The following is a 140,835-nucleotide window of genomic DNA, read 5'->3' as shown; positions in this document are numbered from 1 at the left end:
GGGCTGTTTGTTCGTGGTTTTTTTTTTTTTCCCTGTCATGCTTAGCTTAAGACCATGGTGCATATGTTTAAAAGCCTGCATTGGGGGCTGGAGAGATGGCTCAGCGGTTAAGAGCACAGATTGCTCTTCCAAAGGTCCTGAGTTCAAATCCCAGCAACCACATGGTGGCTCACAACCATCCGTAATGAGATCTGACGCCCTCTTCTGGTGCGTCTGAAGACAACTACAGTGTACTTACATATAATAAATAAATAAATCTTAAAAAAAAAAAGAATTTCAAGCAAACAAACAGGAGAAAAAAAGAGTATATGGAGGAGACATGAAACCCAAAACATGGGGGAGCACTGAGCCCAGTGCTGAGGAGGACGTGGAACCACGGAAGTCTTTGTTGGGGGGTCTGACTCTGCAAGATGCTGAAAGCACTTCGGAGGACAGTTTCACACAGCTAGACGGAATGTTTCTGTGTCCTTCGGATTAGCCTGCTGAAGCTCTTCCCGCTGTTTCGGGAGAGAGAGGCTTTATGGAGTCGATAAAGGTAAAAGAAAGTCATGGGAACAATAGGACCAGGTCCCCTCTCTCCTCTCCCCATCCCTTGTCCTGTGCCTCCCTTGCCCTCTCTCCTCCATGGGAGGATGAGTGGATCAGGCAGTCATCTCTAAACCAAAAGAAAAGAATTAGCATGAAACCTGCTTTGCTAGTCCCTTGGCTTTGGAAAGCTAGAACCCAGAACTGTGAGAAACACTGTCTGTTGTTTAACCTGCCCAGTGGGTTTGCTGTGGCAGTCCACACGAAGTCAGGCAGATCCTCACAGAACTAAACACACCCTTACCATATGGTTCAGCAAGCTCAGCCCTTGGTATCTGCCCAAATGAGCTGAAAATGTATGTCCACACTGAAAATGTATGCCCACACAAGAACCTGCAACATGGACGTTTATAGCAGCTACGTCCACATTTGCCAAACGAGGGAACGACCAAGATGTCCCCTGGGAAGAGCATAAGTTAAAAAAATCTGGTACAGCCAAACAATAGGAATTATTCAGTGCTAAAGAGAAGTGAGCCAGCATACCAGGAGGAGACAGAAGGCTGATGCGCATATCGCCACATGAAAGAAGAAACGGTCCTAAAAGGCTGTAGACCGGATGATTCCAACAACAGAATATTCTGAGAAAGATGAGAATCCAGGGATGGTAACAAGATCAGCGGTCATCTGATCCATACTCACACGTGAACTCACACGTGAACTCACACGTGAACTCACGCGTGAACATGCATTAAATGCCACACAACTCCTCAGAAGTATACACAATTTCTGTGTTTCAAATAAAAATAGAAGTACGTCTGTATTTTAAAAGATCAGTGGCCACCAGAGGTTAGAGGGAGGAGGAACAGGCTTTGATGTGTATGGCAGTAGAATTCCTGTGTGGCCGATTGCAGGGATGGACGCCTGTCCCTCTGCACCCCTCTGCAGAACGTACTGCAGGAAAGAGGTCTAATATAAACCATAACTTTATTTAACAGTAACAGATCGTTGCTAAATTCTTTTCCAGTGGAAGACATAAACAACATCTACCCCTTCTCATAAGGTGCCAATGACAATCTGAGGCACGATTCCATCAGAGTTCACTCTTGGGAATTATTGGGGTTCCTTACAGAGCATAGGTGAAGGGTTATTTACAGGGGTGTGGGTGCTGCTCCCCCAACAGGCAGCACATGGGAAGCCTTACCCAACAGGGACGAGGTCCTCCTTTTATCTACAAGAATGAAGCCCTGCTTCTCCTAGAGTTGGCTCAGCCTGTATACTCCAGCCTCTCCCTGAGGCGATGTGCGACTGAGTTACATACAACAGGTGGTAGGGTGTGGCTGGATACTCAGGTGAGGAGCTTGTGACCCTTCCATCGATCCAAGAGAGGATGTCGTAGTCACCAGGCCCAGCTGAGGCAGGCCTTTTGCAAAGGGGCACCACTGAGCACCTCAGGAGGGTGTGTGCTTGGCGGTCACTCACAGCACATATAAACATTTACTGTAGCTCTTTCCTCCAGGTTTGACAGGATCATAGCACCACACTGAAGCAGGACAGGTGTGAGACACACAGAGATCAGGCCAAATGATAGTCTCTCCTGGGCGGCAGGGCTCACAAGACCCCTCCTTTTCTGAATATCAATTGTTATCATATAATAAGAAAATAACTGGTTTGGAGGTTTCTGTGCTTTTTTTCTTTCTTTCTTTTTTCTGTGTATTTTCTAAGAGTTTTAGATTTTAGGGGTGGGGCACCAAGGTCTTTGTGCTTATAGACATACACTAGGAGAATGCTTGTTCCTTCAAGGGAAGAGATGCAAAACCCATTTTCCACCCAGAAGGTTGGAGCTGACCTGTTTTGAGCCTGGTAACCTTTGAGCACTCACGATCTGTGTGGCTGGAGAATTTCCAGTAGCAAACCTCCATTTACCTCTCCCCTCCCATAAGCTTGCTTTTCTCAGTCAATGTATACAACCTATTTTTATGGAAGGTACCACATGCTCTTTACAAAGGGTTTCAATGTAGTTCCATCTACATTTAACTTACTGCGGTCCCCAGAGAGACTTAGGTATGCGTTGTTGAGCAGGTGTAAGTGAATTAATCATTGAAGGGATAGTCTTCACAATGTTGCTGTGCTTTGTTTAAATATGCCTAAAATAAACCATTCTGTTGCAGAATATTTGTTCACATTGTGAACCTGAAAATTGTGAACTGGAAAAAAAACGGTTTCTTGTTGTGGTGTGGCTCAGCCCTAGCACACACCTTTAACCTAAGACCTTCCTGTAAACAAGAGCTAAAAAGAATCAAGGATAGGTCAAAATGCAGAGCAAGCAGCTGAACATAAGACAACCCAGTTAAGAGTTCATCAAAAGGATCGTTTTCTATTCTCGTTTATGCTTAAACTTATGTATAGATGGGGGTCTTTAGGTTGAAGGGTGTTTAAGACAGTGCAGAGAGGAAGAGCTTTTTCCTTCTGGGACTGTGGTGAAGTAGGAGAGTGCTGGGTGCTTTCTCTGCCCCTCTGAGCTAGTAAGCTTTCACCACAGTATCTGACTCCTGAGTCTTCAATTTGTAAATCGAATGTTTGGGATTTTGTTTTAAAAAAACAACACAACTCGGTGTCAGACTCCTGAAGTTTGAGCCAACACTGCCTACTGAGTTGTGTGGTGACAAACTTCCTTCTTACCTCCTGTAGCTTGTCACCCTGCTGCCCACGAAGGTTGTAGAGACTCCCCGTATGTGTGCATGTATGTGTGTGATATATAAGTATGTACATGTATGTGCACACCTGGAAGCCAGCAGTTCAAGTCCAGTGTCTTCCTCTGTAACTCCCCACCTTACTTTTTGAGATAAGTTTTCCCATTGAACCCTAAGTTCTCGGTTTCTGCTAGACCAGCTGTCTAGCAAGTACTGGGGTTCTTTGCATCTCCCAGCTCTGAGGTTACAGACACAAACCACCACTTTGGACTTTTAAAAATATTTAGTTAGGTAGGTAGTTCATTTGTTATATGTGTATGTCCACCGTGTGCATGCAGGAACCCATGCAGATCAGAAGAAGCAATGGATCTCCTAGAAATGGAGTTACTGGGTGGGAGTTGCCATGTGGATGCTGGGAACTGACCTTGGGTCCTCTGTAAGAACAGAAAGTGCACTTGAGTGCTGCGCCATCTCTCCAGCACCCTCCAGCTCTTACACAGCTGCTTGGATTCACACTCTCGTCCTCACATGTCCGCAGGAACCACTTTGCATTATTTTTTTTGTTTTTGTTTTTGGGTTTTTTTTTAAAGATTCTAGATGGTTTTGTGTGTATGAGTGTTTGCCTGCACATATATATGTGTACCACAAACATACCTGGTGCCTACAAAAGCCAGAAGAGGGTATTGGGCCCCTTGAAACTGGAGTTACAGGTGGTTAGGAGCCACAGTGTGTGCGTGAGAATCCAGGCCTGCTTAATCCCTTAGCCATATCTCCAGCCCCTGTCTTAAAACAGAACCAACAACAAAAACAAATTTATTTTAAAAGATCAGTTGCAGACACACAACCACATACACTATGCTGGTGAGTTTTTCTGCGACAAGCTAGAGTCATCTGAGAAGAGGGAACAGCAACTGAGAAAATGCCTCCATCAGACTGGCCTGTAGGAATGTCTATGGAGGCATAGTTTTTGTTTTTGTTTTTGTTTTTAAGGTTTTTTTTTTTTTTTTTTCGAGACAGGGTTTCTCTGTGTAGCCCTGGCTGTCCTGGAACTCACTCTGTAGACCAGGCTGGCCCTGAATTCAGAAATCCACCTGCCTCTGCCTCCCGTGTGCTGGGATTAAAGGCGTGCTCCACCACGCCCAGCTTTTCTTTTTTTTTAAAGACAGGGTTTCCTGTAGTCCATGAAAGTTCAAGATGGCCTTGAACTTCCAAGGATGGCCTTCAATATCTGATCCTCCAGCCTCTGCCTCCAGAGTGCTGGGATTAAAGGTGTATGCCACCGCACCCGGCCCGAGACATATTCTTAATTAATGACTGATGTGGGAAGGCCCAGCCACTGTGAGCAGTGCTACCCCTAGGCTAGTGGTCGTAGGGGCAAAAGGACCATGGGGAACAATCCTGTAAGCAGCTCTCCTCCCTGGTCTCTGCCTCAGTTCTTGTCTCCAGGTTTCCACCTTGAATGCCTGCCCTGACTTAATGATGGGATGTGAGCCAAATAAGCCCTTTCTTCCCCAGGTTGCTTTTGGCCCTGGTGTTTCATCATAGCGACAGAAATCAAATGAAGACACACATAATTAAAAATAAATCTTGAAAAAAAAGAGTAACCAAGGAAAACACCCATTGACCTCTATCCTCCACGTGTGCACACGCGCGCGCGCGCACACACACACACACTATTTATTAACCATTTTTAATAAAGCTATGGGACAATCCTTGCACCCCTAAATTTTTAGGTAAATATTTGTGTATTTTATGTGCATGTGAGTGTGTTTTGAGAAAAAGTCTGCAGGTGCAGAAGCTAGAGCCTCCTGCAGGTGGTGAGGACAGATTTTTTTTTCTCCATATTATTTCTGTTTGTTTGTTTGTTTGTTCGTTTGTTTGAGACGGGGTCACTCTGCATGGGTATGTATGCCAAACTGGTGAGTTCTGCTTCCCTCAGCCATCTGAATGCTGGGATGAAAAGCATGTACCACCACGCCTGGCTTTCCCATTCTACCATTCTGTCTGTCTATATCTACCTACCTACCTATCCGTGTGTGTGTGTGTGTGTGTGTGTGTGTGTGTGTGTGTGTCCCAGCACGTGAGAGCATTCTCACTGCCACAGTGCGCTTGGGCAGGTTCTTGAGTCTATTCTCCTCTAAGTCATCAATATAGCCTAGATTTTTTTCCTAAGTGCACTTAAAAAAGAAAAGCTCTGGGAATGGAAGCCAAGGCTGTACAAACGTTAGACAACTTCCAACTCACCGCTTTCCCTTTGCCTTTTGACTCTCTTGACTTTCTGCCCAAACCCTCCTTCGAATCGGTTTATCCTCCACCATCACACCACCCTCTTCAGGTACCAGTTAAGTAAAAAAATTCCTTAAGTTTCTTTCACTGAGTAGAGAGACCCATCCCTTCACAGGCTCAAGAACCAGGCGTCCAGGGTGCGCCTTACTCGGTCCACAACGGACAGTTTCAACGTGTAGGAGTGCGGTGGGAAGCCGCATGCGCAGGGACGAGCACTTTCCCCGCGATGTGCAAACAGCACCACCGCCCTTCTGCCCTCTTGCGGCAGGCACCTTAGGCCTCCCTCCTGCCGCCGTTCTGGATGCTCAAACCACCAAAACCCAGCCCAGCGCAGGCATTTGGCCACCCAGGCTGAGTTTCCTCAGATGTAGAGACCCACACAGAGACCAGAAAGTAAAGTGTGTGTGGTAGCTGCAGGCAGGGTGGGGTAGGGTGCAGACCCCCAACTGTCCAACCCACGGAACTCAATCTCCAAGTTTCCAGTTTTGCCCTCAGACCCAGCCCCCCCCCCCCAGCTCTGCGGACTCAGCACCCACCCCGACCCAGCTTTTGGTATCCCAGCTTCCCCAGCTCCCCATCCCCCACCCACCCACCACGCCCAGCTCCCCAGCCTCACAGGTGGCCGTCACTCCTAGTCTCTCTGCTCCCTAGTTCCCCAGTTCCCGACTCTACAATCCCTTAACCCCGTTCCCGCAGTATCTCAGCCCCACAGCTCTCTAGACACCCCCCTCCCCCAGTCCTCCCCCATCTCAGCGCCCCCACCCCCCAGCATCACAGGGCGCGGTCGCGAGGGCAGTTGGCCAGGAGCGGCCAGCTGGGGGCGCTTCTGCCTTGCGGTTCCTGCGCTCGGGAATTTTCCACCCCAGGAACTCACAAATTGTTCTCCCATTATCTGATTTAAATAAAATGTGTATGTGTGTATTTTAAAAAGCTCTGATGGGTCAGGCTCACTGAGGTAACAATACAAACAAGTACTGCCAACCAAGAACGCGACCAAACGCTGAAGGAGCCTGGCCTCAGTCAAAGAAAGCTTGCTCTCTTCCTAAAGGAGATGGATAAACAATCGGACAGCAGGTTTGATTTGGTTTGGGGTCAACCCGCTGTCACTGAACTGCACCCCAACCAAAGATGGCAATTCTTCAGAATTTAAATTCTAATTCAGATGCTCGTAAGGAAACCCATGGTTTCATAGTGATATTGTGTTTCAAACAAAACAAAAGAGACACAGAAAATGAAACAAAAATTCACAGACCATTACTCTTTCTTTTACAATACTTCCTCCTTCTCCTCCTCTTCCTCCTCTTCCTCCTCCTCCTCCTCCTCCTCCTCCTCCTCCTTCTTCACATTGAAATGTAGACAGATGTAGTTGTGCATGGCAGCCTGTGCCTTTAATTCCAGAGCTAGGAAACTAGAGGCAGCTTTTTCTGAGCTCCAGGCCAGCCTGCTCCACAAAGTGATTTACAGGCCAGCCAGAGCTTCATAAGACCCTGCCTTAAAGATAGATAGATAGATAGATAGATAGATAGATAGATAGATAGATAGATAGATAGATAAAAAAGGCATAATAAAAACAAAGCAAACAAACACACTGGTGGCTGTGTGGTAGGGACTCATACTTTATATTTCTGTACATGTTCAAAAATTGCTAATTAAATAAAATTTAGTCTTGTCCACCTGTAACCCCATTATCCAGATGGCGGTGGCAGAAAGATTGATGCAAGTTCTAGGTCAGGCAGAATCTCTCTATCCAGTACATTAATTTCAGTACGGGGACAGAGTCTGTAGGAGACAATGCAGTGTTTGAGAAAGAATTAAAGTTGTCCTCACACCATGATGTAATGAACAGACCGACAGAGCGAGCATTAGGAAGAAATTGCCAGATCAGCGTGTGCTGCATGGTAGAGCATGCGCTTTGTACACACGGGACCTTTGGCTTCATCCCCAGTTCCCCAATGACCCCTCAAATAAGAACTGCTTTCTCCTTCTGCTCCAGACACTCTCAAGATGGGGCCACCGTCAGTATCCCCTCCCTCCTCAGGGCGGGCACACACACACACACACACACACACACACACACACACACACGAACACCATCCCTGAATTAGTAAGTGTGTTAGCTTTTGGTCACTGTGACAAAACAACCTGAGAAAATGAACTTAAAAAGAGGAAAGGTTAATTTTGACTCACAGTTTCAAAGGACCTGTTGTAACTAGCATAGTACATCACAGCCAGAGGTGTGGTGGATAAAACTTCATCTCCTGGAAGCCGGGAAACACCCCAAGAGAGGACTGAGGCTCCAATATTCTCTTCAAGGGTGTGGCCCCAATGACCTAACTTTCTTCTAATGGGCCCACTTCCTAAAAGTTCCAAACCAAATAGCACTGTAGTCTGGGGACTTTTCACACATGGCCTTTGGGAGACATTCCAGGTCCAGATTCCACAGGAAGTGAAGCTAGTTATTCTGCTCCTAGAATCTCTGCTGGCCGTGCTTGTGGCTGCGTAGAGGACTAAGAACCTATGAGTGCCCCAGGAGATCCGGGCACGATCCGGGCACATCGGCAGACACAGTCGCAGCAATTGGTCAGTAGAGGCAGGGTGGGCCAGGATTTCATCCTGGGCCACATAGGTGGAGCGAGATCAGCCTGGGATACAGGAAAACCTATCTAAAAAATAAACAATAACAAAACAACCACAAACAAAGAAACAAACAAAACCCCAAGAGAATCAGCAGCTGCTGGAAAGAGATGCCAACTCACGAGGCAGAAACACCCATGTGGGGACTCAGGCTCCCAGATCAAGGTCCCAGACGATCTTCCAGGCAGCAGCTAACAAATGTGTCTTATCCATTCCCACTTCAAAAGCATAGGAACCCAGCTAAACCTATTCTCACACTAGCAATGAATAGTTCCTTAACGTAAGTATGTACCCAATGTCTGGAATGTTCCTACTCGTTAAAAAAAACAAAAACAAACTATTCACTGTTTCCTAACTTAACTTGAGTGTCCCATCCTGCTTTATGGCATTCGGCACAGTTTCCTCTGCACAGTAGTAGTACTCAGCCCAAATAAAAAAGCAAAGATTGGGGGTGTGGGGGAGTCCTACACTCTAGTGCTGGGGGCAGTCCTGAGCATTGATCTTCAGTGCCAGGCTGATAGCAGAGACTAGCTCCTCCTCGGTGTTCAGCTCCCTTCTGCCTGGCATCCCTTGGTCTCCACTGGCTTCCTAGGGTTACCTCTGAAAAACAAAACAAAGAAACCCAAAAAACTCCTTGCACCCCAATTCCTGTGTCAGGGTCTGTTTGAAGAGACCCCGCTTTGAGAGAAGTGGGTGATGTAGAGGCAGTGGTCAGAGCTGGGGTTCACTGAGAACTTGTAGAAGCAGGTTTCAGGCCTGGTAACTCATTCCTCGCCAACACCAGAAGAAACTGAAGCACAGAGGCCAGTTGACTCCACATCTGCAGCGTTCCCAGCCAGAAGGAGGTAGGAGACAGAAGGCCAGGTCAGAGGCTCCGCCTTCCTCCATTGTGTGCCACTCTGGAACTATTATCAACAGTGGGGAACATTCTAGCAAATCACTTATGCCCATGCCCACACACACTCCTGTGGACCGGCTGTGAGGCCCTAAAGAGTGGATTTCCCTCACCACTGCCAAGCCATTTGCCAAGTGGTTACATAAGACAAGCAAATCTCTTTTGACTCTTATTTTTGTGGTACGTCCTGAATACCTGTGAGCTTTTTGACGGGAGGGTAGGGACAGGTTCTGACTACAAAGCCCATGTTGCCCTAGAACTCATGACCCTCATGTGGGCCTCTGGGTTGCTGGAGTGCTGGGCTTCAGGAATGTCCCATTGAGCCTGTCTGCTGGTGTCTACACACTCTTTCCATTGCAGTGGCTTAGACTGTCTTCCCCTCAGGCTTCCCCTCTGACCTCACCTCCTTGGCAGCTTGTCTTGTTTTGTATTCGGGTTGTGTTCTTTTTGCTTAAAGCACGGCATTGTTACTAAGAGTGGCCCCACATGCCTGTAATCCCAGCACCGAGGGAAACTGAGGCAGGAGGCTGAGCATGGGCTGCATAGCAAGGCCCTTTCTCAGAAAAGCAACAAACAAACAAACAACAATAACAACAAGGCCTTCTGCACTCCAGAAGCGTCAGGCTGGGTAAACCCTGATCAACCCCTAAAGTGGCTGTGACTGTGAGCAGGGACCTTGTCCTGAGCAGGGATAAGGATCACAGCCAGGCCCCTGCATGCTCCTCTAACAGGCAGAGACGGGCAGGAGCAGAGTGAAGACAGAGGCAGCTAGAAGGAGCGGATCCAGGCTCCTTTCTGAAGTCACCAGATGTACAGCCGGGAAAGTTACAGATCCTGCGGGGGGGGGGGGGGGGTGGGGGGGGGTGATAGCGATTGGCCAGTGGAGTTTCGCGGTGCTAAGCCTACTGAGCAAGGGGTGAGTGGAAAGCGGGGAGGGAGCTTGTTTCCAGAATGGCAATGGCAGGAGTGGAATGGGGGAGAAGTCTGGGAATGATGTGGCAGGAATCTCAGCAATTCTTCTGAGAGCCTCGAGCCTGACTGAAGCCACTCCAGAGTTAGTGTGGTCAGGCAAGCCTGCAAAGCCAGTGGGAGGAGGGAAACCTCAAAGGAGCCGAGTCTCACAGGGGCAGGAGGCAGCTCTGGACAGTGCTGTACAGGGTGTCCCCACCACGGGCATGAGGCTGATGTTCTCGCCTCTCCGGATCCCCACCCCCACCCCATCCCCGCGCGCGGATGGTCCATCGCTCCTGCAACCGCTTGCCCAGGGCCAAGACCTGGTACTACGCATTTGCTTGTAGCCCTTAGCATCTGAGTCAGATGTTAGGTGGGGACAGAGCAGCTCATAGCAGTCACTCCGGGAACAGCTGTTAGACAAATGGTCCCCGTTTATGAGAGCAGAAATGGGTTCAGAAAGATGCAAAGAGGAATTGGGCAGGGCAATTGGGGACTGCCAGGCTGAAGCCCAGAGAGAAAGGTGGAGGGGAGGGGTGGTCACAGGATGAGGAGACTGTTGCCACAGACCTCAGGAGGTCTACGGGACTGCTACTCAGTTGATCATAGGCCTGTTGCTTTAAGGCCAGACAAGTCTGTCTCCTGAGAGTCTGCTGCTCTGCGCCTAGGAATTCGAGGGGAATTTGTACTTTGCTATCTCTACTGTTCACTACCCACTCCTAAATTGGTTCTGAGCTAGGACCAGGCTCCTTGCCCTAGGTAGATTCTGCTTGTCACGCTAGCTCTCTCAGCTTCTATCTCCCTGACAGGGCTCACACCCACACTCTCTCTCCCCTCAGCTCTTCCCTCTTCAGTGTCCTGCCTTGGCAGCTCTTTTACCCTTTTATTTTAAGCTAGCATTCTTACCTTTAAATTAACATTTTACTTGTGTGTGTATATATAACTAAATGGTGTGTGTGTGTGTCCACACCGTTGTGGTACATGTGTGGAGGTCAGGAGCCCATTTGAAGGAGTCAGTCCTCATTCCACCATGTGGGTGCCTGAATTCAGACTTATGTCATCTAGCTTGGTGGCAAGAGTCTTGGGCCACTGCTACCTGGCCACCTTAAGCTGACTTTCCTAATGTGTTCATACTGCTCCCGAATCCCATGGCCCAGTCATGCTGCTGCTGCTGTGACATGCTGTCCCATCACACACACACACACATACACCGGGATGCCTCCCCATGATTCTCTCCCATCTCATTGTTGGAAAAGAATATTCTTGATATCGCACAAAGGAGCACCCAAACAAAGCAAAATTAACCTGACAAGGCATTTCTTTTTGGAAAAAAAAAGGTGTGTATGGTATGTGTGTGTGTGCCGTTACCTAGTCCAGGCTGCATGCCTGGCAGCCAGTACAGCTTCTATCGTTCATCCATATAGGAAGAAAAAAAATACATGTGTCTTTTCTGTCAAGTATTGTAAAACTTGTATCTAGGACAAAGGGCGTGAATTGTTTTATCTCCCCATCTTTTATGTCTTGATCACAGCACCCTATAAAACCTTTGTTTACACAAAGGCCCACTGCTCTGTTTTAGGAATTTGATGGCCTGGAGCAGTGATCTTTTCCTCCTCGGGGCCCTGCCCCTTCCTTCTGGATTTCCTGTGTAAGAGTTCTCTGTGTGTTCGTATGTGTCAGTTCTGTTGTATCCTGATGATACTGCTTCCCTGGTCCTCTACCTCTTCCGTCTCTTACAGTCTTCCCACCTCTTTTGCAAGGCTCCCTGAGCCTGTGGGTGGGGGAAGGTTTGAGAGCACATCCCATTTAGGACTGAATGCTCCAAAATCTCTCCCTCCCTGCATCCTGTCTCGTTTATGGCTGTCTGTGTTAGTTCCCATCTACTGCAAGGAGAAGCTTCCCCGAGGAGGGCTGGGTAAGACGCTGAATTGTGGGTATAGCAGTATGTCACTAGGAGTCATTGTATTGCTACGTTCCTGTCCTTTCTGTTAAGGACTCAAGCTAGAGTCATCTGAAAGGAGGGAACTTCAATTGAGAAAATGCCTCTGTAAGATCCAGCTGCCCTTTAATCCCAGCACCTGGGAGGCAGAGGCAGGCGGATTTCTGAGTTCGAGGCCAGCCTGGTCTACAGAGTAAGTTTCAGGCTATACAGAGAAACCCTGTCTCGAAAAAACAAAAAACAACAACAACAACAACAAAATCCAGCTGCAAGGCATTTTCTTAATTAGTTAGCAGTAGGGAGAAGGCATAGCACATTGTAGGTGGTACCATCCCTGGACTAAGTTCTATAAGAGAGCAGGCTGAGCAAGCCATGAGAAGCAAGCCAGGGAGCAGCTCTCCTCAATGGCCTCTGTATCAGTTTCTGCCCCCAGGTTCCTTCCCGGTTTGAGTTCCTGTTCTGACTTCCTTTGGTGATGAACAATGATATGGAAGTATAAGCCAAATAAACCCTTTCCTTCCCAACTTGCTTTTTGGCCATGGTGTTTCATCACAGCAATAGAAACCCTCACTAACACAGTTCCTTTAGCAGGAACCTGTTGTATTGGGTTTTCCCCTAGGCCTATGATTTATCTAGTCTCAGGTTCTTGGCTACTTTAGCAATGTCACCTATGGGTTCCATCTCATGGGGTGGGCTTCAAGTCCAATAAGAAAGGGATGGTTTTTCCTATAACGTTTGTGCCGATACTGCATAAGTACATCTTACGGGCAAGAGAATGCCCCAATCAAAGTCTATAGACTCTCGGGATGGGCTCACAAGATTATCAGTCTACTTACCCCTCCTCCTTTTTCCTTTGGCCTCCGAGTCCGATCTGCTCTCAGGCACTCTGATAACCATTGGAGTGGCTAAAATCAGTGTGGTATCCATTTCTGAAGGTTTCTAGGGAGAGAGAGAAAGGAAATGTGGCCATCACTTAATTTTTACATCAAAACAATAGTGGGCCTGTCTCTCTTGGAAGTAGGTAGGAGTTGCAGTGAACCAAGACCTGAAGTCTTACATCTGGGCAGCATTTTTCTTATCAAGAAGGAAACCACTAGTGAGAAATAGTTGTCAAAATAGCATCTAACATGGGTAAAAGCCTAATGTCTGGGGCATCTGATCCCTTGGACTGCTGGAGAAATATAGCACTTGTCTTTGGTTATACTTGCCTAATGCGTGTTAGAGACTTGCAGGGACAAAGCTGGTACTTTTTGGTACTGTAAAAGCCAGTTGAGAATCTAGTTCTCTGGGGTCACTTGGCCTGAGAGGAGCCTCTGGCCACTTTCTCTCTCCTTTGACCTGCTGTTCCCTTTATGTGATGATAGATCAAATGCCTTGCTTGACCATGGTTTCATTTGGATGCAGTGAGGAAAATCTTTTCTTTGTATCCACTTTCCTCTCTGTAGAATGAACGCTGGTAAGAGTTCGGTGGGTGGGGTCTCCATAACTTCTGAGAAAAAGAAAACAAGTGACTCCCCGCAGTTACAGGGCATTTTTTAAAGAGATACCCAATAGTCCCCTGGAACCTAGCTAACCTTGGAAAAGCCAAGGGACAAGATCTGGTCCCTTTTTAAATTCTTCTGATGACGTTAGTGTCAGCTTCTATATCTGCTTAGTGAACATCGAGAGTGTGGGTTATACCACACTGGTGCCATTCAATGCTGTGTAATATTTAGATAAAACTGAGGCCAATCAAACAAACAGGTTAAAGTAAACTTTGACTGGCCGCACATTTTTGTCCTTGTAATTGTTTGAAGCACAAACCAACAACCCCATTGGGTTAAATAAAGTTTGACGTCAATGTATTGAACTTTGACCTTAGAAAGTTTAGCATCACATATACAAAGTCTCATCTTTTATATACTGTATTTGACTTGCTCAGACCTTTGTAACCTGCTTATGCTTTCCAGTTCTATCCTTCTGGGCAGCAGCCAGTTATCCTGGCAGGCACAGCTGGTCTGATGAAGACGGCCATTGCTTGGCTTGAGGCCAGCTTTCTGCATTGCCATATTTGTAAAGAAGGCTAAATCCAAGGTACATACATAGGAGAATGACTCAAATTAACATGACCTGTACACACACTTAAACTTTGTAGCCTTTTAAGTGTCGAGGTAAAACACAAGACAATCAAAACATTTTTTTGGGGGTGGGGGTGGGCTGGATTACTGAAGGAATGGATCAATGGTTAAGAACAATGCATACTGCTCTTGCTGGGGACCTGAGCACCCATATCAGATGACTCACGACTGTCTGTAACTCCTGCACATAGTAGGACATCACCAAATTGGTGTTAAAAGATCCAGCAGAGCCGGGCATGGTGGCACATACCTTTAATCCCAGCACTTGGGAGGCAGAGGCAGGCAGATTTCTGAGTTCAGGGCCAGCCTGGTCTACAGAGTAAGTTCCAGGACAGCCAGGGCTACACAGAGAAACCCTGCCTCGAAAAAACCAAAAAAAAAAAAAAAAAAAAAAGACCCAGCAGAACTTAACTAAGAAAACCCCACTAAACTATGATGCCAGAATTACTAGTGAGATACTGGATACTGTTAGGCTGAGGACCATCCCCCTTCCATATCCTCTCAGTGGATTGACGATAGTCTTTTATATCATCATCGTCGTCGTCATCATCATCATCATCCTGGAGATTATGAGACACAGAACACAATAACATTGAAAAGAACCTGATAAGGGATAGCACTAGCCTGTTCTTGTCCTTAGTCTGTCTATGTCACTGTAACTGGAAAGGATGAACAAAAGCAGAGCTGCCCAGGGCTCAGTGTGGTAGGAACAAAACCAGGCAAAGCTGGAGAAAAGGCTTGTCAAGAAGGTGTAGGATGTTCCACCTCAATTAGAGAAAAAAAAAGCCTCAGAGACACAGTGGAAAGAGCTGGTCTTAAAACCCAGGGAAGCCCGCCTCACCAGCCTCCCACACAAGCAGGCTGATTTCTCTTTGCCTCTGGCTGGTGTAGCTGCCTACCGGCAGCAACTTTTCTAGGGCTTGGCTGGGTCCTGGAAACCTGACTGGGAGTAAAAGGTTATAAGGCAAGACTGACATGGTCGGGTAAAGCTGTGTTGAGTGGGCTATGTACTCGGATGGAAATGCACAGGCCGCAGTCTGGATGCTGAGTGAATATATATATATCATCAAGAAGGCAGGTTAGCTAATCTCAGGGTGTCTCTCTCTGTAGGATAGCAATCTGAGGGTGTGTGGGAGTGACGATACAGTCGTATGAAGCAGGAAGCTATGGCCAGTGCTTTGTGCAAGAACTGTTTTTAGCTAAAGGTCAAACCTTAGTCAACATCCATATTAGACCAGAGAGAGCCATTTCCATTCCCCTGAGCCTGGCCCAAGGAAAACTGCAGTTTCCATGAGAGCCAGACTCATTCTTTGTTTGCTTGGCTGGTTTGCTTGTTTGATTGTTTTGAGACAGCTCTGGCTGTCCTAGAACTCGCTCTGTAGACCAGACTGGTCTTGAACTCAGAGATCCACCTGCTTCTGGCTCCCGAGTGCTGAGATTAAAGGGGCACATCACCATTGCCAGGTGATATTGGCACTCTTTACCTGGCTGTGCTCATGACAACAATACACATCCACTCGGGACCTCATCTGTTCTCCTCATCTTGTGATTGATCTATCCTTTGGATCTTGGTTCAGATCCGTGCTTCACCAGAACTTGACGCTGGCCTACTGTAAATTCTCACAAATATCCTGGGTGTAGCCATCGCAAACTATTAATTCTTATTAGTAGCTGGCTAGTGCTGGAGGCATATGGCTGGGAAAATGCTTTATTCCATACTGGAAAACTGAGCCATTTCTCTAGTCCGACTCTGCCATTATTATTATTTCGTTTTTAAGGAGGAAAGATGCATTTTGGCTAGTTTGAGTCCATGGTAGAATAACTCCATGTTTCTAGGCCTGTTATGATGTAGGGGTAGAAAGTGGGGTGTAGCAGGACTATTCATCTCATAGCAGACAAGCTGAGGAGCCAGAGCAGAGTAAAGCCCTAAGACATGGCCCCAAAGACCTCCCTCCTCCAACCATGACACTCCTTTCATAGTTCTATCTCCTCCTGAAAGTTCTATTGAAGATTTGAATCCATCCATAGATTAAAGCACTGCTTAACCCAGAATCTGCAATGTCTTCACAGGCACTTGAAAGAGTATGCTAATTTCTTAGATATCTCTATCCAGTGGAGTTGGCACTCACAATCACTCCCAGACAGGAGTGACGTTACTAGACCTCTTCTTGGTCTTCTAAAGTTAGTGTTATGAGACTTAGTCCACAATAAAGGAGCCAAGGCTCAGAGTCCTCACTGCTTGCCAGGGGAAGCAAGGAGAGAGCCCAGATTTGTGAAAGATCAAAAGGTTGTGTAGCCATTTCCTCTGAGATTGAAACAATCCACTCTGTCAAGAAGCTCATTAAGCAGAAAGGTAGACAACTCAAAATGCTGCAGGAAGTTCCTGAAATTGATCAGATTTACTAAGGCCCTCCCTCCTTGCCACAGAAAGAAGTAAAAGCTGAGATTTCCCCTCAGAAGAGCAAAGCAGAGCTGCTAAGTCTCAAACCAAATTAGCTACTTGGAAGAGGGTTAGACCAGAGTCACTTGGAAAGGACACTTTTCAATCTGTTGGGCTGCCTGCAGGCTGTGAGTTGTCACTGGTGCTGGAATGGGCTTTGGTGAGGCAGCTGTGTTTGAGCTGCTTCTGTAAGTAACCCCTTACCCAAATTCCCATAAGTAACCCCAATAAAACTCATTGGTGCACCAAGTTGGACTTTGGTGGTATCTATACTTTGGTCTGTCATGGATTCCCTACCCGGGGTGTGTAGACATGTGTATTGAATCTCCCCAGGAAAAGTTGTCACACAACGGAAGCCTTAAGGACACCAGTAGGTTACTGACAAGATGGGCTGAGCTATGGAAAAGGCTGAGAGATCATTCAGGTCCTAGTTAGCCCACTGTGGCTCACTTCTCCCAGGACCCTAGAATGCCCTAGTAAGAAAAGCGAGTGGGAGTCAACTGGATGGTGTGGATAAAATGGAGTGCCAAAAACACAGCCTCAGGGTGAGTATAGTTCATGACTCCTGGCCTCTATGTTGGACTCAGCCAAGTGGCTGACTTTGGTCAATGAATAGTAACAGAAGATGTGAAGAGACTACAAACATGCTGGCTTAGCAGGTGCCTTCTTGAGGTTCTTCCTGAAGAAGGATGTCCCCCTGCCTCACCATCATCCATTTATTGATGCATCCACAGCCTTGCACACAGCCTGTATTTAAGTATTCCCTAAAGCAGAGGTACCCAGACATAACAGCCAAGACTAACTAGTAAATCACATCCCCCTACAGTGCATCTAAGAAAATTAAATAGCTATTGTGTTAAGCTGCTGAGTTTGGGGGAGGGGGTGTTTGTTACACAGCAACAGAGTAGCCATAACTGGCTGATACAAACTATATATCACTTGAGCTCTTTTTTCATTTCTTTTCTTTTCTTTTCTTTTCTTCTCTTCCCTTTCTTTCTTTCTTTCTTTCTTTCTTTCTTTCTTTCTTTCTTTCTTTCTTTCTTTCTTTCTTTCTTTCTTTTTTGGCCATGGTCTTTCTGTGTAACCATGCCTGGTTGAGAATGTACTAGGTAGTCCAGACTGGTTTCAAACACATAGCAATCTGCCTGCCTGTCCTTTTAAGTGCTAGTTTCACAGGCATGTGTGGTCCAGGCCTCTTGAGCTCTTAGGTCTTGAACCAAAGCTTATTGTAACATTGAATCTTATTCTCTTTTTTCTTTTCTTTTTTTCTTCCTTCTTTCTATTTTTTAAGACAGGTTGTGGTGAGGACATCCCCTATATTTGAATATTTGGTCCCCAGTTGGTAGAACTGTTTGGATAGGATTAAGATTGTTGGGAAAAGGAACCCGGGAATGAACACCCTGTCCCTGATTTGACCCCAAGTCAGAGACCAGGGCAAAGAGAAAAACACCCTGCCCCTGGCTTGACCTGGAGCTCCTGAGACTTGGAAATCCCCATGGGGTGACTCAGCGTTGACAGCCAAACAGTACTCCAGGCCACCCTGTACTTTTCCACCGGCTCCCTGAATATGCTCCTATAAATCCCTCCCCTTTGCCCAACCCTCTGCCGTCTCTCTTCCCATTCTGAGGCAGCCATACTGTTCCCCAAAATAAGTCTCTGGTATAAGGTTTGTTGTGTGGTGTAACTTGGTGGTATGCCTTGGCTCTCCGTGGCCAAGATGCTCTTGCACTAGAAAAAATCTTTACAAGGCAGTGTAGTCTTGGAGGAGCAGATGTGTCACTGGGGGGGGGGGGGGGGGCGGGCTTTGAGGTTTAAATCCACATGCTATTTTCATTTAGTGCTTAGTGACTTGTGCTTGTGGATCAAGACGTGACCTCTCAGCTCTTCCTGCCACCATGCCTTTGCCCACCAAAGGGACTCTAACTATACTCTACACTATACTCTCAATTCAATATGTTGTCTTGGTCAAGGTATTTTGTCATAATAGAAAAGTAAGAAGTTGGTACTAGGAAGTAGGTTATTGCTATGACAGACCTGACCATGTGGGGCTTTTTGAGGAGCGTGGAAGACTTTGGTACTTTGGAGTAGGAATGTGGTTGAACACTATAAGCAGAGTTTAGTGGACCATCCTACTAGAAACTTGGAAGACAGTGCTAAGAGCAACATGAACTGTGGAGGCCCAGCTCAAAGGGCTTTAGAGGGGAACAGTTTTAGCAAACTGGGCTAGAGGCTGTTATTGTAATGCTTTGGCAGATACTGTGACTGTCTTCTGCCCTTGTCCTGAGAATTTACCCGAGACTAAATTGAAAAGTAATACACTAATTTCCTTAGTGGGGGAGGTTTTAAGACAGCCTAATATTAACTCTGTTTTGTGGTTATTAGTAACCACTCATATACAGGTCTGCAATGGAAAAGAGCAATTAGGGCAAAAAGAAATACAAAGTGTACATTGGATGTTTGAAGAGGAAAAAGAGCACCAGGAAATTGAAGGTTGGAGCCAAGGCTGAAATGTTGAGGTGATTAAGGAGAGGCCTGATCCTCTATGGAAGGTAAAGAAGGGGCGCCCTCAGGTCAAGACCCCACCCAGTTAAGCTTCCAAATTGTGAAAGGAAAAGGCCTGAGGAATTTTCTGCCCCTAAAATATCAACAACAAAGGAAAGCTTTTGCAAATGTAATTGGGGGCATGGTAGGGAAAGGGGTAGGCTCCATCCCAAGCAGGCAGCTGAACTTGGGAACATCATCCATGTGGCCCTAGCTTTAGAGTTATGAAGTATACAGAAGAGGAGTTGTGAAATCTTCCTCTGCAGTTACGGAGAGCCATTGAGGCCAGGCGTGTGGCAGAGGAGTCCCTGAATGGAGGCTGTCAGAGGCCATTGCATGAATCTGTAAAGGTGAAGTGAAGTTTAGACTGCATGGAAACTATAAAGGTTAACTTTTATTCTCCTGTTGAAAATGTTGTCTCCAAGGCTTACTGCCTCTGTCTGCTAACCTCGGCCTAGTCCAAGCTTCTAGCCTCTGTACAGTCTAGTTTAGACTTAAAATGTTTTCAGCCTCTGAGACTTACTGCTGAAGAAGCTCCCCCTTTCTAGTTCTTTCTGAACTCTGGCTGGCTGGTTCAACTCAGCTGTTCTGGCTCGGACTCCTCTCCATGCTGACTGATTCAATCTGGCTGCTCTCGGCTTCTTCTGAATTGCTCTGCTTGGCCTCAAACTAACTCTGGCAATCTGTTCTAATCTCACTCCTTCTCATTCTCTGGCTTCTTCTGTCTTCACCTGTGTCTAGGTTGTTCTCTCTTCAACCTGTCTCTGTAAAACTCACCCACCACCCCCAGTAAAATTCCCTCCTCTTTCTCTCTCTGCTGCTCTCTTTAGTAGCCTTCTCTTTCTGTCCTGAGAGTTGAGCAGATTCTATTCTGCCAAATCTTTCTCTGATCTGCCACTTTGTCTGCCATTCAATTAGACATCACTTTCAAACATGATTGCTTCCTTCTACCATCTAATTTTACCTTCATTACTTGGAATTAAAGTGCATGTCTGTATTCCAGGCAGAGGGATTAAAGGTGTGTGCTAAGGGCTGAGCTTCAACTCAACTAGAAACAGATTTTGTTTTCCAGTAAATAACACAATCTCAGGGTTCATAGTGTGATCAAACATCCTGCAACAGGAGATCCTAAGCTGTTGGTGAAGTCAGAGCCCCGAGACATCTACCAAGGACAGCTGTACACGGGGAGTGGAACCAACCCAGGACAGAAGAGTTGCATGCAGCAGAGCGGGAGGGAAGAGCCAGCTAATCTGTTTGACTTCAGACATGGGGCAATAGGACTTTGCTTTGCAGGGTTCCAACCTTGCTGTGGCCCAATGTTTCTTCAGCACATCTCCATTCCTCCCTTTTGGAATTGTAATGTATATTATTGTCATTATATGTTGGAAGTATGTATTTCTTTTAAAACAGGGATCATAATTAAGAGATTGTCATGAAGCCCGGTGGTGGTGGCGCACGCCTTTAATCCCAGCACTTGGGAGGCAGAAGCAGAGGCAGGTGGATTTCTGGGTTCAAGGCCAGTCTGGTCTACAAAGTGAGTTCCAGGACAGCCAGGGCTATACAGAGAAACCCTGTCTCGAAAAAAAAACAAAAACAGAGAGAGAGAGAGAGAGAGAGAGAGAGAGAGAGAGAGAGAGAGATTGTCATGAGTCTCAGAAGAACTTTTGAATGTTGGACTTTTAAACAGGAAGCAGGAAGCTTGTGAGACAGGATGTGAGCTCTTACCTGTACCAGTGCCTGGCCTGCCTGCTTCCTGCCATGATAGTGATGGGTCTTGGTCATCATATTTTGTCCCAGCAGTAGACAAGTAACCGAGACACTATGTGGGTCTCACTATGTGGCCCTGCCTAGTAGGGAAAAAATGTTCCCAGTGTCACACACAATGAGCAAGTAACCCAGAAAGGCAGTTTATTTTTGTAAAAATCATGTGCTATGACCCAAACAGGGCTAGCAAGCACATGCTCGAGTGGGACGCTCACTTAGTTTTTATTTTAGCACAGGGTAGTGACTGATTGTGTCTCACTCCTTGGGTGGGAGCTTGGCCTCACAACCTGATGCTCTCGGGTTTTTATTAATTTGACCCCAAAGCGAAGGGTAGGAGAGGGAGAGTCAAGTCTCAAGAATGTCCAGATATTGGGTAAACCGACTGGTACAAGAAAGATTCAAGATGAGGTATTTTTGTAGAACATTGGCCCTTGGTGAACTGGTTACCTTTGTCTAAAAACAAAACAAAATTAAAACCAAAACGAAGCTACTTCTCACATGCCTGGCCTGGCACTCACTTTGTAAACCAGCCCGGCCTCAAATTCTTGCTTGTAGGTTTTAAGGCATGAGCCACTACACCTGGCTTGAGTCAATTCTTTTGACTACAGTTGGCATCGTTTTTGCTAAGAGCCCCATATGGTGATGTCTGCCTGTCATCTCAGCCCTTTCGAGGCTAAGAAAGAAGAATTGCTGTTTGAAGCCAGCCCTAGCTATGTAGTGAGCTCTAGGCCAGTCTAAGCTACTGAATGAAACTATGTCAAAATCAAACAAGGAGCCAGGGTCATGGCTCCCCTGGTAAAACATGTAGAGCCAAACCTGCAACCTAAATCCAGTCCCCGGGGAACCTCGTAATGGAAGGAGAAGCAAGTCCAGCCTATGTCCTCTGATCTACATACAGACACAGACATGTGCGTTCGGACACGGACACACACACACACACACACACACACACACACACACACACACGGGGAGGCGGGGGGGGGAGAGATGCAGGGGCAGGAAGGTGATTTTTTTTTTTAAATTGAGACATTTATTTGGTTGATTGGTTTTGGGATTTTATTTTATTTTATTTTATTTTTTGAGATAGGGTTTCTCTGTGTAGCCCTGTCTGTCCTGGAACTCACTTTGTAGACCAGGCTGGCCTCAAACTCAGAAATCTGCCTGCCTCTGCCTCCCAAGTGCTGGGATTAAAGGCGTGCACCACCATGTCCGGCCGGTTTTGGTTTTTCAAGACAGGGTTTCTCTGTATAGTCCTGGATGTCCTGGAACTCTATATAGACCAGACTGGCTGTAACTCTAGCTCCTGGAGGTCTTTGGGCCTATGTGAGAATCTTCTTTCATGTGTATATAACTATACATAGGCACAAACATATACCTAAGGAAAAACAAATATTTAAAAGGGGGTCTGGCTTAATGTTTTAAGACACTGGCTGCTCTTCCAGAGGACCCAGGTTCAATGTCCAGAACACACATGGTGTCTCACAAACTTCTGTAACTTCAGTCTAAAGAGAACCAGAGAAAAAGTATTCTCATGACATATTGTTAGGTGTTCTAAGTAGGGGAGGGGGCAAGCACAGCCCAATGTATAGGACATATTCATATTTCAGCAGAAACAGGACAGGAGGGCTTGTGGTATAGCTGAGCGGCAGAGTGCTTGTTTAGTGTGTGTAGACCCCTGCATTTGTTCCTCCGAATTGCAGAAATAAATAATAAACCTTAAAGAGAAGTGATAAAAAAGGAAGGAAAGTAAGCCTCTAAGTTGATGAACCGGTCCATGCACAGAGTGTCCCCCAAGGGGCTGGAGAGATGACTCAGCAGTTGTGAGCACTTGCTCTTCCAGAGGACCTGGATTTGGCTTCCAGCACCAACACTGGGCAGATTACAACAGCCTGTCACTCCAGTGCCATGGTCTAATGCCTTTCTAGCCTCCCAAGGAACCTGCATGCATGTGATGCATATGCAGACACTCTGAGACACACACACACACATTCACATACAATAGAGCAATAAATAAGCCAGACATAGTAGCACACACCTTTGATTCCAGTAATAGGAGGCAGAGGCAGGTGGAGCTCCATGGGTTTTGCAGTAGAGGAAAGAGGAGGTGGCCATGGGATTAATCTAAGAGTGCCAGACATGGAGGAAGGGTCAGGTTGTCTCAGTATGACCAGTTGGTGCTTCCCTTCCCTGAGAGAGCAACTGAGACAACCATGGAGGTTTTGCTCAAGCAGAGAGAGAAGAGCTGGAAGGAGATTCTGCTGCAAGTGTTCCACACTTGAAGATGGAGGGATACAGGATGTGCTGTTGTTGATCTAGCCTAGAGTCACAAGTGACACTGGGATTTGTCCCTGTAATAGAGGACTAGGAGCCCAGAACCCCAGGAGCAGGAGTCCTGGGGCCTTTAGAATGGGGTGGGGAAGCAGCCTCTGCTGACAGTCAAAGGAGTACACCAGTGAGCAGGTCTGTGGAGGCCTTCGCCTGGGAGAGGCAGCAGCGGAAGTCCCTGTGGGCGGGTGGGGCTGTGGTAGCCCTGATGTGGTTTCTGTAGGACTCCTGTGGTTCTAATCTGGGCACTGAGCCTGCCTTCTGTGGCTTCTTCACCCACATAGTGCCCATGCTCTGCTTCCTGTGGATAGGCTGGGCCAAGAGACCAAGTATCGCGCTTCTCACTTTCTGGAGAGCCCCCACCTTTTATCTCTTGTGAGGTAGGACTAGCATTCTGCCTCACTGAAGAAGAAATATGATTCGAAGCCGGGAGTGGTGGCGCACGCCTTTAATCCCAGAACTTGGGAGGCAGAAGCAGGCAGATTTCTGAGTTCGAGGCCAACCTGGTCTACAGAGTGAGTTCCAGGACGGCCAGGGTTACACAGAGAAACCCTGTTTCGAAAAACCAAAAAAAAAAAAAAAAAGAAAAAAAAAAGAAATATGATTCGAAGAGGGACAGTGACTACTCCAGGGTCACATAATTAGAAGCAATGGGTCTGCCCAAGGCTTGGAGATGCCTGAATGACATTCCACATTCATTCATTCATTCATTCATTCACTGTGAGAAGTGCACTTATCCAAGTACATTGACCCAAAGACTCCTAGCCAAGAGCCTAGGAATTTTATAAAGAAGATGGCTGGAGGGGGCTGGAGAGATGGCTCAGCAGTTAAGAGCACCAACTGCTCTTCTGAAGGTCCTGAGTTCAAATCCCAGCAACCACATGGTGGCTCACAACAAATCCCTAACAAGATCTGACTCCCTCTTCTGGAGTGTCTGAAGACAGATGCAGTGTACTTACATTATAATAAATAAATCTAGAAGAAGAAGAAGAAGAAGAAGAAGAAGAAGAAGAAGAAGAAGAAGAAGAAGAAGAAGAAGAAGAAGAAGAAGAAGAAGAAGAAGAAGAAGAAGAAGAAGAGAAAGAAGAAGAAGAAGAAGCAGCAGCAGCTGGCTGGAGTCCATTGCCCCCTAAATTGACCATGTTTCCCCCAGAATTCCCACATCAAAGAGTGAGCTTTAGCTCAGGGTACCATAACCCCAACACACAACACTGAATGCCAGTCTCCAGCCATATGTTTGAGGTGATCCTGCACACTCCTCTCCTTTTCCGTCTCGCCCTCTTAAATTATTCCTGATCATATTCCAGAGCTAGCACTGAGACCATTGTTTCAGAGCAGGCTCCCAAGGGCACCCAGTGAAGACGGTTAGTCTTTCAGTCAGGCTTCTGCTGGTTGGGCTGCTCCCCTGAGCCTGGGCCACCCTGCTCTGAAGTCCTGGGGCCTCAGTCATAGGCTGCTTTAGCCTGCTGACCCCTTTGCTGATGGAGGAGGCAGGAGCCGTTTGCAGAAGCTAGCAACCCTTTGTGGTTGATGTGAGGCCAGAGCACCTGGTGTTAGAAACAAAGAAAAATCTTGGTGTCCACAAAGGAACATATAAACAAAGTAGCTTGGCAAGGAAATTTCTTTTTGTAAAAAGGGAGTGCCAGAATTTAAGCAGTGCTAACAAGCAGGAGGAGCAGGAAGTCCACTTGGCCTTTTTGCTAATGAAGGTGGTGAGCGTCTTTTTCCCATTGGCTAGGGTCCTACTTCACACACTTTGAAGGCTGGCTAGTTTAAAAAGAGTCAGCGCAAAGGAAATGATGGAAAGGGGGAAGAGGTGAATGTCCCAAACCACCAGGTTTCAGGAATGTAGATCCTTTATGTTGGCATGAGTGGGATTAAGAGATTTGTATAAAAGTTTTATAGGGTGGGGGAGATTTATGGCATATTGGCCCTTAAGCAGGCTGGGCACTCCCCCCCCGCCCCCCGACAGGGTTTCTCTATGTAGCCCTGGCTGTCCTGGAGCTCACTTTGTAGACCAGACTGGCCTCGAACTTCGGAAATCCGACTGCCTCTGCCTCCCAAGTGCTGGGATTAAAGGCCTGCGCCACCACACCGGGCTAGGCTGGGTACTTTTGATACAACAAAACAACAACAAAGACATTTCTCTCACTGTGAGATCTGGCCCCTTTGAGGAGATGTTGTACTTCAATTGGACTTTGAAGGCCTGGCATGCATTTCCTAGCAGGATGGTGGCTTGGGTAAGGTCTCATCTTTGGTAGACAGAACTGCCTATGGAGGAAATAAGGTTTTAGAGGACATGCTTTCTTTTGGGAAGGCATGGAGGCTTAATATTCTCACCTTACCTCTTTGTTAGAGCCCCCAGAAAATGGGTCTAGCCCACACTGGGCAGCTGGAATAGTAGCCTCCACTGGACAACTGGGATAGTAGCCCCCACTAGACAGCTGGGATAGTAGCCGTTGGGGCACGGAGCTTGTTTGCCCTCCACAGGTTTCAACACTCTGAAACCCTCTACAGACAGTGATGGATTGCAGAAGTGTAGTGGGGGGTGTTTGTGTGTCACAGCCAGGAGGTGATGCACGGCTGGGGATGGTGGCACAGCTGGGAGGTGATGGCATAGCTGGGAAGTGGGAAGTGACTGCACAGCTGGAAAGTGACAGCACACCTGGGAGGTGAGGGCACAGCTGGAGGTGGTGGCACAGCTGGGAGGTGACTGCACAGCTAGAAGGTAACAGCATAACTGGGAGGTGATGGCATAGCTGGGAAGTGACTGCACAGCTGGAAAGTGACAGTACACCTGGGAGGTGAGGCACAGCTGGGTGGTGATGGCACAGCTGGAAGGTGATGGAACACCTGGGAGTAGATGCACAGCTGGGAGGTGAGGGCACTGGAAGGAGAGGCTAGGCTTCTTCAGGTGCACATTTACTCTCTTTTATTATTTTTTATTTTATTTTAATTTTGGTTTTTCGAGAAAGAGTTTTTCTGTGCAGCCCTGGCTGTCCTGGAACTCACTCTGTAGACCAGGCTGGCCTCGAACTCAGAAATTCACCAGCCTTTGCCTCCCAAGTGTTAGGATTAAAGGCATGCACCACCACTCCCGGCTATGTCTATTCTCCTAATTGCCCTTCTAGAACAGGTACCCAGAATCTGCTTTTGCTATGAGATGCTGCTGGCTTCTTCCTTGGGCCTCCAGGGTAAGAAAACATGGAGGGAAGCCTGGGTCTCTGTCTTTGGGGCAGTCTCCTTTACTTTAGCTCAGGCCCGCACTGACTATGCATAGGTGTACTCACCACTGAGGAATAGCTCTCTATGCTGTCTTCCTTTTCCCTCTTTCAGGCTGAAAGCAAGGAGATATGCCATGTCCTAAGTTAATACTCACTTGGGATTCCAAAAACAGCAGGGTCTCTCCAGACAGACAGACAGACAGACCCCTTCGGATGAGGACAGTGACTTAGGGTTGAGAAGCTGCTTGCTAGGGAGGATCCCCTGAGTTAGGTTAGTCCCATCAAGGAATGGCAGTGATGAGCAGACTAACAATTTCCTGGACCTCATTGCAGGACCAGAGCTGAGGTATGCACACTTCCTGTCTTCCTCCCGATTCCTTCTCTGCTTTAATATAAGTCAGGGCCCTGAAGATGAAGTTGGGGGTCACTGGACCCCTTTACCTTTTACTCTCAACATGTCTCTTTAGCTGGCACATTGGAATAGATAGCCAACATGTTGGAGCTTCCCAAGTCCAGGATTTTCCCCTAACACTTTGGTTGTGGCTTGGCCTGGCCCTGCTCCTGGGAGTCTGGGGTGCTTCAGGTGATACCTCTCTTCCATAGCACAGCCAGGGGCTGGGGCATAGAACACCCCAAGAACAGCGCCGAGTATATGGCCTCCCTGAGTGATTACATGTAAGCTGTCCTTCTGGACAGGGCTGGAAGATCAGATGGAATCCTAATTCTGACAGTACACAGGTCCTCTAAACTCTGCCTTCTGTTGCTATAGCAGGATACTAGAGACAGGAGAACTGCAAAGAACAGGAATGTATTGGCTCAAGGCTCTGAGGGCTGGGATGTCCAAATGTTGGTGTCAGCCAGCTTCTCTCAAGGTGCTTGGTGCTGCTTCAACCAGTGCTGAAAGGAGGAAAACCAGGGGTTAACACAGTGGGTGCTGCCTTGCTCACCCTAATCGTGCCCTTTCTCTCTCCTCTGTTGCTGAGGGAGGATTCTATGGCTCCCAGAAGATGAACCCTATCCCCTGATAGGCACCGTACCCATTAGTGACCAGAGGCCATCTTAGACACCTTAACCCCAACAGGACCACATGGCAGTCAGCTTTTAGTGAGGAGAGGCCTCGGTGTACAGGGCGGGGTACCTTGGTGTAAAGTGGGCTCACCATGATCACCACCTCTCTGGGTTGAATCAAGTATCGGGGAAAGCTGAGGATGTGAGGATGGCGTTCTCAGCATCCTCAGGACAAGTGCTGAGGGATTGGAGGGCGTGGAAGGAAACGTGGGCTTTAGGTTTCTCTCTCCAGTTTACTGGCCATCTCACGACCAGAAACAAGTGACTTCACTTTCCCATGACGCAATTCTCTCCTTTGTTGCTCTAAAGCAGAATGGCATTGTCAGGTCCAAAGGAAACTTGGGACAAATGGCTAACTGTGATGCCTATTAGCATACCAAAGTGTCTGCTGGCCTCCAGGCTCCCTCAGGTGCTGTGGCTCTCCACTCAGCATTCTCACCCCCTTGCTACCCTAACCTGCTCACAGCCTCCCTTCTCTCAGTTTCTCATTCCTAAATAACCCTGCCATTTTGGCCGTGTGCTCTCTTGGTCCCCTCTTGACCCTTCTCTCTGCTCTCTCATCTCTTTTGTCTTCCTTTCTGCCATCCCCCATCTCTCTCTTCTCCAGGCTCAGCTCAGGTCATGTCCAGTCTACTACTTCCTCTCTCAGCTCTGACTCTTCCAGATGCCTTTCCTGTGTTCTCTCCCTCGTGTCTACTATAAAAGCCTTCTCCTAAAACCATACCTAGGAGCAGGCATGTACCCCCTCTGTACAGGCCTGGCAGTGCTAAGGAGCCGGCTGCTATGGTGGACTCTGGGCAGATGATGCTGTTGGTCCTGGTTGTGGTGTTGTGACTCTATGTGGGAGGGAGGGACCCCTCCCCCGTCACCACCGTTGAGTCACTCCTTAAGGCTGGCATTCTTACACCTTAACATGTCATTGATGAACAGAGGTCTAAAAGGTTTGCAGACATCCTCTGGGTATAGGGTGTGGTGGCTGGTAGGGGTGGTATAGAGACTGGAACCCTAGCCAGGCTGACTCAGACAAGGTGGCTGTGACTCAGGTTTTTAAGAACATGGTGTGTGGGGTGAGCTGAGGGGAAGCCCTGGCTCTGTTTCTCAGAAATAAAAGTCAGATCTGCATCCTCCGTGGCTGGTAGCCAGGACTGGCAGAGTGAAAGGCTGGATGCTGCTGCCCATTCCACAGTGCCCAGGGGAACCACTCTCCATCCAGGCAGCTGGATGTCTGCCTGCGCTTCTAACCATTGCTTCACCAGACCCTGACTGAGTCTCCCTGACTGTCTCTGGGGACACTGCCCTAAGCTACCCAGGGTGTACCTAGGTGGGGTCAGGCCTGGTTAGTACTTAGACAGAAGACTAAGGCTATGACATGCTGCCAGGAATAAGGGAGGTTGTGAAATTAAGGCTAGTCTGGGACACCATTTTAGTGAGCCATGTCCTGAGGTTGAGCTGAAGGCAGTAGAATCTGAAGGAAGGACTGAGGGAACAGGAAAGGACATCAGGGGGAGATTCAATGTGTAAAGCAGAAGATGGGGGCGGGGAGTGAAACTTTCTTGCTATAAAACAGATGGTGAGAATTTTTTAAAAGATGTATTTGGGGCTGGAGGGATGGCTCCGCAGTTAAGGCACTTGTTGCTCTTGCAAAGGACCTGGGGTTTTCATGTCAGTTCGCAAAAATCCTTAACTCCAATTTAAGGAATCTGATGACCTCTTCTGACCTTTTAGGCATGGGGCATGCATACAGTACATACACATACATGCAGGCAAGGCATCCAAACATATAAATTGAAATAAACATACCTAATCTTTTTTTAAAATTAAGAAATATAGGAGTTGGAGAGATGGCTCAGTGGTTAAGAGCACTTGCTGGCTGCTTTTCCAGAGGGCTTGGGTTCAATTCCCAGCACCCACATGGCAGCTCACAATTGTCTGTAACTCCATTTACAGGAGCCTAGAAGAGGGAGCCAGACCCTTGGAGCTAGAATTTCAGGTGGTTGTGACAGCCAGATTTAGGGGCTGAGAATAACAGCTATTAAGTATAGAACCATGGCTTAACCCCTGTTGCTGTTTTTGAGACGGGATCTTGCTACAATGCAGGTGTTATGAAAGTTTCCTCCAAGATTGAAACATTTACTTCAGCAGGGGCACTCTTTAAACTGGAAGGTAAACCCCTCAAATCTCAGGAAGTCCCTGAAACTGACAAGATGCACTAGGCCCCTCCCTGCCAGAGGAAGCATTTAAAGTTGGGACTCCCTCAAAGACAAGATAAGCTGCAAAGGAGATCCAGAACTAGTAGCTGCAACAATTTTTTGTCTAAGGAAGCTGTAAAAGAAAACAAAAGAGAAAGAAAGAAAGAAAGAAAGGAAGGAAGGAAGGAAGGAAGGAAAGAAAAGAGAAGAAAAAAGAAAAAATCTTACACGCGCTCAACTGGCCAGGAAGAACGACGCTGCTACAGGATCCTTCTGCACACATTTATTCAGTCCTGTTTCTTCTTTCTCCATATATCTCCCTTGTTTATATCTCCCTCGTTTTTATATCTCCCTTGTTTATATCTCTCCCTTGTTTATATCTCCCCTGTTTGTATCTCTCCCTCGTTTATATCTCCCCCGAACCCTGGGCCTCTCACTCCTTTTATACTCTCTCTCATCCACGCACCGCAGGCCACGCCCCCTCGCCAGTCACGAGGCTTCAGCTAATCAGGGCAGCAGGGGCAAATCTCCACCAAATTGGATTCACCTGTATCCTGGTACACATGCGCAGCACTCAAGATGTTTGTGTCTTATATGAGGAAGTCAGGTGCAAGTCATATGACTTAGCTGCAGTCCCTGGCGCCTTTAGGACTGCCGCCACACCCGCTCCCCACAATTCCCCCTTTTTTCTTTTTTGGCAGAGAGAATGTCTGTAGATAGCCCCTCGCAGCCATGCCCCTTACCCGTCCTTGGGTGACAAACAGCATTGGTTTGATCCCTGTCTTAGGTTGGTGACATGCCCAGGGAGTCTTATCACTGACTACCTCTCTATCATGCCAAGCCACACCTGGGGAGATTGTGTTTTGCTTGCGGCAGGTGCATCAAAAGGCCAGGATGTTGATTAATCTATGGCCAGATCTTAATTGCTGCAAGCAAGCCTCATGGGTGAAGGTAGAGGTCTGATCCCCAGTGTGCAAGCATAGGGGCCCTACACAAAACCATCCCTTAGGCTCATCACCCAGAGAGGTCTTGGCCAGCTCCCGTGTCGTTTTTCCTAGGGGAAGGGAACTAGGACACTGAACCTTCATGCAATCAGACATGCCTTCCACAGGATGCCAACAGCAAGCTATCCTCTGTGCAGTGCTTAGCCTCGCACCCCACGGCATAACGCAGCATAATTTCTTTTAGAGTGGCAAACCGAATCTGAGGAGATTGCCCCGCCTCCACTGCAGCAAAAGCCTACGCTACCATGGCGAAAGTATGGGCCTGCACACGCTGCACCTAACACATGTGCCAAACACACAACACACACACACTATAACAAGCATACATCCCAGGGCTCTCATCCCCGCTCATCTTCCCTGAAGCAAGGGATAGATAGCCAGAGGGGCTATCTCTTTAAGGGAAATTCAGGGATCAAAAAGCGTGGAAAGAATATCATGTCGAGCTGGTATCGGCTTCTGGAATACCGAAAGGATCTCTCATCTCGGCTCCATCCTTTGTGCTTGTGGGAATATCCACCACATCCACAGGGGCAACTGGATCAGGAGCCTCATTCTTGCAGCGTCTCACCAATCTCTCCGGCACCCAAAGAGGTTCCGTCTGGTCCTGTGGAAACACACAAACAGACCCTCTCGCCCACGTCAACACCTGATCTACTCGATCCTCTCCAAATCTCCGGACAGAAGGTCCACCTACAGGTGGCTGCTGAGGAGGCATAGGGAGGCGGCACAAAAGCTAATTCGCCTTCCTCCTCCACCTCGGCTCTTTTGTTTCCTCCTTCCTGACCACCTGATAACACTGTGTCTCCTTTCTTTTTCCTTTTTCTTTTTAAGCCCTTCTTTTCCAACATACTTTCTTGTTGCTCTGTAAGGATTTTCTGACCTGTCTTGACTGCCTCTACACACAGTTTCAAACAGTAACAGAGTCCATATATCAGAACAAACAAGACCAAAACTATCAGACCTACCCACAAAGGGTCAACAGAAGAAAAAAGCATAACTACACAGCGAGGATCTATTGATCACTACACTGAGGTTATCATAGTTCCTTAACTTGTCCCCAAACCGGGAACCTTAACTTGTCCCAAAGCCGGGAACCTTAACTTGTCCCAAAGCCATGAACCTTTCGTTACCTTGTGCCTGCTTCCTGGCAACTTTATGCTCACCTCTATTTTATCAGAGGTCCTTCCCAAACTCCTGGGGTCCCAAGTTTCACTCACTGTGAACTTACCCTGCCGGCAACCACTGACTGCTGAAAGTTCTGAACTCGGCGGGGGAGTCGGTTCCCCGTACGGGCCACCAATTGTCGCGCCTGCTCTCGACCAGCAAGAACGATGCGACCACCAGTCCTTCTAACAGCAGTTTATTCAGTCTTCATCTTTCTTCTTTCTCTTCATCAGTACCGTTCCCCAGCTGAAGAGTTCTGAATCCACGCCGGATCCTTCTCAACAGTCTGTTTTACGGGAACACTTTATTAACCGCTCCTTCCCAGTGATGCAGTTCTGAATCCTTCCTGTAGCAGGGGGTCTTCACTCATGCCTGAAGATGTTTCTTGTCCCGGGTTTCGGCACCATTTCTTACACGCGCTCAACTGGCCAGGAAGAACGACGCTGCTACAGGATCCTTCTGCACACATTTATTCAGTCCTGTTTCTTCTTTCTCCATATATCTCCCTTGTTTATATCTCCCTCGTTTTTATATCTCCCTTGTTTATATCTCTCCCTTGTTTATATCTCCCCTGTTTGTATCTCTCCCTCGTTTATATCTCCCCCGAACCCTGGGCCTCTCACTCCTTTTATACTCTCTCTCATCCACGCACCGCAGGCCACGCCCCCTCGCCAGTCACGAGGCTTCAGCTAATCAGGGCAGCAGGGGCAAATCTCCACCAAATTGGATTCACCTGTATCCTGGTACACATGCGCAGCACTCAAGATGTTTGTGTCTTATATGAGGAAGTCAGGTGCAAGTCATATGACTTAGCTGCAGTCCCTGGCGCCTTTAGGACTGCCGCCACACCCGCTCCCCACAAAAAAAGACTCTGAGATCAGACCAGGTGCCTCGAAGGACCAGAAACCAGACCAACTGTCCGAAGAAGCACAGACCACGCCAAGTACCTGGAAAGGACACTCTCCAACTTGCTGAGCTGCCTGCAGGCTGTGCAGTATGCTCTAAATTCCCAACTTTGTAAGTTGTCATTGTGCTAGGGTGGGCTTTGATGGTACAGCTGTCTTTGAGTCATTTCTGCTCCTGAAAGTAACTCCTCACCCATATTCCTGTAAGTAACCCCATTAAAACTCATTGGTTCAGCAAACTAGATTTTGGTGGTATCTGTACTTTGGTCTGTGTGGCTTCCTTATCTGGGGTGAGTAGCTGTGTGTGCTGCATCTCCCCAGGGTAAGTTTTGTCACTCAACAGTAACCCCAGTGAAACTCAGATCTTGGTGTTATCTGTCCTGTGGTCTGTTATGAGCTCCCTGTCTGAGGTGAGTAGACTCTTAGGTGGCATCTTCCTAGGAAAAGTTTTGTCACATACAAAACTAGTAGGCTAGGCTCCATCCTCCTGCCTCAGCAGTATGGGCACATACAACCCTACCTAGTCCCTGGCAGTAATTCTTTACCACCATGGGCCTTGTAAGGTGGGGTTGTGTAGAGCCATTTGTAGTACATGATTTGAGTTTCTCCGCTCTACCACCCTTAGCCATGCCTGTGCAGACCTTGTTCCCATTTCTCTCAATTCAGAGTGCTCAGATATGCTATGAGCTTTGGTTTTCTTACTACAGTGTCGGAGCTGTGTCCCTAGCTGGCAGGGGATCACAGGAAGGCCAACTGCTACTCCCTCCCAAACCTATCTCTGATCTGACACCTTGTGCCTACAACCTTGGGCTGAGTTTGGAGCTCAGTTTATGATGTCTCACTAGACACCAGGTATAGCCCCAGCCAAACTCAACCAAACTTATGGTCCAGCTTCACTGGGGTATCTGGTCTCTTCTCTCTTGGCTCAACAAATATTCACAGGCATCTCTGTTTCTGACCCAACAAATGTTCCCAGGCATTGCTGTCTGCAGCCAGGACTTGACACAAGTCAGAACCACAAGTAAATAAGAACAGTCCCACAGATTACATCCTAACTAGGATAAGTCTATCTAGGGGATGGGTATTAGTAGGATGAGCAGCCAGAGGCAAGGTCACCTAATCTCCAATCTTGTTATCATTGGCCAGAGCAACCATGAGAAGGGGTGTGTGGGTAGGGGTGGGGGGCTGCACACATTCATGTTCAGAAATGGCCATGGACAGGCATCAGGGGCCAAAGATGCTAAGAAACTGTGGTCTGAGATGCCTGAAGAACAGGACTAGCAGACGAGCCAGAGAGCAGTCCTGTTCCATGCTGGAGCTCAGTTTCCCCATCTGTGCAATGGATGTGAAAGCAAGACCGGGATGGGGATTGGCAGGTGCCGGCTGGTTAACCTGCCCTTCTGCCTTTGCCTGGTGTGTAGGAGGCTTGTGCTTAGCAGCCCAGATGGACAGAATGGGGGTGCTACTTGTCATCCTTTTGCTCAGAGCCTCTCAGCTAAGCACATTTACACCAATTATTAGTAATAGTTGCTGTATATTTTCAACTTATCTTTCTTTTTCTTTAAGACAGGGTTTATGTAGCCAAGGCTAGACTTGAACTCTTTGTTTAGCCAGCCAAGGATGACCTTGAACTCCTGATTCTCCTGCTTCATCCCCCCCCCCCCCAAACAACAAAAGTTTGGGGGATATTTTTGCATGTGGCTAAAATTTGCATTCTCCTACTCTATAGGGCCCCTGGTCTTCTGTCTTTTTTTTTTTTTTTTTTTTTTTTTTTTTTTTTTTTTTTTTTTTTGAGACAGGGTTTCTCTGTATAGCCCTGGCTGTCCTAGAACTCACTCTGTAGACCAGGCTGGCCTCGAACTCAGAAATCTGCCTGCCTCTTCCTCCCAAATGCTGGGATTAAAGGCGTGTGCCTGGATTGTTATACCTTAACGTTTCAGTAGCTATGTCTGTGTCACTTCTGAAGGCTCAGAGATAGATTTGTGGCCTCAGTCCTGCAAAGTAAAAGCAAGGGCAGAGGCAGCAAGAGAGCTGACTACACGTGTCCAGGCTTTTAGATCACCCTGCTGATGCTGAGCTCTGTCAGCCTGGCCCTGAGCTGCTTCCTATGCATAGAGCAATGCCCTGCTACTCTGAGTTAGCAGTTCACCCATCACTGGCAGAGGCAAAGACAGCTCAGAGCTCAGAGATTAACAGTGACCTATTCCCAGTCACACAGCAGTGGTGTGGCAGGGCCTCCTTGCTAGGAACTGTGCTTTCAACCACTGCATATAGGGTGTATCTAGACTGGGAGGGGGGGGCAGTTTCCAAATGGGAAGGCAGGAAAGAAGGAATAGTTTCTCCAGCCTACTCCATAGATCCTTATAGATCCTTTTCCCCACTAATGACAAGGTGCAGTTGCCTGCCTGGCTTTTTCCTACTTGGTCTGCGTGAGAACATCTGGGCAGGGCCTGGCCTCGGGGTCCTGGTGGCTTCTCCTTCTTTTCTGAGGATTAAGATTATGGCTATTCTCAAAGCAGCACTACATAGTTGGGGCAGCCCCAAAGGTCACACCACATTTCCTTGTATACACAGCACTTTCAAATCTTAGGAGGAATAGGAATCTCTCCTTCAGTGAGTAATGCAAATGAAGTGGGAGTATTCTATCCATTTTTTTTTTAAACAGCTGAGAGAAATGAGGTTCAGACAGGAAATTGAGGAAACAGAGTGTGGACGCATTCTGACCTGACCCCTCTCATGAGACCCTGGCAGAAGTCTTAAGATAGTAATGTTATGCTTGTTAGCTCTAGCGAGCTGGTTGGAAAGTGAAGGCCCTGAGGGAGGCAATGTCAACTCTTCAGAGGCGGAGCTAGGATTTGTTTGGACCACGGCACTGGAGACCACACATCCAGCGAGCTCATCCCAGTCTCAGATTTGGACATTTTGTTCCAAATGATCAGCTGATGCTGGCATAGACTGTGATGCAGGCTAGGAGCCATCAGACTACTGGGGACAGTTCCCAGCTTGGTGGCAACTTTTTTCTCTCTACATTTTTTTTTTTTTTAAACAAGCAGGAAGTGATTTGTTACTGCGTATAAAACATGGGTGAAAGGGCCTGGGGTAAAAACCAACCCGATTCAAGCATGAATTCAGTGAGTATTCTGAGCTGATTCAATCTCAGCAAATAAGGGAGGCATAAGTAGGAACAGAGGCTTAGCACAGTTCACTGTCTTTCACGAAGGGTGTGAATGAGCCACGGTCCTGGGAGAACTGCTGTTTTAGTGCATGATTAAACCACAGTTGGAGAAGAAAGGCATCAAGTGAAGTTCTTTGGTCTGGAGAAACGATATGTACTATGCAACATATACCCCGGCCAAACAATGGCCTTGCCGCCTCAGAGGGCTACCTGAGGAGAGAGGGGTTTGTGGAAAGAAATGGAGCAGCCCAGGCAAGATCACCACTTTCCCAGACAGCTTCAGTACCTCAGAAGGGAGATTTGACAAGCAAATTCTCTTTTGCTTGTTTTTCTGTTTGTTTTGAGACAGGGTCTCACTGTGTAGCTCTGGCTATCCTGGAACTCACTATGTAGACCAGGCTAGCCTTAAACTCCAACTGCCTCTGCCTCTCTAATGCTGGATTACTACCACCCCTTCTATTCTTTGTTTTTTTTTTTTTTTTTTTTGGTTTTTCGAGACAGGGTTTCTCTGTATAGTCCTGGCTGTCCTGGAGCTCACTTTGTAGACCAGGCTGGCCTCGAACTCAGAAATCCACCTGCCTCTGCCTCCCGAGTGCTGGGATTAAAGGCGTGCGCCACCACGCCCGGCTCACCCCTTCTATTCTTAACACACAGGGTAGATGCTACAGTTAACCCAATGGAGGAGCCTCATGTGGGTGAGAGGTCAGCTGACAGCACACAAACTGTCCTTGGTTGCTAGCATAAATCCTACCTTTGGGTCTGAGTACCCAAGATAAGTTCCTGTCTAGCAGGAACCGTGGAATTGCTTCTTCTTCCTCTTCCTGTGTAGGAGTCAAGGTTAGGTGTTTTCAGGCTCTTGGTCTCATATCCAAAGAACTGAAAATAAGGACTCACACTGATTTGCAAAAGAAGCAAGATCAGACATTATCATACAGATTAAAAGGAATATACTGTCAAGACTGATGCTGGGCCTCATGGGTGAGGATATTCAAGGGACTTCCTCTTATGGGGGACAAAAGCAGAAAGAATGAGGGGGCAAAAGGGTGAAATTTGTGATTCTCTTTTCTTTGTTGTTTCTATCTACAGAGTGAGTGCCTTTCCATGATATATCTGCGTTTAATCATATATGTTGCCAATTATGCATATACATAAAATGGTAAAAACCCAAAAACCTAAAAGTTTACACCAGGACATAGTTTTGCCTTGTAGCACATCTATCACAACTAGTTCGGGCCCAATAGGTCTTTCTATGATTTATACTGGATACCTTGGAAACATATTGGAGTAGAAACTGTCTAAGGTTAACTTTTGTTATGGGTGGAAAGACTTATACTGTTGGTTAGAAAGAGGTGTACTTGTAGCCCGATGTAGGTGGGGGTTTGAAGCTGCTAGATACATTGTTTGGACAATGGTGTGTGTGTGTGTGTGTGTGTGTGTGTGTGTTTTACAGGCAAAAGAGCTAGACTGTCAAAAGTGCTGTGCTTTGTCACAAGGAACTGGGAGGAACTGGGACGGTTTGAATTCAAACCCAGTAGAGCCCTAGATTGCTACTTTGTTCTCTGTTTCTCTGCCTCAGTACCCAGGACCCTCCCCACAATTGAGCTATGTTTTCTGCTCCTCTCCCTTTTATTTGGGAACAAGGATTCACCTAAGTACTTAGGCAGGTCTTGAGCTGGGCTCCTAAACACTGGGACCACAGGCCTGCACCACCAGGCATGGCTGGAACTGTTCTTGAACTCACCTGGAGAACACATCTGCACAGGAGGGTGAAGACAAATTGGATGGTGGCATGCAGCACTGCCTCTAGGAAGAGGATGCAGGGGACACCATTCTTGGTCCCATGGAACTTTTAGTGATGCCAAGGCATTCAGAACAAGGCCATAGAGGCCAGGGTGTGACTCTGGACTAGATACCTGCTTAGGCATGTGCAAGGATCTGGGTTTCATATCCAAGGCTGAGGGGGAAAAAGACAAGAAAAGCAAGCCACTCCTTCTTACACTGCACTGGTACGGAAAAGCTCTGAGATGCACTTCTGGAAGACACAAGCCGGAGGCTGCACACACAGAGCACCACTCCACATGTGTGGGGGTGCAGACCATGCAGCCATCCTGCCTCAACTGTTCCATCAGCTATACCACGTATGTGACCATGACCTCCTGGGATTGTAGCACCAGCTGACATCTTAGCGTCACAGCTCTTAGCTTGTATAAGCATGGACTATGATGTTTGTACAGACTAGACCAGGCAGAGGAGGGCTTTGTTTGTGTAAGACGAGGCTGTTGTTCAATTCCCTGCCCTCTGCCTCCTGAGTGATGATGGAGTTAAAGGCTCAAAGGTGTGGGTCACTATGCTCCATTTTGGGGGACATTTAAAAAAAATTCTCAGTTATTTCTAAAAAGAATTATTTTAATTTTTACATGGCTGTGTTTCTTGGTATCTATACCACATGCATGATCTTGGAGGCCAGAAGAGGATATTGGATCCCTGGATCTGGAATTACAGGCTGGTGTGAGCTGCCTGCTGTGGTACTGGGAACCGAGCTCTGGTCCACTGGAGGAGCAGCAATTTCTTTCAATCACTGAGGCAGCCCTTTCATCTCTCCAGACCTTTCTTAGTTATTTCAGTGGTTCTGGGATGGAGCCCAGAGCATTCAGTACTTGAGACAGGTGCTCTACCATTAAGCTCTACCCACTAGACCTGGAATAGTGCTTTTGAGCATAGTGTTCAAGTCTTTGGCAACTTTGAATGGTGGCTTTAGCTTGTAATCCCAGTACCCATGAGGCTGAGGCAGGAGGACTGCCTTAAGTTTGAGCTGAGCCTGATCTATCTAGTAAATTCAGTGTGGGCTACAGAGTGAGTCCCTCTGGTACAAACAGTCACAACACGCCCTTTGGTGAAGACCCGGGGTTTACAGCACTCCCTGTCCTCAGGCTGTTGGTCGTCCCACACTCCTCTGAGATGACCTTCCCAATCCCAGAGAAATCTAGAGCACATGTAGCAGTCTTCATCAGGGCCTTCCTCTTCTGCAAAGCAGGAATGCTACTGCTGACCCCAAAATATCACGATAAAGATGACTTCAGAAAAGGAACGTGAGGGAGGGTGGAGGGTGGTATGTTTCCCAATGGGGTTGGGAGGAGTGGCTTGTGCAACAGGAATGACCCCTTGGACCTTGGACATGAAGGTGGGGCCTCTTTACCTCCTAAGCACTGCCCAATCTCTTGCTTCCCATTCACATCCTATCCTGAGGGCTAGCTTCTCTTATCTTAATCTGTATCCAGTTCTCTTTCCAAAGCCAGCCTCGGCTCAGCAGGATGGCTCTTCCGGCAATGGTGCTTTCTGCCAAGCCTGCCAACGTGGGTTCCTTCCCTAGTCTCATATACGGTGGAAAGAAGAGAACTGACTCCTGTTGTTGTCCTCTTACTTCCAGATATAGATCTACACACACAAAAATAGGTAATTTAAAAAAATAAAAAGATGTGGCCAGCCATGGTAGTGGACGTGTTTAATCCCAGCACTTGGGAGGTAGAGGCAGGTGGCTCTCTGAGTTTGAGGCCAGCCTGATCTATAAGTGGAGTTCCAGGACAGCCAGGACTACACAGAGAAACACTGCCTTGAAAAATCTGACCACAGCTAATTCAACTATTTGTTGAATTTTGTTTTTGTTTCTTTAGACAAGCTCTCAGTATGTAGCCATGAATTCAAGATCTTCCTCCCTTGGCTTCCCAGTAATGTGATTAGAGGCCTGAGCCATCCTGTTTGGCTTCCTAATTAAATAAAAAAATTTTAAAAAAGATTCGTTTTTGTAAATAAAGAAAATATCTAATAAAAAAAAAGATTTGGGGGGCTGGAGAGATGGCTCAGTGTTAAAGAGTGCCGACTGCTCTTCTGAAGGTCATGAGTTCAAATCCCAGCAACCATATGATGGCTCACAACCATCCATAATGAGATCTGATGCCCTCTTGTGGTGTGTCTGAAGACAGCTACAGTGTACTTAGATATAATAATAAATAAATCTTTATTAAAAAAGATTTGTTTTGCTTGCATATATGTTTATGCATCACATGAATATCTGGTTTAGAAGAAAGTGCTAGATTCCTTGGAACTGGAGTTACAGATGGTTGAGAGCTAGCATGTAGGTGCTGGAAAGACGAACCTGGCTCTTTTCTGCAGGAGTAGTAAATGACCTTAACTGCTGAGCCATCCCTTCAGCCCCAGAAATATCAAATTTAAAAACTTTATTTATCTTTCATTCATGTAAGTTTAAGGGCTGGAGAGATGGCTCAGTGGTTAAGATCACTTGTCACCCTTGCAGAGGACCTGGGTTCTATTCTTAGCACCTACAGGATGGCTCAGAATGGTCTGTAACCCCAGGTCCATGTGATCTGATGCTTTCTTCTGACCTCTGTAGAGACCAGCCACACGTGTGGTACATACACACATGCAGCCAGAATCTCATACACCTAAAAAAACAATTCACCTTCTTAGTTATAACTGATGTATTTCAGGTGTGTCCTGAAGACTCTTGGACTTTTCAGATGAGATGGCATAATGTATATGTATGTAAATGTACACACACACACACACTCAGGTAGTTAGCCTAGCAAAGACCAAAATTCCATAAATCTCTCCCACCTTGTAAAACAATTACGCAAAGGAATATAAATCTTCTTTTTTTATTCAAAGCTCCTACCCTCTATTCCAGGAACTTGGCGGCCTAGAGTGCCTGACCCCTTTCCCCTTCATTTCCTTTGTTTGTTTTAAAATTAGTCAATTTGGAAGGATGAGATGCTGGGCGACAGCCAGTGGGAGAAAGCAGCTGGTCACCGTGCTGCTGGTGTTCACCTTCAATCCCAGCACTTGGAGGCAGAGGCAGTCAGATCTCTGAGGCCAGCCTGGTTTACTGAGGGAGTTCCAGGACAGCCAGGATTACACAGAGAGAAACCCTATCTTGAAACCAAACCAAACCAAACCAAACCAAACCAAACCAAACCAAACCAAACCAAACCAAACAACAAAAAACAAAACCAAAAACTCAAAACCCAAACACCTAAGCAATCTCTCCTGCCTCATTATGTTTGGTAGATTGGTCCCAGTTCAGGTGCACTCCTTTCTTAAAAGGAAGTTGCTTTGCTTAATTACTTTCCCCTGAGAATATTTGTTTCCAACAGCAGGGACCCGGGCACACCACACTTGCAGTGGGTCACTATATAAGACAGCACAGAAAGCTGGGTGGTGGTGGTGGCTCAGGCCTTTAATTCCAGCACTCAGGAGACAGACCCAGGATGTCTGCCTTCAAGGCTAGCATGACCTACAGACCAAGTTCCAGGACAGTCATGGGACACAGAGAAACCCTAGGGTGGAGGCACGGGGCAGGGGGGAGGGGACAGACAGCACAGACAGTCCCACCATTGAAAATCTTAGGGTGGAGCTTGTGGCTGGGAACATTTGGCTAGCATCTGTAAGAGCCTGGGTTCAATCCAAAAATCAGACAGCGATTTAGTCAGTAATGTCCTCTATGCCTAGGTATGTACCAGAAATGTTTTATCGTTCATCCTGAGACAGGATAGAAAGACAGGAAAAAAAGCCCCTCACTCAAAAGTCTGGTAGATATCCTATATCCTTCACCAGCACAGGGTTGTCTCTAGGCATGGTAGCACACACCTTTAATTCCAGCGCTCAGGAGGCAGAGGCAAAAGCAAGGCAAAACTCTGAGTTTGAACCTAGTGTACACAGTTGAATGAAACACAAGGAAATAAATGGACGCCGGGCAGTGGTGGCGCACGCCTTTGATACCAGCGCTTGGGAGGCAGAGGCAGGCAGATTTCTAAGTTCGAGGCCAGTGCCTAAAGTATGGAGAAGATTTTTATTGTGGATATAAGGGAGAAAGCAGGCAGAGGGACGAGTCCAGGTTGAACATGGTCAGCTGACTAAACCGGACCACAAGAAGAGAGGCGGAGGGGAGCAAGAGGATGCTCAGGCTAAGCCACAGTAGCCAAAATGGCCAAGTGGAATCAGGCTTGGGGGACCTAGGGGGGATGTCCAGTCCTGAGAAAGACAAGTTGGGGATAGGGGGCAGGGTGATAAGGAACTGGGAGGAGCCACAGGAAAAAGCGGGATTGGGAAGAGCTGGTCAGCACCTCTTTGATATGTTAATGTGCACCTCAGCCACAGGTCCCAAGTTTCTGAGACCTAATACCAGAGAGTTCCAGGCCAGCCAGGACTTTATAGTGAGCACCTGTCTCAAAACGAAACATGACAACATAAGCCGCTTCTTAATGAACTCCAACTCCGATTCATACTGGTTCACTCTCAAATTAGTTCCTGCTGCGAAAAGTCCTGGGTTCAGAGTTGGCCATGTTGGAGGTGACGCTCTGTTCAGAGACATTCCCTTAATTCCCTTTTAGGGACCTTGACTCAGAGAAGCCAAACCTTTCCCTTGGCTGGGTGTGGTGGAGCATGCTATTAATTCCAGGAGGATCTCCTTAAATTCAAGGCCAGTCTGGTTTACAAGATGAGTTCTAGAATAGCCAGAGCTATAGAGTGAGGCCCTTTCTCCAAAGCAAACAAGCAAACAAAACAAAACAAAGCTACACCCTTGGACGAGCCAGTGTAAAGCAGAGTTAGAGCTTATTAAAAGACATTTTAAAAAGATTTATTTTTAGTTATGTGTCTATGGTGCCAGAGATATTGGACGCTCTGGAGCTGGAGTTGCAGGTGGTTGTTAGTGTGTGATGTGGGGGTTGGGAATTTAATTCAGTTCCTCTGTAAGAGTAGTTCGCACTATTAACTACTAATCCATCTTCTCATCCTCTAAAGGAGATTTTAATATAGATTTTAATTTCAGCATGAAGTTAAAAGAGATATTTAGAAGAAACTAAGACATACTGGAGAGCATAAGATGTGAGGAATTTATTGTCTTTCTTTTTTTAAATTTTTTTTATTATTATATTTTTATAATATACAGGATTTTTCTGTGTAGCCTTGGCTGTCCTGGAACTCGCTCTGGAGACCAGGCTAGCGTTGTTTGTACTCAAACATCTCCCTGGCTCTGCCTCCTGAGTGCTGAGACTAATTGTTGCAATAGCCTTATATAGCTCTATGTATCCTTTTGGTCCGTTTTTGAAACTATTTGCCTTTAAAAGTTACTAAAGAATCTGACTGAAGGGGGTTGGAGAAATGGCTCAGTGGTTAAGAGCTGTTCTTCCAGCTGGGCGTGGTGGCCCACGCCTTTAATCCCAGCACTCAGGAGGCAGAGGCAGGCGGATTTCTGAGTTCGAGGCCAGCCTGGTCTACAAAGTGAGCTCCAGGACAGCCAGGGCTATACAGAGAAACCCTGTCTCGAAAAAAAAAAAAAAAAAAAAAAAAAAAAAAGAGCTGCTCTTCCAAAGGTCCTGAGTTCAACCACATGGTGGCTCACAACCATCTGTAATGAGATCTGATGCCCTCTTCTAGTGTGTCTGAAGACAGCTATGATGTACTATATAAATAAATAGATAAAATAAAAATAAAGAATCTTACTGAAATCCTAGGGTGGTTTCTGAGGAGTATCAGACAGGGCTGCAATTGATAAGGTAAACTCTAAATAAAGGAAGTTAGGAGGAAGTTATCTCCATTGTAAACAATGCTTGGGAGAAGCATGAGCCTGGTTAGGATCCAGGTCATAATCATTCAGGGCTTTTTTTAAATATTCTTTTTTTTTTTTTTTTTTTTTTTTTTTGAGACAGGGTTTCTCTGTATAGCCCTGGCTGTCCTGGAACTCACTTTGTAAACCAGGCTGGCCTCGAACTTAGAAATTCGCCTGCCTCTGCCTCCCGAGTGCTGGGATAAAAATCTTTCTCTTTTTTCTTTGTTATATATAAGTACACCGTAGCTGTCTTCAGTCATTCCAGAAGAGGGCATCAGATTTTGTTACAGATGATTGTGAGCCACCATGTGGTTGCTGGGATTTGAACTCGGGACCTTAGGAAGAGCAGTCGGTGCTCTTAACCACTGAGCCATCTCACCAGCCCAAAATATTTCTTTATAAAATACTCTATGTTTTGAAGCTTCCCAGCAAATGTTATTAATTATTTTTAATCGAGGTGGAACTTTTGCTTCTTAGCTGGCAAAAAATTTCATCCAAATTCTGAAGTGAGGAGCTCTTCTTCTCCGCTTCGTTCTCAGACCTTGACCTTTCTCGTGGGTCTCGGCTTCACCTCAGCAGAAGCCTCTGAGGAGAGTCTTTCAGGCTGTTCCAGAGGATGGAGCTGTCTCCACCCTTGCCAGGCTGCTGTCATTGTCAATCTGGAGTTGTAAATGGGGCAAGGCACTATTATTTCAAGACAGTTCTCTTTTCCTCTAAGCTCCATTCTCTATAATGAGATTGTTGGGTCCCCAGTGTGTCATTTGACATGCAGGGTACTTTGAACTGAAGGACATTAGAAAGGTGTTGCCAGCAAAGTCTCTTTCTGACCCTTCCCTGCCTTTCTATATCCTATGCTCTTTCATCCCTCAAGCTGAGCCTCAGAAACTAGAATTCCTCTCCACCAAGATCAGCCACAAAGCCCAGACAATCTTTCTGTGTTGTCCATGGAGAAGTTCTGTAAGTTAGCCTGTAGGTCACTAGACCTTGCATTCAGAATGGGTTCTGTATATATCTAGAAAGCCAAGCCATAAAGAGAATCAGAACAGGCAAACCTCTCTGGTCTCCTCTCTTAGAGCTACCCTGTTCTGTCTAATCATGTCTCTGTATGGTGGCTCATTCTTCATCAAATGAACACACATAGGGAGTAGGTCAGCTTTCTCTGGGTCTTTTGAGTCTTTACTGCTGAAGGCTTCTGGCCACATCAATGATCAAGTCAGCTGTATTTTGCCCACTCCTGTTAACTAGTCTTTTGTTACAGAAGTGGCTGTTACTTTGTGATAAGGAACAGAGAAATCACATTTTCTGAAACCCAATGGGCCAGTTCAAAATGGAACTATAGTTTTTATGGCAAAGCAGGTACATAACATGTGATTTCATTCATTAATCCAGGGACACACTGTAGCAGTAAATTATGGGTCAGGGCTTCCAGCATCCAGAATGTTCTCCAGCTAGACTTTCAAAAGAAAAGTGACCACATGACCTTGTGTTAGGGGTGGCCTCCAGCTTTAATATATCGTGGGCCGAGAAAAGGACTCTAAATTCCCTGCTTTTGAGACCCAGGTGCCTTTTCTTTCTTGTGAATTTGTGAGTTCTTTATAGGAAAAATGTACTTGTGGTTCTGAGAAGTACAATGACCTGCAAACTCTCCTTCAGTGAGCAAAGGCAGAATGAAATTTTTGGGCATAGATTGGTTACAGAAATTGTCTTAGGGTTTGCATTGCTGTGAAGAGACACCATGACTAAGGCAACTCTTTTTTTTTTTTTTTTAAGATTTATTGATTTATTCTATTTAAGTATACTGTAGTTGTCTTCAGACACACCAGAAGAGGACACCGGATCTCATTACAGATGGTTGTGAGCCACCATGTGGTTGCTGGGATTTGAACTCAGGACCTTCAGAAGAACAGTCAGTGCTCTTAACCGCTAAGCCATCTTTCTAGCCTGGCAACTGTTATAAAAACAACATTTAATTGAAGCTGGCTTACAGGTTCAGAGGTTCAGTCCATTACCAACATGGCAGGAAGCAGGGCACAGTCCAGGCAGGCACACTGCTTGAGGAGCTGAGAGTTTTACATCTTAAATTGAAGGCCAACAGAAGAGTGTCTTCCAGGCAGCTAGGAGTCTCAAAGCCCACTCCCACAGTGACACACTTCTTCTAACAAGGCCACACCCACCCCAACAAGGCCTATTCTCCTAATAGTGCCATTCCCTGGGCCAAGCATATTCAAACAACTGAAATAGTTCCCTGTACTCTCCCCTTGAGCCCTGATTCATGTCCTAGACCCTGTTATGAGGGCTCTCTGCTAGCAGTTTTGGGGTCTAGCCTTCAGTTCTGACCCTTCTGAGATCCTCTCTTGGGGAAAGAGGGAAAGGACTCTCCTTACCTTCTTGTATAAGGCTCTGCTCTCATCTCTGGCCTGCCTCTGTGTGCTGTAGCTTGGCATGTGGCCGGCCCTACATTGCTTTGTTGGGTGCATAAGAGTGAGACTGCAGGCTTGCAGTTGGGGTTGCTAAATCCCAGTATCCTGATGAATCATGGGAGACTCGAGCGGCCGAGGGTTCAACCACTTGGGCTGCCAAAGTTCTGGACTCAACCTTTTTATTGAAATGCACACACAGAAAAGTATACAAATCTGAAATATGCATAAGTGAATCTTCATGAAGTGAACGCACTTGTAGCAAAATAAATCAACCCTGTCTGGCACCTGGCCTCCTTCCTGTCTCTTCATCACAACATTTTTCACGTGCAAGAGGAAATACTAGGAGACCATGGTTCTGATTAGGCTAGGCGGGGTTCTGTGCTTGAGGATTTAAGGGAGGAGCATGGATTGATGGTTAAGGTAGTTATGTATGCCCTGGGGAATTGTTGAGGTAGGGGGGATGTGTTGGACTCTGAGTTAGGGCTTCATAAATTTGTTAGGTTTGTGTAGAAGCAGGAGCTATTTAGAGAAGGCCTTGGGGGCATATGTGGGAGGGGCGGACCGGTTTGGAGGCGGGGCCTAGGAGCGAGGCAGGGCGGAGCCAGTGTGTGTGGGAGGAGCCTCCGCGCTCGGAGGGCGGGGCTCGCGCGCGCGCGCTCGCTGCCGGCGCGCCCCCTCTCGGCCGCCATGTTGGCTGGCGTGTGGGTGTCAAACGCTGCACAGGCTCGGGTCGCTCCCGCTTCTCCCGCGTCGCCGGCGGCTGCAGCCTTGCACTCGCGCTGGCCAGGAACGGAGGTGAGCCGGGACTCGCGGGGCTTGGTGTGGTGGTGGCTCGGGAGTCGGGGCGGGGCGGGGCTGCGCGCAGACCTTCTCTTCCAGTGCGTGGACGCCCCTAAGAGCACCGGCTTCCCCCTCGCCGGCCGGGGCGTGCACCGTGCGGCCAGCCGGACCCCACCCGGCTGGACGGCTCAGCCAGGCCCCGCCCCACCTGAGCCCGCTCGGAGCCGAGAGAGAGGCGACGTCTGCCTCCCGGCTTTGGCTCCTGTCCTCGCCTCACACCTCAGCGACAGAGCCTTCAGTTTGGAACAACCCCGCCCCTCCCCAGAGCGTGCTCGCCCCTCGAACCGGGTCCGAGCCGGCCGGCCCTCCCTCAGGGGACCGGGGGAAGGGGATACTCTTCCCCACGTCTTTCTCGCCCCCGGGACTGGATTCCCCTTCCCGGCCCCCACTCCACAGCACAGCGGGGACGGGGGCGGCGAAGCCAGGCTCCAGCTGCCTTTTGTTCCGCGTGGGATGGCAGAGACCTGGCGGCCCTGTTGGGCGAGTCCGGGTGGGCGAGCCGCGCGTGGGGTCGGCCTCTTCCGGGAGACCCTCGCTCTCCCGTGGGCCGGCTTCGTCGGAGCGCGAGCCGAGCGCGTTGGGAGAGGCAGGCCATTCCTAGAGGAGTCCGGGCCAACAGGTTTTTGTTTGCAACCTGAAGTTGGCCCAGTGGTTTTGCAGGGGGAGCAGATTGTCTGAGCTCCCTAGAAACCCTAGGTCGGCCGGTGTAAGTCTGTTGCTTGGTCTCGGGCCTCAGTCCTTCCCAGCGGCCTCTTCACTTTAGTGCTGCCTTGGGAACGCATTTGAAGTCTATGTTTCAGAAAAGATAGGATTTAGCTATTCTTGTGTTTTTTGACTAGGGGAACTAAGGCCCAAAATGTGTTAGCTTGCCCAAGGTCATCTAGGGATAGGGTGTTTGACACAGCTGGAAGCCCCAACTCTGGGACACTTAAGGATTTCTTCAACGTTTAGGATTCCCCCAAATCGCTTGCCTGCTATTTTTAACATTCATACAAGAAAATGGGCAAGGGAAGATGAGAAAGAAGTGTGAATTCTTCTTTTGCACAGTCAAGAAAATACCCTGTGGAAGAAGGGATTGAAATTGGGTTGAAATGATTGAAAAAGGTGAATTTCTTTGATCCATGTCCCTATTATGTAATATAAGAAAGACTTAACGGGAACTTTGTGGTCTTGTAACTCTAGATTTAGAGTGATAGCGGCAGATACTGGATTCTCTCTCGGTGATCGGCTTTGCATTGGTAATTAAGCTTTCCATCTATGTATTGTTGGTAATGAAGCTCTTGTCTGTATTTAAACGAGCTTGGGAGGAACTGCAGCTTTTCTTAGGGCATTTGTGATTAATGATTGTGTTGGGGAAACACCTGTAGGTCTTGGTTTTTTTTTTCTTTTTTTGAATGTTTGCTTTTGTTATGTTTGTGACAGGCTCTCACTGGGTAGTCAGTCTGGCCTGGAATGCACAGAGATCCACCTGCATCTGCCTTTTAGGGTGGAGATATTAAAGATGTGGGCCACCACACCCAGGCTGCTTTTGTGACTTTAAAGTTTGGTTTTCCTAGTTTTAAAGTTAGGCTAGTTATGTGTAACTGTGTGGCTGGGTTGTTGTTTCATAAACATGAATTGCAAAGTACTGTTCCACATGGGTTGATTTGAGTAATTTTGTTCAGTATTTGGATTTTTCCCTGAGCCCTGAGATAGAAGGATGGGGGCTGTGTTGGTCTCCTTTCGCTGCGGGGTGTATGGTGCCAAACATCTGAGTTACCAAGAAACGAGAAACTTTAAAAAAAAAAAGTGTGTGTGTCTGGGGGCCAGTGTATAGTGTTGGTACCCTCTGAGTGCAGAAGAGGGTGTCATGCCCCCTGCAGCTGGAGTGCATTTAGTTGTGAGCCATTGAAGTGGGTGCTGGGAAGTGAGCTCTGGTTCTTTAGAAAGTATGTGCTCTTGACTGCTTAGCATTCTCCCCAGCCCAGGTATTTGAAACTTCCAAGTGATGATACCTGGCATGGTGTTTGCAGTCTTGAATAATAGCCCATCCTTTGCAGAACCTCTCTGTGGAAATATGACTGCCTCTTATGTAATCTTTCATAATGAGGAATAGATTTCCCAAGAGTGGAGATTCTGATAAGAGTCCTGTGAAAGTAGTTGAAAAGTTTTGGAGAATCTGATTTATGTTAATGGTGTTTTTTTTTTTTTTCTTCTAGAAGTTAAAGGAAGTTTTAAATTTCACTAATAGTGGCAACTTTCGAGTTCTTTGTGGACTGAAGCATGAAAAGAATGAATTTGATTCAATTGCCCACTGTGTGCAGAGTTCTCCTGCCTTGTGGATGGGATGTGATTGAGTGCCATGAGCACCTAGTGACCCTGAGAATTTATTCCCCAAAGAGTCTCACTGTGTAACCCAGGTTGGCCTAGAATTTGATTCTCCTGCCTCACTCTCTCCAGGGATTGAATTACAGGGCACAGGATACCATGGTTGGCCCTTGGTCTGTATTTGGGTTTACGCTTGCCTCACTATCAAGCTTTTGCCAGCTGCCAATCTTTGGACCCTTCTTCCTCTGCTCTCCCAACCTTTCTACCACACAAGGTCTGTTAGGGTACTCTGGGCATTTTGAGACTGTGACACTTTGAGGCCAGTGGTTGCCTCGTCTTTCTTTGCTTTTCCAAGGCTCTGTTCAGTCTGTGACATACAATAGTACTCAGGTCTGTAATAAGTAGTCCTGTGGGCCAGGATGATGCTTCTATGATTTTGTACCACTAGTCCCACTGTTTAATCTTGCTCTGGTATAAACTGTTGGCCATCTGTACTGTGAAATGACTATCTAGTGGATTTCTGTATTTTCTTCCCGGCAGTGTTGGGAATGGAACTTGGGGCCTCACACATGCTAGGCAAAGTACTCTGCTACTGAGATGTACCCAGCCCTCCAGTGGATTGAGTTTTTGAAAATTGACATACATTCTGATAAGGCAGTCACTGGCTGTGGAGCTCTGATTGCCATGGAATGCCGTATGTACACCAGGTTGACTTGGTGCTGAGGTTGAAGGCACTCATCACCAAGACTAGCTTTCTTAATTAAAAAAAAAAGATTTATTTTATTGCTTATTATTTTATTATTTTTGTGTTTCTATGTGTACATGGGTATAGTGCTCTCAGAGGCCAGAAGAAGGTGCGGGATTCTACAAGCTTCTGGACATGGGTGCTGGGAACTGATCTGGGATCCTTTGAAAGAGCAGCAAGTGCTCTTAACTTAGCCAAATCTCAAACCCTCAAATGTATTTTCTGTATCTCTGCATGACAGAAGAGGGCATTAGGGGGCTGGTGAGATGGCTCAGCAGTTAAGAGCACTGACTGCTCTTCCAAAGGTTCCGAGTTCAAATCCCAGCAACCACATGGTAGCTCACAACCATCAGTAATGAGATCTGATGCCCTCTTCTGGTGTGTCTGAAGACAGCTACAGTGTACTTACATATAATAAATAAATAAATCTTTAAAAAAGAAGAAGGAAGAGGAGGAGGAAGAGGAGGAAGAAGAAGAGGGCATCAGGTCCCATTATAGATGGTTGTGAGCCCCCGTGGTTGCTGGGAATTGAACTCAGCACCTCTGGAAGAGCAATTAGTACATTTAACCACAGAGCCATCTCTCCAACCCAAATTTATTTTCTGTCTGTCTGTCTTTCCTTCCTTCCTTCCTCCCTACCTCCTTTCTTCTTTTCTTCTTTTGAAGCAGGGTCTCTATGTAGTCCTCATGTTGGCCTTGGACTCACAGATCCACCTGCTTCTGCCTCCCAGGTACTGAGACTAAAGGTATATGCCACCATATCTGGCCTAGAATTTTCTTAGTTCATAGTGCCTAAAAATAGAAACTTAGAAAAACAAACCCAAGGAAACATGTCTATGGCTAAGTGTATATTCATCCACAGTATCTAGAGGTGTGTTTGACCATACCTGCTAGCAGTCTGATGATTGAGAAGTCTGAATCCTAAAATCTTGATGCTCTTTTAGCAGCATTTAAAACAGAACCATTTTCATCAGAGCATAAGGTTGGGATTGAAACCTGTATGTGAGTGAAAACTCTTAGATTTGCTGGGTTAAGCTGCAAGACTCAGTATTCACACTGGGTCCCTGAGTTCCTGAAAGGCTGGGAACTGTAAATGCGTTAAAGTTCCTGGCTTTCTCCAGACCTTAGGATCTGTGGAAGTACTGTAATTTGAGTGTCAGTAATTGAATGGGCTACTTTATATGATAAGTGTTTTATTTAGGTTTGGAATTTAAAGGGGGGGAAAAAAGCATGCCTCTTTGAGGTTCCTGCTTCCCTAGAGTGGATTGATTCTTCTGTTGGGTCGTGGACTGAGCTTAGTTTCTCTTCCTGTGGATCCTAGTTCAAGCAGTGTACTGCATTTAAGGGTGTTCTAGAGAAAGAATGGGTAATTCAGCTTTCTCTGTTCAAAGCAGTGCAGAGTTGGTCCATAGGGACTCTAAGGCTTTGGTCATGTAACTCAATTGACAAATGGAGAAATAAGCTCTCCTGAGGGATGGCTGGCCATCCAGGCTAATGCATAATGTGAATTTAAAAGCATTTATAATTAATCACTTGAATGCAGGCTGTATCCTCCTTCTGCTCTCACCCTTCTTTGGTAATGTCATTGTCACATCTCTCTTATCCTGCAGCACAGTGGTTTAGAGACTCTAATGGCATAGTATGCCTGTCACAACCTCATGGCAGATTGCTTAGGAGCTGGGCATGGGGCCTGGTCCAGTGGGTCTCCTGGCTGGGTCGGGTGGGACCCACCCATCATTGAGCTTGATTTGTTCTACCCTAAAGTAAGACCAACAAGGACTACTTCATGGAAAAGACACCCATCCCCTCTCTAATTTGCTGTGCATCAGGATTCCCTAGAGGCTTGGTTTCAGTTGGTTGCCAGGCTCCACCCCAGGGTTTCCAATTCAGTAGATAAAGCCTGACAACACTCTGCCCCCTTCTTTGGATAGGTTCTTGTGTAGCTTAGGGTGGCTTGAATTCACTGTGTAGTTAAGGTTAACTTTGAATCTTGCCTCTGCTTCCTAAATGCTGAGATTATAGGCATGTGCCACCATGCTCTGGTTTATTTACTTGGTGCAGGGGATTAAACTCAGCAGGGCTTTGAGCATACCTGACAGAAAAACATTGTATCCAGGCCTGAGAATGCATAGTCAAGTTTCTAAAAAATACACTTATTACTAGTTTTGTTTTTCTTTTTTTTGGGGGGGGGGGTTTAAGACAGGGTCCTGGCTGTCCTGGAACTCGCTCTGTAGACCAGGCTGGCCTTGTATTCAGAAATTTGCCTGCCTCTGCCTCCCAAGTGCTGGGATTAAAGGTATGCGCCACCACCGCCCAGCTCCTTGTTTTGCTTTTTTTGAGACAGGGTCTCAGCCTGTTCTGGCTGTCCTGGAACTTGTTAGGTAGATCAGGCTGGCCTCTTAACTCAGATCCACCTGCTTCTGCCTTCCGAGTGGGTTAGCTATTATTATTTTCTAAAGGCAAGTGTGTATAATTTTATATTTATATATACACATTTTAATTTATGTAAATGTGTCTGTGTCTGTGTGTATGCACTATGTGGGTGAGGGTGACCACAGTATCCAGAAGAGGACATTGATTACCATAGAGCTGGAGTTAAAGGTGGTTGTGAGCACCCAGAGATGGGTACTGAGATCCAAATTCAGATCCTTTGGGAGATCATTAAATGGTACCCGTAATTGTTAAGCCATCCCTGTGGCACCTATTTATTTATTTACATTCTTGTGTATGTGCACACACCATCTTTGTGTGTGTGTGTGTGTGTGTGTGTGTAGGTCAGAGGACAACTTGTGGGAGTCAGTTCTCATCTGTTATGTAGGTCCCAGGGATACAACTCAGGTTGTCAGGGTTGGTGGCAAGTATTCTTATTTCCTGAGTTATCTTGTCAGCCCACAGAACATACGTTTTTAACCAGTGTCTGCATGTTACTGATGCTGCCAGTTTGGGGACTAGACTTTGGAATCTTGGCCTGAGGACTGAAAGAGAAGGCATGTGAGGTGTCTAGCACCAGCTGGCTGTGCAGAGGAAATGAGAATGCTTCTAAATCCCGCGCTGAAGATGGCAGTGTGGCATTTGGAAAGGAGTTCGGGTTCTCTGAGCACTGTTCTCACTTTGGTTTTTCCTGTAAGATTTGGAGCATGGTTACAAGCATCTTCCTGTGAGTTATGGGTTCATTTTCTTTAAAGATAGTTACATGAGATGAAAGTGGACTTCAAAATGGCAGGAAGTCCTCTATCCTGTTGGAAAAGCAGGTGCATTCCTACATGGCTGGCATAGTGATGACTTCCTAGGAATGCAGCTTGGAGAGGTGGTTGTTGGTCTTTGGTCTATCCAGGCAGAACACCTCAGGGTCGTTAGTCATCATCAGTCCCGGTGTTAATGAAAATCACTTCTTAATTTAGATTGATTTAATATTCTTTGGTGTTTAGAGTTTGAGAAAAAAATTTCCCCTTTCCACCATCACCATGTCTCTTGCATTTTGAAAGAACTAATGCTCAGGGTTTGGCAGCCTATACCTGGCTTCACAGTGAATGGAGGGGTACTTTGTTGTGTGTAGAGTGTGTGTTGTCTGTGTGTGTTAGTATGTGGGGTGGTTGTGGTGGTGTATGTATGATGTGTTTATGGGGTGGCTGTGAGGTGGTACATCCTGGGAGTTCTGGTGGGAGTGTCTATGGACTTTGTCTTGATAAACTGCTGTCTTGATAAAGGGTCCCTCCTTAGCTGACCATGAAGCTTGTCATTTGGCTAGGCTGTCTGGTCAGTGAACTCTTGGGGTCTGCCTGTCTTTCTCTATCAATGTGGGGTTATAGGCGTGTGCTCTGTGCTGAGCTTTTTGTGTGGGTCTGGAGATTTGAGCCCACATGTTAGTAGAGCATGTATTCTTATCCACTGAGCCATCTCTGTAGCTCATACTTTACAGTCACTTGTGTCAAACTCAGAACCTTATTGTTTTCCCTCTTTACCCTGAGGTGTTCTGTGTGTTTTTGTGACCTTGCTGTTTTCTCACATCAGTTCTAAGAGTGGCATTTCCCAGGTTAGTGCTCTCAGATTGGGAGGGGGCTTGGCAATGTGCTTTAATTCAGTCTGAAATGTTATAAAGTCATTTCTATGACAGTAACTCACCCCACTCTACCCCACCCCATAAGGAAAAAATTACCTCTGAGTAGGAACCAAAAGGTGCAGGGGTCTGGGCATTTGAAGGACAGTTTTGTGACTATAGATAGGATATTTGAGGCAGTGGGTGGGAATAAGATATTTCTTGCTGACACACTTAGTCTGACTGAGAGGACAAAATTAACATTTGTGAGGAAATTAGAAGCCATCGGTGTGTTAAACTGTGATTTTGATTTTTGTCAGGAGGCTAAGAAGGTAGAATAAAAAATCTAGAAGAGTCAGGGAGGATATCAGGGAGAGGTAGGGTTGAGCTGGGCCTGGAAGGACAAGGACCTTTATAAACAAATGGGAAGGAGTTTCCCATGGGGCAGCTGGATGGATTCCTGAGGTGGGCTTGGGTGTGGATGCTCTTCTGTATACATCTCGATTGTGTACTGTGTTGAATCTATGTTGCTGAGGAGGGTGATTTGTGGCTAAGGGGTTTGGATTTGATGGCCCGGGAGCTCTTACTCCTGGTACACCTACAAGACATGAAGTTTGGAAAGCTTTAAAAAAAAGTTTCTAATGGGGCTCTTCCCAGACCAATCAGGGATTTTTAGAAGTACCCAGACAATTCTAATTGCGGGTATGGAGAGCTGAGCCTTGTGCTTAGGGTAGCCTTTAGGAACACCAGGCCCTGGAAGATGCAAGGGAATGTGGGAGCTAGAGAGAAGAGAAAGCCTGTGCGTGAAGGAGTTGAGAGTAGTGAGCTTTGAGCTCTCTTAGTCACTGGGAATGAGCCACAGGAAAGGTGGAGCAGATGAAGAGAGGAAGGAAGATGGTCTCTAGCCCACCTTGGAGAAGTGAGTACTTTACAGAGGGTAAAGAAAGTAAGTACTGGAGGAGAGATTGTGATCTGTTGGGTAATCCTTTCCACCTGAGCCCCGGGCAGGGAGCAGGCAGAGCCGGTTCTTATCATCCCCATCAAGGGTTCCTTCTCATACTCCAGATCGTTATAATCATTTCAGCAGGTAAATTTTGCAAAATTTGTTTTTGATTTATTTTATACTACATGGTGTTTTGCCTGCCTTTGTGTTCATGTATCAAGTGCTTGCCTGTGCTATTGGAGGCCAGAAGGGGGTGTGAGAGCCTCTGGAGCTGGAGTTAGCTGTCATGGGGTGCTGGGGATTGACCCTGGGTCCTCTGGAAGAAGGACCATTTCCTTAACCATTGAGCTATCTTTCCAAGTCCAATACTTGCAAAATGTAAGTTGTAAATTGCAATTCTTTTTTATTGAACCTCTGCTTTATTTTTTTGTGAAGTCTTACTATGTATAGTTTAGGTTGGCCTAAAATTCGTTATCCTCTTGCTTCAGCCTCTCAAGTACAGGGAGGGATTAAACATGTGTGCCATCATGCTCAGCAAAATCATGTTTTTAAAAGTAAGTTTGTACTAAAGAGGTTTTTTTTGTTTTTTGTTTTTTTTGGACAGGGTTTCTTTCTGTAGCCCTGGCTGTCCTGGAACTCACTCTATAGACCAGGCTGGCCTCGAACTCAGAAATCCGCCTGCCTCTGCCTCCCAAGTACTGGGATTAAAGGCCTGCGCCACCACGCCCGGCTACTAAAGAGTTCTTAACTTTAATATTTAATGTTACTAGTCAAAAATAACAAGTGAGTTTTTTTTTTTAACCTAGTATTTAATGAATGTTATATCATGTATGGTGTTCTGGACAAAAACCATAGCTCAGTTTATGCCCCTATTTGATGCTTATTGCACACATGTACTGTGTGTTTACTGGTTTGGGACACATGAGTTAGTGAGTAAAATTTAAGTCTCTGCCTGCAGGTTTTGGGGTCTGTAGATCTTGGCACCTGAAAGAGTGAGAAATAATATTGGCCCTGGGTGTATCAGCAGATAGACAATGTAAAACGTGGTGTTAGACATTGATGGAATCTGAGGGTCAGGGAAAGTGTTAGGAGCTGATCTAGAAACCATCTGGATCTTGAAAATATGGAGTTACGGGGGATAGAGGAGGAGCAGAACCAATGGTGCTGTGTGCGCAGAGGGCTGGAGACATGGTGTCTGGTTGAGTGGAGAATGGAAGACAGAAGAGGTAGGTGGCTGGGCAGCTCCAGCAACAACTGTGTAAGGCTGAACTGGCAGACTATGGTTTTCAGTCTTTTGGTATGGTGAGTGGGCAATTCTGTAGGTCTCCCATCCAGTTCCTTACATGAATGGCCCTGCTGTGTGGAAAGCAACATCTTAATTGAAATGGGTTGCTGTGTTCAGATCAGCCAAAATGCCATCTTCTACAGGTACTGGGGAGCTAGATGGCAACAGGGCCCAAGGACCTGAGGCTTCTCCCAGAGCACCTGACAGTAGGACTATTTAGTGACAGTGAGAAGGGTGGGGCTGAAAAGAGTTCCTGTTCCACTGCTTTCCGGGCCAGTTTCCCAGGGCCAAAATAATTTTATCCTGGGCTGGTGCTGACATGACATGCATGGTCCTATGGGACTAGAATGCCCACACTTAGAGCAGTGTGTTTTCTAGAAATCCCTGGAGAATTTTATGGCCATGTGGTGAAGATAAGGAACTCTCTGGTAAGCTTGAGACACATGTCAGACACTGTCCCTGGCTGGGTACAGGGTATCAAGGAGATGAGATGATTCTAACCTGCAGCTCTTGGAATGGAAAAGAGGAAAGCTGTTGGGGTGGATTGAACTACAGGACGATCTTGGTTGTATATATGGCGTCTCTTTTGGGTGCTGCCTCAGTTTTCTGGCTGTCTTGGGAGTTAAGGCCATTGTGTTGACAGTCCTGATGTGAGCTGGGGCAGCCAAGGAGGAGAACCCACTTGCTTACCTTTAGAGCTTCTAGACCTTCCATATTTCTTTGCTTATGGCCCAGTCTCAGCCAGCTGTAGCTGTTCTGACCATCTTAGAGCATCAGTGTGATACTGCCTCACTTGTCTCCCATCTCTAAAGAAACCTTGTGTTTCTGTTTGACCCATTGGGTGGTCTTTCCCTATCTCAAGTTAGGGGAGAATGCTTTCATTGTCTCTGCAGCTCCCTTGCCCTATAAACTAACATACTCACAGGTTCTTGGACTAGGCTGTGGATGTCTTTGGGATTAAGCCTTTGGGAGACCATTATTTGCCCACTATAGTTGCCAACATCAAAAGCAGATCCTGTGCAGCTTTCCACATTTGCAGTTTCATGGACAAATGGGAACACTTAGCAGTTGGAGGCTGCACTGTTGCTTGGCAACAATGGGTCAGAGTCAGTGTGGGTGCCATCTTTTCTAGATGGGGCTTGTGGGTGCCAGTTCTGTGTAGATCCCAGCCCTTCCATTGGTGCCCACTAACCCCCCCCCCCCCCCCCCCCCCGCTTGTTCCTTACTTTGGGAACACAAAGACTTATCAAGTCCAGTCATGGAAGTGTTCTCTGTTTAGGTGTGTGAGCTTGCCACCACCTCCTTGTTTCATCTTTTTCTCTTCACCCCCAGCACTTTACCTCATTTCCTGTCTCCAGACTCTTGACCCAAAGTCACTCCTGTTTCTACATGGCACTCACTTTCCCATAGCCTCCTGACCTAAGGCCCTGTGCTCTGTACTATTGCTGATGCTATTTTAGATGGTATTTTTTTTTGTGTTGTGACTGTTTGTTTACCATTCCCTCCTTTTTTGGGACACTCAACTGTAGTCTGTAGTGTATTCTGGTACCTTCCTCTGGGTGTCATGCTTTGAGTTCATGAAAAGGAGTCCTTATCATGTACTTCTGGAGCCATTTCAGTCAAAAGTCAAAATTACACAAGTCTGTGATCAGTATCTCAGTGCCAAGCACTCTCCTAGATACTGGAAATGTGACTGAGTACCCTACCCTATAGGAGGCTGCCTTCTGTGTAAAACTCATTTGAAAGTGGAAGAAAGAGAACCAGGAGAATGGGCACTTAACAGTGTCAGGATGCTATTGCATGTGGGGTGGGGTCTGCTTTCTTCAGTTCCCAGGCTGGCGGGCCCATCTGCTTACATAGTTTTTGGAGCACTTGTTAAAGACATTTCCAGCAAATATCCCCTTGTGTCCAGACACTTGCCTGGACCTAGTTGATAGCTGGAATTTTTAACAGGCTTCTTTACACTGGCTGATGGAGAGGATTCAAGCTAGCCACTTCCTTGTATTCTTGCTTGGTAATCTGAACTGGGACTCTGATTTTCTTCTGAAGGGCCATTTTTCTGTGGCCTCCTGTACAGGGACATGCATTAAGTGACCCTGGCTCAGGGTGGGGACACTTGTTAGAGCTTTTTGTATCTGACAGCTAAGGGTACCTCTGCTGATTTTATCTATGTAGAGTATAATCCAGAAACTTGGCTATAAACTTGGTTTCATTATGGAGTAGTCAATGAATGAAAAGACATAATTTAGTGAAACTCATCACTCAGCTTCAACATTTTAAATCTAGGTTACTCCCATGGATTATTCTAAAACAACCCTCAAACTTTATTGATAGTGGCTTAGCTGTATATTTTTTAATAGATTTGGATTTTCTGTAAACTTACGTGGTGAAAATCGACCACTGTTCTTTATATTTGAGACAATGTCTTATTCTGTAACTCAGGTTTGCCTGTGACCAGTGATTCTCTAAGCATTCAGGTTACAAGTGTGAACAACTAAGTCCAGCTTCCACTCTGGGTCCTTATAGTTCTTACTCTTTGTTCCTCCAGACAGGGTTTTCTCTGTGTAGTCCTGGCTATCCTGGAGCTGGTCTTTAGACCAGGCTGGCCTTGAACTCGAGAGAGCCACACTGAGATTAAAGTTGTGTGCCTGGCTCTCATGTGGATTTTTATATGTTACATGACTAAAGCTGACTTTTCCAGTTGTGAGATGATGATAATCTCTGTATAAAAATACTCACTTGGCTTGAATTTTGCTATCACTTCTATTAGGGCAAAACATTAATAAGAATTTTGCTACTTTAATTTTGTTACTGTAAAGTATTTATGGAAGAAATTTACCATTGCTATCATGTTAGACTGGGGACAGAGGCATGGACCACCCTGCCTGATCACTAAGCCGCTTTCTAACTCTGGTTAGACATCCCACGTGCCCAGTGTCTTCTGTCCATGTGCCATCTTGGTTGGCCACTTTCTAGGGTTTTTCATGCTGTAGCATGGATCAGCACTTTATTCCTTCTTCTTATTGAGTAATCTCTGTATGAGTGGATGACAACTTGCTTACCTTCCTGTTGATAGTCATTTGAAGTTTTAATTATGGCCATTGTGAATAGTTGCTATTTTAATTTAACTACATGTTGCTTAATTTGAAGTGTGGTGATGAGTACATGGATCATAAAGAAGGTATCACATATGTGAGGGCAGGAAGTGGTTTGTTTCTGTTTATTTCAACAACACATTTTGGATGGACTTAAGGACGCAGGCTTCTTTGAGCTGTTTATTAGCTGAACTGCTGCTCTACTGAGAAGCTCCTCCCTTCTCTGGCTCTAGCCTAATCTGTGGAGTTAGGATGGAAGAGGACCTTCTCAGCACTGGTGTGGAGGACATGCTCAGTGGTCTGAGACTTTGCTTTTGAGTTTTCTGAGACAAACTTGTGTTTTCATGGGATCCAATGGCAAAAAGGTTTCCATTCCCAGGTTCCAAGGAAGGGTCTTTGTTTATATAGCCCACAAAGTTTTAAGTCTGTTTTCTTGGAGCATGTACTGGGTCCTAGAGATAGGTCAATTCTGTCCTTGTCAGTGGGTACTTAGTGGGGGGGATGGAATGGCCTGCATGCTGTGTTCTGCTTTCTTAGAGGGGTTACTTGGCAGCAATGTGTTGATAGTGGGCACCCTTCTTAAGGGCTGGTTCTGGAAGACAGTGGCCCCATGTTCTGTTGATGGGGACTCATTCCACCCATGGAGTTGGAGCACATCAGACCATGTGTCCACTTTTGGAGGGTTCAAAGAATTATTCATCTCAGGGCCAAGGATGAGGAAAATGAATTTGATTTGCTTTTCACTTGTACCGAGTGTGAATCCACTTGACTTGAGGCTTCTAGGCAGTTCAGTTCAGAGTCTTTTTTCCTCCCCCCAAGACAGGGTTTCTCCAAATGGCCTTGACTATTTTGGAACTGCTTTGTAGACAAAGCTGGCCTCAAACTCACGGACTGCCTCTGCTCCTTACTACTGGGATTAAAGGTGTATTTTACTACGGCCTGGCTAAGGTACTAGCTTTTTATACAAAGTCCTCTAAGATTATTAAGGGTGTAGGGTCCCAGTCCTCCTACTACATAGGGCCATAACTTTGATATCCTCATGATGAAAAATATCCAAGATAAAAGTATAGCTGACCTCTGTAATCATTTTAAGTGTCAAGAAGCCTTTAGAATGTCTGTTTAGCAGACTGGGGACAGACAGACAGGGTATGAACTCTGTGTTCAAGATTGTGGTAAAATCAGTGAGATCTGTCTTTGCTTCTCCCTGCTCTCTCAGTTATGGCATTCCTTGCTCCAGGATTTGGGACAGGACGCTGATTTTGCACATCTTAGGACCCATTGTGGATAAGGTAAGTCAGTGTATATATGGCCAGTTCCTTGACAGAGTGGTGGGTAGTAGGGAAGGGGTTCAGAGCAGTCATAGTTTCCTGGTTAGTGTGTGGCTGGCTTTGGGAAGAAGGGGCCTTTTTGGATTTTGTGATCTGTCTTGGGAAAGAAAGAGACAGCAGGCAGGAGGACAGGAGATGGTGAGATGGCTCTTAATTCTAAGGCTGTCCACTGCCATTCAATTCAAAGTGCTCAAGTATGCCAAAACCACCGTATTTCCCTAACAAAGATCATCAAAGAAATTTTGGAAGTATATACTGAAGACCTGACCTAAAGGCTTGCCAAGTCACACAGTTGTCAACTGTGACTACTGTTAACTGATTTCAGGTTTATTTTTGTCAGTTTGTATCCACCACCCTCCCACTTTCCTACCCTTGGGGTTTTGGTGGCTCACTGTCTGTGAGGAGGTCTGTGTTGCTTTTTTTTTTTTTCAGGAGAGCTGGTGTGTCCCCATTCCTCTGTAGTGGGTTAGCAAGCTCTCAGAGGCCTGGGTCAGACAGGAGAGAGGCTTTTTGAGAAACAGAGGACTTGGTGACCACCTGGAAGTAGGAATAAGCAGCAGTTTGGGGTGCTTTGTACTGTTGCTGAGCTGAAGGGTGTAGAGGAAGAGTTGCAGGGCGGGAAGATTAAGGCTGGGTTGTAGAACCAAACTTTTGGCATTGCTGCGTGCTCTTTGGAGGCTTCCACAATGTGGCATGGTAGTTCTTTGGGCAAGGTTACTGAATAGTCACTGAGTCTCATTTTCTCTATCTTCATGGTATAAAAGAAAAGAGATATTTGCTACACACTGCCAAGTGCCTCTAAGACCTTTCAGTCCCAAGTGAGAGCAGCATTGGACTGGAAATTTTTTCTGGGTATGTGCTATCCCTTTGGTAGGCTAAGTTGGCTTGATGACAGGGTTGGTCCTCTCTACTTAGCCTATTGCTTTTTTTTTTTTTTTTTTAAAGCAGAAGTCTGGAGAAGAGAAAACAGGCCTGTTGCCCAGGAAATGTGTTTGCCTGAGGCTAACTGTGGTGCAAGCAGGGAGCTGGAACAGGCTTTGGGCCAACCAGGCCTCTCCATGACATGTTGTGCCTAGTCATTTCCTTCTGGGGACTTTGGCATTCATTCTGCATGTGGATAAATCAGAGTTGCGTGAATCCCTGTGAATAAATGTTGTGGTGAGAAAATCCTGGGTTTACCATGCAGCGGTGTTAGGTCTACCTGGCTGGTTCACAGAGCCACCTCCAGTGCAGATGTGTAGATACTTTGATCTCCCCCAAGACTTGGCCATCAGTAAGCTGGCAGGTATCGGTCTACAGTGTGTCCAGCAAAAGGAAGCCACATTGACTATTTTAAAAACTTTTGCTAGACATTTATAAGGCTATAATAAAAGGCTTATAAAAGTTTATTTAGAAGGAAAAAAAATCAGTTTAGAGCTCAGAAAGGGGAATTAAATATTTTTCTTAGCAAGAAAGCTCAGCCTGTGGTTAGTGATGCTTAGTCAAGCACTCGGAGACTTCTGCCCTCTGAGGCCCACGGAAATAGTTTGGTCTGAGGTTTTCTCCTTCTGATGGGTGATGTGGAAACATGATTTTGTTGTGGCTTTTGGTGACTGAGAACAGTAGCTTGATGACTTTCCAATCTTTGAGCCTTAGGTCACTCAAGTCTATTTCCTGATCTAGGGGAAAGCTGAGGGTTGACTGAGGTGGAAATGTCTGTGTACTGACAGATAAGCTCGTGGGGTAGCAGCTCCTCTCCATCTGCTCAAAGGAAAGGATAAGTTGGTTGTCCTTGCTGTTGTCCTTCTGCTCTCCGTGTGTTGTGTCTACTGAGCTCTTGGAGAGTGAGCTGGTGTCTGTTTGGTCTGTATGCTCCAGGTTTGTGTCCAGGCCTGATAGGGATGGGTGCTAGGTAAGGCCTGGTGCATGATTGGCTAAACCTGTTTGGGAGCTTGCGTGATCTGCCACTTTGTGATGGGGCACAGACCTATTTAGGATACTCACTGGGTAGGGTTTGTACATGGCTATAGGTGGGCCCACCAGAAGGAAAGCTTAGGCTTGAATGGACTGTGGGTGAAAGCCACTGAAATGTGAAACTGGAAGGGCTTAGAGGAGAGTCTCATTGAGGGAGGGACAACCTTAGGAAGGCCAGGTACCTTGCCCCTAGCTGGCCATTGTTGGTGCCTAGCTCCACCCTGCTCATGGCAGGGTGCAGAGATCACAGTGGGGTCTGGGCTGGTGCTTGATTAACTAAAGGTTTTGGTATGGCTCTGGTATTTCTTTTTTAAATGAAAAAAAAAATGGATAGGACATTTAATATATTTTTAAGTGGAATGCTCAGTTCTAAAATAGGTTATTAAAATACTCCAGGGGCCTCTGTTTTTTACATCTTCATTGTGGCATGTGTGTTGCTCAAATAAGTAAATAAATAGATGTCATTAAAAAAAAGTATACTTTGGGAAATAGTTCTCGTCACTCCTGATCACCCGAATTCTGCCTGCTGCTTTCCTTGGTGACTGCTTGGTAGTATAGCATACAGGTGTGGGTCCTTTCTTATTTTGTTTTTTTTTTTTTCTCTTTTGGAACAGGATCTTACCAAGTAGCCCTGGCTGCCTCAAACTCGTAGAGATACATTTGCCTCTACTTCCTGGGTGTTAGGATTAAAGATATATGCCTCTAAGCTCAGCTCTTACCCTCTCTTTTTATGAAATAAAAGCATATTGCTTATAAATCTCAATATTCTCATTCCTTTCTATTTCTTTTGGGGTGTGCGGGGAGGAGGGTCTCTCACCCTTAGCTCTGGATACCCTGGAACTCACAGAAGTGGAATAGAATCAAGTTAAGGATGTGGTATGTGGATGTATTCACTCCCCCTTCTGTTGGTATGCATGGAGATTTGCAGATGTGCTATGCTAGTTCATGTGCTTGTGGAGGCTAGAGGTCAGCACCAGGCATCTTTTTCTCACTTTCCACCTCATCTATGCATTCATCTATTCATGCATCCATGCACCCACCCACCCATCCATTTTTTACATTTATTGATTGTATCTGTGGGCAGGCATATGCTGCGTAATACGCATGTGGAGGTCAGAAAGACAACTCGGGAGTTACTTCTGTTTTTGTGTGGGTTCTAGGGATTTAACTCAGGAAATCAGGCCTGGTGGCAGGCGTTACCTCCTGAGTCATTTTGACAGATTGCCCAGATTTTCTCCAGAGTGTTCACATTGTCTAACCACTAGCAGTGTGGCTGCTCATTTCCGCCACAGCCTTGCCAGCCTCAGGTGGAATCACCTGTTTAGATTCCTGCCAATCTGACAAGTGTAACAAGTATTTCAGTATAGTTTTAATTTATATTCTTCTCAAGTTGAGCTTATCATACTATCACATGTTAAAGTGTATATTTTAAATTTTTAGAGGTTCCTTTCTTCCTGTCTGTCTGTCTGTCTTGGAGACAGGGTATTACTATGTAACTCTGGCTGTCTTGGAACTTACTACATAGATCAGACTGGCCTCAAACTCACAGAGATCTGCTTATCTCTGCTTCCCAAGTGCTGGAATTGAAGGCATGCATCACTATGCATGCCTAATACTGAGTTTTAAAATTGTGTATGTATATGTGTGTCTGTGGAGTCCAGAAGAGACCATTGAACATTGGAGTTCCTTGGAGCTGAAGTTCTGTGTGGCTGTGTATGGGTCTTTCAGTGTGAGTCTTGAGAACTGAAGCTGGGTCCTCCAGAAGAAAAGCCAGTGTTCCTAACTGCAGAGCCGTCTCTCCAGTGTCTTGGAGTTCTGATCCTACCACTTTTACAATACCCAGTTTGTATGCTTCATCTTGCTAGGTAGACACTACCAACTAAGCCATTCTTTCCAGCCCTTAAGTTTCTTTCTATGATATTTGTATATCATAGGTTGGTTTTGTGTTAGGAGTTGCAGATCTTTGTGAGCACTGGACTGGAGTTGAGGGCTGGTGATCTCATTTGTAGTTCATTAGTGAGAGCACAGAGCCTCATCCAGCTCTGCTCCATTTAGTTTATGAAGTACTTCCCCCAGCAGAGAGTCTCAGACCCAGTACTGGGAACTGCTTGGGTCAGCTCTGGGTACAGTGGTTAGCACTCAGTCGGGTAGGTAGTAGACAGTGACCTAAGTATGTGTGAACAGCAGAACATACAGTGTCTGTGTCTTTGCTGTGGACTGTTGAGGCATTTGGAGTGGGGTTCAGTTCTCTTGGGAGACATGTTAAGATGCTTCAGGATTGCCCAGTTAGTTCTCTTGGCCTTGTTCCCTCCACAAGGTGCAAGGAGGAGAGGAGGCTGGAGTTTCTAAAGTAGAGAGGGTGGTTTTTCCTGGGTAAAGGAAGGAGCAACTGGGCATGTAGATCTGCATAACTTGCAGTTGTCAGGGCTGAAACGAACCCCTAGATTATTATTTTTCTAAACAAAGCAGGACAGTGGTGGTATAAACACTAAATTAAAACATTTAGCCAATTGGTAGAAAACCAAAGGGAAAATAATGACTTTCATTTCCTTTTGGTGCGCTTGTTTTGACATTTGGCAACATACTTCTAATCTTTAAAGAATTAAGAAATTATGGGATGCAAACTTGTCTGTTTATGCTTGTTAAATTGCTCTGTCTTGCTTTTTTTCTGGAGAGGGTATGTTCAAGGGGCCAGTGGGACGAAAAAGATGAGTCAGAATTCTTCAGGGTGCTGGGATCCCTGTAGCGGAACAGATGCTGTTAGCCATTTCCCCCCGTAGTTCTCAGGCCCTTTGCTGATGCTTGAAGACTGGTCTGAATTTGTAAATGAGGACACATTTTATAGATGAGGTACCTGGTGGTGGCTAGGGGTAAGTAGACAGTAGTCTTTCTGCCCTTGCTGAGCTGTTTTTAAAGCTGTAACAATATCCATATGCCATGGTAGTGTTTTGTTTGTTTTGTTTTTGAAACAGGATCTAACTGTATACCTTAGACTGACCTGGCCTCACACTCAGGACAATATTACTTAATCCTCCTGAGAGATGATAGAATTTTAGATGTGCACAAACACCCCATTTTTGATCTTGATAGGCCCTGCTTTATATTCAGTGAGGGCATGGAGGGTTAGTGAGCCCATAGGAGAGAGGATGGGGAGAATGTGAGTAGGTATGGTTGGATCCATTGCTGCGAGGTGTCATTCATTCTTGTAGCAGATGTGTGCCAGCACTTGGGGAGGCCTGGTGTGAATCAGTATGGAGATTATCCAGAGTGTTTCAGTTGTGGCGTTATAGGAAGAAGAAGTTAAGGTACAGACAATGCAGTAAGTTTAGGCAAGTTCCTGGGCCTCTTAATCCTTTGCCCAGGCCTGGATGGGCAGCAGGTGGTAGATCCTAGGTAGGGAATCCCTGCCATTATTGGGGCTGTCAGATTTGCTGTGGGATGGATGTGCAGTTGCATGTGCACAGGGGCACCTGCAGTAGTCGTCGTTGTTGTCGTCTTCTTCTTTTTATTTTTTAAGATTTATTTATTATATGTAAGTACACTATAGCTGTCTTCAGACACACGGAAGAGGGCATCAGATCTCATTACAGATGGTTGTGAGCCACCATGTGGTTGCTGGGATTTGAACTCAGGACCTTTGGAAGAGCAATCCGTGCTCTTAACCGCTGAGCCATCTCTCCATCCCCCCCCCCTTTTAAAAAAAGATTTATTTATTTTATGTATATGAGTACATTGTTGCTGTCTTCAGACACACCAGAAGAGGGAGACACACCAGAAGAGGGCATCAGATCAGATCCCATTACAGATGGTTGTGAGCTACCATGTGGTTGCTGAGAATTGAACTCAGGACCTCTGGAAGAGCAGTTGGTGCTCTAACCGCTGAGCCATCTCTCCAGCCCCACAGTAATTATTCTTGAGAATCCTTAGTAGAAGGCAGGTCTTCTTATCTGTGTGTACTGTGTGAAAGCATATCCCTTTGCACTCTGCATCCTGATTCCTTATTTTTCTTTGGTCCTCCCAGGTGAACATGCTGACCACAGGCTCCTCCCATGCCTCTCCCAGTGCTCACTGCCGCTTGCTATCTCTGTTTTCAGGCTTGTCACGGCTAGCTGAGTCTGATGTGAAAACTAAGTTTCCGCTTCCTCCGAAGCCTATTCATCTTTATTTGCTGTTCTGGGCCTTGGACCTTATGACATGGTTATCAGGAGTCTTTCATTCATCATGGTGATTTTGATGGCTTTCCCTGCCTTTTCTCACTTTTTGCCCCATCCAGCTCTTCTCATTGTGGCATTCAAGTTGTGCCTTGTCTTCATCCTTCCCACCTGGCCTCTGTCTATACTCCCTGATGAAGATTTCAGAAATACCATTCTGACTAAAACAAACAAACCCATTTTTAGTAGCTTGACCCTTGGCAGTATTTCCTAAATACTTTCCAGTGTTGTGCAGTTCAGTGGTAGTTTTAACAGTTCTTTATCAGCCAGGTGGTAGTGCCATACTCACTCCTTAAATCTCAGTGTTCAAAGCAGAGGTAGGCGGATCATTCAACCTGGTCTACAGAGTTCCAGGACGGCCAGAGTTACACAGAGAAACCCTGTCTAGAGAAGCAACAACAGTGTGCAAACAACAACAAAAAATTAGTTCTTTCAAAATGCCCTAGTACTTTGGCAGTTCCTCAGAGGTAAACAATAAACATAGGGATCCAGCAGTTCTACTCTTTAGTGTATGCTCAGAAGGAGAAAACATAGCCATACAACATAGATGTTCCTAACATCATTATTCATAAAGCAGAGACACAGAGTGCCACATCCATGCAGTGGCAAATCATTTAGCCATGAAATGGAGCGGCTCACTGATGTGGTGTGATTGAGTCTTCATTTACTGTTTTGGGCTGAGGACTCTATGTATTCCTGGTTGTCCTGGAACTTGCAATGTAGACCAGGCTCGAACTTACGAGATCCCTTCTGCCTCTTCCTCCTGAGTACTGGGATTACAGGTGTGTACCACCATGCCCAGCTATATGAGTCTTGGAAATAAGTGAAAAAATCCAGACATAAAAGGCTATATATTGCTGGGCGGTGGTGGTGCACGCCTTTAATCCCAGCACTCGGGAGGCAGAGGCAGGCGGATTTCTGAGTTCGAGGCCAGCCTGGTCTACAAAGTGAGTTCCAGGACAGCCAGGGCTACACAGAGAAACCCTGTCTTGAAAAAACAAAACAAAACAAAACAAAAAAAAGGGCTATATATTGCCTGATTCCATATATAGAGAAATCCATAAAGACAGAAAATAGATCTGCAGTTGCTAGGGATCTAGAGGTAGCAGAGGATCATGACTACTAATTGATATGGGGGATTTGAGAAGGATGAAGGTGATCTTGTTTGATAATGTTCTAATTTGATGGTGGTGCTTGCACAAAATTGTAAATAAACTAGAAACAAAACTTAATTGTATGTTTTAGGATGGTGAGTTTTTCTGTTGTGTGAGTCTTGTTAATAAAAAAAAAAAACCACTTTCCCATATCATAGCGATAACTGATTTTGCATATATTGTTACTCAAAACAGGTATTTGAGTTTAAAAGCAAGTTACTGAGTAAAGAAAATCACAGCTAAAGAGGTGGTTCAGTGGTTAAGAGTATTTGCTGCATAGGACCTGGTTTCAGTCCTAGTATCCACATGACAGGTCAAAACTGTATTTCCAGACGACCTGATGTCCTCTCTGGCCCTGACAGCAGCAGGTATGTATATGGTACATGTGTGTACATGCAGGCAAACTCTTTTACACAAAAAGAAATCCTAAATCCCTCAAATATCAAAGCGGTAGTTAGTTTTCATTCCTAAGAGGGTCCAGCGTTGGGTAAGAACTGTCATTGTTAGTCATTGGCACTGTTAGGGGAGGAAATGACAAGTGCCTTGAAGGTGGATAACAGGCTGGTGAGACCGAATTGGTTAGCCTGCTTGGTGGGGCCTTGGCTGTACAGCCTGTGCATTTTCCTGGTGTGCTAGTCTGTTGGCTGGCCAGCCTGCTGCTTCTACCACTATTTCCATGCCTTTCCAAGGCTCCTTCTCCTTCCATGAGACACTGGCTCAGTCTTCCTTCTCCTGGGCAGGGCCACAAGGGGTCCTTGGAGTCCTGCCTGCCTGTCTCATCAACTGTCTAGAGTGCCCACTTGAGTCTGTTGTCTTGTGTGGGGTGCTGCCCTCTAATCCAGAAAAGTGTACCTTGCCTTCCATTGTGTGGAAAGTATCTGTCATCTATTATCAACTAAACTCTCAATACATTTATATGATGACTTCATGTTGTAAAATGGGATGGCAAAAATAGTTTAAAATACAGTGCTGAAAGCACTTGGGCCTTAGGATTGAGCAGTTCTAGGAACATTGTTCTAGAAAGGTTCAGCATGTGCCTTGAAACATACATATACACTACAATACCATACTGACAATAGAGATATGGGAGTAACTGAGGCGTTTTCCCAGGCAGAAGTGGAATGTGAGTGTGAGTGTGTGTGTATGTATACACTCACTGCTATGTGGTGTTAGACTCACAAATTACTTCCTAAAAGATGATTGAGCTGTACCTTGTATGGAGTGACAGGGATGAAGCTTGGGTACAAACAAATGGTTGTTTAGGCTTGCAGTGTGAGGTATAGTTGTTATAATAAAGCAAGGAACTAGTCACATTCACAGTGGGGCCTGCCTATAGTCCCAGCTACTGAGGAATGGAGGCAGGAGGATAGTTCAAATACAGACATTTGAGATTAGCCTAGGTGAGTTAGTGCAGCCCCTCCCAACCCCCATCCTCCTTTAAAAGTATGTTTGGCAAGATAGTTCAGTCAGAAAAGGTTGTACAAACCTGATAATCTGGAAACCATGGAATGATAGGAGAGAATCAACTCAAAAGTTGTCCTCTGACCTCCATGTATGGCTTGCACGTGTGTCCTTACACATACATATAATAAATAATAGCAAGGGACTGAAGACCCAGGCCTCAAGCTGTTGCCTCAAGGAGGAGAAGTGGGTAGGGAAGCAGGTCCTGCTTTGACCTTATGGTGCTTTAGGCCTTGAGGGCTATGGTGCCATGGGGCTCACTTGCCTGTGTTGTGCATCTGGTTTGTCCATAACCTTTCTATATCTAGCATACATAGTAGAACATTAAATAAACAAAAGAACAGCTAGAAGACATGGCTGAGCAAGTAAAATGTACTTGTGGCCACTCACAATCTGAATGAATTGGATTCTTGGAATATACATGGTAGAAGGAGAGAGAGTTTACTTTTACAAGTTGTTCTCTGACATAGATGCATATACAGACACACACCACACGACCACATGCATGCATGCATGGTTTCATACCAGTCAGTGTTGAACAGTAGATAAAAAACCTGGGGTACCTCTAAGGAAAAAAGAAGGAAGTAATTGGGCATCAAAAAAGGGAGATTACCTTTCAGCCTCTGAAGGCTTGTTTTTCTCTGCTGTTTTATTTTATTTATTTATTTATTTATTTATTTATTTATTTATTTTTTTGTTTTGTTTTTCGAGACAGGGTTTCTCTGTATAACCCTGGCTGTCCTGGAACTCACTTTGTAGACCAGGCTGGCCTCGAACTCAGAAATTCGCCTGCCTCCCGAGTGCTGGGATTAGAGGCGTGCGCCACCACGCCCGGCTTCTCTGCTGTTTGAGATGACAAGAGGCCACTTCACAGGAAGCATGGGGACTTCAGGTCCTCACAGTCCAGGTGGATGATATCTTTAGCAGAAGATAATCACAACAGCCAGAGAGACATCATTTCCTAAGAATATAAGTTTAGGAAAACAAATATCCATATATCTTAAAAGCATGATCTCAGTAGATAGCCTATGGTAGTCTCAAACTCAAGATGTTCTTGTCCAGGCTGGTAATACCATGGGCAGCTTGAAAAAACACATTCTTGATCATTTTTGGAGTCTCTGTGATTGACTGAGACCACACTGTTTCATACTCAGACCTGATCTGCCTGGTGGGAAGGCCCTTCCTAAAGAGAGGCAGAGCCTTTCCAGTGGTGGCTGCACTGGATGGAACTGGATACTCCAGGTCTTGATCATGGGTGGGCAAGAAACAGTTGCTCCCCATCCACTACCTCCAGACACCCAGACAAGAGGGTTTTTCCTAGGCCTGCAGTTCAGATCCAACTAGGAGAAATTAGTTCTTATGACTGTGCGGAATGGATTTATCTTTTTTTCCTTTTTTAGAGATTTATTTTATGTATATGAGTACACTGCAGCTGTACAGATGGTTATGAGCCATCGTGGTTGCTGAGAATAGAACTCAAGACCTCTGCTTGCTCAGCCCCGCTCCCTCGCTGTGTCCCAAAGATTTATTTATATGTAAGTACACTGTAGGTGTCTTTAGACACACGGGAAAGGGGCATCAGATCTCATTACAAATGGTTGTGAGCCACCATGTGGTTGCTGGGATTTGAACTCAGGACCTTTGGAAGAGCAGTCAACACTTTTACCTGTTGAGCCATCTCACCAGCCCAGGATGGATTTATCTAAAGCCAGAAAGAAGAGAGCAAAAAGCTGCCAGGCATGGTGGGAGGCAGAGGAAGGTGGATCTCTGAGTTGGAGGCTAGTCTGCTCTACAGAGTAAGTTCCAGGACAGCCAGGACTACACAGAAATCCTGTCTATGAAACAAAACCAACCAAACAAAAAAACAAACAAAAAAAGAGACTAGAAATCTGAGGTCTGGGATCACGCTGGCCCTGCCACTTGTTGTCGATGTAGTTTAGGTCTAGTTCTTCCTCCACATAAAAATGGAGATGAGATAATTCCCTCATAGAATTATGAAGATTAAAGGGTAGACACCTGCAGCACCTTGAAACAGCACCTGGTGGGTAGTAAGTGCTCAGTCTGCACTCATAGCTTCTGCTTGGGCCCTTCTGCTTTCTAGAACTCTTCTAGTTCTGGTACTGTCCCTGGGAGCCAATACCTTTACAGAGCAGTCCATATAAGGAGAGTGCTCCTGGGTCTGGAAGGAGAGATCGCATCTCCAGGCTGTCTCTTTCTCTGCCTTCTGTGGGAGAGAAGTTTCTGTGTTGTCTCCTGCAAAATGTCCCCAGAGCCTGGTGAATTTCTATCTCCTGTGATATGCATGTGTCTCTGGGCCAAGTAAGGGAAGAGCTCGTTAGATACCTGTCATTTACCAGTTCCGTTCAGCTGCAGCTGCTGTTGCTTTTTGCTAGCCAGAAAAGCAGGAATACCCACTGTCTTCTGGCCTTATAGCAAGATGTGGTTCTATGGTGGGAAGAACTGTCTGGTTGAGCTTGTGCACATTGCCCAGACTGACTAGCCAGCAGAACTGCCAAGTATAGGCTAAGAGAGTACTAAGTGACTCCAGGTGGGCATAGGGTGCAGCAGGTATTTGTTTTGTAGTGAGAAGTAGTGAGTGCTAAGCACTAAACAGATTATCTTTGGGTAGTGCAGCAGTTTAGAGGGGCCATATTGAGTGGGGAGAGGCAGGAAGTGGGAGCACAGTGTTAGGGTTAACTTAGGCCAATTAAGTATGCAGAATGTAGACATTCAAGACTTTTGGCTTCTGCGTTCACTAACTGGGAGTGAGTGCTTACAGGTACCAGGTGCTACACTAGGCACGGAGAGACAGTGTTGAAGTGACAGGTGGCATTCTGTTGTCACTGAATATAGAGGGGGGAGGGAGTATGTGAGGCCTGCAGGTTAGAAACAAGAAAATGTCAAGCGATGCTGGGCGTGGTTGTGCATATGCTAAGGCGGGTGGATCTCTTGAGTTTAAGGCTCACCTGGTTTACAAAGAGAGTTCTAGGATAGTCAGGGCTACACAGAAAAACCCTGTCTTGAATTATCTCCACCCCCAATTAGAAAAAAATCACAACAAAACAAAACGTGGAAGAGGGCCCTGCAGAATGCCATTGTTTTTTGAGCATGCCCTATTTAACTAACGTATCAATGACAAGCAGCCAGCCCAGTGACAATTGAGAAGGATAAAGATGGTTGGGGAAGCAGTTGTGGGAATGGCTCTAGGCAAGAGCCTTTCTGGCAGGGAGGTTTCTCTGGAAGAAAATGTATTGTTTAGTAATTGAGGAAGGGGCTGAAAAAGGGGATATTGTACTCAGGTGGCACCAGAGGAGCTACTTTCAGACCCTTCAGGCCTGACCATTCCCCAGAGAATCTTGTTTTGGATGCTTTCGGTCATTTAGGCTTGGTAAGGAGCTTAAACGTCTCTTGTCTTTTGCTCTAGTGCTGCTAAAGTGGGGCACATAGCCAACTGCAGGTTCAGGGGATGCCAGCCACCAATGCCAGCAGTCTGTGTAAGTAACTCCCTTTGCACCCACAGGAATCCATACCCTCCCTCACAGCATTGTGGGTAGAGGCTAAGCTGACCCCAAGAAGTGCATTAGGGGGCCAAACAATTTGCTTAATTGTGGTCTACTCTGGGCAGACACCCACCATCAGCTCCCTTTGGGGAAAGCATGAAATCACTGCAGGGCCAGAAGCCTAGAGGTTGTGGCATGTGGCTAAGAGTTCCACTTCTTACCCACATTGCTTCCATGCTCTGGATCCTTAGGAGATGCCAACAGCTAAGGAGTAGCATCATCCAGTCACCAGCCAGGTCTAAATTAAGCATAAAATCGTGGGAACTTGAGATTTTCCCAGGCTGCTCTGTATTTCCTTGAGCTTCTTGAGTTGGACAGTTCTGGGACTGTCATCTACAGCCTGCCCCTAGGTGGAGAGGCCAGTCCAGGTGTGTTTAGCATGGGCATTTGTCCCTCCCAGCTGTTGCCAGTGTCAGTTACAGCATCTAACAAGTAGACTATGCTCACATTCTTGGAGGAAGTGAGTGTTCTGCCTGTCTCCCTTACACGAGGTTTCTCCTTGTAACCAACCTCTTCTCTCTTGGAACTTGCTTTGTAGCCTAGAACGGCATTGAGGAATGAAGTTTTGAAGGCTGCTCTTTGTATTTGCAAAAGGCAGAAACCCTCCCTTGGCCCAATTAGGAATCTGTGGGCTGACAGAACATCTAGGCAGAGAGCATCTAGTTTAATCCCATTGTTTCAGAGTTAAGAACGATGGTCCTTCACCTTGTAGCTGCTGGGCCAGCACAGCCTTCAGTAGCTTGGTCTCTTGTTCTCTGCTTCTTTTCCATCAATGCCACATGGTATGCCTTTTCGCATGATTTTAATAACGCTGCCCATGATTTGGTTATTTGCAAAATACCCAAGCAAGGTGGGAAGACATGGGACAAAAGACTGTTCCTTGTTGGCTTGTTTATGGGGCCCTTTTGTGCAGAGAGCAGGGTGTTTGATCATCTGCTCTAGTGGGAGCTCATCAGAGTTCTATCCTTTGGATCAGCAGCAACAGCTCTAGCCAAGTTCATGATTGTATCTCACTAACTGTGTAAGCTGTGTCACTAACTGTGTAAGCTTGTGCTCTTCCTAAGGGCTAAACAGGAGCCTGCTAATATAGAGAAAAGAAAAATACCTCGTGTATGTTTTTGTTTTTGGATTAAGTTATGGACATAAGAATCAAAGGAGGCTGCGTGGCACCTGTCAGCTCACCTGAGCTTGTTGCAGATCCTCAGGAATGCTGTCTGATTCTTTTTGGGGAGGACCTCCTGCCTGCCTGAGGATGATGCTGAGCCACATGGGGCTTGGTTCTTCTGCTCAGGCAGCTCTCAGTCTCCATGCTGATATAGCTGGACTGACTGACACTGTCAGGTTCTATGAAGAAAAATGTAAAACTGTGACTTAATCTGCCCCACCACCCACCTGCCTAGTCATGTTTGTCTGGGTTCTTTAAGGTTTTGAATGTAAAGGTTTTCTTAAGCCCATTTTCTTACCATGGATATAACAATTGGTATTTTTTAACTAGCCAGAAATTACTGGAATGAAGGTGGCTAGGTTCTGTTAGAGAAGAGGACATTTCTTTGTGGCAGAATTCCACTGTTTTTATGTTGTAAGAGGAAAGAGAACTCCCTTTTCACTTGTCCCCTCTGTGTGAGCAACAGTTTATGAGGCTTTAAGTTAAAGCTAGCCTGGCTGAGGCAGAGACACAATAGCCCTTTCTCTTCAAACTAAAATGATCACTGTTAAAAAGAATGTGGCACTGTCCATATTGTTCTGACTGGGCTGTTGTCCTCTGGAGGGCCTGCTTGGTTCTGTCACATGGACCGTGTGGTCTCAGTACCCTCCTCGGAGGGACACCATGGTACTTGTCTCTGAAGAAGACTTAAGTCTTTCCTCTTCTAGACTCCCTATACAGGCGATAGCCAGTTAATTAAGGATCACCAAGTTTCACCTTGTTTAGGTCCCTGCTCCTCATATGGCAGTAGGCATTGTGGCTTCTCTTCAGTGTGTCTTCTGCCCCCCACCCCTCTTCTGCTTCTGGATTATGAATACATTTCCAGGAACTCGTGGTAAAATGGGTATGTGGAACATATTGGCATGATACTGGTGGAAATGTAGGCACATTCACTTCACAGGCTGTTAGCTTCTTTTAGAAAGATGAAGTATGTGTAAAGTCACAGGAAGCTCCTAGGCTCCCATTTTGAGTTTCCATCTGAGACAAGAATACCCAGTCAATCAAATAATTTATTGATTGGGCCTGGATTAGCAGTATCATTGTGGAATGACCTGTGTTTTGAGGTTTGGAGAGGGAGTGGTGACAGACGACAGGTGGTGTTGTGTCCCTCAGAGTAGGTATTGATCCTTGATAGTAACCATGGAGCCTGGTGTAAACTAGTGGTTAAGGTTCTCCTTACTGTTTTTATTTAATATGTTTGAGTGTTTTGTCTGCATGCATGTATGTATAATTTGTATGATGCCCAAAGATGCCAGAAATGGGTATCTGAGCCCCTGGAATTGGAATTACAGATGGTTGGGGGCTACCTTGTGGTTGCTGGGATCTGAACTCCAGTCCTTTGTCCTCTGGAACAGCCAGCACTCTTAACTGTTGAGCCATCTGTCCAGCCCCTGTGTTTGACAGATTCCTTGCTGGGCTGCTCAGAGCCATGCAGTTCTAGGTTGGATGGCATTTCCCTGCCTAGCTGCACAAGTCTTAAGGACATATGTCTATGGGATATCACCCTAGCCTTGGAATTTTTTTCCAGGTTTTTTGTTTGTCTCTTTTCAGTACTCACTGTCACTTGAATTCTGACTACATTTTCAAGTATGTAAACTCTATCTCCCCAGTGTCCCCAGATTTAGTGACGTAATGGTTACAGTGTTTTCTGTCATGCTACTAGCAGGAGAGTAGATGGCCCCCCTCTCTTTTGTTGACTATGCTACTTTCTTGGGGAGCACTGAGTTCCCTTGATGTCAGCCTGGCATTTGTGCTGAGAGTCTAGTATGGATGAGCTGGGCTTTTGAGGCCCTGCTGGGGCTCAAGGAGTTCTTTACCCAATCCCTTTGCTGTTGCTAGCTTCCCACTCAGTGTTCTCAGGTGTTGCCTATAACAACATAACTTGCTGTGGAGTACAGGTATTTCATACAACTGAGCAGTCCAGGGCAAGGTAGATGTAGGGGGTCACATGATGTGATGCCTTGGCCCTCCTTTCCTTAAAGAATAGTGGCATTTGTTTCAGTCTCTATTTGCTTCCCTTTGATTTGACACATTTTACTAAAAAAAGTGCTTTTTGTCAATTTCCTAGAACTTGACTGAATATTTAAAAACAAAAAAGCCAAGAAAAAAAAAAAAACAAACCAAACAAAACCCCAAACAATAAAAAGCAAAACAACAACAGCAGCAGCAACAACAACAAAACCAGCCATGGAGCCATCTCTCTAGCCCCTTACTGCTTATGTTGAATGGGAGTTAGAATCCAGGGCCTCACTGGTCAAGTAACCTCTGCCACTGTACTGGTCACAGCATTTCTCCAGAGCAGCTGTTGTGCTCAGCTTTGCTCTTGGTTGGAGTTTTAACCAATTTTTGTGGTTATAATCATAGTCATTTTCAGAAACTTTTATTCATTTAAAGATTATTTTATTATTTTTTAAATTTATTTATTTATTTATTTATTTATTTATTTGAGACAGGGCCTGTCCTGGAGGAAGTTACTCTGTAGACCAGGATGGCCTCTAATTCTCTGCCTCCTGAGTGCTGTGTCTGGCTTTAAAGATTTATTTTTATTTTATTTGTATTAGTGCTTTGCCTGCATATATGCCTGGTTCCCTGAATTGTCGCATAGGTTCTGGAAATTGAACCTGGGACCTCTAAGTATGGGCCAGGCATACTGCTGGATATCAAATCAATCACATGACATATCCCAAAGTTGTGGGCATTAGGTGGATCTGAAATGACTTAACAACTTTGACACATCTGTGGTTAAGCTGAAATGCTCAATCCTCCAGGAAAAGAGCCAAGACCTGCTGAGGTGCTGGCTGAAGGTGAAGGAAATACAGAATGGGTAGTAGAGGAAGGTAGTTATAAATACCAATTAAGGCCACGTAACCAATTGCAGAAACGAGGATTATAAAGTAATATGAATGCCCATTGTAAATTTACTAATGCGTTTGCGATTGTACGAGGGATAGTTATATCATGTTAGGCGTATTTACAACCTTGTTATTGTTTCATGTGAACATGAGATATTATTTGTGTCAAGTTGACAAGGGGTGGATTGTAGTGGCTATTCCTGGTTGTCAACTTGACAATATTTGGAATGAACTACAATCCGGAATTGGAAGGCTCACCAGTGACCCTTATCTGGAGGCTTGGAGATCCTTATCTGGATCTTGGTTTGAAGATCTTGAGCCATAGTGGCTATGGATTCCAGAAGATTGAATCTCCGAGTTTAAGGAACACACCTTTAATCTGGGCTACGCCTTTCATCTGGGATTAAAGGTGTGGTGGAACACACCTTTAATCTGATCTACACCTTCTGCTGGAGACAATATAAGGACATTGGAAGAAGGGAGTCTAGCTCTTGCTCTTGCTCCTTCGCCTGCTTGCTGCGTGAGACTGAGTAACTGCTAGATCCTTGGACTATGAGATATTATTTGTGTCAAGTTGACAAGGGGTGGATTGTAGTGGCTATTCCTGGTTGTCAACTTGACAATATTTGGAATGAACTACAATCCGGATTGACTGGAAATCAGAGGTGTCTTTTTCTTCTATGAGGCCCAACCTGTTACTGCATACAGTAAATTACAAGTGAAAAACCTAATTAAATCAGATGTACAGTCACTCTGAAAAAGGTTTTATCTGTTTTCTGACAGGTTTTGGGGATTCATGAAAGCTGAACAGATGGGTAGAGAGGCAGAACATGCCGCCATCTAATGGAGTCAGTGCTCTGGCCTCAGGCACAGACAGGGCTCCTCAGCCTATCTGAGTGAGCAGAGAAGGCAGCTGAGGCTTTATGAATTGTCTCCTTATCTCTGTGGCTGTAGGTGATGAATGACCATTGTATTCTTTGTGTCGCCTTTTTGTTTATTTTTCATGCACCCATTGCCTGCTTAACTGAGTCTTGAAGAAAGAAACTAGGGATGTCTGGTATTTCTCTGACAGAAACACCACAGCAATCCAGGGAGAGGAAGGTTCACTTTAGGTGCCAGGTTCTGGGCTGCCTGAGGATCTGTAGGGAGGGTCTCAGCCTGTTACAGTAGCCAGCCAACTTTAAGATTCCACACCTTGTATTTTATATTTCTGATGGGAAGGAACTACCTCTACTGTTACAAGGAATTAAGCCATAGGGACTGAGCAACTGTAGCAGGGCTGCCGAGGGCCCTTGTTTTCTCTCAAGTCTTCAGTTGTCTTGAGATTTGTTTCTTTATCTTACAGATGAGGATTGTGGCCTGAGGACAGGAATACTGTTTGTAAGTGTAATATCGTTTATTCAGGTGTTTATTTCATGTTGGGCACAGTGTTGGATCCTGGCTCTTCACTGTGAATGGGACAGATGGCGATCACCATACATGCTGGAGATGGGAGATGTGGACCTTACTCTAGCTCTTGTTCATCTGAAGAAAGGAAGGAGATGTGTGCACTGGAGCCTGTGATTCAGCTCTGGGGTTCGGCTTTCCTCTCTGAGATGAGGTGTTAGGCTTGTCCCTGGTCAGAAGATCCTGAGAGCTGGGGTATATGGGGAATGGAAGGTGGTAGTGTAGGTTGTTAGCTTTTCTATAGAAGAGCAGTCAGCATTTCACTAATTCATGCTCAGGAAGGGTCACAGAGAAATGGCACTTAAGGAGAATTTTCTAGGCAGTTAGGGGCTCATGAGCCAAAGCCCAATTTTAAAGTCATAGACAGGCATTTTAGGCTTAAGGTATTTTTGAAATGAGACTTTGTTGCCCCAACACGGAAAACTCTAAGGACTGGACAGGAGTACATCTCAGTGCTGAGGTACATAGTTGATATGCATGTGGCCCAGAGTTCAGTACCCAGCACCAAAGGTTAAAAATACATTTATCACGACATCTCACCCAGTACCTCAGTTTTCCTACATTCGGCTTTTGTTTGGCATTAAAGATAGGCCGCAGTAAAGCCGGGTGTGGTGGTGCACGCCTTTAATCCCGGCACTCAGGAGGCAGAGGCAGGCAGATTTCTGAGTTCGAGGCTAGCCTGGTCTACAAAGTGAGTTCCAGAACAGCCAGGGCTAAACAGAGAAACCCTGTCTTGAAAAAACAAACAAACAAACAAACAAACAAAAAACAAAACAAAAAGATAGGCCACTGCAAGCTAGCCACTCCGGCAAAAACCTTAGGAGATAGAACAATGATCATGGTGTTTGCTTAAGGTTTAAATGAGTTTATTGTTTAGCATGTGGCATTTCTGACCTGATCTTAGTTTTGAAAGCAGGATGGATGTTTTTGTATCCATGGAACTAGGTATGTTCTTGTACACTGCTTGTCTTGGGCTCTCCCATCCTCACCAGTGCTTCTTATAAAAGCAATGTGTTCTTTTTCTCTCTAGGGCATGGCTGCCAGCTTCTGGGACCTGAGGCTTTGGAGGAGGAAATGACTGTGGAGGGCCATTTTGTTCCATCTGCATTTCTGACACGGAAACTTCCTAGGGTGCAGGCTTAGGGGACAGGAAAGTTTCTCTTGAAGGGCTTCACATTTGTAACAAAGAAGATAAAAATGACAACTTCATCTATCAGACGGCAGATGAAAAACATTGTGAACAATTACTCAGAGGCTGAAATCAAAGTCCGGGAGGCCACCTCCAATGACCCGTGGGGCCCATCCAGCTCTCTGATGACTGAGATTGCTGACCTGACCTACAATGTGGTAGCGTTCTCGGAGATCATGAGCATGGTTTGGAAGCGACTTAATGACCATGGCAAGAACTGGCGGCATGTATACAAGGCACTGACACTGCTGGACTACCTTATCAAGACAGGTTCTGAGCGGGTGGCCCAGCAGTGCCGTGAGAACATCTTTGCCATACAGACTCTGAAGGACTTTCAGTACATTGACCGTGATGGCAAAGACCAGGGTATTAACGTTCGAGAGAAATCAAAGCAACTGGTTGCGCTCCTCAAGGATGAGGAGCGGCTGAAGGTTGAGAGAGTTCAGGCTCTCAAAACCAAAGAGCGCATGGCTCAGGTGGCCACTGGCGTGGGCAGCAACCAAATCACCTTTGGCCGTGGCTCCAGCCAGCCCAACCTTTCTACCAGCTACTCAGAGCAGGAGTATGGCAAGGCTGGGGGCTCGCCGGCATCCTACCACGGCTGTGAGTAAACAAAGTACCTCACCTTTATGCGAAAGCTGAGTGGCAGGTGCTGGGGCTGAACACCTGAGCACCTTAGTTCTCAGCCTCTGGCTGAGACCCAGGCGACAGCGTCCTCGATCTAGATTGAGTTACTTACAAAGGGGCTTTTGGTCCCCCTGGCTGCTCTGTGGGTCTTCTGGGAATTTAGTCAAGGCTATGCCATGCTTCTTAAGTTCTTAGGGGAACGTGGACTCCAAGGCCAGTCTCGCCAGATTATTTTTTTGTCCTAGAATGTCAGTCAGCCAAGGGATTGTCCTGCTTTCCAAACCTACAGGGACTCAAATACCTAGTAGCCAGGAGGAAATGACCCTTGTACTTGATCATTTATTTCTGAATCTTGCATTCAGTGTCTTTTTCTACCAACTGAATTGCAGGTCTCTATAATAGCTCAGTCCTTAGTATTTCATTAACCAGACAAGGTTGGATGTCTCTGTTTCACCTAGAAAGGAACACTCTAGGTTAGCATCAGTAAGACTTTCTCCTCACATATGCAAAAGAGTCTCCAGGATTTGATTTGTATGGCTGGGTCTGTGCTGTGCAGGACTGATCTGCGTTCTGATTGTGTGTTGGATCACTTTGGGTCTTTGTTCTATATTCAGAAGACGTTTCAGGGAGAGGAAGTGGTGTTTGGGCCTTGTAGAAGCTGATTTCTGATCCTGCTAGTCTCCTGGGCACTGCCAAGAAGTTATCTCAGGCACACTACACTGTTCATCCTCTATTTCTTAGGGCTGGGCAGCTACTAAGGATCCTGAACTCAGAGAGAAAGGTGGCTCTGGTGGCCCTAGGATGCAGTAGAAACGGGCTTCCAAGCCTATATCCTTCAGAACAGTACATTATGTCAACATAACAGAAACCTTTTTGTTTTTTACTTTCTGAAAGTGAGTCCCCCTGGGTAGCCAGCCTGGCTGCAAACTTGCTATCTTCCTAATCAACCTTCAGGGTGCTGGATGATGGGTGTGTGCTATCTGCATGACCAGCACGGCAGAACACCTTTCCTTCTTAATTTGCTACACACCAGCATTTTCCACTTTTGTATAATAGGCTTCAGTTTGACTTTCTTTGTACCACCATTAGAATTTTGAGGAATGTATTTATTATGTAAGAGATTTACATATCAAAGTCAGGCTTCCTGCCTCTAGGAATTCTAAGTTATTATTAGGGTTGGAGCAGGTTAACATTTTCTTGTATTTCTGGCTATCGTAATTTTCAAGTTTGAGTTGCTTTCTTTAATCTGATGATGACTTGTGAGATAACTTATATCTGAAGGTAGCCGTAAGTCTCTTGAAATCTCCCTGCATTAAGGATTAAGTTGCACACCAAAATAAGCAAACAAACTAATTAATTAAAAAAATAAGATTGGCCCATCAGGAGAAGTTTTATTTTCCTCAAGGTCCCTCCTGTGGAGGATACAAAGCGGGTTGGAACCCTCATAGTTTTAAACAGGGCAGAACATCAAGGTACAGGGTGAGATGGTAGTGTAGAAGCCTGGTTGTTTCATCAGACCCTTCTTACACCATGCCTGAGATCTTTAGCTGTTGATCCTGCCTTGCTTTTAAGGTCCTAATGCTCTGAATGTTCTTATTTTCTAGACTCTGACCTTGAACTGAAATCCAGGGTCAGAGTGTGGCAACAGGCTCTTCATGACCACCAGGCACAGGGCACTGACTTCAGGGATGAGGCAGAACCCTGGGTGGTCTTGGCCTATGTCCCCTACACACTGCTGCGCATCCTCTAATGGTGTGTCTCTTTTTGTGTATGTGTGTGTGTGTCCCTGCTCAACAGCGCCAGAGGCCTCGCTGTGCCCCCAGCACCGCACAGGGGCCATGCTGGGTCAGAGTGAGGAGCTGCAGCCACTGAGCCAGCGCCACCCCTGCCTGCCGCACCTGGGCCTAGCCTCCCACCCTAATGGCGACTGGGCCCAGCCCTGCCTCACTTGTGACCGCGCAGCCCGAGGTGGGACAGCGGTTTACTTTTCTTCATAGAAATGCCATGCAGCTTGCTTAGGGTGGGGCTTGTCATGTCAGTACAGCCAACTCTCTCCCTGCCTCCTGCTGGACCTCCTGTCTAGCTAGCTTCCAGTGCTTGGAATCCTTTCTGCCTCTCTTTCCTGGGAGCTTACAGCCCTGTGCTCCCCTGCCCACACTCATATAACCACCTGCTTAGAGGGGAGCTGCTTAGTGGGTAGGCATGGGTGATGATTCTATCTTCCCTGTATCCCTTGTTCTATGAACTAGAGGTGCTTTGTTGCCTGCCAGGCCACAGAGTGGTAGTGGACCCAAGCGATTGGCCTTTTTGAGATGGAAATGTATGCTTTCAATTTCTGAAAGCTAGTAGCAGACCCTCAGTGATAGCCACTGGAAGCCACTGTTCCCAGTGTAGGAGTAGAAAACTGTTGGACTTCCAGTGGGATTATTTTTGCTTTCCAATGGCCTGTTATCATTGCTGAAATCCCCATTGTCACAATGAACAGAGAGTTAGCTGTACTGTCAATTCTAGGTCACTGTGTTTGAAGAGGCTGAATTCAATGGGTAACTAAAAAATGGGGCTTCTCTTTTGCCTAATTAATAATGCATCCTGGTCAGAGCTACACTGTTGCAGGTTAAACTGGAAACAGATTTTCACTGTTGCTCACAAGAAAATAGTCTCAGTCTAATCTCCCTTTGGTCATAAATGGGTTCTCACTGGAGAAGAAAGCTCTCTTCTACTTTTGCCCAAGGGGCACCAACAGCAAGCCTTTGTGTAATTTCCCTGATAAGGTAGCCAACCTCTATTGAGCCCTGGAGACAGATCTCACTCATTCATGCCTCACTAATATTACAACCTGCTTAACTTGAGTATTTCTGTGATCATTATATTTAGATCTGGGATATTTTCCTTTGTGTCCTGTCTTCTAAGAGTTTGTATGGGCTTTTGGCTTTACTGTTTGGAAAGGTAAGGAAGACCAGCTTTACACAGTTACTGATGTCAGGGTTAGAACTGTTTGGAAGGGTTTCCCAGTGACATGGAAGTTGCATACCCATTATTTTGCTACCACTTGCTTAGGATCTGTTCTCAGGTTCTCCTAGAGCTTCATGGAGCTCTTCTCCTTTTCCTCTGTCCTAGGCAGTGACTCAGGTGAGTTGTTTGAGATGGGTAACAACTAGGTCCCCAGACCCTGCAGGGACTTGTCCAGATCAAAGATGGCATGATGGTGGTTTGAGGATAGCTTTTTCACAAGCCAATTTTTTTTTCCTTTTCTCTTCACTGCCTTCAAATCTGTAGAAATAACCTTGGAAAACTCTTCAATTTTCTTCTTTAACTCATCTATGACTTGTATCCATTGCTAGCTTCTCTTTGGTTTCCTTGCCTTCAACCTATCTGTTTCTACCCACCCTTCATTCTTACGATGGCTTTAGAGAGGGCCTGGTGGAGTCTGGATGGAGTTGGAGGGATGGTAGGACAGGACTTTCCTAATTCCTGATAGGAATTTCTAGATACTGTCGCTGTGCTGACTCTTTCACAAGTTCAGTGGACTAGAATCGTCAAGGATAAAAAAGCTTAAACCTCAGAAGCACTTGAGAAGGGTTGGGAGAATTCCTCTGGTTGGAGGTTGGCAGAGCTGGACTAGGAGGCCTTACTGACTGGAGGATGAGGGGCCTGGTAGCTTAATAGGCAGGAAGCAACCAGTCCTTGGATTTGTTCTAGAGAAGACCCAAGAAGGCTTATTGGAGGCCTGGATCATGCTGATGTGGAGAGGAGATGAAGGCAGCTTTAAGGGCTCAAAACTCAGTGTCCAAGAGGCAGGGAAGAGAGAGGGTTGTGGCTATAGCAGTTTGGGGCTGCTTGTTGAAGTACAGAGAGGCAGTTCTGTTCCAGTGCTTCCAGCTTTGCACTGTTAGCTTCCCCATAGTCACATAAAAGCTATTCCTCAGAAAGACTGGGCCCCTGTGTCTCTCTGTTGGCCACCTGTCCAAGTATGCAGTTGGTGCTTGAGACTGCTGTGTCCACAGAAGCCGTGTAGATCAGGGGAGTCTCTCAGGCTCAGAAGGTTGGAGTTTGTTTCAGATCATAAAGATGACAGCTATCTTGGATTAGAGTACAGATGTGAGCAGTCCACCTGTTGGGCCTACTTGAGGCACTAGCCACCAAGTACTGTGGGACTAGCAAAGCTACAGTTGTGAAGAGATCAAGCAAGTTGTTGGTAAGGGGTTGAGAGTCTGCACCAAATGTGGCAGAGGGGGATGGGAGAATCCTTCTTTATTCAAAAACAAGGCCTGGGGAAGAAGACTGCTATAGTCTAATTGGACAGTGTCAGCTCAGGTACAGCCAGTGTTCCTCCCTCCTCCCTCCTGTTTGTCCTGCCTGCTATGGTGCACAGCCCACCAATGTCATGGGTTACTTTGCTGTTCTCCTGAATCTGCCTCTGGAGCCAGAGCTGCTGCTATATCCTGATAAAAGCCAGGAAGCAGTTCCTTGGTGTCTGGTATTGTGGGGAGAGTTACTGTTCTTTAAAAGTAAGGAAGCAGGATGAGGAGGAGGGGAAAGCAGAAGAGTTTGCTGCCTCCAGTGTGCTCTAGTGCCTCAGAGTACATTGTAGTGTAGGAACCATGGCAGCGCTGGTAGTTTGTTCTAGGTTGGTGCACTCACCTCATCTTCTCAGAATGACCTGGTAACCCCTTCTATCTAGATGAAGCCTTTAGCACTCAGGTGTGATTCTAGGAAGTCCCTAGGAAAATGTTGGGGATCCTTGAGCTTCAACAATCTGTACAGAGACTATTACTGCTCTCCTATATCCTGACAGGCTTACCAGGAGATTACTGGAGATTATGACCATTTCATGTCTTTGCTGGGCTCGCTTCACAGAGGATTTGAGTGGGCTTACAAAACACATGCAATGCCACAGGAATAACTAGGTAATAGAAGAAAGACCCCCAAATTGGGCAGTTTCTCTGGTTTTTCTCAGGATCCAAAGGAGGTACAAGAGAACCCGGTGTTTTTTACTGTGACAGTGCAGGTAGGAGAGGAGGGCAGGCCTAGGGAACAGCTGCCCTGAGACACTGGACCACTGTGGAACCACATCCTGTAGCTGCCTATGGCTGTCACCATGCAGCTCTGTAACCCTGCAGTCTTGTAGATTGTCTGTCTTTAACCTGGCTGCCCAGCAGACATGCAAACAGATGAACAGATTCCAGGTCCTTCTGAGGTCAATATTGTCATTGGGTTTTCTCCACAGCGGGAGTGAGGGGGGTGGGGGTAAGGCGGCGGGCCGGGCGCAGCACGTGTGTGTGCATGCGTGAAAGCAGGTGAATGAAGTCAGTGTGGTTAAGGAGACAGGTCAAATCCACTTACTTCATGAATCTAATTAGACCTTAGTTGTTTTTGGTTTTAATTGGCATGTAAGTGGCAGGAAGATCAAAGGTTAAAAGGACACCCTTGGCCACATAGTTAGAGGTCAACTTGTGCTACATGAGACCTTGTCTCAAAAAACAAAACACAAATTCACAAAGGGTGAGTTAGGAAACAGTATGATTCATGCTGCTTTTGGTTTGTCTTCTCTTTCTTGCTTGTGCAGAAACTTTTATTTTAAAATACTCCTTTTTGTTTCAATAATAAGTTATAAATATTTTATCCACTTCTCAAAGTTCTTCAAAATAATTTTTTATTCTTCAGGGATTATTTGTAAGCAGACCAGGGCACCATGTCATATCTTAAATTCCAGAGCTCTCATGTACTACTTCTGGGCCTCAAATAGAAGTACACAGTGCTCTTCTTTTTCTGTAATGAGGGTATCTTGGTCTCTGGGCAGTTGTAGAAGGGTCTCAGTAGCTTTTTCTCCTGAGTCTCAAGCAATGCTGGGCTTGTGGTCCCTAGAACCTGATCTATCTCATAGAAAGCAGTGACAGGCACACATGGCCAGGCTTCCAAGCATTTGCCAACCTGAGCTGTCACATCCACTTCTGAAGTCTCAGGTTCTCTCTTATTTACTTCTACCAAGTCCTCTCTTCCCAACTGTAAGTACTACTATTTTGGGGCTTGGGCATGACATACTAAATGAATTGAATTAGAGCTGCCTGCATAAGAATGCTTTTATTTTTTAATGTGTGTTTTAAATATTTTATGCATATGTGTATATACCTGAACCACGTTTGTGCCCGGTGTCAGCAGAGGTCAGAAACATCCGATCCCCTCAGACCGGAGTTATAGATGGTTGTGAGTCATCATGTGGGTTTTGGGGTTCAAACCTGAGTCCTGAAAGAGCAGACAGTGTTTTTAATTGCTGCAGTGTTTTAATTTGTTTAACTCCCACCTCTTACCCTTTTATAAGTAGTGTCTCATGTAGCCCAGGCTGGCCTCAAACTCAGTATATAGCCAAGGATGACCGTGAACTTCTGATTCTCCTGCCTCTACCTCTCAAGAGCTGGGGTCACCAGCATGTGCCACCCACACCCAGTTTGTATGGTGTGGGATCACACTGAGGGTTTCCTTAATGCCAGGTAAGCACTCTGCCATATTGAGCCCCGGCCCAGGAATTTTTAAATGGCTCCAAAAATCTCAAAGCCTAGGCCACACCCGACCACACCTCAAATAAAAAAACGCTGTCACAGTGGTGTGTGAGGTGCTGGGAGACTGCAAAGTGCAGCTCTGGGTTAGATTCTGTCAGGTTTCACTCAGCTGCAGTATTCTTCAGCATTCTTCCTCACCGCCCCCTTTCCTGATGGCCTGTGGCAAGGCCCTTTGGCTAGTTAGAGGCAGCAGGTAGGCACTCTCCTCCTCTAGTGCTCAGTCCAGCTGCTTCTCCTAGGCTCACCTCTCTTGTGGTCACTAGTGGGTGTGGTGTTGGCCCAGGTAAGTCAGCCTGCTCAGCTCTCACTACATGAGTGAGGAAGAACGAAGGCGGAGTGTCCTGCAGCCTGCTGCTGGCTGGGCTGTGGGCTTTGTTGGTGTTCTCTCTGAAAGCTCAGCAAAGGAACCATTGCTTTATGTATCCATCAGGGAGCAATGAAAAGGAAGAAAAATCTGCACACCTTTCCCTTCACTGATATAAGACTGACTTTGTCTGCTCTGCCTAAGATTTCTATTTTAAGCTGGTGTTGTAGTGCACACATTTAATCCCAGCTCTCCAGGGACAGAAGCAGGTACAGGTGGATCTCTGTGAGTTCTAGGCCAGCCTACATAGTGACTTCCAGGACAGCCAAGACTACATAAAGAGGCCTGTTTTAAAAAACAAAACAACAGCCGGTCGTGGTGGTGCACACCTTTAATCCCAGCACTCGGGGAGGCAGAGGCAGGCGGATTTCTGAGTTCGAGGCCAGTCTGGTCGACAAAGTTGAGTTCCAGGACAGCCAGGGCTATACAGAGAAAACCTGTCTCAAAAAAAAACAAAAACAAAAAACCAACAACAACAACAAAAAACACCAAAGTACAACAAAACAAAACAGTTTTCTATCTTAGTCACCAGCTTATTCAGCAGTTTTCAGTGACTAGGTCCCAGTTTGGTCCCTGAGGGGATTTGGGAGGCTCCAGGTAGTGAAACTCTTATTATGATTGACAGCAAGCAGGTCTTTCAACAAGAGAATTTACCTTAAGGATAGCCAGTCTGACCCATCTGAACAACAGGCCTGAATTTGGGTCAAATATTGTGTATTATGGACACATTGACACACACTGTGGACAAAGTGTTCATGAGCATATGTCTTGGTTAGATTGTTTGCTCATCTGTTCAGTTTTTGTTTTGAAACAGGGTAGGCCATACTGACCTGTAACTCAAAAAACAGTGAAAGCTGTCCTTGAGCTGTTCTTCTGCCTACCCCCCTTAACTTCCCCCCCTGCTGCTGTCCCCACCCCCAAGTGCTGAGATTACAGGCATGTGCCACTATGCAGAGCTTCATGTGCTCACATTTGTCTTACTGAGACAGGTCTTCTGGTAGCCCAGACTGGCCTCTAACTTAAGATGTAGCAATTGAAGTCCTTGGGTTCCAGATTCTCTTGCTTCTATCTTCCCAGGGCTCAGATTATAGGTATGTGTCACTACACCTGGCTTCATCAGGAGTAGACAGAACACTGCCTAGTTGGTAAACTCATGTCTCTGGCTTCCTGTGGGACCAACTGTTGGTGTTTACAGATCAGCAAAGAACCCGTGAGTGTCTTGCTCTATCACTCTCTACTCTATACTTGAGACAGGTGTCTCATTGTACGTGGAGCTATGCTGGCAGCCAGCAAATCCTAGTGATTCTCCTGTTTCCTTTCCTCCCCACCGCTGGTATTTAGTTTACCTGAGGGCACAGCCACACCCATCTTTTTAAAGAGGATTTGAACTCCTGTTTGCTCAGCAAGCACTCTTATTCACTGAGTCTGTGTCTTCATCTTCAGGGACAGACTTTGAGGGAAATGCTTGTTTTTCCTTGGGTCTCTGTAAATGTGAGCTTTCAGATGCTCAGAGTAGGGCCAGGTTAGTCAGAGAATCCATTCAGGCCTGGCTCACAGGAACATCTGTGTCCCTGTCATGCGCCTGGGCACAAAAGTCTCTTTGTGTTGAGATGCCATCACTGAGGCTAGAGTGTCTCTAAATAAGCCAGGGCCTGTGTGCATACTCAGCTGATTGTGTGGTGGTGGCTGTGAATTCTGCCACCTGTGGGGCTGAGAACTGCATCTGTTTATAAAACTACAGTGTGTAGGGGTGATCCTACTTTTAGTACCCCTTGTCTTGAAGTTCCACATTCGGCTTTGCATCATTCTCACTGCCTCGGTAACTGTAACAGTAGTATATGTTCCATTTGCCTTTGAAGCCCATCTGGCCTCACAGGTATATCTAGCAGCCCTGAAAACTGAGAGACCTCATTGCTGCAGCATGTCTGCTCAGAGCCCTGTTTTTTCCTGACCTGGTGGATCTCCTGTGACTTCATGGCCAATGAGAGCCTTCCCTGCAAGATAAGATTCACTATCTGAGTGAACACTCCATGCCAGTGTGACGTTTCTTCCCGGATTTTCATTCAGTTGTAAACAGGATATCAGTGCTGTATCTAATCTCAGCAAGGGGTTTGTTAACCATTCATTCCCCAGTTTTCAAGGTATGGATTTGTACAAAGAAGCCGCACTCTGAGTGAGCAGGAATTTCCCATGTATGCCTCCTAGAGATGTCTATGTCTCACTCACTCACTGCCTCTGTTTCCTTCAGTGTAGTTGATGAGGTCTTTCCTTCTTGAGCATGAGAAAGTAGAGACCTAAGTATTCTGATTGGTGTCAGTGAGATTAGGAATAAAATCAACCAAAAGGTAGGTAGGTAGGTAGGTGTGTGTGTGTGCGCGCGAGCGCGCGCGCGCGCGCGTGTGTGTGTATATTTTTAAAGTACATTGTTAAATCTAATCAGCAAAGTGGATAGGAGGCAGTTTTATTACCATCCACTTGCATTTCTGAAGAGGTCCAATGAAAACTATAATTGGGTAGGATAGGATTAGGCTTGGTTTTATTTAGGATAGAGTTTTTTACTGCAGCTTTTGTCTTATCTGCTCAGGACAGGAGATGTAAGGGAATTGGTTGTTTATACCACCACCACCACCATGAATGATTCCACGTTAAATCTTATTATCACTGTAGCCTGAGCGTGGCTGGCTATCTAGAAACCATCTTTGTCATCAGTTATTCCTGACCTCTTATGCCAAGGAGGCAGCTTCTAGGAACCAAGTTTAGACTAGAGCTGGAGAAAGCATTGTGGTAAGCAGTCTGGGTAGACCTTTGCTAGAATGCATGAAAGAAGGAAGTTCTTAGTATAGATTAGAACATTTAAAACAATTAGCCCAAGCTATGAAATTAACTTGTCCTTCTTTTTGTCTACCCACTTACCCACCCATCCATCCATGAATGGCAGCCATTCACTGTGTAAAGTAGAAAGGTTTACAGGCCTGGAGTGAGGGCTGGCTACTCTGTGGGTCCCGGTGCAGGAGGCTAAAGCTCTGCAGTTGGTGAACAGGGGAAGGAGGGTGTGCTGAGCTACACAGAAACCCAGAGGAGACTGGAGCCAGGAGCCATTAGACACAATGGCTCCTTCCATGGGTAGGCGTCCATCTGCAGTTTATTGAAGCTGGGAGTGTGCAGAGGTGGATATACACCCAGGCTCCTGCTCTCTCGTACTCTGTACATTGGATCCTGTTGCATTTCATCTCCTAATCTGAAAGTCCCAGGGTTACTGTGAATTTGGATTTCCTGGTTGGGGATTTGGTATCTCAGCTAGGTCTCTGCATTTCACACCTTCAATAAAAATAATATTCACAGGAACCTAGCTAGATACTTGAGCAAAACACACCTGTCTGCACTGTTACACAAGTACTTGGTCTACACAGAACTGTGTGGGCTTCCTTTTCCTAAGCATGCCTTCTAAGTGTGAAGTGTTTTGATTGGAGCCTTTGGGCTCTTGGGCTCCTTCACGTGGCTGAAGGCTCTTCAGGAACTCTTGAATTTGGTTTCTGTTTTATGGTCCATTTCTCTGGAGTAGAGATCTGCTGTGAAGACAGATTTGATTCTCCTGAGGCCTGACCTCCAGCCAAGGTTTTATGTGTCACCTCTAGGTGTGCAACTGTGTTTGACTGCTGCTTAATTTTAATTCTGAAATACCTGTAGCTTTATGTTATCCTTTTGCTGGGCCATGTGGGTTTGAGATGAAAACTGAGTACTATCTTGTACTAGGAATAAGAGAGACAGTTCTGCCTTTGCATGGGATGACCTGCCTCCCCTCCTGTCCCCCGATCTCACAGCTACTTCCCCACGAGTATCCTCTGAGTTAGAGCAGGCCCGGCCACAGACAAGCGGAGAAGAGGAGCTGCAGCTACAACTGGCACTTGCCATGAGCAGAGAGGTTGCTGAGCAGGTCAGTGCTTGTGTGGTTGAGCCCATGGGGTCTTTACCTTGGTGTTCCTGGGGGAGGGTTATGGCTCCCAGAAAGGATGACACACACACAGCCCTGTCTTTAAGGCACTTACTTGATGAGTTTATGTCTTGTGGCTACAATGCATTCTGAGCCCCTAGCCCAGGCAGAGCTATAACTACGAAAGGTTTTCAGGGAGATCAGTGTCCAGAGAAACGGCTAACTCCGAGTGAAGTTCCTATGTAGACTTACTGTCCAGGGACTTCTGAGGGAGCTGTGTGCTTCCAGCTTCCTTGAGGTACCAGCATACAGGGCAATGAGCAGGACAGGCCTGGGTTGAGGGTGGTGGGTAGGTGGGGTGGGCCTGGTCCCTGCCAGGGCAATATATCCTGTGGCAGATGTGTGGGAGACTAGAAGGCTAGAAGGGAAGCTTCAGAAAAGAGTGTGCATGCGGGCATGGTAGAAGCAGCATAGAGTTTTAAAAAGTATATGGTGTAAGATGGAACCCAGACCCCTCTGTAAGGAAGTGCTCTAATATTGAGCCTGTGTGTGGTTTTGTTCCCCTCTATACCTTATTTTTTAATAAGCATGCGTTACTTTAAAATGGAGGAGCGAAAGGGGCAATTCAAACACCTTTAGACAGTGTCCCTTTGCTTTCAGTCATCAGAAAGCGTGCAGACAGCCAGAGGCAGCAAGGTACACCCCTCGTATGGAGAGAAGAATGTTGGGTGTTAAATGTGAACACAGAGAGGTTTGGCCGGCATAGTTGGTATGTCTGTAACAGCAACAATGGGCAGCTTTGATCCTGGCCTCTGCCCCCTGTAGAGAACCTGCAGCCATTAAATCTGCCCATGTAGAAGTTCATGGCTCCACAGGATCAAGGTGCCCAGGAGGTCTTACTGCAAGTTTCTGGGATGGGTGGATGGCTTCAGCCTTTTTAGCTAAAAGCCAAGAGTATGTTTTAATCATACAGAAGTTAGGCCAGGACTCTGATTTTGCAAGTGACTTACCCTTAAACAAGATGAATTGTTTCTACTAGAAACCATACAACTGCACAGTTGTTCAGCAGTGTCCACTGTGGGGATTGGAGTATCAGCTTTTCTGATTCTTTCCTGGTTGTCAGATTTGGGTCCTAGAAGGAAACACTGTTTTCATTCTATGTGGATGAATGATGTGCCTGCATGCATGTATGTGTACCACATGCATGCCTGTTGTATCCCCTGTAACTGCAGTTACAGATGGTTGTGAGCCACTATGTGGGTGCTATGTACTGACCTGGGTCTTCTGTAAAAGCAAGTGCTCTTAATTGCTGAGCCATCTCTCCAGCCCTGAGAAATATTTTAGATTAAATATTTTGTTTCCTCATTTTGATGGTGCCTGAGTGTTGCTGGTATGACCTCAGACAGCCTCTGAAGGAGGAACCTCCATGAGTCCTCTGGGAATGGAAAGCCATTGTTTCCAGCGGAACTATATTCTCCCTTGAAATGCCACATGATGCTGGGCCTTTCCTGTTGCTGGTTAGTGTGGCCTTGTGCCCTGCTGTGTGGCTGTCAACATTACCCTCAGCCTCAAGCTCCATTGTCCCACTCCAGGAAGAACGCCTCAGGCGGGGTGATGACCTCAGATTGCAGATGGCTCTGGAAGAAAGCCGGAGAGACACAGTAAAAGTTCCAAAAAAGAAAGAGGCGAAAGCTTGTTGCAAGGTAAATGTTTGAAGTTCTTCTTGGGTGGTTGTTTCAGGTACCCTTGTGGACTACAGTGAGGGTGTAGGACACACAACAGGATGCTAAATTCCACATTGAACCCATTTTGTGGTGAACACCAGTGAGAACGAACACACACACACACACACACACACACACACACACACACACACACACCAGGAGGAAGACACTTGATGCCACCAGTAAAAGGAGAATGGCAGCAGCAGTGTCAGCCTCACAGTGATACTTAGGGACATTTTTTAGTCTCCAGAAGCCATTGGTTATACTGGTCTTCATCCCCTCACCCCATCCCCTATCCCCCTTACTTTGCTAGGTTATGACATAGAGGTGACCAGGATGTGGCTCTACTTTGGACAAACTTACCAGGCCAGGCATACTAGTTGTATCACCTGATGTGGTGCCACAGGGCCCTGATGATAGATGTTGCCGTCATGAGACTAGGGAGGGTGGGGAGCCAGAAAGAGACAAAGAGACAGAAAGAGCCAGCCCCCTCTCCCTCCTTTAGGTTGGGTACTGAGTGCTGCTAGCCAGGAAACCAAAGGCAGGTAAAGAGGGATGATGATGAGTAATCATGGTCTGGGCCAATGCCAGAGCTATTCTGAGAGAGTTTGGGAGCCCTGAGAACTCTTAAAACTTGTGGGCATGTGACAAAAGGACCTTGGTGTAGTGGATCCCTGGCTTCTCTGGGAAGCGGGGATGTTAGTGGAGCTTTGGGATTGGAGCAGCTCAATTTCCAAGTTATTCAGGAGTTAGCCCAGAAGGCCTGTGCTGTGGTGAGAACTAATATTATGCTTAGTATGTGGATATTTGCTTTGACTGTAACCAAGTGAAACCATTCCTTCTCTTTGTCTTAACAGCCAGGCTCCCACTCCCAGCAGACTACCTTGTTGGATTTAATGGATGCCCTCCCCAGCTCAGGCCCTGTTACACAGAAAACTGAGCCCTGGAGTGCAGGAGCCTCTGCTAACCAGACCAACCCCTGGGGTGGAACAGTGGCTCCTTCGAACATTACTGACCCGTGGCCATCGTTTGGTAAATAGATTGCTTTTTTTTTTCCTGGGCTTGCCTGTTTGATGGGGAGAGGTGCTTTCTTTCTCTTAGCTGGCTCATTTCTTACTGCCTCATCCCATGTGTCAGAAACAACCTGTTCCTGTTGTAGGCAGCATGTCAGTTCTTGGAATTGCACCCAGCTCAAGCTCAAGAAGTCATAATACATACACAGAGAAAAACCTAAAGACATGAGCTGGACATGAGATGTGCTTACCACTACTACCACTACTAGTGAAGAGAGGACATATTTGCTGCTATTCTTATTACTTAAAATAATAAGTCTAGTGAGTTTTATTTCTGAGTTTTGCTTATTGGTAAATGTGAGAGAATTTTTTGTCTGATTTAAAACAGGAACTTGGCAGAATTAATCTATTGTGGGTGATTTTCCTGGCACATGAAATTTCTTAATTGCTGGTAGGGAGCTTGGTCTTAGAGGCTTTATGCTTCTGGCCTGGTTCTCTGAACCCTGTTGGACATTCCTGTGATGTGTGTACCTGTGTTCTTTTTTTTTTTTTTTTTTTCATAAAGTGGACCTTTTGTGCTCTGCCCAGTTCTCTGGATGTTTGTTAAAGTATACCTAATGCTAGGCTCTGTCCTCCCATATGAATTATCTGGGACACCCAGATAATGAATGGTTTTGTCCTGGTAGCAGCGAGCAGTGCTGTGTGAACCAGGCTTTGGCCAGGACTTGTCAGATCAGAATAGTGAGTTGAGCATCTTAGAGGTCGGTGGGCACTGAGAAACAGTGTCTTGTAGAATAGTGTGTTAGAAGGTGTGGGTAATTGGGGGCGGGGGGAGACCCATGCATTGTGACATGGGCAGCAGGTAGAAGGGTGAGGGGAAAGGAGTGGGTGTCACATAATTCAGGGACTGATCTCTCTTGCAATTGCTTGTATTTGGTCTAAAAGTTGTGTCAGCCTCAGCTGCTCTTTAGCGTACTTTGGCTACAGTGGAGCTTGCCAACTTCCTAGGGCCAATTAGTGTTACCTGAGTTCTTATCCTTGGAGACCAGAAAAACCTGTGGTGGTTGTACTCTTGAAGAGTAGAGTAGGGCTGGCGAGATGGCTCAGCAGCTAAGAGCACTGACTGCTTTTCCAAAGGTCCTGAGTTCAAATTCCAGCAACCACATGGTGGCTCACAACCACCCATAATGAGAGCTGATGCCCTCTTCTGGTGCTGTCTGAAGACACCTACAGTGTACTTATGTATAATAAATAAATCTTTGGGCCAGAGCAAGCAGGGACTGAGCGAACGGAGGTCCTAAAAATTCCCAACAACCACATGAAGGCTTAAAACCAGCTGTACCCATATACATAATATAAACAAATCCTTAAAAAAAATAAAAAGAGTAGAGTATAGGCAGCTGTGGAAGTGTTGTGGTGCTCTGGGGATAGTCGGCTTTCCAGGACTGGCTTTGATGCTTTCTTCTCCCAGATCTGTAACACAGTCTTTTTGTTGAGTGACCATTATCCAGGCCCAGCTATAGAGAATTCCTAGTGGGTCGGACCAGGGTCGCATACAGAGGCTGTGACAGGGAGCCTGAGTAGGACACGGCCTGCTGTGGGAACAGGTACCAAGAGCTCTGTTTGGATATGTCCTTTGCTTGCTCTTCAAATGGAGATGAAATTTGCCATTCCGACTATTTAACAAAACTGGAATATTTAACAAAACAAAACAATAAACCCCACACATTCACAGAGCTGTATAACTATTGTTACTAGGTAGAATGGAACTTGTTTCCATTACTCCAGAAAGAATCCATACTCAACTCCTAGCCACCAGCTTGCTATTATTATGCCTTGGTTCATGAAGACTTGTTTGATGTGGACATTATCATATTATTAGCAAAGTCACATTACTGTGGCCTTCATTTGTTGGCAGCATGTCTGCAATATAGTAGGTGTTTAGTCTTTTCCTGGCCAGAAGTATCCCCTGTGGATGTGGCAACTCATGGTACACTCTCCTCCCATTGGACATTTGCATTGTGTTTAGTTCCTGGCCATTGTGAATCTAATTTTCAAAAGAGAAGATTGAACTAAAGCCCAAATGATCACTATCTGTTTTTACATGGTGGTGAGGATTAAAGCTATCCTGAACAAGGGTGCTGCTCATGGTCGGCTCCTTGAGGCTGGTCCCTGTGCCTGTTCTCTGTGGACCTGCCCACTCTCGGCTCCCACACAGTTGACACTTTTACTGGTGACTGGAGGAATACACAGATCACCAAAGCCCAGAAATGTCCCCTCCCCACCTCTCCCCGCCAGCTCAGAGCTTGTGGTAGGACATCTTAGATTGCTGGGAGGTTGTGCACCCTGATAAGTTAAAGTGTATCCTTCCAGCATGGAGATAGCTGTTGGTAAAATCTGAACTACCTATCCACTTCTTTCCCCCTTACATTGTGTAACCGAATTGAGGTCACATTGTGTATTGTTACGCTCAGACACACATACATTTCCCAACTTGTGCTGTGCTGTGTATGTGCCCCATGTAGGTGTCATTGGAAACCGTGGTAGTACTCATTTGTGTGGTATGGGTTGGCACTTTGTGGTTGGGCCACTAGCTCTTTAGCAGCTATGTGTCCTGTGTAGGTGCTATTGAAAAATGATGCTGAAGTCACTGTGTTCTTTGGGTTTGGCCCCAGCTACTTGACCCAGGCAGGTGTTTTGCTTCTTGAAGCTCTGAGCTGGCTCCAGAGCAGGCCTGTGATATGGGCTTACTGCTTAGCCTCTGCTAAAACTGAGTGGCTAAGAGCCACTCCTCAGTCCCAGGATACTCATAATTATTAAAGTCTCTTCCCACAGCACAGAGCCACTCTCTGCATGAAAGGAATGCTTTTCTGAAAGCCACCATTTGTAGTGGGTCCTGTTATTACCAGTTCTTTCCAAGCAGCACTGGGGACTGCTGAGCCAAGTGGCCTTGGGAGGAAATGCTAAGAGCCCAGAGGAGGGAAGTTGGAGCCTGCCAGGTCAGCGGGGCACTTCCTCCTCTGTTCTAGATACACAAAGCTGCCACCTGGTCTGAAGAGGCCTCACAGCCTGTTAATTCAGAAGGCCTTGGCTGGCTTGTCACCCTTACAGTCTACCCACCTACCAGAGCCAAGGCCAGGACTGAGCCTAAGTTCCGCCTGCCGGTAGCAGGTGTGCTCTGGCTTCTTGATGACCCCAGTATGGACTGTGACTGCCGGCTGTGCACATGAATATTCATTTATCCACTGGGCTCCATGTGAATGGATCTACAGAGGAGGCGGAAGCTGCTGTCTCTCTGAACTTGGTTCCATTCTCCTTTCTACTCACTTGAGCTTTAAATAAGCCTTTATTTATTGGGTGTGTGGCATGGCAGGACCTACTGATGCCAGACCCTGAAGGTATAGAAGAGCCTTGTGATGGCCTCATTGCCCTTTCTCTCTCCTAAGGGCGGCGGGCCAGCCTCGTGTCTGCTGCTTTCCTGTGGAGTTAGGGGTTAGGGGTGGCACTCTCTTTACAGAGTGATTGAAGCAGACTGCTGGCTACAGGACTACCTGCTTGTGACTATGGTTTCTATTCATTTGGCACTAAATTCAGCCCATCAGCTTTCAGAGTCCCCGTTACACACACCTTGGACTTGCAGTGTTACTTGCAGAATGGAGACTTGACAGCTCATTTGGGTTCAACTGTTTATCCCTGATGATCTATGTCATTTGGGATTGGCAAGGGTTTGAGCTGAGCATGCATTTATTTCATTCTCTGTTCAGAGCTCTGAGTTTTGATTACTTTGTCCCCACTGGCTCTCCATGCTGCTGGCTCAGGAGGAGTGTTGCAGGTATCCAGACTGGTGGTGGGTAGCTGGGGTAATAAGCTCCAGGTCTTGAACTGTGAGGTATAGGCAGCCTATCCTCTCAGACTCCTAATCTTTGCATTGTCTTATTCTGCCTGAGAAACTTTATCTATAAAGATTTATTTCATTTTTCTTTGTTTGTGTATGCCACAAGTGTAGGGGTGCCTGTGGAAGCCAGACGAAGGCATTGCATTCCCTGGAGCTGAAAGTACAGTACAGGTTGTGAGCCACTTGATGTAGGTTCTGGGAATCAAATTTTATCCTCTGGAAGAGCGTCAATCACTTGTAACTGCTGAGTTATCTCTCCAGCTCCACTCTTCTTAAAGACATGGGGTGGGTGTCTGTTTATGGAGATGTGGTCATCTTATTCTCAGAATCCCCTCTTGCCCTGTGTTCTGGCTCCTGGCTTTCTATTGTCTTCAGGTTGGTACAATGATTTGTTTCTTCTTAGAGGCAGGGACCATCCCAGGGCTTGGCTGGAGGAATGCTAATCAAATTGATAGGGTAGAGTAAGACAACTATGCAAGAAGCTTGGGGTGTTATGTGTTTGAGCTAGGTGGCTCTTGCCTGAGAGGGCCTTGGGCAGGGCTCTTGTGTGTTAGGAGCTCAGATTTGCATGCATTCTGGCTTCCTATTTATCTCAAAACAGACCCACTAAATATCTATATTAGGTCTTCCTCAGAGTCTGTGTGCTTAGGGAGACTGTGATATTTTACTAAAGTTTCCAAGGGCTTTCTGAGGACAGCCATGGTCTCACACCCCTTGTCCCTAGTACCTCACTGAGTCTAAGCCCTTGGGGTTCTTCCTGTGTGGATTCTCAGTGTAGCTATGAAAGTGGCTCTTCATGTTTGTACCTGTAACTCTAGGTTTCTTTGTTCCCTCTAGTCCTGATGCCAACATGGTATATAGAGAGTAGGAAGGCGCTCCAGCCCCACCTGTGGAGAGAGGGCACGTGCACTTACCCAGAGGCTTGTACCTTCACTTAGAATGGAGGCCATTGTAGGACTACTGCAGGGTGGGAACTGCTGTGCTGTATTGTCTGAGACAGTGTTCTCTTACAAGCCCAGTGGCCCACTGGAAAGCCAACTGCGTGTTCTGTCCCCATGGCCTAGGGAGAGGGAAGCTCACTTTGCAGATCCTGTAGCACTTTTGGGAGTTGGGATTTACTTTAGCCACAAGGATTCTCCCTGGTTGTCAGGGCAGTATATGACCCTTTTAGACTATGGTGAGGTGAGGGGAAAACTCTTTGGTGGAGTATTAAGGTATTCATTTAAAAAAGGGCAGCAGGGGCTGGATATGATAGGATGTGTCTCCTTACGTGGGCAAGAAGAAAGACGACAGCAGTCTTCTGAGAGGCACTGATGCTCAGTGTTGTCAGGGACTACAGTACAGTGAGGTCTCCCCAGACTGTGTCCCTCAAGTGTATCTATCTAGCTGAGAGAGTAGTTGACCTTGCAGTGGGGTGTTTCTTTTGTGTAAAGCACCAGCGAATAGGGAAGAGACTAGGAAGGTATGCTGTATCCCTAGGATTCCCTTATGGCATTGGTCCTGGGATCTGTGTGTCATCATACCAGCTTTTCTGGCTTCCTGCCCAGCCTTCTCCCTGGCAAACCATTTCTACCATAATACTCTCTCCAGTTGGGACAGAGCCATGCCTGATGAAGTACCACCCCTGTAGTGTGAATCCACCTGAGGCTGGGTTCACAGACCTGGCAAAGCATCCCACACATAGGAGAGGATCTGGAAGTATAGTTTCAGGCTTGGAGTGAAAGGTTAGAGGTACTTCCCCAGGAGACAGTTGTTTCTGGAGGGTTTTGAAGCCTAGTGGTTCTGGAGCATTAGAACCAGAAAGGCCAAATAAGAGTTGGTAGGACATGAGAACAGGAAAAGTGCCATTTGGAAGTGCTCCTTGACAATGCATGTCATCTAGCTAGCACACAACTTTTGGGTGTATCACTGCAGCAAGCCTGGGGAGAAGTGAAGCCTGCTTTTATTCCTCTCCATCCTACACTACACTAGCCAGTAGCCTGGTCATACCAGAAGTTACAAGGGTATAGGGATAGTGACTGCAATATCTGAGCAGCACCCAAGTAAGCCTTTTGGCATTTTAGGGTCTTGTAGGTATAAAGTTATGTGCTTGAAAGACTAATAATGGGGTCATCTTTAACACCCATGGAGTGTCCTACTTCACAGGAGTGGCCCAGGGGAATGGAGTCCTTTTCAGATCTCAAAGAACATTGTCCTTAGCTTCCTAAGATTGACAAGTCCCTATTCTCTGAGCCCTGGTACATCCTAGTTGTCACAGTCTTGCTGGGTGTTCCTCCATGGCTAGAATTGGGACTGCAATTACCCACTCTTTTACTATAGGGAATTCAATCCAGGAAAAGACCCTTGGTTAGATGAGTGGTAAGTGAAGGATTCCAGAATGGCCAGGGCAAGAGTCAAGCTCAGTAGGGCCTGTAACAGAAGGCAGAGAGTTTCTTTGGTGTGTCCAAGGAGATAGGGAGTCTGGCCAGGCTAAGCATGGAAGCTGTGTGACTATCTCCACTAGTTCACATCTTTTGGGGTTCTTGAAGAGTTCATTTTTAAAGGAGATAATGAGCCAGGGAACATTATAAAAGTTACTGTTCTGGAAGCTGAAGAATGCTAAGGCAGCTTATCTAGGTACCCTATGTGAGCAAAGCAAGACTGTGTCCAGGGAAGGAACTGGACTGTGCCAGGACTGAGGGCAGTGGTAGTAACTTTAGTGTGCTTGTAGGAAACCATAGTCTTTACCTAGGCAGGCAGTCCTAAAAAAATCCTCTTTTGTTCTGAGGATAATTGTGGAAACATGTTTGAAATTTTGGAAGCACCAGGTGGTGTGTTGATATTCCTTTAATCACCGCACTTTATTATTATTTATAGAATAAATATTAATAGTAACAATAGAGGCAGAAATATTTTTCACACTAGATTTGACTGTAGTTTAAAAATGCATATTTGTTACTAATTATCTTTTTGTTAATACTAAAGCATTGTTACAGCTGGGAGGGCGGTGCATACCTTTGATTCCAGCACTTGGGAGGCAGAGGCAGGTGGATCTCTTGAGTTTAGCCTGGTCTGCAAAGTGAGTTCCAGAATAGCCAGAGTTACACAGAGAAACCCTGTTTTGAAATACAAAACAACAACAACAAAAAAACAGTTTAAGGGCTGTGGCGTTCTACCTTGGTCACATGACTCCCTGTCTTCCTTCCTAAAGGCAGACAATACAAGGGGGCTTATTAATTACCATGAGAGAAATGGAAAGAGTACTTAACTTTTCTAAGTCCACCCAGAGAGCTTTATAGGTAAATTTTATTAGCATTCAGAAACATCTAAATTCCTTTAAAAGAACAGAAAATAAGAACTTCCTGGTTTTTTTCTGGAGACTGAGGTAAACTTGATACTAAACTAGACAGTATGGGTTTAACTATTTTAGGCCAAGGCCACTTAGGAATATTGATTTATTGGAAAGAAATGTAAGCCAGGATTTTTTTTAAGAGTATATTGTGGAAATTCCTCTGTCAGAACCAATTCCTTAGAAGTGGGCCTACTCACAATGAAAACAAATGTATAGTTATCCCGTGGAGGCAGAGGCAGGCGGATCTCTGTGAGTTCAAGGCCAGCCTGGTTTACAGAGTGAGTTCCAGGACAGCCAGAGCTACACAGGGAGAAACCCTGTCTCAGATAACCGAAATAGGAAAACTATAACAAAAAAAAGTTCGAGGTCAGTATCAGCCACATAGTGAGTTTGAGGCCTATGAGCCTGAGGTATGTGAGACTCTGATTTGAGGGGAGAAAAGGATCATTATCACAGTATGTGTGAAGATGTTTAACATTGTGTGGAGAAGGAGTCAGTCAGAAGTAGGCCAGTGCAAGAGACTAAGGAGCCCAGGAATACACAGCTGAAGATCTGACTGAGATGGAGTGAATGGGCACTGTGATTCATGCTGCTGAGGTTAGTTAGGCAGAGATAACCCTAGAGGATGCTTGATGAAAGACGTAGGCCTTATGGGAGGAGGGTGTAAAAGGATATACATGTTTATTAGGGAGCAAGTAAACATAAAACGGTTGCAAAATAGGCTTCATATGCACCACTTCAACACAAATGGAAAAAAACTAGGTTACATCAGAAAGAGGCAACTTCCAGGGTGATAGGACCTGCTGAGAGGATTATAAACTGTTAGAACCAGCGTGGAAACGGTGCTGGCATTACTTGCTGAAAACGCAGGGGCCTGTGGCCCAACAGTTGTCACTGTGTGCACAGAACAAAGGGATGTGATACAAGAATAGGCAGCCACACAAAGCATACCCAGGGTCTATCATAGTAGTTAGTTGTGAGCTACATGTCAACAAAGGCTAATGCCGCAGATAAAATGTGTAGAACACACACACACACACACACACATACATACACACACACCCCTTTACCTGATTTGTATAATAAATTCAGAAATCTGGCATAGCTATCCAGCATATTGTTTCAAGGTGTGATAAACTAAAGGAATGGCTCAGGGCTCAGGACACTTTGCGGTGGATCTGGAAATGAAGCAGTGTTTAAACATTTCTTGTCTTCTACAGAAGGGATGACTTGTTTCATATTTTCACATGGTAATTGAAAAATCTACACACGGGGTTAACATTTAAAGTCCCGCCCCTGCCCCCGTGTGAGTGAGTTCGTGTGTGTATGTGAGTGCGTGTTGGGTGTGTGTTGGGTGTTTCATGTGTAGAAGTCAGAGGACAGCTCATGGAAGTCTGTTCTATCATGTGAACCCTGAGTGGCTTGATTGCAAGCCCCTTTCCTGCTGACCTGTCCCACCAACCCTGCGCCATCCTTGTGAGAGGCAGTTATGACACACTAAGTTGACTAACCTTTGTTGCTCAAAATTTGGAAGTGTTCTACTCTAAAGCTGGTGATGAGCACCTACCTATTCTCTTACTTTCTTTCCTTGATACTCAGCCACTTGAGAGCAGGGCCCAACCAAGGCTGATGGGAGAATACCTCTGGAGAGCCAAGCAGTCGAATGGGGGTTGCCAAGCTTCATGTCTGGGGTGGGGCCTGCATTTATAGGGCAAGTAGACATGTTCCTTATAGTTTCATTCAGTTTGGGGAACCCCTGTGAGCCCCTTGTGTGATGGGAAATGTTCAGAAGGCCTTTAGCTTTGCCTCTCGGTGCACTTGCCAGAAGACTGTCTCTAGGCATTTTTATCTGGCAGCCTATGGACTCTAACTTTGCCTATTCTTACTGGTGTGCTCTGTGTATATGTGTGAGGCTATGTGAGTTGATGTGTACCATTTTTTGTTGCACATGCCTGAGAAGGCCTGAGAATGTCAAATCCCTTGGAACTGGAGTTAAAGATTATTGTGAGAATGCTGTTGTGAGTGCTTGGAACCAAACCCTGATGTTCTGCAAAAGCAGTAGAAACTCTTTAATACTCTCTAGCCCCTGTTCTGAATTTTGACTCTGACTTCTGCAGGTACCAAGCCAGCTGCCTCTGTGGACCCCTGGGGAGTACCTACCACAGCCAGCACACAGTCTGTCCCTAAGAACTCAGACCCTTGGGCAGCCTCACAGCAGCCTGCCTCCAATGCTGGAAAGACAACAGATGCCTGGGGAGCTGCTAAGCCCAGTTCTGCCTCAGGTGATCACTTTGCTCAGCCTGGTTCCTATAGCTTCACTACTTCTTCCTCCCTCCTGGTGCACTGGCAGTAGCTGGCTGACCGACCACTTCTGCACCCATCCCAAATGGGAGCAGGCATCACAGGCCCTTATGTATGCCCACAGTTGAAAGAGGTGGTGCTGCATTGGGTCCCAAAAGTGAGTTCTGGTCTCCTTTCTGGGTGGCAGACTGACCTCAGGACTCCTTGGGGACATTTCCCACAGACTCATCCCAATGTCCAGAACAACATGTATTTCCTACACTGCCAGCCCTTACTACGTTTGGAGTAGTATGGTGGAGGCAGTGGGAGGCACTTGTGTTCTCTTATCCCACCTGTTGCCTTCCCAGTCTAGCAAGTGACTGAAGCTTGGGCCCAAGTTTAACTCTATGATGTGGAGTACCAGGGAGAGAAGCCCCTATGGCTTGTATTAACCCATTATCCCCATGCAGATTGGATACCTGTTGTGCTGGGGAGTGGAAAGAGATGCTTTCAGTCACTAGCTTGTATGTCCCCACAGGGTCCTTTGAGCTCTTCAGTAATTTCAACGGTACAGTTAAAGATGATTTTTCTGAATTTGACAACCTTCGAACTTCAAAAAAACCAGGTAGATATAGATGGTTTTTATCTATCATTTTGTGCATCTGACCACCTAGTTGATTTTAGAAGTAACATGCTTTTTCAACTTTGTGTGTGTGCATGCATGTTTGTGTGCGTGCCTGTGTGTGTGTGTGTGTGTATGTATTTTTCCCCCCTGTCATCTCCAGCGGGGGTGGGGAGAATTTTGGTATTTGAACTCAGAACTTTAGGCTTTTATCTATTGAGATATCTCACTGGCCCAATAGTTTTATATCTTAACAAGAATTCAGAAAGAATATTGAGAAAATGAAACTGGAAAGTGAATGTGAACAAGTACACATCTGTGCTTTGCCACCAACCCCAAATAACATCATAATATTACTGGAAGACTTACTATGTATACTTTGGTGAATCTTGCTTGTCCACTTAATGCTTTTTAATTGTATTTTATTTGTTCATGTATTTATTTAGTAGTTGTATTTTGTGTGTGTCTGTATATACTGTTTACAATAGTATCCACTATGGTGAGAAGACAACTTGCCTTGTCCCTGTTTTGCAGCTGAGTCAGGGGCCTCAGTGCCACCCCAGGACAGCAGAACCACGAGCCCTGACCTCTTTGAGTCTCAATCCTTGACTTCTGCGTCAAGCAAGCCTAGCAGTGCCAGGAAAACACCTGAGTCCTTCCTGGGCCCCAATGCAGCCCTGGTGAACCTGGACTCATTGGTGACTAAGCCTGCTCCACCAGCTCAGTCCCTTAATCCCTTCCTGGCACCAGGTAGGCATGTGCTTCGTTTTAGCAGTTGCTGTGCTATCCACGGCTGGCCTCTAGTCCTTTTTCCCCTCTCAAGGACTGCTGGCCTGTGGCTGGGAAGAGGCAGAGCCCCAGGAACTCCACATTGCTCTTTGTCTCTAGGCCTTATGGGGTTGGTATAGATGCTGATGTTAGGGAAGAAACCACTTCCTGGAGGGGAACATGCCTTAGATCTTACTAGTACTAGATTTGGGTCTAGCAAAGGCTGTTTGCTGCCCTGTGTGTGTCACTTGTTATAGGAGAAGTACTGCCTTAGCCCTTTAGCATAAGCCACCCCTTGAGGCTGAAGGGCCCCTGTTATAATGCCTGGCACAAGTTTCTACACAGCATGTTCCAGGTACTGCACTGGCCAGAAGACAGGCCCAATCATTTAACTTAGTACTTGTGATCCCCATGGCCTTGCCTCTGACCTCTGATCTCTTACCTCATTTCTACTCTCTTCTAAACGTGGTGGGTTTTTTGTTTGTTTTTGTTTTTAGCCATTTTTCCCCATGTAAGTCACACCTCAGCTATACTGAGCTAAATAACCATCTGCAAGATTTTGGCAGTAAAGATGCTGTCAGTAAGTCCTTCTGAGCTTATTAGGCACCACTTACCATTATGGTCTGCTCATCACTCTGGGGATTACTTTACTCACTCCCAGGCTATGATCCACTCTGCTTGCACCTCTTCCTCTTCTTTCCACATCCCCCCAGCTGAGCTCTTCATCTATTACATCCCCCTTTCCTTTGCTTTGCATGGATTCTTTCAGATTTAGGCTTCTGAAGAGGTGAACTGTATCTCCAGCAGTGTCAACTCCAACTTGGCACTGTATTTCAGGGGATTAGAAGACTTGACTTCTCTGTTCCTACAGATCTTGGCAGAGGAATATGATCTCTAGAAGCTGAGGTTTAGGGTCTGTGGGCAAAAATGACTGTGGAATTTCTAGGTTCCATCCCACTCTGAGGGTCCTAATGGTTGAAGGCATGATATCCCTAGAGAAAGGTTGCCCTGTGGCTGGAGTCCTCAGCTAGATTGGTTCCCATTCTTGCCCAAGAGACTCTTGTGCCCAGTGCCAGAGTCCAAGAGCTGTCAGGGGGTCTAGCACTGTGGTAGGCCTTGCTTACAAACCTTTCATGGACTTTAGGGGCCATAGCCAGATGGAGGAAGTTTTGGCAGATATCCGAGCTACATGGGTAGACCTGGATCTATCATTCCTGAGTAGGGGCTACACAGCCTCTTTGAACCTAGGGTTACATCAGAGCACTTAATGGTCCTGGTAGAAATAACCCCTAGAGTGGGTCAGAGTATTATAGCTTCCTCTTTGTCATGGTGCCCCTTGATGAGCAGACCATGATGGTAAGTGGTGCCTAATAAGCTCAGAAGGACTTACTGACAGCATTCCATGTATCCTGGCAAGACCCACCAGCTATTTCACAGCAGGTAGAAAAGCCTTTTGGTTGAGTAAGTTTTAGAGAAGCTGAGTAAGACTGGGCTGACTAACTTCTCAGCAGCAGGCCTTCTCAAGTCTTCCTGGTGCCAGTGTATGTGGCCTGGGACACTGCATGGCCTTTCTTAGGCACCTGTAACCACAACTGGGAGACAGAATGAGGGAGCAGGGTAGCTGGCAACATCCTGGATACCCACTCTTCAGAGGAGCTGGAATATCCAAGCCTGTGTACTCTTGGCTCTGCCTAGTTTATCTCTGTAGCCCTGGACTGGTTCCACACTCCTCACAGTGATAGTCTTCTTGGCTTTAGCAGTCTATAGATGTTTGCCAGTGTTTCCTGGAGACTGTACCCTACAGAAACAAAGCTCTGCCCTTCAGATCACTTCTGGAATGCCAAAAGTGGAGGCAGGAGTCCGGGTTTGTACACTTGTCCTGATGAGATAGTGTCTTCCAGTGGCTCATCCTGTGTTCTTGCTCTTTTACCAGGTGCTGCTGCTCCAGCCCCTGTCAACCCCTTCCAGGTCAACCAGCCCCAGCCGCTGACACTGAACCAGCTCCGGGGAAGCCCTGTCCTGGGAAGCAGTGCATCCTTTGGGTCTGGTCCAGGGGTGGAGACTGTGGCTCCCATGACCTCAGTAGCTCCACACTCATCAGTGGGGGCCAGTGGCTCCTCCTTGACACCACTGGGCCCTACAGCAATGAACATGGTAGGCAGTGTGGGCATTCCCCCATCAGCAGCTCAGTCAACAGGCACAACAAACCCTTTCCTTCTCTAGTGACCAGGTGGGAACTTGCCCGAGTGAACACCCAGAGTGCCGAGCCAAGGATGTCAAGTGGGGACTCACTCTGTTTTGTGTAGTGGCTGAGAATACGGTGGTAGGGGTATTAGAGCTTCAGGTCCAGCTTCCTGGTGAAAGAGTGGTTGTTACAATCCAGACCTTCAGGCTGTGGGTAGGGTGGCCTCACTGTCCTAGTCGGGCCCCTGTGTCTCTTCCTAAGTGCTCAGCACTACTGAGGTCTGGAAAGGAGGTGTTACCAGTGTTGCTCAAGATTCTGGGATGCTGTCTAGCCCAGAACTTGGACAGTCACATTGTGTGTGCCCCACCCCCAGTTATCTTCAGGGTGTGGACAAGGTAAAGCTCTGGCCCCACTTGACACTGACTGTTGGGAAGTGGTTGTGCATTTTTTATTTTCCTTTGACTCAATGTGAGTCCAAGGTGAACACTCCTACCAGTGTGGAGCTTTAAGCTGACTGAGCGCAACCCTGCCCTGTGGCTCTGTGCTTGTGCACGTTTGCACAGTTTGTTGAGTACAGTTTCATATTTGAGTTTGCAAAATTATCTAATAGTCTTTTTTTGGCTAATATTTTTATAACGTGGTTCTTATTTAACTGTCTAGTTTTGATAGAATTGACCAAGTCTGGCTGAATTAAGGTCTTGGCATGTATTATTTTAGTGGTCTAATTTCTCTTATTTATGGTTTTAACTGTAAGAAAACTTTAAAAGAAGAGATATTTGGATGACAAAAATATGCCTTATGGAAAACTAAGCAAATTCTTTATAGGAAAAAAAAAAACGGAATTTGATTACACAAAAAAGAATTTTATTAAAACAAAACAAAAACTTCCAACAATAACAAACCCCGCAGCCTCTAGTTGCCTTTTTCCTTTCTTCAACTCTTTTGATGAATTATCAGTCAGTTGACTCTGCAGCATTTTTGCCGAGATTGGAGAGGCTTTTTGCTACTAGTATATTGGCATCTTAAGGTTAAAAGGAAAAACAACGCATGATTGTGACTTGCCAGTTTTTATCAACTAATCCCTTTTTGTACCTGGAATGCAGGGATTGCCAGGGACTTCCATTTACTGCAGGCCAGAAATGTGGCTGGCTGCCCCACCATCATGCTCAGGTTAATGAGATTGTGTGAAAATGGGGGTGATTCTATACATGTGGGCTCAGAGGTCATCAGGGATGGTCCCCTAGCTGAGTCATGGCAGAGACTGGCCCAGATTTGTCTGTCTGCCAGCTCCAACTCAGGCTGCTGACCAGGAAGTAACCACATCCTATTTTGGAGATGAAAAAGTCCTCACATGGCATAGATTTAACATACGTGCACTGATACTATCCTTTCTCTCCCAACCTCCTGATGTCCTCACTACTCACTGTTAAGAAAAGTATTAAATCTTGAGTTAAGAGACCACAGACTTGCATTCTTCAGAGAAAGGACTGCCCCTTCTTGGTCCTGGCAGTTTGTGTCCTTCCTGCAATATGGACTTCTCTAACCTTAAGCTCCAAGGACACCCAGCCACCTGCCAGCTCCTCTCTGCATCCAGAGAAACTTTTGGCCCCCAGCACGCACAGAGTTGACTCAGTGATTCCTGTTTGAGAGAGGACTGCACTTAAGCCCCTCCTGGGTCTGAGTCTACATGCTGCTCCTAGGCCCCACAAGCCAAGGGCCCTTCCTAACTACCCATTCCACCCAGGACCAGAGGCCGAGGGAAAGGTTTGGGCTCTGCTATTCAGGAAGGCTGATGGCTGGGCTCCTACCTGGGAGAGATGGAGACATCACAGGATGGAGGCCAGTCACCAGTCCAGATTGTGCTTCCTTCAGATTGTACATGCTAGGGCCAGAACTGCCTGCTGTGGGCCTGGGATTCTACTCCAGAAGACAAGAGCCCATCTGACTGGGGCCCCATCCCAGTAGCCACTGGGCTCCTCCTTCAACAGGCCATCCAGCGCATGTCCCTGTTACCCGCTGCACTGATCATGAAGCCGCTGGCCACTGCCATGTGTGTTGCACACGTGCCACCATGCCCTTCTTGATGAATACCCTGAAGGAAGTCACCCAGCTATTTCTCAGTCCCAGGGCTGGTGGGTGGTTTTGGATTTGTGTTGACTGTTGATACTTATTTACTGTATAAATATAATTTATCATTTGTATCATGATGTGGGTTTTGGCTGTGTCCTTTCACTATCCTGTCTTTAACAATCCAGTGGGACAAGATGTGGCAGGGCTGGCTAGGGAAGCAGCTTGGTCTGCAGTCAGGCTCAAGGACAGGCTCAGGTCTGCTTTTGATGGACATTGCCATGGTCTGTGTGAAGGTTGTGCTGGGCAGATGTTAGCCCAGACGGCTATCAGTTCTGAGGCCAGTTCTCAGCATGCTTTAGTGGTTTCACATTCACTTCCTGTCTTAGGGTTACTACTAAGTACCCTATGATGAAGCACCATGACCAAAGCAACTTGGGAAGGCTAGGGTTTATTTATGCTTCCACATCACTGTTCATCAGCACCTGCACCTCTCCACAGACCGGATTTCTCTGTCAGTTGAGCACTTATCTTCTGTGTCCTGGATAGTAGAAGGTAGGTTTGATTAGCAGGTTACCAGCTACTGTTACAGGTAGCCCTCTGGGCACCAAGGCCTTCAGTTTTACCTCTCAGACCAAAAGGTCTGATTGGTTTTTTCTGTGTTCAGCTAAGAGTTGAGGGCTTATGGAGGCAGAGCAGCAGGGCAAGTGACACTGCTATAAATAAACAGTGTGAGGGTGGCACTGGGGCCCGAGGAAGCCTTCCAGCACCAGAAAGGGTCTAGGATAGCCTCAAGCTCAGCTCTGTAGGAAACCCACCCTTTGAGTGAGCAGTCGGGAGCCAGCTTTTTGCCTGCACAGATATTGCCAGCCAGGACTTGCTCTGATACCAAGGTTTTGTGCTGGCTAAATTTTATGTCAACTTGTCACAAGCTAGAGTCACTGGGAGATAAGGAAGCTTCAACTGAGAGAATGTCTTCATAGGATTAGGCAGGCCTGTAGGGCATTTTCTTATTTGGTAATTAGTAGGGAAGTGCCCAGCCCATTGTAGATGGTGCCATCCCTAGGCTGATGGTTCAGGTTGCTATAACAAAGCAGGCAGAGCAAGCCATGTGGAGAAAGCCAGTAAGCAGCACTCTTCCATGGCCCAGACTTACTTCAGTGATGGTCTGTGATATAGAACTGTAAGCCACTAAGCCCTTTCTTCTCCAACTTGATTTTGGTCACGGTGTTTATTAAGCAACAGAAACCCTTACAGGAGGCTGCTTCCCTCAGAACTTGAGCAGGCTGTGAGCTCTTTACTTCTGTAAGCTCCATTGACACATACTGCTTTTTTTGTTTGTTTGGGTTTTTTTTTTTTGTTTTGTTTTGTTTTTTGAGACAGGCTTTCTCTTTGTAACAGCGCTGGCTATCCTGGAACTCTCTTCGTAGACCAGGTTGGCCTTGAACTCAGAGATCTGCCTGCCTGCCTGCCTCCAGGTGCTGGAATTAAAGGCACATGCCACCATGTCTGGCTCTTTGTTTGTTCTTTATTAAAACACTAGGTGTTTTGTTTTAATTTTTAGTCTTATATTTGGGTTTTAGAGTCCTTTTTTTCTTTAATTATTTTTATTGTGTGTGAGTATTTTGTTTGAATTTATCTCTACGCTATGTGCATGTCTGATACTCTTGGAGGCCAGAAGATGCCAGTGGATCCCCTCAGACTGACAGCTGTTACTGACAGCTATGAGCTACCATATGGTTGCCAGGATGTAGTCAAATCCTGGTCTAATAGAAAAGCATCCAGTCCTCTCTGCTGAGCTGTCTCTCAGTCCTTTCCTAATTTTATGTTAATTTTTCTTTTTCTTTTTCTTTTCTTTTTAGCTTTTTTTTTTTTTTTTTTTTTTTTTTTTTAGCTTTGTTTCTGTTCCTTTCTTCGTTGGCAGACTGGCCCCAAACTTTGCTTTTCTGCCATATCCTCTCCAGAGTTCTTGGTTCAGCCACGGAGCCTACCTTGAGCTCTGCCAGTGTCTCTGCTGTTCAGTGTGTGTTTGCACTCTTCCTGCCTGCTACCCTGCTGGGGAGTCTGTGCCATATACCATAGTTTCTGATTCAGTCACAGTATAAGCTCATTCCTTGTAACAGTTTGTCAAGAGTCCATACAGGAATAAGTCCCACTGCCTCCTTTCTTTCTGTTCAGGATAGAACATAAGACCTCCACAAAATGTCCAGCAGGAGTGTTCTTGAAGCGCCCCTTCTGGCGGGAATCTGACACTACACTGTTCTCTTACGCTGCTGCCTTTAGTGTGGGCCTCTAAGGGCTCCATGGACAAGATGCTCACTCAACTCTGGAGGTTTCAGGGGTCAGGCTTCCTATGTGGTGAACAACCTCTCAGCATTTTATAAGTTCAACATTGTGACACAAGAGGCCTAGGAAATGCAGTCTAATGGTTTGATTAGGAAAAAGTGAACAGTCTTGTAGATACAACTGTGACAATAAGCAAACGATAAACCTAGGTGTCATGTGTCTTAATAGACATGTCTAGTATAATCCCACATCCAGACATGCTCCAGCCATTGGCCTCTAAAGTTCTCCATGGCATGATTTCTCACCTTGACTGGCAGACGTGCAAGAGGCTCTTAGGTAACGGTACCTTTCTGTGCCTTGACTGGGGTTGGGGTATGTATTTATTGAAACCATTCATATAGCACAGATTTAAATGACTCTTTTTACTTGCAAATGCTCATTGGAAAGATTAATAAAACCGAATAGTGGCTAGGAGCGTGCTACAGTCTACAGTGAGAGGTTTGCTAAGTCCAGGGTAGACTGGAGGAGAGGAGAGGTGCAGTAATGTGAAAATGCAAATACCATGTATGTCCTTTGGTGTCCTGGGTGGTTAGAACCCTGCTGGGGCACTAAAAGGAGGACACTAAAGTACCCTGTATAAATGTGTAGTGATTACCCATGTCCTCCTGTAGTTTACGTTATCTCTAGATGACTAGTAATGCCAAACACAAGGTAAAGAATACATGCTTGTTAAGATCAAGGGATGGTGACCAGAGTCTGCACATTTCTGTAGATGTTTGGTTTATGGCCCTGGAACCTTGGATGTGGAACCTGCAGATACTGAATCCTGAGTGCAGGAAAATGTCAATATACTTTAGATGGTGGTTATGTTATTGCAAAGTCACTTCAACCTTTTTGTTTTTAAATACCTTCATAGTGTTAGAGAAAGGGATATTTGCCTACAGGAGGGCTGTCCACCACCTCAAAGCTTTTGGCAAATGAGGCTGGAGATGGACTGGAAAGGGGCAAATTCTGAGGTGCAAAAAGCCAGGTGGCATGGGTGTTGGGGCAAGAGACCTGCAGTGGAATGAGGTGAGATGCAGAGGGACAAATGAAGCTCCTGACTCAAGAGCTTAGTGAAGGCTGACCAGTGGGCCTGAGCAGAAAGGAAGGGACCACTCCTTGTGAATGCGATACCTGGGGAAAGACAGAGTGCAGGGAATTTGTGTATGGTAGCATCTCTAGGATAAGAGGAGGTATTTGATGTTGTGGCTACAGATGTGCTAAGGTCTAAAGGTAGGGTTAACATGAGGGAGTAGCCCGAGGAATACATGGGAACTTTGGGCAGAGTGAGGCTCTGGGGGTTTGATGGTGACTTAAAAGATCACTGTGGCAGGTGAGACTCTACTGAGCTAGTATGCAGAAAGGACGGACACACAGAAAGTGGAGTGTGTACAGATGGCACCTATGAGTGCCAGTGTGCAGAAAGATCATCAGGCTGCGGGAGATCTTGAATGGCAAGAGGAAGGCTGCATGAGGGAGTTCTGGTCTGAGGGAGAGATCCTTGGGCGATGAGGTCGCTGAACTGTGGGGTGTAGACTACTGAAGGATGGAGGCTGTGGAAGAGGATCTTCACAAGAACAGCTGCAGATGACCACTTCTCAGCAAGCTCTTTGGTGAGACCAACATTTGTGGTGTAGTGTGACTACATGTTTATGTGTCACCACTACCAACAAACATGGAAAAAACTAGAGGCCCAGTTGCTTTCCCATAGATGCCAGGGTGCTAGGCTGCGGAGCTTGCCAGAAACCCACGCTGGTGGTACAGCCTCCTGCCTGGGATGGCTCTTGCCCCATCCTCAGGGTCCAGCACATGAGAATTAGGATGGGTGTGGGGAATAGGAATGGAGGGTGGAAGGCAGGTGCCCCAAGGAGTACTTGTTACAGATTCTGCTAACAATGTAAACAGTCATAGCGGCAGCCATGGAACAAGTGACTTTTAACTTCCTGCTGCTGAGGAAGACAAGTTTTAGAAAGGAGTGCTGAGGCAGTGAAGGGGTGGGTGTCAGCTCTGTGCAAGCTGCTGACAATCCTGGAGAGGCCCCCACTGACCATAGCATCCTACTTGGGTCTATTCTGTTGGGCCCCAGGCCTGTTCCTGTTAGGTGCTAATCAAGAAATGAAGGCCCCAGAACCTCTGAAAAACATGTGACACTTTATTATATAAAACTACCTTTAGCTCCCCTGTTTCCCAGCCTGGTTGGCATGTCCTTGGCTGTGTGTGGGCTGTAGGGCATCTGGTCCACAGTGGCGGACAGAAGGGCTGATTTTTATTGTGGGTTGCCCTGTGGCAGGCTAGGACCCAGGACTCCTTGTGTGTCCACAGGCCCAGTATCATAGCCCAGCTTCTTCATGTCCTTGGTCACCACATTGAAGAGGAGGGTAACAAATCCCTGAGAGCGAACACGAGTCACTGGGGACAGAAGCTGGGCATTAGCTGGATTTGACCGGGGCAGACATGGTAAACCACCCGCTGAAGCCCTTGTGTAAGTGGTGGGTGTCTTGTATATTACTAGGTCCCAGTTGTCTGGAAGCTCCCTCACCTTTACAATCTCTTTTCTGGGCTTCTGGGGAGTTGGGGGCCCATCTCAACCCTCAAGTTACGGTTGGGAGCATCAGTCTTACCTTCCCGGCCTTCACCCTGGGCCACCACCTTGGGGTCTGTGTACTCGGGTCGCCGTCCCATGAACCAGCTGAGAACATAGGAAAACACGGTGAGGAGTACTTGGGACTTGCTGACTTCAGACACTGAGCCAGAGTGTTCTAGGCTTAAAGAAGTGTTTCTCCTACAACCCCTCCTCTAGGTGCTAGGACAACCTCTTAACTATTTGAAGGGTCCATTGCCAACAGTTCTAGCAGTGCTTACGCCAGCTGCCCCAAGGAGCATCCAGCCTGCCTAGCCAATTCTTTGGTGGTTTTAACCAAGGATGAATGTTAAAGGAGATGTGGGGCAAATAGTGCAACCCGAACCCATGGAAACCCCCAAAAGAAACAGGTGGGTCAGAAGGGTGGAAGCAAAACAGTGTGACCCTTAATCTCCTCAGAGAGAGCCTAATCCCAAGAAGGGCCAGATCCAGCTTCCCAAGCTTTGCCTCCTTATATGGGATGCAGAACAAGCCACACCCCATCACTGAACCTGTTTGTCTACTATAAGGTAATAGCACCTACCTCATGAGACTACATGAAGTGAAGGCACCCCATCACCTGCCGCATAAAACATTACCCTTCTAGGGAGGATCTGGCCCTGGGTGGCTGTGGATAACGACAGGTCATCTGACTTTTTTAAGTCTCACCTAGCTAAGTTAGCCCCCAGGCCCTAGCTGGCAAACTAAGAAGCACTCCTACAAATGTCTTGTAATTCACAATCCTACTGCACCCAAACTTCAGATCCTGGGCCCTACCCATGCCTCTAAGACAAATGGTTACAGATCCAGCGTTTTGGTGGAAACCATAGGCTTGGAGCATATAGGATTAGTCTAAGCATAGCAGCCAGGACCAACTTAGGCTTTGTGGAACAACACCAGCATTCCTGTTTGAGGCGGTAGATTTGTCTTCTCCCTGGGCAGTTTGTGGCAGGCTTTCTGGTAACCATGACTACACATCCACTACGTACAGCTATGCTGAGGGTATGGCTAGATTTTTGGGCTTCCAGGCCTGTTAGACTGCTGGGTGGGAGTTCCTGAGGGGGCCCCAGGAGGAGGAGAATTGTTCAGACAACCAAAGTAAAGAAGCCAGGGTTCCTACAGCTAAGCATTCCAGAAGAAACTAGGTGAGTGGGTGTCTCTCTTCTATTTCCCCATCATAGAGCAAAGTTGAAAGTGCACTCACCTGAGTACTATGAGGAGTCTCAGAGAGCAATCCCACCATCACCATATGTCCAGTTCTCTTCTATAGTCATGGTTACCAGAAAGCCTGCTACAAACTTCCCAGAAAGAAGACAACGTTCTACCTTCTCAGGCACACCAGAATGCTGGTGGCGTTGTTTCACAAAGTTCTCTATACATTTCTTTTTATTAAAGAAAAAAAAAAAAACCAAAAAACTTTTTTTACATTTAGTTATTTTATGAGTATACTGTAGCTGTCTTTAGACACACCAGAAGAGGGCATCAGATCCCATGACAGATGGTTGTGAGCCACCATGTGGTTGCTGGGAATTGCACTCAGGACCTCTGGGAGAGCAGTCAGTGCCCTTAACCACTGAGCCATCTCTCCAGCCCTACATTTCTTTTAAATGAAAAAAAAAATTTTTTTTTTTTCATTTGAGAAGAGACAGAACAATGTTACAAGCAAGGGCTGAGACAGAGCAGAACCTTGTGGGCTCAAAAATCCAAGGGCAGATAAATGGGAAGGAAGGAAGCAAGGGAGAGGCTACTGCCATCCTGGCTCACGAGACTCCCAAATGCAGAGGGTAAGCCACAGCAGCTTCCAGCAGCGACACCACCCTAAGACTTTGTAAAGACTAGAGTGGATAGACTGCAGAGGTCCGAGTAACAACTTTAGGAATACTGAGCAATGACCAGAGACACTGGGAAGGTGACTGCAGGGTAGAAATTATCCTGGGTTATCCACATAGGTAAAAGGCAAGGCACTGTCAAGGCAGCCAGCCATGTCTTTTCTTCTTGAAGTCCAGAACCATCTTTCTTCAGCCATCTCAAAACTAGGGTCTAGTTCCCTTCTCTTTTGGTTGCTTCAGTCCCTAAGGTTGGTCGTATCTCTTCCAGGTGATGCTGGCCCAGGTACAGCTAAGAAGCCCTTTCCTACTTGAAAACCCCTAGAGGGTATTTTTGTAGCAATGGGGATCAGAATCTTAAGGCTGGAGCCTTAAGAACTTTGTCCCTTCCCTGTACAGACTTCAGATGGCTTCCTCGGTTGAACTCTCTCCCTATCAGGTCCCTCTGCCTGATACTGACTTACAAGAAGCTGCTCACTGGCTGCTGCCTGGGAACCCAGTGGCCCTTCATTTTCTTCTCATCCTTGTCAACCAACAGGGGAGCAGAGGTAGCATGCAGTAGAGCGGGGCTAGCAGCCCTTCTAACTCCTACTTGGATGTGGCAAAGGGTATGCCTTTCCTCCAAGACATCCCAAGGTGTCTGTCCTGTTGTGTAGGACCTTCCTACTGTCTTGTCCTGGCCACTGGCTGCTCCTAACTCTAAGTCTTCCTCAGGGCCTGCAAAGAGATCACTGGGCCCTACGTGTGAACATGGTTCTTAGATTCCTCATGACGGCTGCTCTTGTCCCTGGGGGGGCAAATGCATGAAGGCCTCATAATCTAGTGTCACTGTGACTATCTTAAGGCATTTGCCTCATGCTGCTTTCCATGTGGCAAAGATTGGCAGGGCACAGAAGAAAGCCTTACAGCCTCAAGCTACCAGAAAGTGGCCAAAGAAGTACAAGGACTAAGCAGTGGCGCCTGCCTGCATTCCTGTTTCCATCTGTCTCTAGGCACAGCAACCCAAAGACCTGTGAGGTTTCCAGGTCTCAAGAGAGTGGAAGGTGCTGCCCTATTCGATCAAGAGCAAGCAGAACACCTACCTTGTGAACTTCTGTAGTGTAGATGTAGACTCTGGCACAAACATGGGGATGGTCCTTTTGTGCCTGAAACAAATGTTTTCATAGAGAGATGTGCTGAGGAATAGATCAAGGTATGTGGCTTTACACAGGACTTTCTTCTTTTTACACTCACTACCTCCAGCAGTACACATCACCTACCTATGTGGGTCTTTTCCAAGGTGCAGGACTATACCCAGGCCACCCAGGCTCCTTAACATAACTTGCCCAAGTCAGAGGAAGGAGCAGTGGTCAGAGAGCCTGAGTTTAAAGCTGCTGTTCTCAAGGTTTGCCTGCTCAGTCAGGGGCACACTGCAGGCCAGCGGCCAGGGCAAAAGTGGGCACCTACCGTCCTGGAGAGAGGGGCACATGCACTGCTCCATAGCCTCGGACGACATCATTCCCAAACACATCCGGCCCATAGACACTGAGTACAATCTGTGGCCCTTGGGAAGGACAAGGTTGGTATTTAGGAAAACCAGGGAAGGGAAGTAGTAAATGGTGTGCCTAGCTCAATTCTGGAACAGATGCTCAAGAGAATGATGGCCAAAGCCCTGGGGACCTTGTCCATACCCAGGGCTTCTGTTCCCCCGCCACTTTCTGTATCGCTGCTGGTGCCCTGGGAGTGTTCTCCATACCTCAGCTCACAGCTAGGAAGACAGAGCCAGAACATTTAGTAGACACAGGAAGTCCTGTGGAGGCCCTCTTCGAACCCTGAGCCCTGCTTTCTTACTCACTGATTGATGCGTGTGGTTTTCACCAACTGTGATACCCTGTGGGAAATCATGGCTTTCCAGGTATTTTTTCCTTAACATATTGACGTTTCCAAATGCTTCCTTTTCATATCCAGTCAGGCCTTCTAAGGTGTCTGCCCTCTCTATGTAGCAGACAGATCTACTACTATCTGCTACTCTAAATGACAGGTAAGGCCTGGAAGTTGGCTCTGTAATTACTGTTGAACGGCCTCAGACAAGTCCAACCTTTTCTCTCATGACCTTTCTTGTGTCTAAAAGCCTTGGAATAGTACCAACCACAGGGGGTGCTCAGTAAAGGATGAAGAAATCTGTGCCTTCCACACTATTACTCTGCCACCAAAGGTAACCTGGGAGTTACTCAGATAGATAGTTCCTGTATAGTGGCTTGTTCATTCTCGGTGCCAAATATCTGACCACCACCGTATACTGCAGTTAACTGTGATTGTGGGCACATGAGCTGTTCCTTTGAGAACTGTTGCAGTAAGTCTCAGATCAGTCACTCACGGGCTCTTGTCACACTGTGTGCTCTTCTCTGTTGGGTATGTGCTTAGAAAGACTCAGGCAGGCAGGTACAGTACTACAGTACACTCAGTGTTCTCTGAACTGCCTTGAGACTACAGGCTTGCTAACCTTGGCAGATCAACCTTAGCCTGCCCTGGTTGATCTCCATTGTTCTGCTTGCTTTGCAAGGACGCAGATTAGAAACCGAGGGGCTATAGGGGAAAGCTTCACCCAGAACACGAGCAGAAGGCTCAGAAGTGGGCCCTGAGCAACTAGTACAGGATGAGCCGATACTGGAGCTGACTGGAGCACTACAATGGGAAGCTGGACAACTTGGGGTCAGGCCACGTGGCTGCAGCATTGCAGGCTCCATGTGCAAACTGCACTTAACAAAAAAGGCAGATGTTGAGTGCATCAAAAGCTGGGGCACAAACTCAGACACTGGCAGGGCAGCCTAAAGAAGGAGAGTGGTGGCAGATGCGGCAGAAGATCTCCCCCTTCCAGCATGGCCCACAGACTCACAGCCATAGGGGTTGGTACTTTTAAAGGTCACATCGATGGGGAAGTTCCACACCAGTGCTTGCCGTACATCTTGGCTCTTAGATGCTATCTGTGAGATCCCCTCCTCCAGACCCTGAATAGACATAGATATAGAGATAGCTGGTTTGAGTTCCAGGAACCCATGACCTTTCTGTCTAAGTAGGCAAGTTGGGGAGGTCACTTAAGTTCTATGTTGCTTCTTTCCACTCTCCCTTTAAATATTTATCCACAATGCCTTGGTCTAGATTCTTCCCTCCCAGTTAGTCATACACTCTAGCTCCTGATCCACTCCCTCTTCATTCCACCCATCTTTGGCTAACAGACCAGAATGTATCCAACTTAGTGTCTCCTTAACAAGAACAGATGTCTCTACAAGATGGGGGCTTCTGTCAGACATTGGTCACTCCCAGAGGACTCAAATAGTCATGAAGTTACAGATGGTTGTGAGCCACAATGTGGGTGCTGAGAATCAAACTGGGGCCCTCTGCAAAAGTACCCATTCTAACTGTTCAGTCATTTCTCCAGCCCCAAAGGCAGCTTACAACATCCTATAATTACAGCTCTAGGGGATCTGACCTGTGGCCTCAATAGCCACTTGCATTCATACCCATACACAGATATATACACACACATAATTTAAAATGGAATTAATCTCTAATATATATTGAAAGCATTAGAAAAACCAAAAAATATTAACATGTCCGTGATACAAATGAAGAAACTTGGGCTCAAAGAAGTCGGGCTTTAATTTTATTTTTTCCATTTGTTTGGTATTATATATGTAGCCCAGCTTGACCTTGAATTCCTAGAGATGCTCCTGCCTCAGCCTTCTGTGCTGGATTACAGGCATATGCTATCCTGTTTGGCTTCCACTTTTTAAACTATTGTATAGTATCATAGTGGTCTGCACTGCAGCCGCTTCCTGTGGTAAAAAGACTCCTTAAAACCTTAAGAAGAGATCCTTCATTTTGTCCTGGCTCCTGGTTGTTTTCTGCTGCCTGAGAAGGGGCCATGTTTTGTTTTCAGGTGGGGGTATTGGCTGATGCTGTCCAAAGCCACTGGCAGGTGGTTCTCCAGAGCCTGCCTGGTTAGGCTGCTACTTGTCCCTCTCAGCTGCCACTAACAGACTCCAGGGGTACACCAGCGAACCCAGTAGTGACTGTATTCTATAAACTAGCTTTCCCCCAAAAACAAATGCAATGTTTAGGTCATCTCTGACCTTAGTGTCTACCTCTTGGTCTCGAATAGAAGGGTATGATTCAGGAATCACCAAAGCTCTAACCAGAGGAGGCCCATGAGTCCAACTTACCGCTGTTGGGGCCCAGTCCTGGCCATACACAAAGCAGTACTTGCAGTAGAGGTCATCATACTCTGGAAACTGAGAGAAAAAGTATACAGGATTCTGTCTAGAAAGGGCAAACTGGGCCCACACATTAGCTAGGCAGATGCAGTGGACAGGAATTAGGAACACGAGGCATCTGGGACTGAGGAGGTGGACATGGGTTTCAGGGCGGGCAGGGAATGGAAATCAGGAAGTCAGGCTTAGTCCCAGACTGCCAATACCCGTAGGTTATTTTGCTCAGGGTCTACTTTCTGTCTTGTCTTTCTCAGTCCACATGTGGTAGGCCCCTTGCCCATCTTTCAGAGTTCCCCTTCAGTCTCTAGCTGGCTTAAGGATCATTGCTTGGCTCCCTTCACTTCTCTGCATTTCTGCATGTGGGTACCTAATGTCTATCTGATAACCCTGTTAGACTGAAGAAGGAACAGGTTTCATGCCTCAGCGCATCTCCAGTGCTGGGCACAAATTAGCTCTACAGAAATGATGCTCACGTGAAACCCAGAAGCTACAGGGCCAAAGAACATGGCTAAAACTGAGGGTCCCGGAGAAAGGAAGGCCCAGGGCAGACGCCAAGGAAGGTGTCCAGAGTAAGCAGCCCAGACATCCTCTAATCGGATAGAGGAAAACAGGGAGGACGCAGTACCAATGAATGGGAAGGCAGGAACACCTACTGAGCTTCAGACTTGGCAGAACCTAAAGCATGTCAGCCAAACCTCAGAATATGTAGGAATAATGGGCATTTTCAACAAGCAGCCCAGAAGAATAATGTAGCAAAGTTCTGTCTCTTAGACGGACCGGGTCAAATCCCACCTTGGCCACTGCCTTCCGGTAAGTTCCCAGCTGTTAAATGGATCAGCTGAGTCTTCAGTCCCATTAGTCCTAGGCCACCACTCAACCAAGTAAACAGGATCCAAGTGGTACCAGCTGAACGCCTCGAGGTCTGTTTTCACTCAAGCTTGTCCGGTTCATCTACCTGGAGCCAAGGTTCTCAAATGCTGCTTCTCCTTTCCATTTATTTGAGATGCTCAGAGCATCTTGGCTTTCTAGGAGCTGAGCGAAGAGCCCGGGGAGAGAAACAGGCCGTCCCCGGGCGGAGTCCACGACTGCTTACCTGTGCGCTCTCTACCTGCCCGGTGATCATGAGCAGGAAGACGCTGGGACTTGCTGCAGCCATTGCACTGATGGGCCGGGAGACCGGCGCAGGCCGCGCGCTGTTGCCAGGAGGCTCTCGGTTGTCTTGGAAACAGACGGTAAGTCGTCTAGGACAAATTTCTCAAGCGGTGACGAGTTCGCTCAAAGGTAAGAGTGCGCAGGCGCAGTAGTCTTTATGGCTTTGGGCACTGTCCTCCGTGTCTGTCGCGCGGAACCTAACCCCCAGGGGCGGGTCCACGGACCCGCACTGTGTGACTTCACTCGTCTGGCCATGCTTGAAGCTCGCAGGCTGCAAAGCTGGATGTTGAGAAGAAGCAGCACCGGCACTCAGGCCCGCGGAAAGTCACGTGCTAGAGTTACCTCTCTCCAGGTGGTGTCGCTGTTGCCACACACAGCGACGGCAAAGACGCCATCGTTGGAAGGCTTGGTGCGCGGGAGTGGTCCAGCGGGCATCACCCAGCACATTGTCTCAGGTGAAGAATGCGCCCTTCAGCCCTATGAGGCTCTTGTCATCGAAACCCGGAGACTCCATTTGTCCAAGTCCCGCGTCCTGCATGAGAAGCTGGAGCCCACGGAACCAGTCACCCAATTTTGGAAAATCACTGGTAGCTCAGGGATGTCAGAGCTTGGTCCCAAGCCACCAGCATCCTTTTCGGTAGACACCATTGTTAGTGCTTGGATTCAACTGCACTTACTCTATCACTGTCCAATTCAAGGTGGCTTAATGCGAGCTTCTTGCCTTTAGATCCCCAGCTCGACTCTAGGGGCATTGAATGCCTGGTCCTCATTGCCCGGCCAGTGCAAAATATTTGGGAACTACTTCTTTAATAAATAAAATTGAACACATCTCAGTTTTCTGGAGGGCGTGACTGAAATCCAGACCTGGAAGGTAATTTAGCCATATTCGTTACAGGAATTTAGCTGCAGAATCAGACTTCACTTTCAGAGCTTATAAGGAAACATCAAAGAGCACATTAATGATGAGGGAGCCTGGAAACAAACGGATGCAGATGTGTATACTTTAGGGAGCTCAGCCTGCAGTAATGACACCAGGTCACGCTAACTGTTAGCTTGGAAGTCAGTTGGCGGGATTCCCAAAGCCACCTATGGGGAAGAGGAAAGGCATGTGGTCACAGCGTTCTAGGTGGGCCGAGGTGCAAGCATGTAAGAAATTCTTTTAGCTTAGAGCCAAGAGTCATACAAGCAGAGGCTCTAGGCCCCTCTCTCCTAGCCGGTGGCTGCCACTTGCTGTTCTTTACTGAAAGCGTTGGAAAGATACAGGCTACTGAAAGGAAGCCTTCTCAATCCCCAAATTACTCATTAGATAAGGCTTTTCTGTCCTAAACCAACAGGATGAGACATTTAGGAAGAGGTCTGTGCTGGCTAGTTTTTTTGTCAATTTGGCACAAGCCATAGTTATCTGAGAGGAGGGAACCAAGATTGAGAAAGCCTCCATGTGATTGGGCTTGTAAGCCTGTTGAACATTTTCTTAATTAGTGATTGGTGGAGAAGGGCCAGGCCCACTGTGGATGGTGCTACCCTAGGCTGGTGATCCTGAGTTCTATGAGAAAACAAACCTGGGGATGATTTCAGTCACTGGTACCTGTACTCTCTCAGGCCTTTTCTGTCCTGTAGGAGAATGTTCCCATCTAGTTACTAAAGGCATCCATAGCAGGAGATACCGTATGCTCCTGGTTTGGGCATATGAGTGAAGCCATAAGTCTTCATCAAGGAACCCTCATTTTATAAAATGTTTCATTCTCCTTATCACTGCAGAGGTAAGATAATGAAAAGCATCCCCAGGCTCTCACCCAGCAGCTGTAGAGTGCTCGAGGACCCTGGTAGATGTTCTGGTGAGTTTTATGTCAATTTGACAAAAGCTAGGGTCATCAGAGAGACAGGAGTCTCAGTTAAGAAAATGCCTCCTGGGGGCTGGTGAGATGGCTCAGTGGGTAAGAGCACCTGACTGCTCTTCCGAAGGTCTGAAGTTCAAATCCCAGCAACCACATGGTGGCTCACAACCACCCATAATGAGATCTGATGCCCTCTTCTGGTGTGTCTGAAGACAGCTACAGTGTACTTACATGTAATAAATAAATAAATAAATAAATAAAAGTGTGTGTGCACCACCAATATCTGGCTGATATTGTTTAAAAAAAAAAAAGAAAAAAGAAAATGCCTCCTTAAGATTGGGCTGTAGGTGAGCCTGTGGGGCATTTTCCTAATTACTGATTGATGTGGGAGGGCCCAGCCCACTGTGAGCTGAGTCCATTCCAAGGCTGATGATTCTAACTTCAGTAAAAAGCAGCAGATCCCTTCACCCCATGGCCTCTTCATCAGTTCCTGCCTCTATGTCCGGCCCTGTTAGAGATCCTATCCTGACTTCCTTTGTTGATGAACCATGATGGGAGTGTAAGCTGAATAAATCTTTCTTTCTCAACTTGCTTTGGTCATTGTGTTTCATCACAGCAATAGTAACTAAGACAAGTTGGTACCAGGAGAGTGGGGCATGGCTGACAGACCTGACCATGTTGTTTTCGGGAGGACTGTGGAGAGACTTTGGAGCTTTGGGTTTGAAGAGCCATTGAGCGTTGAGAGCTCAGTGAGCTGGTCTGTAGGAAGATAAGAACGTTGAGAGCAGTTCAGATGATGGAGGCCTGGCTTGTGACGTTCCAGAGGGAAGCAAAGACTCCACTGGGCCTTCTGTGTGCAGAATCTGTGGTGTCTGGTCAGCTGGGCTGAAGAATCGGCTGTGATTGACAAGAGACCAGACACGCTGAAGTGAAACCTTTGCTTGGCTGGGACAATGGATGCTGCTCAGCTGGAGATAAATTAGCCGTGACTAAGAAGAGACCAGCGTCACTGAGGTGGAATCTCCTGGGAAGTGTTTCCTGAGTCAGCACACAAGCTGTTCCAGAGGTGGCCCGGGTTGTACCTCATGTTATGTTAGCACCTGAACTTGGTAGTGTAAGAGTCACCCAAGTGGTGTTAGATTTGAAGGCCTAATGGAGTTGTGGAGAGCAGGTGAGGATTGGCACTTGGAGCCATGGCATGGCTGGAGTCCCTAAAAATAATCCAGGAGAGGATATTGGTGGAAGAGCAAGGCACCTCAGAGTTTTTGGCTCCACTCAACCACTGCTACTATTCTTGGTGGTCATCCAATGGTATTGGCATCTCCAAATATGCCTGGGTCAACAGTGGTCAAAAGAAGAGGGGACAGGAAGAGGGGGGGAGGAGAGGGTTTGGGATGTGCCTGGGGCCTCTCACTGTTCCCTAGGAAGGAAGGATAAAAGGAAGAAATCACCAAGGAGGTATGTTGCCACGACAACAGCTCTGATGACCCTTACCGTCTTGTTCTTCACAAATCTGGGTTCTGAGGACAGACAACAGATATATGTTCACATTTCCACACCCAGAGCAAGCGAGACCAGCCTGAGGAAAGTTCTGGGGTGGAGAATATCAGCCTCAGAGCCAAACATAGAGGCCAGTCATCCTTCTCTAGTGTAACTGTGATTTGTGTCCTACAGGTGGAGTGGGCATGAGGTAATTAGGCCATGCAGGAGATTTATGGCAGCGTTTTTTTCTATACTGCTGAGGTTGACCTCAGTCCTGTCTATGTTCAGCAGGTCACTGAGTATATATTATAAAATGGGAAATTCAGCACATGGTTTTGAAGGTCTTGAGAAGTAAGCTAGCAGCCAAGCAATGGTGGCGCATGCCTTTAATCCCAGCGCTTGGGAGGCAGAGGCAGGCAGATTTCTGAGTTCGAGGTCAGCCTGGTCTACAGAGTGAGTTCCAGGATAGTGAGGGCAACGCAGAGAAACCTTGTCTCAAACAAAACAAAACAAAACAAAACAAAACAAGAAGTGAGCTAGTTGTCTTGAAGATGGATGGTTTTAAAAGATTGCATCTTTCTCCTGAGTCACCGACCACCTTGCCATGTGGCCCCTTCAAACCATGCTTCTGTCATGAGACCATTGTCATGAGCGGATGCAGCCAGAGGCCTCAGCTGGTAGGGCCACCCGACGTAACTTCCAGTTCCAATGCTGTGATTGCCTTTGTCTTTATAAATCGCCAGTCTTGGGGAAATGCTTCAGTGGTTAAGAGCACTGGCTGCTCTTCCAGAGAACCCAGGTTCAATCCCCAGCACCCACATGGCGGCTCACAACTGTAACTCCAGTTCTAAGGCATCTGATACCCTCACACAGATATACATGCAAGTACATCACCACCAGTGAAATAAGTGAAAGGAACAATACAGGCCCATGTGCAGAATACCTGGTAAAGTGATACCACATGTGCCTGGTGGTACAGCCACCACGGGCTCTTCACTGGGTTTTACTGTGCATCATGATAGAGGCAAGATGACTCTTTTAGTTATGTCTTCATCTATCTGGCCCTGAGGTTACCCTCATCTACCCAGGCTGCTGGGAGCTGGAGAGAACAAGTTTCTAGATGTTGCTGTTCTCAAATCAAAACATATTCCACTGCTGGCCTCAGGGCTAATTCCTGTCCTACAGGGAAGCAGAAGGTGGCTCTAAGAACAGAGCCCTCATCAAGCCCACGTTGCCTTGGTGTGGGCCCTTGGCAGCTGCCCCAGAGTCTCCTTCCCACCAAGCTGGCCACAGGGCCTGTTATGAACTAAGTATTGAATTTTATAAGCATAACTTTTGCCTTCCTTTGAACCTACTGTCAAACCAGTCCCTAAATGTAAGATGCTTTCAGGCCCAATGATTCATTTAGCAGGAAAGAAGGAAGGTTATGGCCATGATGCTGGGATGAAGCAGAAATACTTGGGGTATGTGTGCATGGGTCCAAGTGTTCTATGTGTGGATGTCTTTGGGGAGTTGTGCAGGTCCCCATGTATGTCTTAGAAGTTCATGGATCTCTGTATATAGTCCCTGTGTACACACACACACACACACACACACACACACACACACACACACACAAAACCCTAGTTTGTAAATGTAAATGTACACTGGGTGTTGCCTGCCTGTGTGAAGTTGTGTGTTCCTGTGGGAGTGAGATCTGTGTACAGGAGGCATCCCTGTTGGAGAATAAGCAAGAGGATCTGTGAATAGGCTGCTGGCATGTGTAGTGTGTCACAGCGTAATGGTGGCCTGGCACTCTGGTGGGAAATCAAGGAGCAGTATTAGTGTTGCTAGCTAGCACAGCTGTATACAGACTTCTGCCTCTACTGCTTATCATGCAGGCTACACCGGGCTCTGGGCTGAACGAGGTCTCTGCTCCCATACCAAAGGCACCCCTCAGAGGAGACAAGCAGTTTTGTCCATACTGGAGAGGCCAAGCACCTGAGAGGGAGACCAGCTCTACTGCAGGCTCCCTTGGAAGCCTAATCCTTGTTTTGAACACCTAGTTCTACTCCTGTTCTTGGCTCACGGATCTCCTTGATCCCTTTGTTTGTGAATTAACCTTTCAATGTCTGCTCTTGGCTGCTTCTTGACACACTCTGACCCGGTTTTCTATCCAAGGACTTGTCTTCTGAGTCCCACTTGCAGAGGAAAAAGACTCTGTTGTATTACTTTTCCCTGGTGGGGTGAAAAGAAACCTCTGTTTGCGCAGACAGGGCACTGAGGTGACAGACACTGCAGAGACACTTCTCAGCTCTAGCTTGTTGACTTAGTTTGACTGGTTAATACACACACACACACACACACACACACACACACACACACACGTATCTCTCTCACACACACACGTATCTCACACATACACGTATCTCTCTCTCTCTCTCTCTCTCTCACACACACATACACACACAATGTATATAACATACGGTGTGTGTGTGTGTATTGGGTTTGCTCATGTTTGACCACCCATGGAAGCCAGAAAAAGGTGTCAGATCCCTTGGAGCTATAATTACAGGCAGCTGAGAACCGAGTTTCAGTCCTGGGAAAGAGGAAGTGCTCGTAACTGCTGTGCCACTCACTGGTTTATTTTTAGCCAGCTGAGGATCTTATTTGGATACTGATTTTTGGTTTCAGAGCATTCAGGTTTAAGGTCTTCACTTTTGTTCCAGACAGACATCTAATTATTTTTTGTTTGGTTTGTGTCTTAGTCAGGATTTCATTGCTGTGAACAGACACCATAACCAAAGAATCAACTCTTATAAAGGACAACATTTAATTGAGACTGGCTTTCAGTCCTTTATCATCAAGGCAAGAACAAGGCAGCATCCAGGCAGATGTGGGGCTGGAGGAGCTGAGAGCTCCACCTCTTGTTCTGAAGGCAGCTAGGACAAGACTGGCTTGCAGGCAGCTAAGAAGAAGGTCTTAAATAAGACCACGCCCACAACGACACACTTCCTCCAACAAGGCCACACCCACTCTAACAAGGCCACACCTCCAAATAGTGCCACTCCCTGGGCCAAGCATATTTAAACTACCACAGTTGAGTTTGTTAATTTGTTAGCATTCACATTGTTGCTCCTGCTGCACCCCCACTACCTCCAGGAAATGAAGAATCACTTACCGAAAAGATTCCATTTGGTACTTCAGCTGTTGATATGTTTGGTAACTATGTAAATTCAACTTGAAAGTATTTAGAAAAATAAAATTTAGAAATCTAACTAAAGTTGACTTTGCTTTATGTGTCCTGCAATGGGGACCACTGATATATATTTTTAAAAATTTGTACACTAAACTAAAAGTCCCCTGCCAAAATAAATAAATAAATGAAGATCATAAATGGGCCTGATGCACTGGCACACACCTTTATTCCCAGCATTTGGGAGGCAAAAGTAGACGGATCTCTGATTTGGAGGCCGGCCTGGTCAACATAATGAATTCTAGAACAGCCCTAGAGAGACTCAATCTCAAAAACCAAAACCGAACAAAAAGATCAAAAATTGGCAACTTTCCTTACTTACAATTTTAAAACATCTAGAGAAAAAAAATAATTAAAGTGGTAATATACAAATAGTTGTAGAAATTTCATCCAAATTAAAAAAGAAATAGAATATTAATTTAGAGATTATGCCAGAACTAAAGATAAATTCTGAGAAATCTAACTTTTCTCAACCTTCTCTGTTTTGACAATTTTTGAAATTTTTGTGGGTCTTTTTTAAAAAAACACAGAAATATTATAAAAATATGCTTTCATTTTTATCCTAAGTGTGGGATATGAGCTCCTTCAGATTGTCCACAGCAGGTGACTATGATTTACCTCATGCTCTAGCAGGGGTGTGATTTTTGCCAGTATCAGATAGTGGCTGCAGTTATGTGATGTTTGAAATTCTGGGGACTTTTCAGAGGGTAAATGTTAGAGCCCTTAGAGGTGGGGTGGGTTGTTGGTTGTTGGTGGAAGTTTGTTAAATAGTCGTGCTCAAAGAAGAAGATGAAAAGAGGAAGAAGGGAGGAGGAAGAAGAAGGAAAGGGAAGAGGAAAAGAAGGAGGAGGAAGTAGAGGAGGAGAAATTAGATATTCTGACAGTGAAGATCAAACCTGCCCCAGGGAACTCACCCACTGCCCCACCCCCTCATCAGCAGGAAGTCATCTAATGATAATGTAGCCTCCTCCCCCTCTATCCTTTTCTCTCCCCTATCTCATGTTAGGGGTTGAAAGGGTGGGAAATGGGTGAAGAAGGGTGCAAGAAAGAGGAACTCAAAGTAGCAAAGACAAGCTATACCTCTACTGACATTTTCCTTTTTCCCCAACAGAAATCCATATGAAAGAAAAGGTAGTTATGGTCTGTTTTAGGGTAAAGGTAAAGCTTAAAGAAAAGGGACCCCCACTACACTAAAAATTCCCAGTTGTAAGGGCAACTCAAACAGGAAAAGACAGCAATCTAGTTATCCACAGAAGCTCCTAAAATTCCTAAGAATAATTAGAACAGATTCTATTAGCAGTTTTAGCTTATTTTGTGTTTACTTCTTTTAGTTACTTTCCTTGTAGCTCCAAAAAAATACCCAAGCAAAGCAACTTAAAGGGTTTGTTCCATCAAGGCAGCAGGTCCATGTGGCAGGAGCTAGCAGCAGTTAGTCACACTGTATCCATAGTCAGAAAGTAGAATAAGATGAGCATGCAGAATCAACGTGTGTAGTCCAGCTGGTAATCAAGCCTAGGGAATGACACTGCCTTTTTAATTTTTTTTTATTTATTTATTTATTTATTTATTTATTTATTTATTTATTTATTTTTGAGATAGGGTTTCTCTGTATAGCCCTGGCTGTCCTGGAACTCACTTTGTAGACCAGGCTGGCCTTGAACTCAGAAATCTGCCTGCCTCTGCCTCCTGAGTGCTGGGATTAAAGGCATGTGCCACCACGCCCAGCTGACACTGACTTTTTAAAGGGTGGATCTTTCCACTTCTCTGAGCCTAAACTGGATGATCCTTCATAGGTTGTGGTCAGGGCTGGGGTGATTCATAATCCCTTCCTTGCCGTCTCTCAAAACTCACTGTGTTTGCCCACAGTGTCTATTCTTTATTTTAAAAAGATACATTATTTCTGTTTGATAGATACTTTTATTCCTGTGCTAAAGCACCTTGTTTTAGGAGTAACATGCTGATAGAGAATCCTACTGGCAGGACAGCAGGTACAGAGCCTCTCCAGGATTGTATGGTGTCGACTGGAGACGGCAGGTTAAATGTCCACAGCCAGGGAACTTATGGGTCTCAAGTCTCAGGAAAGATGGTGGGACAAGGCTCAGATCAGATTGGATTCACTACCAGAGAGATGGCAGGCAGCCTGGAAGCCTCCATTGCAAAGTTCTTTGCTCATTGACATCACCAATGACCTCCTCTTCCTGAGCATCCATCTTGGGGACATCTCTATCACCTGACTAGAAACCTCAACACTCCCCGTGTATGTTTTTCATGGGTCATGCTCTGTTTTTGTGCTCTCCCTACCCAGTCCACACTCCCAGTGGGGTGGACCTGTCATGAACCATCCCCTCCTTGCCTCCAGCCTTCCCACACCACCTGTGTCCCCATGCTGATTGCCAGAAGCATCTTTCAGAGCTACAGCTCAAAAGAGCCATTTTCCTCAAAATTCCTAGTGACTTCCTGCAGCCTGAGCTTGGGATCCTGAGCTAAACCAGAGCCAGGTCAGAAGCCTGACCATGGCCAACCAGGGCTCAGAAGCCGGAAAGGTGAGTTTTGTACATGTCACGTTGATAGTCTTCATTAGCTCCCCGACCGCCCCCACCCGTATGCTTGGTCTCACTTTTATTTTTGAAACTATAATCTTCTGGGCCAGTTCATTTTCCTGGCTTTTATAAGGTGCAGAACACAGAGGTCCAAGTACTAAAGTGACGTCATTTACTGAGCCAGGGCTGAGAGGTATGGCAGAGTGGTGGAGGGTAGTGGTGGACTGAAGAAGCTATATCCTTCAGTGGTGGGGTTCCAGCCTGTTTCTGCTGTGTGCAAATGCTGGCCTGATGGTGACAAATCTGATTCCATGAGGGGTAACTTCCTATCTGAAGCACAGGCAAATAATCTTCAACTGAGCTGTGTCTACCCTGGAACAGCTCCAAAGAATAAGAATCTTGCATTATCTAGTAAAATACCAGATTCCGTCCTCTTTCAACTCTTCCCCCTTGCAGGCATTTTTTTTCTGCAGATCCCTGTGCCATGCACAGGAACTATCTGCTCAGCAAAAAATACCCAAGACTGCTGGGAACAGAGGAACATTTCAGCCAAAGTCTACCTGAGGGGTCTTAGCTGAACACGCTGAATTTAAGATAAAATCTTCACTAACCTCTAAAGACATCCATTTAAATACTTTCCACCTTCTTTCCCATGCCCCGGTAACACTGAATTGAGACTCTCTGAACATTCTGTCAAAATAGTCATTTAGCCAGGCAGTGAACACCTTTAATCTTAGCGCTCAGGAGGCAGAGGCAGGCAGCTCTCTGTCAATTTGAGGCCAGCCTCTGCCTGTTCAGTGCTGGGACTAAAAGCATGAGCCGGTACATCCAGTTTTTTTAGAAATTTTAATCTAAATCAAAGGCGCAGGTATTAAGTTTGTGAAAATGAATTGATGTGTGAAACTTTCTGCATGTAGTACCAAATGCTGGGCAACACAAACAACCGTGTATGATATCTAAGATCCATTTCTGCTTTAGACTCAACCTTTGGCTTTTGATTGAGAACTCAGTAATAAATGTCAAGGGGACACTCAGACTTTACTGGATTTCATCCCAGTTTCCCTCTCCACACTTTTCTTGTCTCACTGGGAATCCCGAATCTCTTTGGAGATTGGAGACTTAAGCTGCCTACCGAGAACTTTTCTAGCTCTCGAGTTAACAATGCTCACTTTTGCCTCAACCGGACGTCCCAGCCGGATGGAGGAAAAATGGAAGAGGAAAGGGAAAAAGTTGTTGGGTCTGGCCCGGTTCAGAGCGCATGCGCATCCCCGCCAGGTCCTCACTGGCTGGGGGTGGGGGTGGGGGTGTTGGAGTGGTTGGGGGGGTGGGGGAAAACAAGTCAGCGACGCTCTAAAGACTGGGGTCTCTGGTCACTACTCCGGGGTAAGGCGTCCAGAACTTCCGGCGCCGAAAGAGTGCGCAGCAAATTCCCTAGGAAATAAAGCTAACAAGGAAGGAAGAGGAGCCAAAAGGACGGGGTGGGGGTGGGGGGGTGCGGAGCTTGTTGCCTAGGTAACACCCCTCCTCCCTCCCTTATCTCCGCCCTTCGGGCCTGTGGAGCGAGTAGGCTCAGAAGTACAAGAGAACTTGGTGGGGCCTTGCTCGCTTCCCCCCCACCACCCAAGCTCCGGAGGCTGCTAGTACGCATGCGTGAGAGCATGGTGCGGGGCTGCGCGCGCACCCCTGAGGAGCACGCATCACCCCTTGGGCGGCTCCCGCCCGGAGTGGGACAGCTGGGCGCGCGCGCGCGCGCGCGTGATTGACAAGGGCGCGGTTTTCCCGTCCGGTAAGTTTTGATTGGACAGAGTAAAATAAAGGGGTGGGAACCTCCACGGAGGCCGCTCAACGATTGGCTGGGAGCTGGAGGAGCGTGGTCCCGGGGCGGCCGGTGGGGTGGTCTGCTTCGGCGCACGCGAGGCTTTGGTGGTGGCCGCGGTTCTTGTTAAGTGAGCGAGCCCGGGGGAACACTCATCACTGGGTTGGCAAGACTCAGGAATCCCAAATTCCCGAGGAGGCGTGGCGGCGGGGTGCCGGCCGGTCGGTGAGTGCGATCCCGGGAGTCCCAGCGCCCCGCCCCTCCCTTTCTTCCGGGGCCGCGCCGCGCCCCCCTGGATCCTGGGCCGTGGGGTTCTCTGTGCCAGCGGTCCCCTCTCGCCTGCTGCACAGGTCCTGCCTCCAAACCCACAGAGGCGGAACTGAGAGGCCCTCAGGACGATCTTCTCATCAGCGCTTCGTACAGACCATGGCCGAACCGCTGAAGGAGGAGGACGGCGAAGATGGCTCTGGGGAGCCCCCTGGGAGGGTGAAGGCAGAACCCGTTCACACCGCTGCCTCTGTGGTGGCCAAGAACCTGGCCCTGCTCAAAGCCCGCTCCTTCGACGTGACCTTTGACGTGGGGGACGAGTACGAGATCATCGAGACCATAGGCAATGGGGCCTACGGGGTGGTGTCTTCGGCGCGCCGCCGCCTCACGGGTGAGCTGGCTTCCTGAGGCTCAGCATGTGTGGACTGCTTTCCAGAGGCGGTGAGGAACCCGCACGGTCCCAGGAGGATCAGCTGCGCCGGGGATTCTGGTTCCACTCACGCTTACGGACTAGGTGCCAGCTCCCCGTTAGGTACCCTTCTCAGGAACCCCTGCTTCTCCCAGTCAGCCTACTTTCTCCTTAGGAAAAGGATATTCCCTGTAAGCCAGAATAGAGAGATGCTCTTTGGTGTCCAAAAGAGATATGTTCTAGAGCCAGAGATTGGCACGATGGAGTGGTGGAAGAATGGGGAGGATCTGGGATGGACTGACTATGTGAGGAGGGAGGGAGGGAGGATCAGTTAGTACAGTCACAACCACTGCTAACTAGCCGCGCCTCCTCTCTATGTGAGCTATTAGCAGCCGTTTCACGAGGCAGTTGCGAAATTAAAATTTGATATATGTTACACACAGGGCCCTGCACACAGTAGGTACTTACTGCTATCTGGGCTCCAGAAGAGCAGTGCTGGAAGGGACCTGCAGCTAACTTGAAGGTACTCTCTGGTATATGCCCTTTTCCTGCTCCCCAGGCCAGCAGGTGGCCATCAAGAAGATACCTAATGCTTTTGATGTGGTGACCAATGCCAAACGGACCCTCAGGGAGCTGAAGATCCTCAAACACTTCAAACACGACAATATCATCGCCATCAAGGACATCCTGAAGCCTACTGTGCCCTATGGAGAATTCAGATCTGTGTAAGGAGTGGGCCAGGAGGAGGAGACACAGTCGGGATCAGCTTAGAAGCCCAGGTTCAGTAATACTGAAGTTCTGGCAGGGCGGTTGAACCCAGAGTGATGCGGGCTGTGAGTCCAGGACATTGGTAGGGACAGTTCTTATCTCTCAAGAGGGCAAGGGCTGGGGATGTCGATCACTGGTAGGCTGATGAGCATCTTTGAGGTTTTAGGTTGACTCTCCTGTACAAAAGGGGAAAAGAATCAAGAGGATTTACCTCTTTATGGTCATGCCACCTTTGGTTATATCATAAGTTCAAGGCTAGTCTAGACCCTGTTCCAAAAGACAAAACAAAAAACCAAAACAGCAATAGAGGAGAGGGAGAGAGGACAGACAGACAGGACAGATCCAAATTGTAAGACAACGGACACAATACATTGTAGTGTCACACAGCAGTGTCCTCATGGCAGACAACTAATTATTCACAGAATACCTCCTTAAAAATAGAGTCTTCAACATAGCTTTTTCAGTAGCTGTTGGCAAACTGTAGAGTTTGCTCTAAAATTAACCATACTGGCCAATCTTGGTAGATTTGAATATTTCTATAAAAAAAATTTTTTTTGACAGAAATTAGGTCCATGGAGAAAGTGATTTGTCAGAAAGCTGTAAAAAAGTTGGGGCTAGAAAAAACCGATTCGGTGATTAAGATCACTCGATCTTTCAGAGGACTTGGCTTCAGTGCATAGTGTCTTCACGGTGGCTAACTGACATCTGTGACTCCGGTGTTGGGATCAGACTCCCTCTTTCTGCCTCTGTAGACACAAGGCACACAAGTAGTACACATACGTTCAGGAAAACATACACATACGTTTAAGAAAACTTTCATAAAAGTTGTGGCCAGGCGGTGGTGGCGCATGCCTTTAATCCCAGCACTGGGGAGGCAGAGGCAGGCAGATCTCTTGAGTTTTGGGTTTGAGGCCAACCTGGTCTACAAGAGCAAGCAAGTTCCAGGCCAGATAAGGCTACACAGACATCTTGTCTTGAAAAAAAGAAAGAAAGAATGAAAGTTGTAGAAAACCTAGAACCTGTTGCTATTCTCTCTTTCCATGCTGTTAGTCCTTTGGGGTTTCACTGTAAGGCCATAACCTCAGGAATTGGGAGTGCCAGGGGACGGAGTGCCAGGGGGGGCTTCTCCCTGTGATGTGAGGAGGCTAGCTCACCCGTTTCTTCCCATTTTCAGCTATGTGGTACTGGACCTCATGGAGAGCGACCTACACCAGATCATTCACTCTTCACAGCCGCTCACCCTGGAACATGTGAGATACTTCCTGTACCAGCTGCTTCGGGGCCTCAAATACATGCACTCTGCTCAGGTCATCCACCGTGATCTTAAACCCTCTAACCTTCTGGTCAATGAGAACTGTGAGCTCAAGATCGGTGACTTTGGAATGGCCCGTGGCCTCTGTACTTCCCCTGCCGAGCACCAGTACTTCATGACTGAGTATGTGGCTACTCGCTGGTACCGTGCCCCGGAGCTCATGCTTTCCCTGCACGAGTATACGCAGGCAATCGACCTCTGGTCTGTGGGCTGCATCTTTGGTGAGATGCTGGCTCGGCGCCAGCTCTTCCCAGGCAAAAACTACGTGCACCAGTTACAGCTGATCATGATGGTGTTGGGAACTCCGTCACCAGCTGTGATTCAGGCTGTGGGGGCTGAAAGGGTGCGAGCCTATATCCAGAGCCTGCCACCAAGGCAACCTGTGCCTTGGGAGACAGTATACCCAGGTGCTGACCGCCAGGCCCTCTCCCTGCTGGGACGCATGTTGCGATTTGAACCCAGTGCCCGAATCTCAGCTGCTGCTGCCCTTCGCCACCCCTTCCTGGCTAAGTACCATGACCCTGATGATGAGCCTGATTGCGCCCCACCTTTTGACTTTGCTTTTGACCGTGAAGCCCTTACCAGGGAGCGCATTAAGGAGGCCATTGTGGCTGAGATTGAGGACTTCCATGCACGACGGGAGGGCATCCGCCAACAAATCCGCTTCCAGCCTTCTCTGCAGCCTGTGGCTAGTGAGCCTGTGTGTCCAGATGTTGAGATGCCCAGTCCCTGGGCTCCAAGTGGAGACTGTGCCATGGAGTCGCCTCCTCCAGCACTGCCACCATGCTCTGATCCTGCACCTGACACCGTTGATCTGACTCTGCAGCCTGCCCCGCCGGCCAGTGAGCTTGCTCCACCAAAAAGAGAGGGTGCCATCTCCGACAATACCAAAGCAGCCCTCAAAGCTGCCCTGCTCAAGTCCCTAAGGAGCAGGCTCAGAGGTGGTGTGTGGGCCCAGCAGCTGAGTGGGTAGTGGAGTGGTAGACAGGGATTCTGGGACAGATCTGTAAGCCATTACCTTTCCCTTGTCCAACTTTTCTGCAGATGGGCCCAGTGCACCCTTGGAGGCGCCTGAGCCTCGAAAGCCCGTGACAGCTCAGGAACGCCAGCGAGAACGAGAAGAGAAGCGCAGGAGGCGACAAGAGAGAGCCAAGGAGCGGGAGAAGCGACGACAAGAGAGAGAACGCAAGGAGAGGGGGGCTGGTACCTTGGGGGGCCCCTCTACTGACCCTCTGGCTGGACTGGTGCTCAGTGACAATGACCGAAGCCTGCTAGAGCGGTGGACTCGCATGGCTAGGCCTCCTGCCCCTGCCCCTGCCCCAGCGCCAGCACCAGCGCCAGCACCGTCCTCTGCCCAGCCCACTAGTACTCCTACTGGCCCCGTATCTCAGTCTACTGGTCCTCTACAGCCTGCAGGCTCTATTCCGGGTCCTGCCTCCCAGCCTGTTTGCCCACCCCCTGGCCCTGTTCCCCAGCCTGCTGGCCCTATCCCTGCTCCGCTCCAGACTGCCCCTTCCACTAGCCTTTTGGCCTCCCAGTCACTTGTGCCACCTAGTGGGTTGCCTGGTTCTGGTGCCCCAGAAGTTCTGCCTTACTTCCCATCTGGCCCACCACCTCCAGATCCTGGGCTCACCCCTCAGCCTTCTACATCAGAGTCACCTGATGTCAACCTGGTGACTCAGCAGCTGTCCAAGTCTCAGGTGAGAAGAGGAAAGCCTGGGATATCTTCATCTGGTCTTGGAAGGTGGGTTGGTTAGTTGTCCACGTTGGATGAGAGGAAGCAGCAGAGGGAGGCTTCCCTCCTTGAGCCTGCCCCTTTGCTCATAGAGGGAACATAGAAGGCCAGTGGAGAGCCTGTTGGAAGGTAGGCGCTGCTTGGAAAATGTCTGCCTTAGAGTCAGCCTTATCTGCACCAGTGCTTGGTGATGTCAAGGCAGTGTTCATGCTCTGGGATATCTGGGTAGAGTCGTCAGGAATAGCAGGGTATGCTCTACTGACCTCATTTTGTCCTTCCTGGCACCTGTGTTATAACCTGTGATTGTCCCCTGCAGGTGGAGGACCCCCTGCCTCCTGTGTTCTCTGGCACTCCAAAGGGCAGTGGGGCTGGCTACGGAGTTGGCTTTGATCTGGAGGAATTCTTAAATCAATCTTTTGATATGGGTGTGGCTGATGGGCCACAGGATGGGTAAGATGGCTGGCCTGAGCTTTAGTGGGGGTCTGAATGGCTGCTCTGCCAGCCCAGGCTGAGAAAACCCATCCCTCTTTCTTTTCCTTACAGCCAGGCAGACTCAGCCTCACTCTCAGCCTCTCTCCTTGCTGACTGGCTTGAGGGCCATGGCATGAACCCTGCTGACATTGAGTCTCTGCAGCGTGAGATCCAGATGGACTCCCCAATGCTGCTGTCTGACCTGCCTGACCTCCAAGAGCCCTGAAACCCACAGCTTGTGCCTTGCTGCCAGGATAGACCCAGCATCAAGGTCCAGGGGTGCGATCCAAAGGGCTGCACCCTGGGCCTGGCAGGTGAGGCTTGGCTTGAGTTACTCTGCAGGTTCATCTCAGACCCACCTTTCAGCCTTAAGCAGCCACCTGAGCCACCACCGAGCCATAACAGGACCAGGAGACTCTACTCCTCCCTGAGCAGTCTTCTCCAGTATTGTATTTTTTATTATTGTTGTAATATGCATTTGTTTTGCCATCAAAATGAGGCCTGTGAAATACAAGGTTTTCTTTAACCTGACTCTGCGTCATTTTTGGGGTTGGGGTAAACACACCAACAATGGTACAGTGAGGAAGAGCCAGGTGCTCATATTTGGAGCCAAGTAAATGTCTGTCCACAAAGCCAGTCCATCAGATCCTGAAGTTTATTGAGACCTCTGCTACCCACCCACTTCCAGCCCCACATATTGATCCCTGCTGCCTCTCATGACGATCGCTAGGGCAAGTAGGGGACCAAGTCAACAAGCCTATCTTTGCCATGACGACTTCAGAGTTGAGCAGTAGCCGTGGTGAGTATTGTTTTGGTGGTGAATTTTGAGGGATGAGTGAAGGCAGATGGGATTGGGCTCCATGATGCTCACGTAGGGAGTAAAGTGATGAGGCCAAGGTAGGAAGTATTCTGAGGAGAGCTATGTGAGTGCTGGGGTGTGGCAGTGTGCAAGAGCTGATTGGCAATGCCACAGGTGCTGCATGACTCTGTCGAGGGTAGCCCCAAACAGAAGGCTCTGCAGTAAGGAAACTGCTGAGGTGGGGTGCAAAAGCTGGCAGCTAGAAGGTAGCTTCTGGCTTTCAGCTGTCGTGAAGGGGTAGAAGCAACTTGGAGTTTTTAATGGATTTCAGCCAGATCCAGGCTAGGATGGCTCAGCCACAGAAAGGCCTGGAGGGCTGCTGACAGCCTAGCCTCAGGTGGAATGCATCAGGGCGTGGCTGTATGTGGGACAGGGATTTGCCAGGGCATGGCTGGTGCTCAGGAATTGTGGGTAAAGCGTGGAGGGAGAACATGGACCCTTGGGACTTCAGGGGAAAGATGGGGCCTGCTTGGGCCAGCCCCTCAGGCCCGACGAATTTTCATCTCCGTGCGCTTGAGGGAGTAATAGAAGCCTTTCCATTGGGCCCAATTGATGCCATTGGCATAGGAGAGATGGGAACCACCCAGGTAGAAACCGTTGAGATTGGCGAAATGGCAGCTTCGGAACCAGAAGGCTCCTGAGGAGAGGGCTGCACAGTTCTGCACGAAGAGGTCCTGGTCCCGATCAAAGGTGGAGAACTTCTGGCCACTGTGGTAGGACAGTGAGTCACCTGGCAAGAGGGAGGAAGACTAGAAAAACTGAGGCCAGGAGCTGAGAGGATGACAGCACTTGATGAATGACTCTTGGGATGACATGATGTGGCATCCTATCGGATGGGGGGCACCCTCCCTGAGCCACAAAGAGAACAGCTGTTCTTCTGCAGAGCTGCCTGGAGCAGGGCCACTTGGAGCAGGGCCAGGGTGGCTGTTCCCTGGGGCTGAGGTTCCTGTAGCTGAAGTTGGTCTGTGGAGAGCTATGACTCTTCTACACCCAGAAGGGTTGAGGGAGGGGCCTTAGGAACCAATGGAGCAGGGCCAATCCTACGTTACTGACCCCAATCCCTACTGACCCCACTCCCTACTGACCCCACCCCCTCCCCCACCACTGCCCCTGAAGAAGTTGAGAGAGGTACCCGCCCCACCCCCTACTGATCCTACCCCTTACTGACTCCCCCTACCCCCCCCCCCCCCGCCACTGCCCCTGAAGAAGCTGAGAGGGGTACCTGCCCCGCCATCCTCGAAGCCAGCCACGTAGAGGGTATAGCCATCCTCCTCAGCACTGATGGCGTTGGGGGAGATGGAGAAGTCAATGTACTTGGCATAGGCTGTGTTGTTCTCAAAGTCTTCCAAGTCCACGCGCAGCTCATACTTCTGCTTCAGTGTCAGGAGGTGCAGGTTCTGCAGCCCTAGGGACGGGTGGCAGCCGGTCAGCAGAGACTTGGCTGAGGGGCAGCCCCCACCCCATGGCCCCACCTTACCCAGCCAGTACTCCCCGTCAGCACGGCCAAAGCCCAGCTTGTAGTCGCTCCAGCCCCGGAAGAAACTCACTGAGCCGTTGAATCTTTTCTGGAAAACCTGGAAACAAGTGGACAAGGGGCTGGATGATGGAGGTCCAGTACCCTAGGGTGACTCTTAGCCATTTTGTTAGGGAACTGCTAAAACAGAACACACTCTCTGGCTCCAGGCCTCTCATTGAACATCTGCTGCTGAGAAGGGGGTATCTACCAGGCCCCTTGTCTGCTGAGAGACAGGAAGGGGAAAAGATTAAGAGGGAGCTGGGACCTGTAGACATAGCTTAGTGGCAAAGCACCCACTTAGCTTAGAGGCCCTGGGTTCCATCCCAGCACTGCATGATAAAACCAGCAGGAGGGCCGGGCGTGGTGGCCCACGCCTTTAATCCCAGCAATCGGGAGGCAGAGGCAGGCAGATTTCTGAATTCAAGGCCAGCCTGGTCTATAAAGTGAGTTCCAGGAGAAACCCTGTCTAGAAAACAACAACAACAACAAAAAAACCCAAAACCCATCAGGAGGATCTAGAATACTTGGCTGTGAGTTCATTACTGTGCCCGCCAAGGCTATTAATGCTACTTACCTGGGCTCGCAGTTCCTCATTTAGACAAGGCACCAACCTACCGCTGTGAGGACAGCATGCATTAGCTTCCTCAGGCAAGTAAGTGCTAGCAGCCCTGGATCCAGTCCCCATGAAGATGAAAAATCCACTTCACAGAGATGACAGCCGGGATCGCGCAGCTGCCTGAACCCCATCTGGCCTGAGGCCCCTTTGCCTACTCACCGTCCACTTGCCGCCCTCAGTTGTCATGTCGCAGAAGACGGGCACCGGCACACTGGGGCCATAGGGGTAGATGAGATACACGCCGTCTTCCTGATAGCCCTGGGCGTAGATATCATCACAGTCCAGGGGTTGCTGAAGACAGGACTTCTCCAGAGCTGCGAGTGGCAGTGTGGGGACCGTGAGGAGAAAGACTAAGGCATAAGGACACCCCCCTCCATATCCCAGTTTTGCTCCAGGCCTAAGGGACTCTATCAGGAGAAATCTGGAGATTTCTCTAGGGGGATACCTGCCACTTTGTAGAGGAGGAAGCAGTCCTGCAGAGCCTCACTTAGAATGGCCTCATCCAGCCTGCTGACCAGGCCGTGTCTGTGAATGGGGGCTGCTTACCATCTCCCCGGATCCCAGAGGCTTGCGGGGCGCAGGGGGGAGGCATGGAGAGCAGCATCAGCATCAGTGGCAGGGCTGGGAGGGCCTGGGGATGGGAAATGGGGTGAGTGTAGCCCCCAACATGGGCCAGACGCCTCCCACCTCCCAGGGCTCTCCCTGCCTGAACTCTGCCCTCTGTCTTTTTTACCCCCTCTCAACTTTCAGAGGAAGGCCCAATATCCCCAGAACTTAAGTTTCAAGAGAACTCCACTGAGCTTCGCTGTTCCCTATCTGGCAAGTGGCTTGTCTCCACAAATGGTCTTGATCCTCCAGGCCAGTACCTTCATGGTGTCAGCTCAGTTGAGAGAGGCTGGCTGTCTGGGGCCCCAGACTGCAGCCGCCCACAGTTATGTGTTGGGT

The 140,835-nt window shown here is 47.0% G+C and overlaps 4 protein-coding genes and 1 long non-coding RNA gene across 61 annotated transcripts; 3 read left to right on the top strand and 2 right to left on the bottom strand.

Annotated features, from left to right (window-relative positions):
- Nucleotides 1-46,524: 46,524 nt before the first annotated feature.
- Epn2 (epsin 2) lies at nt 46,525-110,359 on the top strand. 30 transcript variants are annotated; one of them, XM_006532167.4, is made up of 14 exons: nt 46,525-46,675; nt 60,348-60,420; nt 72,663-72,732; nt 78,200-78,234; nt 79,331-80,092; nt 81,914-82,084; nt 90,859-90,971; nt 91,629-91,664; nt 92,561-92,671; nt 93,550-93,724; nt 103,049-103,213; nt 103,750-103,836; nt 104,368-104,583; nt 106,535-108,993. In XM_006532167.4, the coding sequence occupies exons 5-14, from the start codon at nt 79,498-79,500 to the stop codon at nt 106,822-106,824; spliced, it is 1,959 nt and encodes a 652-aa protein (XP_006532230.1). In that variant the 5' UTR covers nt 46,525-46,675; nt 60,348-60,420; nt 72,663-72,732; nt 78,200-78,234; nt 79,331-79,497; the 3' UTR covers nt 106,825-108,993. The 30 variants fall into 30 exon arrangements, with proteins under 30 accessions (XP_006532230.1, XP_006532229.1, XP_006532231.1 ...); XM_006532166.4 differs by lacking the exon at nt 60,348-60,420; XM_006532168.4 differs by lacking the exon at nt 72,663-72,732.
- A 2,951-nt stretch (nt 110,360-113,310) lies between these two features.
- On the bottom strand, nt 113,311-121,098 carry B9d1 (B9 protein domain 1). Of its 5 annotated transcripts, NM_013717.3 has the most exons (7): nt 120,971-121,098; nt 119,830-119,898; nt 118,503-118,614; nt 117,074-117,170; nt 116,710-116,772; nt 113,803-113,870; nt 113,311-113,590 (listed from the first exon to the last, which is right to left on the bottom strand). In NM_013717.3, exons 1-7 carry the CDS (start codon nt 121,031-121,033, stop codon nt 113,448-113,450), a joined length of 615 nt encoding a protein of 204 aa, NP_038745.1. In that variant the 5' UTR covers nt 121,034-121,098; the 3' UTR covers nt 113,311-113,447. The 5 variants fall into 5 exon arrangements, with proteins under 5 accessions (NP_038745.1, NP_001317709.1, NP_001317710.1 ...); NM_001330780.1 differs by lacking the exon at nt 117,074-117,170; NM_001330781.1 differs by lacking the exon at nt 118,503-118,614.
- Nucleotides 121,099-121,155: 57 nt separating this feature from the next.
- Nucleotides 121,156-121,857, top strand: B9d1os. The gene has a single exon (XR_141098.4). It is a non-coding gene; the product is annotated as a B9 protein domain 1, opposite strand (long non-coding RNA).
- Nucleotides 121,858-131,974: 10,117 nt separating this feature from the next.
- Mapk7 (mitogen-activated protein kinase 7) lies at nt 131,975-137,430 on the top strand. Of its 21 annotated transcripts, none has more exons than XM_006533277.4 (7): nt 131,975-132,162; nt 132,309-132,595; nt 133,173-133,338; nt 134,556-135,634; nt 135,738-136,393; nt 136,745-136,878; nt 136,972-137,430. In XM_006533277.4, exons 2-7 carry the CDS (start codon nt 132,364-132,366, stop codon nt 137,123-137,125), a joined length of 2,421 nt encoding a protein of 806 aa, XP_006533340.1. In that variant the 5' UTR covers nt 131,975-132,162; nt 132,309-132,363; the 3' UTR covers nt 137,126-137,430. The 21 variants fall into 21 exon arrangements, with proteins under 21 accessions (XP_006533340.1, XP_030101846.1, XP_030101845.1 ...); XM_030245986.1 differs by having other exon boundaries at nt 132,309-132,645; XM_030245990.1 differs by having other exon boundaries at nt 131,976-132,162; nt 132,309-132,718.
- A 103-nt stretch (nt 137,431-137,533) lies between these two features.
- Mfap4 (microfibrillar-associated protein 4) lies at nt 137,534-140,811 on the bottom strand. Of its 4 annotated transcripts, none has more exons than XM_030246411.1 (6): nt 140,757-140,799; nt 140,336-140,521; nt 140,050-140,204; nt 139,236-139,332; nt 138,981-139,163; nt 137,534-138,488 (listed from the first exon to the last, which is right to left on the bottom strand). In XM_030246411.1, the coding sequence occupies exons 3-6, from the start codon at nt 140,074-140,076 to the stop codon at nt 138,241-138,243; spliced, it is 555 nt and encodes a 184-aa protein (XP_030102271.1). In that variant the 5' UTR covers nt 140,077-140,204; nt 140,336-140,521; nt 140,757-140,799; the 3' UTR covers nt 137,534-138,240. The 4 variants fall into 4 exon arrangements, with proteins under 4 accessions (XP_030102271.1, NP_083844.1, NP_001348288.1 ...); NM_029568.3 differs by having other exon boundaries at nt 137,537-138,488; nt 140,437-140,521; nt 140,757-140,811; NM_001361359.1 differs by lacking the exon at nt 140,757-140,799 and adding an exon at nt 140,624-140,726 and having other exon boundaries at nt 137,537-138,488; nt 140,437-140,521.
- Nucleotides 140,812-140,835: the final 24 nt, after the last annotated feature.

This window comes from Mus musculus, chromosome 11 (assembly GCF_000001635.26).
Source record: "Mus musculus strain C57BL/6J chromosome 11, GRCm38.p6 C57BL/6J".
NCBI classification, from domain to species: Eukaryota; Metazoa; Chordata; class Mammalia; order Rodentia; family Muridae; genus Mus; species Mus musculus.
This window is presented reverse-complemented; position numbering and strand designations above follow the sequence as displayed.

Bases quoted from the DNA above. Each gene is read 5' to 3' on its own strand.
- Epn2 (NM_001362585.1), top strand. From the start codon at position 79,498: ATGACAACTTCATCTATCAGACGGCAGATGAAAAACATTGTGAACAAT. The intron at 80,093-81,913 runs GTGAGTAAACAA...CCTGCTCAACAG, and splicing joins GCCGGCATCCTACCACGGCT to CGCCAGAGGCCTCGCTGTGC. The intron at 104,584-106,534 runs GTAGGCATGTGC...CTCTTTTACCAG, and splicing joins TAATCCCTTCCTGGCACCAG to GTGCTGCTGCTCCAGCCCCT.
- B9d1 (NM_013717.3), bottom strand. From the start codon at position 121,033: ATGGCTGCAGCAAGTCCCAGCGTCTTCCTGCTCATGATCACCGGGCAG. The intron at 119,899-120,970 runs GTAAGCAGTCGT...TTTTTCTCTCAG, and splicing joins GGCAGGTAGAGAGCGCACAG to TTTCCAGAGTATGATGACCT. The intron at 113,871-116,709 runs GTAGGTGTTCTG...CTATGTTCTCAG, and splicing joins ACACTACAGAAGTTCACAAG to CTGGTTCATGGGACGGCGAC.
- Mapk7 (XM_006533277.4), top strand. From the start codon at position 132,364: ATGGCCGAACCGCTGAAGGAGGAGGACGGCGAAGATGGCTCTGGGGAG. The intron at 133,339-134,555 runs GTAAGGAGTGGG...TCCCATTTTCAG, and splicing joins TATGGAGAATTCAGATCTGT to CTATGTGGTACTGGACCTCA. The intron at 135,635-135,737 runs GTGGTGTGTGGG...ACTTTTCTGCAG, and splicing joins CCTAAGGAGCAGGCTCAGAG to ATGGGCCCAGTGCACCCTTG.
- Mfap4 (NM_001347545.1), bottom strand. The intron at 139,333-140,049 runs GTGAGTAGGCAA...ACTTGTTTCCAG, and splicing joins CTGAGGGCGGCAAGTGGACG to GTTTTCCAGAAAAGATTCAA. The intron at 138,489-138,980 runs GTACCCCTCTCA...CCCTCTTGCCAG, and splicing joins CTTCGAGGATGGCGGGGCAG to GTGACTCACTGTCCTACCAC.